A 144,179-nucleotide genomic window follows, 5' to 3' on the forward strand; every position below is an offset into this window, starting at 1 on the left:
CCACACCGTTCGGTTTACACCAATTCATCACACTTCCGTTTGGGCTGTTTGGGGTGCCCGCTACGTTTCAGCGGCTGATGGACAGGGTCCTCCGCCCCCACGCCACCTATGTGGCCGCCTACCTTGATGACATCATCATCTATAGTAATGACTGGCCGAGGCATCTCGAACATCTGAGGGCCATCCTTAGGTCGCTGAGGCGAGTGGGTCTCACAGCCAACCCGAAGAAGTGTGCGATTGGGCGGGTGGAAGTACGGTATCTGGGCCTCCACTTGGGCAACGGGCAGGTGCGGCCCCAAATTAACAAGACCGCAGCAATTGCGGCCTGCCCGAGGCCCAAGACCAAAAAGGGGGTGAGACAGTTCCTGGGGCTGGCTGGCTATTATCGGAGGTTTATACCTAATTATTCGGATGTCACCAGCCCGCTGACTGATCTCACCAAAAAGGGGGCACCAGATCCGGTCCAGTGGACGGAGCAATGCCAGCGGGCTTTTTCTGAGGTAAAGGCTGCACTGTGTGGGGGGCCACTGTTACACTCCCCTGACTTTTCTCTCCCCTTTATATTACAGACCGATGCGTCGGACAGAGGGCTGGGGACGGTTTTGTCCCAGGAGGTGGAGGGGGAGGACCGCCCAGTCCTATACATCAGCAGGAAGCTGTCGCTACGTGAGGGGCGCTACAGCACCATAGAGAGTGTCTGGCAATCAAATGAGCGGTCCTTGCCCTCCGTTACTACCTGCTGGGGCGCCCTTTAACCCTCTGTTCGGACCACGCGCCCCTCCAGTGGCTCCACTGCATGAAGGATGCCAACGCGCAGATCACCCATTGGTATCTGGCACTCTAACCCTTTAAATTCAAGGTGGTCCACAGGCCGGGGGTGCAGATGGTCATGGCGGACTTCCTCTCCCGTCGGGGGGGGGGGGGGGGAGGAGTCGGCTGCAGGCTGGACAGCCGCCCGGCCTGAGTTGGGCGGTGGGGGTATGTGGCAGCGGGGGCATGGCCAAGCGCCGGTCTGTGACAGGAGGGTGTAGTCAGGAAAGGTAAGTGGCAGAATCACTACACCTGTTGTCAATTAACCTGTGTTTGTGTGTGTCTTCCCAGTGACCGCGCCCTATTTAAAGAGGGAGAGCAGAGAGCAGAGGAGCTCATCCCCGAACCAGACGCCGGTTGTGTGTTGGTGTGTGTCTGAGTTGGAAATTGTTCACTGAAAAGTGTGGCAATAAAAGCCGTATTTACAAACCTAATCTCTGTCCTGCCGTCCTCTGTGCTCCACCCCTTTGTTAGAACTGTTACAGTTTCATTCTGCCTCTTTCACTATGCTTCTAATTTTTCTATGTATTATATGTAGGTACAGCAAATCTCTGCAACTACATTTCCCATAATTCCCTCACTTTCTGCCCCGGACGATATCCGCTTCATCTCATCTTTCACTGCGGCACAATTGGGTAGTGTACCACATAAATCGTGACACAAGCTTGTCCACAAAAATGGGGGCTGAAGTAAGGCTCATCTTTAGCTTTCTGGACTGGTGCTATCAAGACGCGCCTCGCTCTCCAGCTTCCTTTTTCTCTTTGCCTTGTGCCCGCTGACTGGCGCGCTGACTGGCTTCCCTCTGCCTCTGGCTTCTCCTCTTGGACCAGTGCGTGCAGATGTGCCTCGTGCTCTCTCTCTCTCTCTCTTTGGCTTTTCGGACTGGCACGTTTGGATGCGATTTGCCACTCTCTCTGCCTCTCATAGCCGCGACCGCGACCGCGCCTCGTGCTCTCTGGTCTTGCACTCCCTGACCTTGCGTCATCAGTATTGAAAATGGTACATTTGCGGCCTGCAAAACGGAAGCAAAGAACAAAGGGACAAATGTGTGGTTGTATTGTGATTGTGTCTGGTAGACAGATTTTGCATGTTTTATGTCTTCTTAGCTCTTTTTATTTTCCTCTCTCTCACGTTTTCTTACCACGCACACTATTATACACATCAGAACGTTCAGACATTAGTGAACTAAGGGTTGTTTAGCTCACCTGGTTAGATTGTCATGCTTATAATGCTGAGATTGGGGGTTTGATCCTCACATAAGCCAAAGATTATTTATGCGCCTTTGTTGAATCAGTCACACAGCGCGCCCCCACTTTTCCCATGCAAAGAATTCTTTATGACTACATACACACATTTTATATATAATCTTATTACCTCATATCACCAGTTTTGTGTCTTGATTTGTTAAACTGCTGCTAGTATTAGTGAATGTACCTGATCAGTATTATTCTCATTTGATTTTGTCATTTTAATAAATTAAATATTTACAAGAAACTGTCTTGTCTGTTGTGCTGCAGTATTACTTGAATCCATCCTCTGCCATCAAAGAATTCACATTGCCTTCAATGCTCTAGTGTGTCACTAGATTAATTAATTAATTAATTAATTAAACAATTAAACAATTAATATAAATATCAATTAGCAAAATTAATGAACTGATTTTATGAGACTGATTTAATATCGTAATTGCACCCACATAATTTTGGTGCCTTGTGTTAGGACTGGTACTGTACCTACATAATCTGGTGCCTCGTGTGAGGAGTGCAATTGCACCTACAAAATTTTGGTGCACTGTGTGAGGCATGGCACTACTGTACCTACATATATGTGCAGTATTTGTGGATATTATAAAGGAAGATTTTTTTAATGTGACTGTTAACCGTTTTTTAATATGACTGTTTGATACTATTATCAAAGGGGGCGATTGTTAGGTTTATATAAGTATTATTCCTGACCAAGAAGGCAGTAATATATTTGTGACAAAATTAAGGATTAATTTCTGTCAGTTAAAATGACCTTATGTCTCGGCTGGACATTGTTTGGGAACATTTTGTTTATTTTGATATGAAATGTGTATTTTTGATATGAGATGTGTCTGAATGGCAACAGGGTCTGCGATGATATCACACACAACCATAGTCAACGTGTATTGGGAATTAAAAGTTAGATCTAAGATGCATTCAATGATTTAAGTTAGTTTTATAGTTTTAAGTTAGTTTTATAATTACAGAATATAATTTAGGGTTGTTAAGACCTTATGATTCTAATGTTAAGACTTCATGAGTTTAATCCTGAATCCTGTTTGACCTTTCTCTGGTGAAGTAGCATTTCTTTGTTTTGCCAGACATATTCTTTGTTTATGTTTTGTATGACTGTCTTGGTTTAGGTTTGTTCTTATTTACTTATAACATATCTTTGTTGAACAATTCCGTATGTACGTAGGCAATGACCTTTAAGATCTGTTTGTACCTTGCTATCATGATCAGAAATATGTTATTATGTTATGATTTACACACACACTGATGGAGATTATTTGACCTGCCCCAAGATCAAGCTGCTGCACGCAAGTCAAACACACACACATACATCTGAACATTCCATTAGAACAGTGATGTAATTAAGATGTGACACACACACACACATAGACACAGATATCAAAATGATGTCACTTACTCACACCCTCCCATACACACACACACACACACACCCCTCTCTGAGGTCACATACAAACACACACACACACACATTCGACAGACACAATAGCCGTTTAGAGAGATTATAATTTGTTATAAACGGTGTTTGTAATCTTTCATCTTTGGCAAGAATATTGCGATAAAACAGCAGTGAAACCGATCTCTGGTTCTCTGTTTTTTTTGCAGTGTTCCGTCCCAGACGTCTGGGTGGTACGAGGGCGGGGGTCCCGAGAAGTAAGTTGACTGATTGACCGTTAAGATATAGAAAATATAATTAGAAAAAAATTTTTGGAAAAACGTACTCACTGTAATTTTAAGGTGATGATGAATGTAATATAATTAACATTAAAGGCTGTTCTGCTTCAGAAGTGAAGCGCAGATGTTAGAATGCAGGCACTTACAGATGTACCGGTACAGTTAGGTCCATAAATATTTGGACAGAGACAATATTTTTCTAATTTTGGTTCTGTACATTACCACAATGAATTATGAACAAAACAATTCAGATGCAGTTGAAGTTCAGACTTTCAGCTTTAATTCAGTGGGTTGAACAAAATGATTGCATAAAAATGTGAGGAACTAAAGCATTTTTTAAACACAATCCCTTCATTTCAGGGGCTCAAAAGTAATTGGACAAATTAAATAATTGTAAATAAAATGTTCATTTCTAATACTTGGTTGAAAACCCTTTGTTGGCAATGACTGCCTGAAGTCTTGAACTCATGGACATCACCAGACGCTGTGTTTCCTCCTTTTTAATGCTCTGCCAGGCCTTTACTGCAGCGGTTTTCAGTTGCTGTTTGTTTGTGGGCCTTTCTGTCTGAAGTTTAGTCTTTAACAAGTGAAATGCATGCTCAATTGGGTTGAGATCAGGTGACTGACTTGGCAATTCAAGAATATTCCACTCCTTTGCTTTAATAAACTCCTGGGTTGCTTTGGCTTTATGTTTTGGGTCGTTGTCTATCTGTATTATGAAACGCCGACCAATCAGTTTGGCTGGATTTGAGCACACAGTATGTCTCTGAATACCTCAGAATTCATCCGGCTGCTTCTGTCCTGTGTCACATCATCAATAAACACTAGTGACCCAGTGCCACTGGCAGCCATGCATGCCCAAGCCATCACACTGCCTCCGCCGTGTTTTACAGATGATGTGGTATGCTTTGGATCATGAGCTGTACCACGCCTTCACCATACTTTTTCTTTCCATCATTCTGGTAGAGGTTGATCTTGATTTCATCTGTCCAAAGAATGTCCTTCCAGAACTGTGCTGGCTTCTTTAGATGTTTTTTTTTAGCAAAGTCCAATCTAGCCTTTTTATTCTTGAGGCTTATGAGTGGCTTGCACCGTGCAGTGAACCCTCTGTATTTACTTTCATGCAGTCTTCTCTTTATGGTAGATTTGGATATTGATATGCCTACCTCCTGGAGAGTGTTGTTCTCTTGGTTGGCTGTTGTGAAGGGGTTTCTCTTCACCATGGAAATTATTCTGCGATCATCCACCACTGTTGTCTTCTGTGAGTGTCCAGGTCTTTTTGAATTGATGAGTTCACCAGTGCTTTCTTTCATTCTCAGGATGTACCAAACTCTAGATTTTGCCACTCCTAATATTGTAGCAATTTCTCGGATGGTTTCTTTCTGTTTTCGCAGCTTAAGGATGGCTTGTTTCACCTGCATGGAGAGCTCCTTTGATCGCATGTTTTCTTCACAGCAAAATCTTCCAAATGCAAGCACCACACCTCAAATCAACTCCAGGCCTTTTATCTGCTTAATTGAGAATGACATAACGAAGGAATTGCCCGCACCTGCCCATTGGTCCCTTTAAAAATGGGGTGGCACATGTTAAGGAGCTGAAACTCCTAAACCCTTCATCCAGTTTTAATGTGGATACCCTCAAATGAAAGCTGAAAGTCTGGACTTTATGCCCATGTCCATTATATAACTATAACTTGAATAAGTTTCAGTAAACAGGTAAAAAAAGAAAATTTGTGTCAGTGTCCAAATATATATGGACCTAACTGTATGCACGGAGGAGAGCAGAGTGCAGACTGTCAACAAAGCCAAGACAAGTGACTGGAATCGGAGTCAGTAAATTGGTGAGGGTCGGGCAATTGGCGAACAACTTAGAGAAGGGAAGACAAAGAACGAAAACTTGGAAGGAATAGCAAAGGGTCAGAAATACGAGAGGCAGTCAGAAAAGATACAAGGCTTGGTATGAACTAAGCTAGCAGGATGATACTTTGCACTGGAGTGTTAGTTTTAGGGAGCTTAAATAGAGCAATAGGTGATCAAGGAAATGAGAGACAGCTGAGATTCAGTAGGCTGGAGACAGAGGGCACAGTGTGTCTTGGGAACTGTAGTTCAGGGTATCCATGTTTGTAGTTTTCTCAGTGGATTTTCTGACAGAACCCCCCCAGGAGCTACATTCTTTCTTGGACAATCCCTACCTCTGGGTGCTGGTTTGTTGGGATATTGGGCATGAAATTCCTTTTTTAGAAGAGGGTCTAGAATGTCCTTGGCCCTGACCCAACTTTGTTCCTCGGGTCCATATCCTTCCCAGTCTACCAGGTACTCGACTTGGCCTCCTCTTCGTCTTGAGTCGAGGATCTTATTAACCTGGTAGATGGGTTCTCCCTCTAGATTGAGTGTAGTGTGCTCCTGGACTGGTGTGTTGCTGGCAAGGGGCCCCAGGATAGCAGGTTTTAGCTGTGATACATGGAAGGTAGGAGATACTCTGCTGTGAGGGGCAAGTTCAAGGTGGTATGATACATCATTAATGCGGTGCACAAATTTAAATGGCCCAATGTAGCATGGCTGGAGTTTTCTACAGGTGTTGGGTTCTCTCAGGTTCTTTGTGGCCACCCATACTCTGTCGCCCAGGGAGAAGTTCGGAGTCTTGGATGCTGATGGACCTCCTCCCAGATGGTTTGACTGCATGTGAACTAGTCATTGATGGCTTGTACTTGGCAGGGTGTGTCATCCCAGGGGAACAAGGGCAGTTGGTAGCCGAATATGCACTGCAACAGTGTTAACTGGGTAGCTGAGTGTTTGAGCGAGTTCTGTGCATACCAGTGTTGTTTTCGTTAACGGTGACGAAATGATTTCATTAACGCACCTTTTTTTCATGACTAAAACGAGACAGTGATGAGCTAAACATAAATCTTTGATCACAAAAATATGACGAGACGTATCTGTTGTTTTTGTTGACGAGACGAGATGAAAATGTTAGTGGGTTGGCTATAGGACTATCAAAATGCATGGCGTTTCCTCCAATGGTGTGTGCAACCTGTCTGCCAAATGCTGAAAATATCAGCAATGCACCTGCATCCTGTCCTTGTTTGGTCATGCCCACCACCAGGCATGTCCGGGCACAATGCACACCGGGGCAGCCACACACAGTTCATGGACCATGGCGGCGGCAACGCCAGCACAAGGGCTTGGTGGGTGGAAAAGATGTGATGATTTATGGACATACTTTACACATAATCCAGCAGAAAATAAAACGGAATGCCTTGTAGTGGGAGACAGAAGTACACGCTGTGGCTATAAACTACGTGGCAAGAATACGACCAACCTCAAGAGGCATCTAAAGGCTCACCATGCTGCTATTTCTGCGACGGTAAGTTAACGTTACAAGAAGTCCTGTTAACAGATCATGCATATGTTTGCTAGCTTTGGTGAATGTCACTCAACAATCGGGCTGTGATGAATTTCCTATGAAGTTTTCCAAAACACCGTGACCTGGCTAAAATGAATGGGACCGCTAGCTTCATGCTAAAGTTGGCTTGGTTAAGCTAACTTAAATTCAATTAACATGTCATGAGTAAAACTTGTCCTGCAGGGATTATTGGTGGGACAGCAACTGAATGCTTTGTCATATATTGACCCATATTTGAGTTACTGTGAAACATACAGGGGGAAATGTAGCTTTTCAGACCTGTTGCTGTGCTTTAATATGTCTAAATGAGCAGCAGCACACCTGGCTACTCTAACGTTAGCAGCATGTTTAGCCATCATATTTACATTAATGGACAGTGTGGTCATCTTCTAGTTGTGTGTTCATCATGACGTTTGTGCTCTATCAGCGCATTGGGACATGTTAAACGGAGGCAGAAACATGAGTCTGTGAACGATGGAGTATACACACTAGACAGCGTTTATGTAGAGAGCATACACACTAGACAGCGTTTATGTAGAGAGTATACACACTAGACAGCGTTTATGTAGAGAGCATGCACACTAGACAGCGTTTATGTAGAGAGTATACTCACTAGACAGCGTTTATGTAGAGAGCATGCACACTAGACAGCATTTATGTAGAGAGCATGCACACTAGACAGTGTTTATGTAGAGAGTATGTTATGCACAACCTGTCAACCTCAATTACAATTTCCTATCTCTGTATTGGCCTAATTTAATGTTTTAAAGTAATTATTTTTTCGACTAAAATGAATGACTAAAACTGGACTAAAACCCTTTTAGTTTTCGTCGACTAAAACTAGACCAAAACTATCAAGGATAGAATTGACTAAAATGTGACTAAAACTAATAAGCATTTCGTCCAAAAGACAAAGACTAAAACTAAATCAAAAATGGCTGCCAAAAACAACACTGGTGCATACTCAGCCCAAAGAAGGAAGCATGCCCAGTCCCCCTGGTTACGCATGCAGTAGATCCTCAGGAAACAACCGATATCCTGATTTGCTCTTTCTACTTGGCTGGTAGACTGGGGATGATAGCTTGATGTGAGACTCACAGATACTCCAAACCTTTCCATGAAGCTTGTCCAAAAGCGTGAAATGAACTAGGAGCCCCAGTCGCTGACTATGTCCTTGGGGATGCCATAGTACCTGAAGATTTGTTGAAACAACAGTTCTGCGGTTTGAGAAACTGTGGGGATGTCTGGCAATGGGATGAGTTTAAGAGCCTTAGAGAATCGGTCGATGGTCATCATTATGATGGTGTTACCTTGAGAGGGAGGTAGATCCATGATAAAATCAATAGCTAAGCGTGGCCAGGGTCTTTGAGGAATTGGGAGGGGGCATAACTTGTCGGGGGGGGGGGTTTCTTGGAACTTTTGCTTGGGCACATTCAGAACATGAAGCAAATAACTGGTTTATTTTCATGAGCATGTTCTCCCACCAATACTTGTTTCTTAATATTTGGTATGTGCGCTGACTGCCCGGATGTCCTGTGGTGGGACATGCGTGTGCCCAGGTGATGAGTCTGCTGCAAAGATGCTTGGATGCATAAAGAAGACCAGGTGGGAGATGAATTGGGCAGGTTTTAGGCTGTGACTTCCTTATTTCTTTGTCCAGTTCTCAGGTGATGGATTGTACAAAGCATTGTGGTGGAAGGATAGGACGAGAAGCTGAGTTTTGATGTGATGGACTGAAAGTTCTAGATAGGGCATCTGCTTTGGTATTCTCGGAACCTGGATGGAATGAAATGGTGAAGTTGAATCTGGTAAAGAATAAAGCCCACCTGGCCTGATGTGGACTTAACCTTTCGGCTTTCCTGAGACATTCTACGTTCTTGTGATCCGTGAGGATTATGAAGGGGTGAGTAGCTCCCTCTAGCCAATGTCACCACTCCTCGAGGGCTAGTTTAATGGTGAGCAGTTCTCTGTTCCCCACATCATAATTCCTCTCTGCTGAAGATAACTTCTTTGAAAAGAAAGCTACTGGGTGTAGCTTTTGTTTCTCCCCAAAGCACTGGGAAAGAATGGCCCCTGCTCCAGTGTCTGATGCATCCACTTCTATGATGAATGGCTTAGTAAGGTCGGGATGCTGGAGTATGGGAGCCGTAGTGAAGGCAAGCTTGAGCTTGCTGAAGGCTTCCTCTGCCGCTGAGTTCCAATGTAGGCTCTTGGGACCCTTCTTCAGTAATGATGTCAAGGGGGCTGCCATAGAGCTGAAATGAAATGAACTGGCGCTAGAAGTTTGCAAAGCCCAAGAACCGTTGAAGGTACTTCATGGATTTTGGGGTCAGCCAGGATATGACTGCTGATACTTTAGATGAGTCCATGTTTACTCCTTCTGTGCTGATGATATAGCTAAGGAAAGAAATTTTGCTTTGATGAAACTCACACTTTTCAGATTTTAGAAAGAGAGAGATTGTTTTCCAGTAGATGCTTGAGAATTGCTCTGACATGTTCCTGGTGACTTCTGATATCAGATGAGTATATCAGGATATCATCAATGTAGCCAATGGCATATTTGCCCAGCATGTCTCATAGCACGTCATTGATCAGGCACTGGAACACGCTGGGTGCCGAAGAAAGGCCATAAGGCATTACCCAGTACTCAAAGTGTGAAAACCATCACAGGCCACAATCCAAAGACCAGAGTCGTTGAGGAGACAGTGGAGAGGGCAGACGAGTTGAATGACTTCCTCAATCGGTTCAACCAGCCCACGTCGCCCCCACCCTCTCCGTCACTGCAGCTATCTCTCCTTCTTCCCTCAACACACCTCCCCCCAGTCATCACAGCAGCCCCCTCCTCCCCCACCTCGACACAGACTCCTCTATGCATTACTGCAGACCAGGTCAGAGGTCAACTGAGGAAGCTTCACCCCAGAAAAGCAGCAGGCCCGGACAAGGTGTGTCCACGACTACTGAAGACCTGTGCTGCTGAACTGGGTGAACCACTCCAACTCATCTTCAACCTCAGCCTGCAGCTGGGGAGAGTGCCAACCCTCTGGAAGACATCATGTATCATTCCAGTTCCCAAAAAGAATCGGCCCAGCAAGCTGAATGACTTCCGACCGGTGGCACTCACTTCACATCTGATGAAGACATTGGAGTGGCTCTTCCTTAGCCTCCTCAGACCCCAGGTACAACATGCCCAGGACTGTCTGCAGTTTGCGTACCAGGCAGGTGTTGGTGTGGAAGACGCCATCCTCTACCTGCTACACTGAGCCCACTTGCATCTGGATAAGGGAAATGGCACAGTGAGGATCCTCTTCTTGGACTTCTCGAGTGCCTTCAACACCATCCAGCCCCTAATGCTTCAGGAAAAACTGAACAGGATGCGAGTGGACCCCTGCCTGGTCACCTGGATCTCCAGCTACCTCACTGACAGGCCACAGTACGTCAGGCTGAAGGACATCACGTCTGACACTGTAATTAGCAGTACCGGAGCACCCCAGGGCACGGTGCTGGCCCCTCTTCTCTTCACCCTGTACACTGCAGACTTCTGCTACAACTCAGAGCTGTGTCACATTCAGAAGTTTGCCGATGGCACAGCCATCATTGGGTGTATCAGTGATGACAAAGAGGAGGAGTATAGGAGCCTGGTGAGGGACTTTGCTGTGTGGTGCAACAGGAACCATCTGCAGCTCAACACCTCGAAGACCAAGGAGCTGGTCATTGACTTTGGGATGTCCAGACCAAGGTCACGACCAGTTCTGATCAAGGGAGTCGAGGTGGAGGCTGTGGATTCCTACAAGTACCTCGGGCTGTGGCTGGACAGCAAGCTGGACTGGACTTGCAACACCAATCACTTATACAGGAAGGGACAGAGCAGGCTATACTTCCTTAGGAGGCTGCGGTCCTTTAACATCTGCAGGAAACTCCTGTGGATGTTCTATCAGTCTGTGGTTGCCTAATAGATGTGTCACGTTCATTATGTCTTCTTATTAAATCAAGTCATTAGTTTTCTTTTGTTACAGACATGTAAAAGCTTTTTTCCTTTACCTCTGACATGTTTTGACGGTGTAACTTCCGTCTTCATCAGAGGGTCACCCGGATGTTGGTGTGTGATGTGCTTTTGTAATCAGCTGATGTTATGGAGGTGTGCCCTCCCTGTCAACATTGACAGGTCGGTCACACCTCCCGCTGTCAGTGTTGCCCCCTCAGGACGGCGCTCCAGGTGTGGGAGAGCATGTATGCCCCCTCATCCCTGTTTATTGTTCTTGAAAAAGACAACAGGAGCAGAACAACATCACGACAAGTGAGAAATGGATACACAACATATTGACACATGAACTGACTGAAACAGAGCGCAGCATCCTGACGCGAGGACTTAATTATGTCATTACACCGCACAAGATCCCACATGAGGATTTCATCCTAGCAACGGAGCTGGCATGCGAAAAAATACAGGACCAAGGACAAAAAGCAGAATTACGCAATGAAATAGCAGGAATACTGAAGTCCGCAAAACTACCACCAAGCAACATATCAAAACAAGAAGAAAAAGCTATAAGAAGTTTGGCCAAGAACAAAAACATCATGATATTACCCGCAGACAAAGGCAGAACAACAGTCATAATGGATACAGCACAATACGAAAACCAAATGAACAGTATGTTGGCAGACACCACCACATATGAGGTCCTCAAGAAAGATCCTACAGAGGGCAAGAAGAAAAAACTAAAAGCTTTACTGAAGCCTTTATTGGACGGCAACAAAATTGAAAAACAGGCATACAGCAACTTAATACCCACAGCCAGCATAACCCCCCGGATCTATGGCACACCAAAAATACATAAACCAGGAGCACCGTTACGTCCGATTGTGGACAGTATCGGATCAGTCACCTACAACCTGTCTAAAGCGCTTGCGGAGATAATCAAACCACTGCTGGGCCAAACAGAACAACATTGCAAAAAACTCAAAACAACTAGCAGAACAACTCAGTAAGATAAAAGTGGAGAAGGACGAAATTTTAATATCACACGACGTTGTCTCCCTATTCACAAAAACCCCGGTGGAAGCTACATTGCAAATCGTACAACAGCGCCTCAAAACAGATAAGACTCTTAAGAAACGCACACAGTTATCAGTAGAAGATATCAGTCAACTGCTCAATTTCATTGCCACATCCACATACTTCCAGTTCCGTGGAGCAATATACAGGCAGAAGGAGGGGTTTGCGATGGGGGACCCACTCTCTGCCATAATGTGCGGCTTCTTCATGGAACACCTTGAAAGAGAGGCTATTACATCTGCCCCAGAAGAATGCAGGCCCACATTATGGAGGAGGTATGTAGATGACATCCTGGAGAAAGTAAAAGTCGGACGCACTCAACAATTGACTGATCACCTCAACTCCATAGACCACACCGGCAACATAAAATTTATGCATGAAGAGGAAACAGAAAAATCAATAGCGTTTTTGGACATAAAAATTCACCATACAGACGACGGAGACATCAAAATAACAATCTACAGAAAACCGACGCATACTGATCAATATCTGCTCTGGACGTCTGAACACGCCATCGCACACAAACTGTCAGTTGCCAGAACACTCTACGAACGTGCAGCAATCATAACCGATCCCACAGAACGCTCAACAGAAGAACAACATATATGGCAAGCTTTGATCACGTCAATTTCCACCATGGGCCATACACAAAGGCGCACAACAAGTGAAAACAAAAGAAAAGACACAGACGAAAAAAGGAAGAAAACAGACGAACCAAAAACAAGAAAGCAAAGCAGTAGTGACTCTACCGTATGTCAGAGGAGTTACAGAACAAATCCAAAGAGCCATGAAAAAACACAACATACAAACACCCGTGAAACCACACACCAAACTACGACAGCTACTAGTTCACCCTAAGGACAAAATCGACCAACACAATAAATGCAATGTCATATATGAAATACCATGCCTGTCATGCAATAAAACCTACATTGGGGAGACAGGAAGGAGTTTTAGCATACGAAAAAAGGAACATAAAAAGGAATGTGAAAAAGAAACAGAACAGAGACAAACAAGAGCAAAAAAAGATAAAACCACGCAAGAGAACCTCAAATCAACAATAACAGACCACTGCAGAAGGGAAAATCATATAATGGATTGGGACAATGCTCAGATCATACAGCAAGAGAACAACAGATACCACCGTTGGATTAAGAAGTCAATAGAAATCAGAAAGCGTAGCCCAAGAACAATAAACAGGGATGAGGGGGCGTACATGCTCTCCCACACCTGGAGCGCCGTCCTGAGGGGGCAACACTGACAGCGGGAGGCGTGACCGACCTGTCAATGTTGACAGGGAGGCCACACCTCCGTAACATCAGCTGATTACAAAAGCACGTCACACACCAACATCCGGGTGACCCTCTGATGAAGACGGAAGTTACACCGTCGAAACATGTCAGAGGTAAAGGAAAAAACTTTTACATGTCTGTAACAAAAGAAAACTAATGACTTGAGTCTGTGGTCACCAGTGCCCTTTTTTACACTGTGGTGTGCTGGGGGGGCAGCACATCCAAGAAGGACATATCCAGGCTGGACAAACTGATCAGGCAGGCCGGCTCTGTGGTCATTATGAAGCTGGACTCTCTGGTGACGGTGGCAGAGAAGAGGTCTATGGACAAACTATTGAACATCATGGACGAAGCCAGTCACCCTCTGCACACCGTCATCAGCAACCAGAGGAGCCTGTTCAGTGACAGAATGCTCCTTCCCAAGTGCAGGACGAACAGATTCAAAAACTCCTTTGCCCCTCACGCCATCAGACTGTACAACTCCTCTCTGGGGGGGAGGAGGGGTAACAGGAGGACAGAGGACGGGAAGGAGCAGTAGCTTAGCCTAACAATAAGCAATACCGGACAATGTGCAATATAATGTGCAATATAAAGTGCAATATCTTTCCTGCTCCCCCCCCCACACACTTACCCTAACCCCACTTCTCCTCCCCCTTTCCCCCCTCCCCATCCTCTCTTCCCCATATCTTATTCTTTTATATTTGTATATGTAAATACTTAATTTATTTTAATTTATCTAGAATTTTTCTCTATTTCTTTTCTCTGTTTATCTGTAATGATGCTGCTGGAATCTTAATTTCCCTGAGGGAACCCTCCCAAAGGGATCAATAAAGTCTAATCTAATCTAATCTAATCTAATCTAATCTAATCTAATCTAATCTAATCTAATCTAATCTAATCTAATCTAATCTAATCTAATCTAATCTAATCTAATCTAATCTAATCTAATCTAATCTAATCTAATCGTCCCATGGTAGTGCTCAAGGCTGTCTTCCACTAATCCTGATCAGATTATATGCACTGCATAGGTCAAGCTTAGAAAATATCCTTGCGGATCTTAGTTGCTCCAGAGCCCCTGGGACCAAGGGAAGTGGATAAGGGTATTTTACAGTGACCTGGTTTAAACCTCTGTAATCAATGCAAGGCCTTAGTCTATCTCCTCATTTCTCCACAAAAAAGAAACCAGCCGATGCAGGAGACTTGGAAGGGCAGATAAATCCCTGTTTGAGGGCCTCCTGAATATACTCCTCCATGGCAACATGTTCCTTCTGGAATAGAGGATAAATACAACCACGTAGTGGTGACATACCTGGTAGTAGGTCAATCGCACAGTCATATGGCCAGTGTGGAGGTAGCCTGCAGGCCTTCCCCTTACTGAAAACTTCCAATAGATCCCGATAACACTCAGGAATGTTGTCCATAGAGTCTGGCTGAGGACTTTCTACTGAAGTGGACGATACTTTGATTTGAGGACAAGAAAGACAGCTCTGGAAGCACGTGGGTGACCACTGAAGAATTTCCTTATTTTGCCAAGAAATCAAAGGGTCGTGCAGCTGTAGCAAGGGATATCCAAGAACAATGTCGTGGTCAACGGTGGTGGTCACGTACAAGGAAATTAATTCTTTGTGTAACGCTCCCACTTGAATCTGGACTGGATGGATGTGTGTGGTGACGAGTCCATCGCTTATGGGGCCCCCATCAATGGCCCTAATGATGAGTGCGCTGTGCAGAGGGGTGGTAGGCAGGTTGAGCTTCTGTACGATGGTGCTGCTAATAAAGTTCCCCTCTGCCCCTGAGTCAATAAAAGCAGAAAGGACGTAGGTAGAGGATGCTCCTCTTAGTAATACTGGAATCTTAAAGGATTTAGTCAAATTCTCTCCCTGGTAACGCTCGGTGCTCCTGCAGTAAAAGTATAAGCCCTCCTTACGTCGTCTTGCATGCTCAGCATGGGTTAGCCTAGTGCATGACATCTCCATGGGTGAACTGCCCTCAGAAGGCTGCACAGAGGGTTGGCGTTTTAGCAGTTGGTTGAGATGGATCATCAGGCCAATGAGGGAATTCAGGGTGAGGTTCTCATCTCTGCAGGCCAGTTCACTGATGATCTCAGGGTGCAGACCTTGGCAAAAAATTGCCTTAAGGGCTGGATCGTTCCATCCACTGGCAGTGGCTAACATCCTGAAGTCCAGGGCATATTCAGCAACACTTCAAGAGCCTTTAGAGCTGGCAAGTAGACTCTCACCAACCTCAATCCCCTCTGGTTCATGGTCAAAAACTCTTTTGAATAGGGAAAGGAAATGCTCATAAGAAGTAGTTGGCTCACCACCCTTGTTCCAAATAGCAGTTGCCCAGCGGAGCACTTTGCCAGTGAGATGATAGAAATTTAGGAATTTTATGCTCATCAGATAAGTTTGGGATGGTGGGGAAATACACAGAACATTGAAGTAGAAAACCTTTACATGCGATGGCGTCTCCAGCGAACTTCTCTGGAGTGGGGAGTTGCAACGCTGGGCTAGGAGGAGACTTGGGGCATGCTAGGAGGGCCTGTGGCATCACAGTTGTGAGCTGTGTCATCCTAGTGTTGAGATTGGTGAGCATCTGTTGATGTTCTCCCAGCAAACACCCCTGTGCATTCAGAGCAGTCTGTTTTGTATCCTCCGCTACATCCATGCAGGTGAAGTATCCTGTTAGAATGTAGGCATTTATAGATGTATGCGCAGAGGAGAGTGGAGTGCAGACTGTCAACAAAGCCAAGACAAGTGACTGGAATCGGAGTCAGTAAACTAGCGAGGGTTGGATGATCAACGAACAACTTAGAGAAGGGAAGACAAAGAGCAAAAACTTGGAAGAAAAAGCAAAGGGTCAGAAACTTTAGGGCGACAGGGTGGTGTAAGTGGTTAGCATGGTCGCCTCACAGCAAGAAGGTTCTGGGTTCAAGCCCAGTGGCTGGTGGGGGCCTTTCTGGGCAGGGTTTGCATGTTCTCCCCATGTCTGTGTGGGTTTCCCCCACAGTTCAAAGACATGTGGTTAGGTTAATACGGGACGCCCTTGAGCGAGGCACCTAACTCCCCGGGCGCTGTTAGCATGGCTGTCCACTGCTCTGGGTGTGTGCTCATTGATCATGTGTGTGTTCACTGCTTCAGATGGGTTAAATGCAGAGAGGAATTTCACAAGTGTGTGATGAATAAAGTTGTGCTTTCTTTCTTAAATATGAGAGGCAGTCAGAAAAGATACAAGGCTTGGTATGAACTGAGCTAGCAGGACAAAACTTTGCACTGGAGTGTTAGGTTTAGGGAGCTTAAATAGAGGAACAGGTGATCAAGGAAATGAGAGACAGCTGAGATTCAATAGGCTGGCAACAGAGGGTGCAGTGTGTCTTGGGAACTGGAGTTCAGGGTATCCATGTTTGTAGTTTTCTCAGTGGGTTTACTGACAGCAGAGAAGAGCTTAAGTCTCTGACAGAGTATAATGGAACAAACCCACAACACACAAGCCTCTGTAGGCCCCACATGTGTAGACTTTCTGGGCTCCCCATTTGTAGCCCATATATATATATATATATATATATATATATATATATATATATATAATATGTTTTCTGGGCCCAAGTAATAGCCCAAATATCAGAGCCCATGCCCATGTGGAACCCATGTGGTTCTCCACCAAGTCCTGGCTGGACAGGTTGTGGAGACCATATGTTTTTGAGTTGTTGCTGTGTGTACAGAATATCTCAAGAATGAGTGGTTTAGTGTTTGTTGGATTCATATGGAATCATCACTGTAACCAGCGGATGAACTGATTAGATTTTAGATTTGATCCAGACAGGGTCAAGGTCACAGCAAAATCAAATATCTGAAATAGTTTTTCTTCAATAGCTTTCTTTCCTTTTTTGAAGGATATTTTATGAATATTTCAAGCATACAAATTGGTAACATGAAGGATGAGACTTGCTGATGGCAGAGGCGTCCCCCACAACGCCGTCGGTGTTGACTTCTACTTGTATTGATCTGACTGAATATTAAATTATCCGTAAGCGCTTATCCTGTGCAGGGTCGTGGGAAAGCTGGAGCCTATCCCAGCTGACTGTGGGTGAGAGGCGGGGTACACCCTGGACAAGTCGCCAGGGCTGACACATAGAGACAAACAACCATTCACACTCACACCTACGGTCAATTGAGAGCCACCAATTAATCTAACCTGCATGTCTTTGGACTGTGGGAGAAACCGGAGCACCCGGAGGAAACCTACACGGACACGGGGAGAACATGCAAACTCCACACAGAAAGGACCCTGTCGGCCACTGGACTCAAACCCAGAACCTCCTTGCTGTGAGGCGACAGTGCTAACCACTACACCACCGTGCCGCCCCATACTGAATATAGTGAATAGGAATTGTGATGTGTAAAATGTAGTGAAATATGAGTGACAGTAAACATTACGGTGTGTAAATGAATAATGCAATCACAAAATATTAAGGGTCATGATAAAACAATTTTGCCTTCTGATTTTTCTTGAGGACATTTTTGGTGTAGTGCAATGTTCATTCTGTCTGTGACATTTCAAAATTATAGGCTAAAACTTGACTGCATCCAAATACAGAATCTCTGAACAAATCAAAATTCAAATGCAATTTTTAAAGTAATTCGATATATCTACTCTCATTTTTATCTCCACCAACTTTGTTGGAGGAGGTTGTGTGTTTGCCTTTTCTCAATGTAACTCAAACAGTAGTGAACGGATTTTGATGAAATGTTGAGGAAAGGTGGGCCATGGGCAAAGGAATAATCGATTAGATTTCGATACAAATCTGGATATGTATGTGGATCTGGATATTCTAATCTGTGGCTTGGAGGAGGTATGCACTCTACAGCGTGCCCTTCTAGTTCAACCTGCTGATCATCATTATTCTAATTATATCTAAACATCAGCACATGTGACTACAGTACAAACACGGGAACTCCAATTTGTAGTGCAAATGTTTTGTCTAAAAATTAGATGTGACAAATAAATCGGATTACCCTTCTGTCTGTGCTTAATCTTAGACAATTTGCATACATTTCGACAATGTTAAATCAGCGTGGGTATCAGTTTCCACTTCAGTTACAGTGTGTAAAGTGTATCGGTCACTGCAGTCTGAATTATATATAAACCAGACGGCTGAGTCACTGTTGCACACACAGATTGAATCAGGGTTTACAACAGAGTAAAATTCAGCATATCCAAAAGAGTCAGTGTCATAGCAACTGTAATTAACCCAAGACTTGGGGATCTAAAGACTGGCAATACCGAAGAGTTAAAACTTTATGGACTAGTTCTAACCAACAGGCACAGATCTAAAGATTGGTCTAACCAAGCATCAGGCTGTAAAGACTAGGACTAACCAAGCATCAGGTATTTAAAGACTGGGACTAACCAAGCATCAGGTATTTAAAGACTGGGTCTAAGAAAGACTTGGAGCTCTAAAGGCAGGTAATAACAGAGTCAGGGATCTAAGGACTGGAATTAACCGAGAGTCAGTGTTCTAAAATCTGATTAAAACGAGTCAGGGCTCTTGAGACTGGGTCTAACCAAGTAAGAGCACTAAATACTGGTGAAACCAAGAATTATGGCTCTCAAGCCTGAGGGCTCTAAAGGCAGGGACTAACTGAGAGTCAGGGATCTAATGATTGGTCGAATAAAGAGTCAAGGCTGTAAACACTGGTACTAACCAAGAGTCAGAGCCCAGGACTGGTGTAACCAAGAATTATGGCTCTAGAGACCAAGTCTTACCAAGACTCAGAGATCTAAACACTGGGCCTAACCGAGAGTCAGAGCTCTGAAGACTGGGCCTAACCAAGAGTCAGAACCATAAGGACTGGGACTAAACAAGATTGGTGCTGTGGAGGAAATACCATCAGCTGTCTAGAGTGTTTGCTCTAAACACTTTATTAAAACACTGACATTTATCATACAGTCCTGCTTTAATTAATATCACATACACAATGCTAATACTGTTGAACACGAACACACACACAGTTAAGGAGCATGTGTTATTTTAACATCAACATGCTTCATCTTTAAGACTAACATTTAAACAATTACAATTTTAATGATATGTTCAGACGTGTTACTTTAACACAACACACACTTCATTAAATGTTCCATTTCACTTTCTCATACAAAACACACACATGCCTATTCACAAACACGAAACTTACTTGATAAAATGACATTTGGCAAATCTACACATAGAACGCTTATCTAACATCCATACAACATTCATCAAAACACTATATGATCAATAACCAAGAACAATAACGATTATCTCTGAAACTCGCAGTAACTCCGGATAATGAGATAATAAGTGATATAGATATAACACAAGCAATATTGATATACAACGTATTGTGATTTAAAAATCAACAACAAACAAGAGTGCAGTGCATTATGGGTATTCTGTACAAGCTTCTGTCCCCTGCGTGTGGACAGTGATATACTGGTTTGATAATATACCGCGACACTGTGAATATGTTACACTGTTAGCGTGTGTAGATTATGATGAATATGAAGAACCTTGTTGATTCCTGGTTCAGGGTGTGACGATATATCATTATGGCAATTTACCATGATAATCAACTCGAAAATAGTGATATCGTTAATCTGCTACTTAGGAAGGGACATCACAAATAATAAAAACTAGAAAACAGAAAGCTATTAGCAGATACTGACAATGTAATTGAGCATAATTTCTCTTATCATTCTGAAGTTTTCTTGAGTATGCTGGTGGGTTTCTTTCAGGAATTTGTCCACAGGTTGTGCACCATGTCATGAACAGTAGGCTCAGGATCAGAACGAGGACAAGTGTTAATACACACACGTGCTACAACAGAACATAAGCTCAACTCAGCACTGATGGCTGTAGCATTCTCTCTCAGGGTGTGCTCGTTGGCTGTTAGGTTGCCATGGCATCCTGGAAGCCCCAGACCTCAAGCACAGAAATCTGGAAGCTCTCAGAACACAATGGTGGACTGTCGAAGGTGGAGCAACGACCTGTCCGTCCGTGATTCAGCTCCGAGTCGATATACAGCGCATTCCCCTCTCCACCTCCTGCACCATAGCAACAATAAACAACCATAAACAATACACAACAACTGCAATAAACATGTTCATGCTGATGATCAAGTTCATCGTTCTAAATTTCCCAGTTGATAGCTCATCTCCCTCCGGGTTACTGATCTGAGGGTCGGTGGTTCGAGCCCTAGCACTGCCACTGCTATGCCCTCAGGCAAGGCCCTTAACCCCAACCTATCCCCATCAACCTCACAAAGAAGTGGGGAAAAGATGTAAAAAGTTGATTTACAGAACAGCTGGCCTACGGTTATGTAAAGTCACATTAATTTAATTTATTATAGTTTAATTCACATTAAAGCTAACCTGCTTGTAAACTTGGGACCACTGACACAATATAAATCAGCAAACAGTCAGCAAGTTTGTTACATTGCATTCTACACTGCAATCACAAATTCCCTGTGCGCGCACACTTCCGAACACCACTGTGTGATGCACTGTGTGAGGTCATTGTCTGCTGATGCTGCGAGATGTTATAGCGTGATGCCACCCCATGATGTTACAGCATGATGCCACCCCATGGTGCGAAAGCATGATGCCACCCCATGGTGCGAAAGCATGATGCCAGATGCCACCCCGTGATGTTATAGCATGATGTCATAGCGTGATGCCACCCCGTGATGTTATAGCATGATGCCACCCCATGATGTTATAGTGTGATACCATAGAGTGATGCCACCCCATGAAGTTATAGTGTGATGTTATAGCGTGATGCCACCCCGTGATGTTATAGTGTGATGTTATAGCGTGATGCCACCCCGTGATGTTATAGCATGATGTTATAGTGTGATGCCACCCCGTGATGTTATAGTGTGATACCATAGAGTGATGCCACCCCATGAAGTTATAGTGTGATGTTATAGTGTGATGCCACCCCATGAAGTTATAGCATGATGTTATAGTGTGATGCCACCCCGTGATGTTATAGTGTGATGTTATAGCGTGATGCCACCCCGTGATGTTATAGCATGATGTTATAGTGTGATGCCACCCCGTGATGTTATAGTGTGATACCATAGAGTGATGCCACCCCATGAAGTTATAGTGTGATGTTATAGCGTGATGCCACCCCGTGATGTTATAGCGTGATGCCACCCCATGAAGTTATAGTGTGATGTTATAGCGTGATGCCACCCCGTGATGTTATAGCATGATGCCACCCCATGAAGTTATAGTGTGATGTTATAGCATGATGCCATCCCGTGATGTCACCCCATGATGTATAGCGTGATGCCACCCCGTAAAGTAATAATGTGATGCCACCCTGTGATGTTATAGCGTGATGCCATCCTGTGATGCCACCCCATGATGTATAGCATGATGCCACCTCGTAAAGTAATAATGTGATGCCACCCTGTGATGTTATAGCGTCATGCCACTCCATGATGCCACCCCGTGATGCCACCCCGTGATGTTACTCACCAATGATGATAGAGTCAAAGTTTCCCGCCATGAACATGGACGTGTTATGAGCGTTCAGGTGAAAGTGTCGGGTGGCAAGGAATGGTGAGAGCTGGGTGGAGTCAGTGCTGGAGTTGGGTGGAGCCTCCACAGGGAGGGAGTGTATGTTCTCATTAGGGTCTGGAGCGTCAGTATCAGCTGCACGATCAGACGCAGAGCTGGCCAACTCTGGATGTTTAATGATGACCCACTCATAACGCTCCATCTCAGGCTTCATCTACACACACACACACACACACACACACACACACACAGAAATAACATTATGAAGCATGGCACTGATACAGTGATAACTGTTGCCTTTCTCCTGGACAGTGATGAAAGTATCTGTAAGGCGGCAAGAAACGGTGAGAGGTAGGTGGAGTCAGCGCCGGAGTTGGGCTGCAGTACGCCACACCGTTACTGACAACCCATTATACTGTACGCTCATTATCACTCAGCCCAGATGTCCATACAGCTTTAAAGCCAAACATATACACACACACACACACACGTACATTATATACACACACACATATACACATTATATACACACACACACACACACATATACACATTATATATACACACACACACACATATATACACACACACACACACACACATACACATTATATACACACACACACACATACACATTATATACACACACACACATATACACATTATATACACACACACACATATACACATTATATACACACACACACATATACACATTATATACACACACACACACACATTATATACACACACACACACACATTATATACACACACACACACACACATTATATACACACACACACACACACATTATATACACACACACACACACACATTATATACACACACACACACACACATTATATACACACACACACACACATTATATACACACACACACACACATTATATACACACACACACACACACATTATATACACACACACACACACACACATTATATACACACACACACACACACATTATATACACACACACACACACACACATTATATACACACACACACACACACATTATATACACACACACACACACACATTATATACACACACACACACACACATTATATACACACACACACACACACATTATATACACACACACACACACACATTATATACACACACACACACATTATATACACACACACACACATTATATACACACACACACACACACACATTATATACACACACACACACACATATACACATTATATACACACACACATACACATTATATACACACACACACACACACACACACACACACACATATACACATTATATACACACACACGTTTATATTTAAACCGAGCTCTCTCACAGTTCCTCTCCCAAGTCAGTTTTATACACCAAGAAAATGATTGTTTTAAATTGAAAAAATTAATTTTTAATGATTTTTTTTAAAATGAATAAATCTGGGTCAATCAATTAAAACTCACAAACGTATTTCATTTAAAATCAGCACGTCAGAAAGACACTGACTGTCAGTGACTCGGCTCACCATTAACAAGTGGTGACAACATGAAGTCATAATGACACTGAGGTACCGACACAAACGCGTCCTCAGGAGTCCATGTCCCGTATACACAGAATGGGTGTCAGTAGTGTAGTGATCATGTGATCAGTCAGGTGACGTGGGACTCACCTTAAAGACGAAACACTCGCCTGTGCCGAAGTAGCTCAGTGTGTTTCCGCCTCGCTTCCTCTCTTCCCAATCTGTGGACAGGAACGCCCCGCACACCTAACACACACACACACACACACACACACACACCCCAACAGTCAGACATCATGGTCATAAGATTTATGGCAAACTGTGACAAATGGACAGAGATAAGAAAAAAGAGAGACAGAGAATCAGGATATATATGAGAGAGAGACAGTACCTCTCCATCAGTAGTCTTGATCAGCAGCAGTGTGGGCTCATGTCCTTCACAGTGTGAATAAAACCTGAAATAAACAGTTACACAAACAGCACACACAGTGACGTACCACTGGAGCTAAGAGGCTAATGTTGCTAACAAATAACAGAAGCTTATGGCCACCAGTTTAGCACGGTGCACTAAACGCGTGTGTAACTCTGATGCTGTAGGACACACTCGAGTTATCAACCAGACAACCTTAATTATCCATACACAAGGACAACGGGGTCGAACACTAACTCCACTGTGTGTGTGTGTACCGGTTGAGGCTGCAGCCGTGTGTGGAGGTGCTGAACAGCAGATGCGGCTGACACAGAGCAAATCGCTCAGGAATCCACGACCACACATCCCTGATCTCCTTCACACTGATGATATCAGAGCAGAAACTGTCCACGTTCACCGTCAGATCCACATTACACCTACAGAGAGAGAGAATGAATGTGTGATGTGGAAGAAAGACAGAAGGACAGAGAGACAGATAGCAGAAAAAAAAGATAATTCAAAAAGGGAGACAGAAAAAGAAAGATAAGTGAGAGGGAGGGACAATGAAAAGAGATACAGTGAGAGAGACGAAGATAGGATAGAGACAGGGGGAGAGGGAGAAACATGGAGAGGTTGAGACAAGGAGATACAGACAGATACAAGGAGAGAAAGACAGTTGGGGAGAGATAAAGAGACAGGAAAGAAGAGAAACAGTGGAGAGAGAGACATGGGGAAAGAGAGGGACAGGGGAAGACAGGTGGAGAAAGATGGGGAAGAAAGAAGGACAGAGATGAGAAGAGACAGACAGGCAACAGAAGAAAGGATTCAAAAAGGGAGACAGAAATAAAGACAAGTGAGAGGGAGAGACAAAGGAAAGACACGGTGACAGAGATGGAGAGAGAACAGAGACAAGAGGACAGAGAATGAAAAGAGACAGGAAAAAAGAAATCGTGGAGAGAGACAGGGACAGAGAGAGAGATTGCAGATGTGTTCTATTCTATTATGAATATTAATGTATAAACATGGAAAAAGAAGAGTTGATGGTTTTTTCCAACCAGTGTTCACATTTTAACTGTTTGTTTGTTGTTTACTAAGCATGCACCGATACCGGCATCGGCCCCGATACTCCACTAATATACTCATACTCGTACTTGTCAAACAGTTGCCGATCCCATGAACCGATACCAGTGCCGATCCCATGCGCCGATCCCAATGTTCCCCACAGCGCTTTTTGTTCCATTCGAGAGAGAAAAAAAAACTGAAGCATTGTTGAGCTCAGGCTTGAGCATAATATGATAGGCTATACCATGCGTCGACAGTGTTCCGTGAAGCGCCTTTTGCCAGCGTCCGTTCGAGGAAAAAAAGCCTCTCCCAGGAAAAAAATTGTAAATCTCAAGCATTGAGCGTAGGCTAATTTCGTCAGAAGACAAAAAAAATTGTTCGACAACAACCCATTTTTCCATGACGGAGATGTGTTTGCGTAGTCATGAAACAGTGCCGTCACAACATCTTTCCCCAACACTGTCATTTTAAACATCTCTCCACACTCCACTCCCTTTCGCTGCCATACGCAGATAGGCCTACGCTAAGATCCCCAACGTTGTCCTTTTTTAATGTTGGCTATTCACCTAGGTAAGGGTTTTGCAGGACAGGCTACTCACTAACAAATGAAAATCGGATTTTTGTATAGGTGAATCCAACCGGCAGAGTTTTTAAGTACGAGTCCAACCGGGAGAGTTTAAGAGTGAGAGCTTTAAGAAATGGCTGATTGAGTTTTCCAACTTGTTTCAGTTGAGGGCAACGCTAAGACCAAGGAAATTGACGTCCCATCTACAGGTATGGAGCTCCACGAGCACGGGACGCGATGTTGCGAATGGACAGCAACAGCGTCTGCCTAACAAGTTCTGCGACTGAACAAGAGCGTGCTCGAGGCATTCAACTCTCCTGCAGCACACAGCAGGATGTGCGCACATGCACATGAGGAGGGGGGCATATTTTAGTCTGCATTACTGGCTATGGAAATTAAATAATACATCGTCGCCGGCCGCCACTGTTATCTTGTGCGCTCTCTGTGATGTTGCGATGGTCACTGCTCCTCCCTTTCACGCCCTTGTCTTGTTGCTAAATGTAATTGGAGTAGTTTAAGCGCACCACCAGAACAACCCTTAAGTCAACCAAGACCGCAGTGTTGCGGAAGGCCGATGATAGAGGGGGTAAGTGACCAGCGGAGTGAAATGATCACGCTGCATGTGGTAACTCACTGCTCTCTCCTCCCTTCATCAACAATCGGTCTTACATGTTGCAAGAGTGCAAGTCTTTCTTGACTTCGAAAGTTGGACATTGTAATCTAATCCAAATAAATAGCAGCCTTTTTCAGAAATTGCAGCAGCTAAATATTTAATTCTTTGTGTAGGCTATTTGCAATGAGTGTAGTTTTCTGGGAGTGAATGTTGCGCGACAATCGAGAGAGGTTGCACACGGAAGCGCAGATAGCCTTGTAGTCCACGTTACACTGCCAGCAGACAGCGCCTCTTCATTTCACGGTAGCGCTTCTTTTGCAACATTGTTATGTAGGCCTAGTAGCCTAGCGCAGCAGCGCTTAGGTTTTGCAACATTATTGTAACAATGTTGCAAAAGATAAGCGCTACCATGAAGAGGCGCTGTCTGGCTGTGTGACGTGGACTCAAGGCTACTCTGCGCTTCTGGAGCAGCGGAGATTGTCAATGTGAACCCGTGTGCATGATCACTCCAGTTAGAAAACAACATTCACGGGAAATAGATAAAGTAGGCCTATTAAATATTCAAATGCTGCAATTTTTGAAAAATTATATTTTAATAACATCAACAGTATCGGTATCGGTAGTACTCGGTATCGGCAAGTACTGAAATGATAGTACTCATACTCGTATCGGTTTTCACAAATGTGGTATCGGTGCATCTCTATTGTTTACCTCTTCTGTTGGACAGTGATGCCTTTCTGCTGGAGCGCTTTCTCATTGGCCAGCTGCAGCAGGTTGATCTCCTTTCTGCTGAAGAGCCTGAGCGCGAACGCTTTCTCCATCAGCTTATCGGGACTCACGCTGCCCGCGATACCCTTCACAAACTCTTGCAAGTCCCCCCTGACCCCGTCCGAGTCCTTCCTGCTCGTCCTCTTGTCCAGTTTCTGCTTCCTGTAGAGCTTGAGCAGGGCGAGTGCGACTCTGTACAGCACTTTAAACCCTTCGACCAGGAAGACGTCCATGACCCGGGCAGCGTGGGAGAACGGGAGATCCCCGAACACCCAGCGCTGCCAGTCTCCGTACACCTCTGCCATGTCCTCCTTCTTTTCGGTTGCCAAGGAAACAATGTACTCGTGAGCTGTGGGGCAGTGCTTGCGTGCCAGGTCACCAAAGGTCATGCAGGAAGCGCGGTGAGCCAGGAAGGTTTGATGTAGCATGCGCTGCTGGTGGGTTGTCGCCAACAATCGGGCCACGGCTTCGAAACACTGAGCCTCATCTGAGCTCCAGTGAAGCAGCAGCGCAGTGACGGCAGGTAACAACGGGCAATAAGAAACATCTGGAAATTCAGACGCTAGACACTCCAAAATGGAGCCCAGTGAACTCGCAGCCTCACGCTTTAAACAGTAATGAGGAACAGGAGCTCCGGACGCAAATTCAGGCAAAGGCACAGCTAACATATCACCATTCTTTAGTTTCCTTTCTGTAGCGCTGCCCCTTCTGGTCTGTTTTTCCGTTGCAGCACGATAGACGCTAGCATCAGGTGTGACAGAGCGGCACTGCAACGCTTTGATGAGGTGCCGGTACACCAGTGCCCGCTGCGAGTGGCTCTTCGCCCACTGACCCGAGCGGGCGTGGCGTTTACGCTCCTTAGCTTCTGTGTATTCAGTTTTTCCCGGTGCTGCATCACAGGACACATCGCCCATCAGCGACCAGTCCACAAAAGCCCCAAAGTCCTCCCCCATAACCTTTGACCTCTGTACACAAGCACGGGCAGCGTGAGCAGACGTTCTACAGCGAGACTAACCACCCATACCGTCTCTGTGGGGAGAGAGAGGGGAAAAATAAGTGGATTATGTAAAGGTTCTTCTGAAACACGTGAAATGTGCTGTGTGTGTGCGTGCACTCGCGCCAATTAAATTATCCAATTATAGTTTATTCGGTGTTTTTCCAGACTGGGAATCTCCCTTTCCTGTTCCTTCCTTCGGGTCTCGTTCTGTCACGGACCTCGTCCAGCCTTTGAGTCGTTCCGTTACCGTATTAATGTGATGCGAGTTTAAGATTCGGGATCGAGTTCTCCATTATCCAGCAAATCAGCTAGTTATTCAGATCAAATCAACAACACAGCTGCTATCCATTTCTGCTCCTCAGATTAAAAAACAATCACAATCATTCAGTAGCCTATAGAAGAAGCGGTGTCCCTGATAACCGACACCACATTACACATGGAACCCAAAACCTCAACATGCACTTTAACCCCCTAAAGCACTTAAGCTAATTTGTGAGGCTGTGCTCCAATACTCAGCATCATGTTAGCGTGTGTTTGACAATGTTTCAGTCACACAAGACTTATTATTCGTGGAATTTCAGCATGTCATGAACAACAGTTTCGAATCTCAGATGTCCAGTGTGAGTGTCACGTTTAACAGGTGTCATTTACATCATTGACCAGTACCACTACCGTTTCAGCTGAAGGGGCGGAGCATTCATAAAGCAGCGTGAATAATCCAAATAATTCCCAGGTTGAATTTATCCTATAAATGAGAGGCGGCAGTATACACTTTTAACTTAATTAGATTTTCATTAAAATAAAAAGTTAAATAAATATTGAGCACGATTCAAAATACATTGTGTGTAGATTTTACACCGAGTGTTTATTTTCATGTGAAAACTTTTTCCAGAAGCTGTGCTTATATGCTGCTATCATCTTACAATTTTATATTGTATATTTTAATTTAGTTATTGTGTATGGCTTTTTTTTTTTTTTAAACACCCAGATCAGGGTTTGGGAGTTTCGTATGGTTGTTTCTGATGAACCTGCCACGTCAGAAAATTCCCAACAAAAAAAATTTTTCAGTGAAGAACTGTTTCACCATTAGGGTCATTTTATTCCTGTCAGGACGGATATCGCTATGATTTTACACAGACTCAGCTTGTTGTATTAGAATTTCATATTTGTTTCGGCACAAAAATACAACAGTGTACTAAAAATCGGAAATATACGAGAAACAAAAGTTGGCAATATAGTGGGTTTTTTTGGTCAAGGAAGAAGATCGCTTCAGTTTATAAGGTTGGATTAAAGTCATCACACCACAGACGCTACGGCTGAGCCGAGAGTTACAGGAAATAAAGTGTTTCCCCCTCCATCACACAACATAAAAGAATAATATACAGAGATTTTCGACTACATTTCCCAGAAGGCACTGCAGCCAGGAAGCATGTGATTGCTGCACTTCCTGGATGCAACAAGAGCTAAAAGTACAACCCCGATTCCAAAAAAGTTGGGACAAAGTACAAATTGTAAATAAAAACGGAATGCAATAATTTACAAATCTCAAAAACTGATATTGTATTCACAATAGAACATAGACAACATATCAAATGTCAAAAGTGAGACATTTTGAAATTTCATGCCAAATATTGGCTCATTTGAAATTTCATGACAGCAACACATCTCAAAAAAGTTGGGACAGGGGCAATAAGAGGCTGGAAAAGTTAAAGGTACAAAAAAGGAACAGTTGGAGGACCAAATTGCAACTCATTAGGTCAATTGGCAATAGGTCATTAACATGACTGGGTATAAAAAGAGCATCTTGGAGTGGCAGCGGCTCTCAGAAGTAAAGATGGGAAGAGGATCACCAATCCCCCTAATTCTGCACCGACAAATAGTGGAGCAATATCAGAAAGGAGTTCGACAGTGTAAAATTGCAAAGAGTTTGAACATATCATCATCTACAGTGCATAATATCATCAAAAGATTCAGAGAATCTGGAAGAATCTCTGTGCGTAAGGGTCAAGGCCGGAAAACCATACTGGGTGCCCGTGATCTTCGGGCCCTTAGACGGCACTGCATCACATACAGGCATGCTTCTGTATTGGAAATCACAAAATGGGCTCAGGAATATTTCCAGAGAACATTATCTGTGAACACAATTCACCGTGCCATCCGCCGTTGCCAGCTAAAACTCAATAGTTCAAAGAAGAAGCCGTATCTAAACACGATCCAGAAGCGCAGACGTCTTCTCTGGGCCAAGGCTCATTTAAAATGGACTGTGGCAAAGTGGAAAACTGTTCTGTGGTCAGACGAATCAAAATTTGAAGTTCTTTATGGAAATCAGGGATGCCGTGTCATTCGGACTAAAGAGGAGAAGGACGACCCGAGTTGTTATCAGCGCTCAGTTCAGAAGCCTGCATCTCTGATGGTATGGGGTTGCATTAGTGCGTGTGGCATGGGCAGCTTACACATCTGGAAAGACACCATCAATGCTGAAAGGTATATCCAGGTTCTAGAGCAACATATGCTCCCATCCAGACGACGTCTCTTTTAGGGAAGACCTTGCATTTTCCAAAATGACAATGCCAAACCACATACTGCATCAATTACAGCATCATGGCTGCGTAGAAGAAGGGTCCGGGTACTGAACTGGCCAGCCTGCAGTCCAGATCTTTCACCCATAGAAAACATTTGGCGCATCATAAAACGGAAGATACGACAAAAAAGACCTAAGACAGTTGAGCAACTAGAATCCTACATTAGACAAGAATGGGTTAACATTCCTATCCCTAAACTTGAGCAACTTGTCTCCTCAGTCCCCAGACGTTTACAGACTGTTGTAAAGAGAAAAGGGGATGTCTCACAGTGGGAAACATGGCCTTGTCCCAACTTTTTTGAGATGTGTTATGAAATTTAAAATCCCCTAACTTTTCTCTTTAAATGATACATTTTCTCAGTTTAAACATTTGATATGCCATCTATGTTCTATTCTGAATAAAATATGGAATTTTGAAACTTCCACATCATTGCATTCCGTTTTTATTTACAATTTGTACTTTGTCCCAACTTTTTTGGAATCGGGGTTGTATAAGCCACACAGCTTTGTTTATCCGTGCCTTTTTTTTTGTCTTAGCTGTTTATGACTCTGTATAATTATTGTGCAAGAGCAGTTTCCTGTTAGTGTGGATTCTCCTATTCTGCACAAACCTCTGTTAGATTAAACACCTGAGCTGAGAATTACAGGAAGTGCAGTCTCTCTACATTTATACTAATGCAGTTCATGGACACCAAAATTTCAGTTTTATTTCTTGTACATTTGTGATTTTAATCTCTGAGTGTTTCTGACTTTTTCTTACAAATGTATGACTTTACAATCTGAGAGAATATCTAAAGCTTGTGAATTTTTTTTTCTTAGAATATTAACCCCATCCTCCCCAAGCTCCTATCAATCTGTCTATCTATCCATCTTGCCAGTCAGGGACCTACAATGGACCTAATACACCGCTGGAGGAAAAAAAAAAAAAAAAAGTATTGGATTTGTGAAATCAGAAAAGTCTTCAAACAGCATCTAGAGATATTTGTAGGCACTGGTCTTCCACTTTCTGTGCTAGTTCTGTACTGGAAGCCTGTTAGATGGAACAAGAGAAGCAAGTCATGCAACGTTACAGCAACAGGTTCCCTCCTGATTAATGGTGTAAACATTACATACATCTGACTGAGCAAAGTGAAGTACAGAGCTAACCAATCATCACTCAGCAAAGCACGCGGCAGGGAGGGACTCAACCAACCAACCAACCAACCAACCGGCTGACACAAGGCTCTTGATATCTGAAATCAGAAAGCTCAATACAGGCCTGTCCCTGGATCTCTGGACAAAGAAGAAACCTTTATTTGTCACATGCACACTTCAAGCACAGTGAGATTCATCCTCTGCATTTAACCCATCTGAAGCAGTGAACACGCGCACACACACACACAGAGCAGTGGGCAGCCACACCAGAGCACCCGGGGAGCAGTCAGGGGTTCAGTACCTCGCTCAAGGGCACCTCAGCCCAAGGCCGCCCCACATCAACCTAACTGCATGTCTTTGGACTGTGGGGGAAACCGGAGCACCCGGAGGAAACCCACGCAGACACGGGGAGAACATGCAAACTCCACACAGAAAAGCCCTCGCCGGCCACGGGGCTCGAACCCGGACCTTCTTGCTGTGAGGCGACAGGAATAACCACACCACCACCATACTGCCCTCAAAACATGCCTTAAGTTTTCTCCTCTAGTTTAATAGCTTTAAACATGTTACAGAAATAATTTTACACACACCTGTGTATAGAGTGGGTGGGGCTAACCAAGTGGGTGGGGTTGTTGAGTTGAACAGTGCACGTGACAGGTGGAATACTGCTCCTCATTTCACACAGGAGCATTAAGGGTTGTTTTACAATCAGGGTTCGCAAGCTAAAAATCACATTTAACACTTATTATCTTCAATATCAAAAGGCTTGACTAAATAAACTTGGTTGTTTATTGTAGCCCTGTGATAGCTCTATTTACCATGCAAAAAAAATGTGGTGATAACGTTATTTTTGGTGAATGTATGGCAATGTGTGTCATATTTAGCAAAATTACTCGTGTCATTTAGAAAAAGTGCTTTTTTGACCACAGGTAGCTCCAAAAGGGATGCACTTACATCATTCTTTATACCATAAAACACATATTTGGTTCCATATCATTGGGAACAGAGTGAAGTTTTAATGTTGAATGCCAGTAAGTTTTCAGACTATTTTGATCAAATTAGTGTCAAAAAAATGTCCTCTCCGAGACAGCTAATTTTTCAATATAAAATAACATATCTAAAATGATTATTTTCATCCTAAAATGTGGTCAAGATATTGGGACATAAATATTAGAGACAACTAACACAAAGCTTACAGCCTTATATTTAAAAGCACTATGGAAGTCGTGGATTCTGAATTGTCAAAAAAAAAAAGTCCTCTCCGAGAATCACTGCATCTGTTTCTCCCAGCCCTGCTTAAAGCTCCACTTCATCTTCTTATAATACAAACTATTACACACGCCTATGTTCATATGTGTATTAATTTCCAAAAGTGCAGATTTGATAGTTTTTTTTTTTAGAATTTTATTTCTATCAGCTATTTTTTGACAAGGAGTCTTTGATAACATTTTTGCTGCTTTTCTTTATCTTATAGCAGATTACACAAAACTACCAAACACACACATCAAAAAAATGACCTGAAATCTGTTCTTTAACTTGTCCTTCACTTAAAAACTGGTACAAGAACCAGTTTGAATCAATTTGAATTTTGGACCCCTGTGATACAAACTTTGTCCCCTGATTGTAAAACAACCCTTAAAGTGCCATTCCACCATTGGATGTATTCTTTGGCATAAAATGCAATATATTTTGACAACATGTATAAATGGTATCACTAGATAGAGAAATCTTTTAGCTTCAAAATGATATATCAAACAATTTTTGACAACAAGTATATTAATTTTGTGACCAAAGTCACCTACCCTTTTAATTTCCGCGCGTGATGTCATCGGCAGGTTCCCCTTCTTGTGTACTACATGACGTGTGACGTGGCACATATCAGCAATGGCGGATAGAACGCGATAAAAATAATACCAATAAATCTAGCTCATACCAATAAATCTAGCTAACTGAAAGATTAACTTAATTTTTTTGGCCCCCATATACGAGGAGAAATGACTCTCTCACTTTGGGGGTTTCCTGGTCTAAAAATAGACCGACACGTGGTACACAAGAAGGGGAACCTGCCGATGACATCACGTTTCACTACCGCGCGGAAATTAAAAGGGTAGGTGACTTTGGTCGCAAAATTAATATACTTGTCGTTGTCAAAAAATTATGTTTGATATATCATTTTGAAGCTAAAAGATTTCTCTGTCTAGTCATGTTGTCATAAAATATATTGTATTTTATGCCAAAGAATACATCCAATGGTGGAATGGCACTTTAACTCACACACACACAGTAGGGTGGTCCTGAAATGTATGGGAAATTTTTTTTTTACCAAAACATTCCGACCACCCTACCATTTTTTTTTTACATAGGCTAAAAGAAGGCAACAAGCAAAATTTCAGAAAAATTGGTTAATATTTAGAGGTGCCACACGAGGTTGCAAATCAGGTTAAGCCGTTAACATTAGTTGGTGCGTAGACTGTTGCAGAGAAGATCTCAAACCCCCAAAGTCACAGTTCTAGAGGGAATACGCCACTTCTGTGAAAAAGAAGAGACAGGAAGAGTTTATAGACTGATAGAAGGTTCACTTTCATGCCCTAAGGGGTTCTTAAACACTGAGCACTGATCGGAATATGCTGATGAAGTTGTGAATGTTTTTCAGATGGCGAGCAACAGTAATACGAGTAGCACCGGTGGTGCAAAGCACAAAACCAGAAAGGACCATTCTGTCTGGTTAACTGGTCCCACTTCCAAGGAACTGTGTGGGAGAAAGCTTCCTTCTGCTCGGGAAGGCCTTAGCGTGTTCTTTTATCTCCACAAGAGACCAGAATACCGAAGGGTTAGAAAATCACAGACAGGTCATACCTATTGTTACTGTGAACACAGGAAGTTATATTACTGTATTGTCTGTATTAATATGAAACAGTTAATAAGCCACATTATTTTATATCTTGAGTGAGAACTTTCATGGCTTTGTGGCACTCTAAACATTGTTCAATCTTAAACAAATTTCGCACAATAACTTCTTTTAGGCAGAGTAAAAGAAAGGTAAGGTGGTCGTAACAAAATGCTAAAAAAAAATGTTGGGGACCACCCTGACGCACAGGGCAAACTTAAAGCAAATCCGAGAAATTATTACAGCTTTTATTACCGTGTCTTATAACAATATACAGAAACTAGAGGAGAAAACTCAAGGCATGCTGCAGTGATGATGATGATGAATTCACCTTATTAGGACACTAAATATGACCCCACTGAGCGTAAATGTCTGTTTAACTGCAGCTCAAACCGGCCTGCGTTATGATGTCCGGAAAAATAAACAGCTCGTACACGAGTAAAGAAACATTTCAATGTAAACAGGGCTGAACCTCACCTTCACCTGCTTTCAGCTGCATTCAGTTCCTTCAGAGCGCCACTGCTGCGCATGCGCCACAGGCGGGACCCGGCTTTACTGCGCATGTCCGTGTAGCGTCTTCAACCGGAAGCTTTCCAAGACGCGAAAACGCTACCTTTTATTTTTATTATTTTTTTTAGGTATTGTGTGTGTGTGTGTGTAGCTTCTAGCTCGTATAGCATTTGTAGCCGTGTTCCTGTTTCCTCTGACACTCTCTGTCCCGCCCCCTGAATCAGCGGACACACAGCGAGTGAGGAATTCTAGCCAATCAGAACACGAAACACGCCAATGGTATCCAGCCAATCCTCATAACGGAGGCGGGATTTGTCAAATTCAGGGCGGGATAAAGTGTACAGTCACTATGGTAACGCCTCAGCTGCACAGCGCCTGACTTCCATTAGCTTTAAGCTAATTATGAACCGCGCTGTGTTTTCCTGTCACGGCATCTTGTTTTTGTGTTCCTAATTCTGTTTCTATGTCGTAAAGGCCCTGCTTTATTCTCCCGAATCTTAACTTCTGCAGTTTATTGTGAAAAAATGACAAAATCTCACCTCCTAATGATTTCCATTAAAGACTTCCCCATCAGGATCTAATGGTTTCCATGGTTTCCGAAAAGTCCAGTTTTTATTCATTCAGTGACACTGAAGGACATCTTCAACTAGCGAGTCTCATCTCATCTCATTATCTGTAGCCGCTTTATCCTAACACAGGGTCGCAGGCAAGCTGGATCCTATCCCAGCTGACTACGGGTGAAAGGCGGGGTACACCCTGGACAAGTCGCCAGGTCATCACAGGGCTGACACATAGACACAGACAACCATTCACACTCACATTCACACCTACGCTCAATTTAGAGTCACCAGTTAACCTAACCTGCATGTCTTTGGACTGTGGGGGAAACCGGAGCACCCGGAGGAAACCCACGCGGACACGGGGAGAACATGCAAACTCCACACAGAAAGGCCCTCGCCGGCCACGGGGCTCGAACCCGGACCTTCTTGCTGTGAGGCGACAGCGAACTAGCGAGTCATTAAATTATATCAAAGATGGTTTTGGGTGGAAGCAGAAAGAAAGATTTAACGTCCAAAGCCATGTTTAACATCTCAGAGGATGGAACTGGAACCCTTTCTGAAAAGGAACCTGGCTGTTTTATGGTTCTCTCTAGAACCTTCCCTTACAGGAACAAACATTTAGGGTGTTTAGGTGGGCTTTGAATTTAGAAAAAGCTAGAAGTTAAAAAGCCACTGGAATATGCCAAAAAAAATGTGTTCAATCAAAATTGAGGTCGTAAACAAATGCGTAAACTAGAGGGGCACTCTGGAGTGCGCACACCTCCACCAAGCCACATATTTGGATTTGCATCAAAATCTAATACTCCTTGGCCCATGACACACCTTTCCTCAAAATTTCACCAAAATCCATTCAGTATTTTGAGTTACATTGGGAACAGACAAAAAAAAAAAAACAATCTCCTCTAACAAAGTTGGGGGAGGTAAAAATAGAGTGATGGTGATGGGTTTTTCAAAGAAATTAAGTCACAAAATAAAGTAAGTCATTTCCACTTCCTCTGAACATAATTTACATTTTGTTTGTTCACTCTCGAAGTATGACTAACACAAAGTGATACCCTCGTGCAGATCGGTCTAATGCCCAATTCACCCCAGTCTCCTGTGGAGACCATCCCTCACCGTCCCAGAAAGCACAGGTTATCAGGTTACAGGAGGAATTCTGCAATGTGTTTTTGCCTCTTCCCTGTCACACAAACCTCATAGAGCACCACATAGAGACTCACCCAGAGGTAGTGGTGTGCAGCCACCCATATTGGCTCCCCGAACACAAGAAAAATATGGTTCGGGATGAACTCAAGGTGGTGCTCGACATGGGGGAGTTGCACAACGACTGGAGCATCCCGGTGGTCTTAGTTCCCAAGACAGACAGGTCAGTCTGGTCCTGTGTAGATTATAGAAAAGTCAATGTGGTGTCTAAATTTGACGCATAGTATCTGATGCGGGCGGCACGGTGGTGTAGTGGTTAGCGCTGTCGCCTCACAGCACGAAGGTCCTGGGTTCGAACCCCGGGTCCGGCGAGGGCCTTTCTGTGTGGAGTTTGCATGTTCTCCCCGTGTCCGCGTGGGTTTCCTCCGGGTGCTCCGGTTTCCCCCACAGTCCAAAGACATGCAGGTTAGGTTAACTGGTGACTCTAAATTGACCGTAGGTGTGAATGTGAGTGTGAATGGTTGTCTGTGTCTATGTGTCAGCCCTGTGATGACCTGGCGACTTGTCCAGGGTGTACCCCGCCTTTCGCCCGTAGTCAGCTGGGATAGGCTCCAGCTTGCCTGCGACCCTGTAGAAGGATAAAGCGGCTAGAGATAATGAGATGAGATGAGTATCTGATGCCTTGCACTGATGAACTGCTCATTTGATTAGGCATGGCTCACTTTTATTTGATGCTGGATTTGACAAAGGAATATTGGCAGATCCCCTTGACTCCATTATCCCATGAACAAAAGGCTTTTTCCACTCTGAGTGAGACTAATTTGTCACCCTTCTGTTTGAGTTGCTTGGGGCTCCGGTGATGTTTCAGCGTCTCATGGACTGAATCCTCCGCCCCCACAGTGCATATGCTGCTGCCTATTTAGACATCATCATTATTTATAATAATGACTGGGAGCAGGGGCGGTGCGGTGGTGTAGTGGTTAGCACTGTTGCCTCACAGCAGGAAGGTCCGGGTTCGAGCCCTGTGGCTGGCGAGGGCCTTTCTGTGCAGAGTTTGCATGTTCTCCCCGTGTCCGCGTGGGTTTCCTCCGGGTGCTCCAGTTTCCCCCACAGTCCAAAGACATGCAGGTTAGGTTAACTGGTGACTCTAAATTGACCGTAGGTGTGAATGTGAGTGTGAATGGTTGTCTGTGTCTATGTGTCAGCCCTGTGATGACCTGGCGACTTGTCCAGGGTGAACCCCGCCTTTCGCCCGTAGTCAGCTGGGATAGGCTCCAGCTTGCCTGCGACCCTGTAGAACAGGATAAAGCAGCTAGAAATAATGAGATGAGACTGGGAGCAGTGTTTACAACATCTAAGGGATGTCTTGAGATCACTGAGGTGCGCAGGACTCATGGCAAATCCAAAGAAGTGTTTAATTGGGTGGATGGAAGTACAGTATCTGGGCTTTCACTTGGGTCATGGGCAGGTGCATTCCCAAATTGATAAGACTGCAGCAATTGTGGCCTGCCCAAGACCTAAGACCAAAAAGGGGGTGAGGCAGTCTTGGGACCATCTGGCTATTATAGGCAGTTCATATCTAATTTTTTGGACATCGCCAGCCTGCTGACTGACCTCACTTAAAAGGGGGTGCCAGATCTTCAGGGCTGGACTGAGCTGTGTGAATGGGCTTTTGCACAGGTTAAAGCAGATTTTTTTTTTTTTTTGGGGGGGGAGGGAGTACCCAGTGTTGCATTCACCTGACTTTTCTCTTCCTTTTGTTTTACAGACCGACGCGTTGGACAGAGGGCTGGGGGAAGTTTTGTCCCAGGTGGTGGAGGCGGAGGAGCACCCGGTGCTGTACATCAGGCACAAGCTCTTGATGCAAGAGAGTAAGTACAGTACCATAGAGAAGGAACGTCTTGGCATCAAGTGGGCAGTCCTCACTCTCCAGTACTACTTGCTATGATGTCCTTTCACCCTCTGTTCCTACCATGTCCTGCTCCAGTGGCTCTACCACATGAAGCATGCCAATGCCCAGGTCACTTGTTGGTATCTAGCTCTTCAGCACTTCAAGTTCAAGGTGGTCCACAGGCTGGGGAGACAGATGGTGGCAGATTATCTCTTCCACTGGGGGGGAGTCAGCGGCAGGTTGGATGGCTCTCAGGCCTGAGTCAGGAGGTGGGGGTACGTGGCAGCGAGGGCATGGTTGAGTGTCGGCTATTGAACCAGCAGGTAACCTGGGATGAGTTACAACTGTGTCTAATTACTGGCTGTCTAATATGTGTCTCTGTGTGTCTTCTAGATTGCCAGTAACACCTGCATTGTGACGCTCATCTCCCCATTCCTCATTGCCTGAATGTTATGAGTTGCTACACAGATATGACCTCAATCATGTGTTATCACTATTGGTCATAAGCAACATACGACATGAGTGTGCTGATATGTATCCCTGAGTCAGACTCAATAATACAATACAAAACAATATGTATAAAATATGTTTTACACCAAAATAAATGTATTATTGCTGAAAAAGGCAGAACAGAAACAAGGTATAATATGGGGGGGGGGGGGGGGTGACTGAAGTCTGATGTAAATTAATTCAATTCAGTTTTGCTGTAATTTGTAAGGCACTTTTAACAATGGACATGGTCACAAAGCAGGTTTACAATCTTCAAATGGTGAACACCTTTAACCATTTTGAAAATGACAGATTTAATACGACTAAGTGTGGGATATTTTTTATAACCACTCCCTGATTGATACTTTTCCAGAACTTGTTTACAGAACTCCTTGGTCTTTGTGGTACTGTTTGTTTCAGTATATTCTCTAACAAACTCTGTTCTTTATGACTGCAGTTGTCATGAACAGTTTTTCACTCAAGTTTTCATCAATGAACAGTTTATAACATCAACGAAACTGACTTCATGTTAAAACTGTTATAATCACATTGTCTGTTATCACCCAAACGAGGATGGGTTCCCTTTTGAGTCTGGTTCCTCTCGAGGGTTCTTCCTCATGTCATCTGAGGGAGTTTTTCCTTGACACCGTCGCCACAGGCTTCATCACTGGGGATAGATTAGGGATAAAATTAACTGATGTTTAAAAGTCCAAATTCTGTAAAGCTGCTTTGTGACAATGTCTATTGTTAAAAGCGCTATAAAAATAAACTTGACTTGATTTCTTCCAGGAACAGGCGTATTGACATTCACCTGAGACTTGAATTGCACACAGGCCCACTCCATTCAACTAATTATGTCACTGCTAGTGACAGCTTTCTTGTGAGGAGTAATTTAGAAGGTTGTTTTAGTTTTGTTTTTTACACACCAATGGGGTAAAAACTTATGCAATCACAACAACATTTATAAATAATTGATTATTAGGGACTACTTTGTGTTGATCTATGAAATAAAATCCCAATTCTGTCCAAGGTTGTAACATTAAAATGTGAAAAATAAAAAAAACAAACAAAAAAAACTTATGCAAATACTGTACAGCCTGTAAAACCTCAGTCGAGACGAAAACCCTAAACATCTATTTAAAAAAAAAAAAAATCACCTCACAGATTGATTGAATAATAGGCACCAAAACAGGAGGGGGAATTCTACTCCTTCTCATCCAGATTGTCCTCCAGCAGGCCCTGGAAGTTCAGGTAGAAGGCATTGTAGTAGCTCGGCTCTTTGTTGGGACTCGACTGCACCTGTTCAGGCTTCTGAGAACTGAAAGGGTTCGGTCCACTGCCTTTAATATCCATCTCCAACTCCACCAAGATCTGCAGAGAGTACTGCAACTCTCCATCACTGAAAGAGAGAATGAAGGAATTTATAAGTCATTATTTCATGACATGTTTGCAATACATAGAGTGAATTTTAGGAATTAATTTTCTCCTTACTTGGTCATAGTGAACAAAGCAGGGATGTTATAGTCTCTGAGCAGTAACAGTGTTGGTAACCATCCATCTGTCATTCCATGACTGGAATCAAACCCTACACCAAGAACATACCAAATACCTCATACACAGGACAATGCAAAACACAAAACTGTACAAAAAGAGACCAAACATTTAGCAGATCTTCAGAAGGTCTTGTCTAGGCTTTAACTGTTTGTTAAAGGGGCGAGTTTGGGTCCTCTGCTATTGTCTTTTATGAGAAACCCATGTTTCGCTTATAATTTCCTGATCCGTAGTTCCCCAAATTGTATCTCCCTCCCATTCCCTCACCACCCTCCCTGTTCCCTCCCCCTGCTCTCTGCTTCTTCCCCCTTTTTCCACAGCTGAGGTCTCCCCGCTCCTGCTCTTTTACTGTCCTACCAACCTGTGCCCTTGACCCTATCCCCTCATCTGTCTTCCAGACCATCATTCCTGACATTCTCCCATTTATCTCCTCACTTGTCAACTCCTCCTTGTTCTCCAGATACTTTTCCTCCAGGTTTAAATAGGCCCACATCACCCTGCTGCTGAAAAAAGAAACCATCCTAGATGCCTCTGTCACCCAGAGGCATTGCTTGGTTTCTCTTCTCCACTTCCTATCAAATACGCTTGAATGTGCTGTTGCTGATAACCTCCTAGAACCTGCTTCCAAGCCAGACACTCAACTGAGAATCCACTTCTCTCCATCAGTGATGCACTTCATGCAGCATGTGCAGCCTCTCTCTCCTCTGTCCTGATTGTCCTAGACCTTTCTTCTGCATTTGACACTGTTGATCACTCCATCCTCCTGTCAGTGCGATCAGCTCTGGGGATCTGCGGAACAGTCCTGGATTGGTTCAAGTCCTACCTCTCTGGTCACTCCTTCCAGATTACCTGGGCTGGTACAGTTTCAGTACCCCACTCACTTACCCCTGGTGTCCCCCAAGGTTCAATCCATTTCTCTTCTCCCTCTACACCCAGTCTCTCAGCCTGATTATCTCTGCTCATGGTCTATCCTCCCACTACTATGCTGAGGACACTCAACTGTTTCTGTCATTTCCTCCTTCTAACACACAGGTCTCCACTCACATCTCTGTTTGCCTGCGTGACATCCAGAGCTGGATGGACAACATCACCTGAAGCTCAACCCAGGCAAGATAGAGATGATCTACATTCAAGCTGCAGCTTCTCCATCCCTGGACTTTGTCATCTCCCTGGGAGACAGCTCTATGTCACCTTCAGCCAGCATGAGAAACCTAGGAGTGGTGTTCGATGACAGACTCTCCTCTTTGGTGAACATCACTGCAGTGACCCAGACATATAGATTCCTCCTTTACAACATATGAAGGATCTGCCCCTTCCTCACCACCTACTCTACTCAGCTCCTGGTCCAAGCGCTGATCCTCTCCTGCTTGGACTACTGCAACTCTCTCCACGTCAGCCTCCCAGCATCTGCCACCAGACCCCTGCAGTTCATCCAGAATGTTGCAGCCCACCTGGTCTACAACCTCCCTCATTCTTCCTACACTACCCCTCTGCTCACCGCCCTTCACTGGGTACCTATCGCAGGTTGCATCAAATTTAAGACATTGGTGCTAGCTTACCAGGCTGTCAAGGGGTTAGGACCAGCATACCTCCAGACTCTGATTTGCCCCACATGCCAACTGACTTAATATATGACTTTTACTGACTTTACGGTAAATATATTTTGCTCATACTACACTTTAATCACCTGCAATCAGTTGTTTACTGACTCTCGCTGTGTGGACACTCTGCAAACTTTCACTTGGAAAGATCCATGCCAAAGCACACATGATCACCAAATCTCACTTTCTCACAAAAATAAATGCAAGCACCTTATCACATTACTTTCTCACTGTTTTGTACAGAAACAAAAAAGAGAAAAATGAGAGAAAATGTGGAAGAAGGCTTGATTGTGGAGACATGTGCAGTGAAGATTGTCTGTTCTGCAAAGAGAACTGGTGGTATAGTGTAAAAGAAATGTTTTTATTTTTGTTGTTCCCAACACCCATGCCAAAAATTTGCATTACCACTTTGGTTCTGGGCTGTGTTTCCATGTTTCCTGTTTCTTAGTCCCCCAAGCCATGTTCCTAATTTTGGTTACATTATTTGTTCTTAGTTTGCTTTCTGTTCTAGAGATTAGCCTGCTTGTTTTCTGTTTAATGAATATAATCATATAAGCATATTTTTATGCTGTTTGCACTGTGATTGGAGTTGCTTTTAATCTCATTGTACATGTGTATAGTGACAATAAAGGCATTCTATCTTCTATAATCTGGCCCCTGGTTATGATGCCTGGTTGTAGATCTGACCACAGTTATCAGACATGCTACCAATCAAGTCCAATAATTACAGAGTAAGTGTGCTTTTTGTGTACCTGGATGAAACCCCACCACAAGGTCTGGTCTGGCTGCCTCTCCTTTCTCCACAAGCTCCTCCCAGAACTCATGGTACAGATCCTTGTAGGCACTGATGTAGACCCTTCCTCGTGGACCAAATGCCCTTAATGGAGGCCTCATGATGGGTCCCTGCATCACTTCTGGCCCCACCATGACCACCTCCAGGCCCTGATGCCCAGGGAACATATGACTCAGCTCATCCAGATCAGTTGTCCTTGCACCTAGGGTCTCAGTGTTTCCTGCCCCAACGATGTGGATGGTCAGGGGTCGGGAATATGGATTCAGACTGAACATCTTCATTGCCATTCCGATAGTCAGTGGACGTGAGAAGAACTCGCTACACACACGCCACACGGATTCATGAAGCTCTGCCTCCTCTGGGCATGGCCGGCAGGCATTGGTCCAGAGGTCCATCATGTTCTTCCCAGACAGGATTGGCTCCATCTGGGCTGTGAGGCCACCCTGCATGGACAGCCAATCATCCCAGCACTGAACCTCTTTAGCAGGTTTAGACCATACCTCTGTAGGGAAAGGCAGGTCCCCTATTGGATGAGATAATCCACAGGATGTGAGACATGACATAAAATCTATAGTGATGCCACAATTACATTCCACAATTCAAAAATTCCATTCAAACAATTGATGACATCGAGGTACTGGGATATTTCAACCAAAAGCCTGGTTGCCTCTGCCAGGAGGTTAATACTTAGCTATCGATAGCCAAACATACAACTCTTTTAATGTTGCTGTTGGTCTCTTTGCAACCTCCAGGTTTGAAGGGACATTGTCTTCTTGGTGATATAACTGCAATGCTTCATTTTCTCCACTTGTTGATGATGGCCTTCACAATGTTCCACGCTACATCTAATGTTTTGGAAATTCTATAACTAGGTTATAGAACACACTACTGTATGCTCTCCTGCAGACTACCATGATATAAGCAACCACCATACTCCTTTTATACCCAATCTTGTTACCAATTAACCTGCTTATTGTGGAATCTTCCAAAATGGTGTTACTTGAATATCCTGTAAACTTTTCAAGCTTATTTGCCTCTGTCCCAACTTTTTTGAGTGTGTTCCAGGCATCAAATTCTAACTTTGTTTATATTTACAAAATACAATTATGTTGATCATTAAAACTATTGAAAATCTTTTCTTCGTACTTTTGTCAGTTAAATAAATGATCATATGAATGAACAAATCACATATTTTTGTTTTTATTGCATTTTTTAAAAATATCCCAACTTTTCTGGAAATGGGGTGAGTACCTTAGGATATGTCATCGTCATCATCAAGTTTTCCCATTTGTTCATGGCTGAAAACTTGAGGCAGGCTTGGGTCAAAGGAGTCCTTTGAGCCAGGCCACAGTACTCCCTCTTCTCTGCGTCAATTTCCTGAGTTGTGTTCTGTCTATTCCTGACAGTTTTTCATGCTTCTTCCACACATCTCGGCCATACCGGCATTTCTCAACTATAAAATATGTTTGTTTTGGCAGGGAGGAGGGATGTTGTCAGGTGATGTGACAAATATACTTCAAGTGCTGGAGTTTAACAATGTTTTCAAGAGGGTGGGTCTTTGTAATTTTCAAGATGTCTGCATTTGAAAGCTTGAAAGCCCAATTTACTTCTGTTTCATTTTGGCCACTGATGTTTGGTTCATCCTTTTTCACATGATGTGTGACTATATCCAAAATGTACTGTGTTTTTTACCCCAATCCCCTCCAGATTAATTCCTCCTGTGGGTTGGTACACTGCCCTTCTGAGTGTATGTAATTGCTCTTCATCCTCACCTTGATAAACGAGCCACTCAACCAGTCTGTCTACTGCAGCCATACGCAACTTTGCACAATACTTCTTATGCACAGACCAGTCCTGTTTCTGACAGTCTTTACTGCAGTAATACACATTCAGACACCTGCAAAAAGAGAAACCATGAGAGACAAAATGCAAAAACACCAACCAGTCTGGTTCTGTGGCTCGTCAACCTGAAACAGTTACAAATGCAGAGTCGACCCACTGCTTTAGCATTAAATATACAAGGTAATGAGGGCTGTAAACAAGTCAAATTAACTGCTTGGATCAATGAGCTTATAAAACTCAGTGAATATTAAAATGCTAGAAAGCCCAATAAGAAGATATACACTGGCAGAGTTTACATTAGCAGGTGACAAGTCACTGGTGTTGTTCATAATTTGCACAAGTTTAAATTAAACACAAATTTTAAAAGCAAAATAATATTATAAAGTAAAAATAAGAATAAAAATATATTAAGAAATTTGCTTTACCTTGCACACCGTTTCAGTGTATTGGTCACCTGTGAGGGATGTTTCCCACATCTGGCACAGAATTTAAACGATTCCTCCATTTTCTCAAACATTTCCTTCTGAGTGTGGAAAGTAAGAGGTTTACTGTGTTTACGCTCTGAAGAACTGAGAGAGAGAGAGAGAGAGAGAGAGAGAGAGAGAGAGGTGTTTAAAGTGCAAGAAACAATACAAAAAACAACCAACAGCAACATCACTATTTTCCCTCCTTCACCACTCTCAGACTAGAACAAATACAATTTATTGTCAAGGTTATTGTTGTGGGCGGCACGGTGGTGTAGTGGCCATCACTGTCGCCTCACAGCAAGAAGGTTCCGGGCTGGCGAGGGCCTTTCTGTGCGGAGTTTGCATGTTCTCCCCGTGTCTGCGTGGGTTTCCTCCGGGTGCTCCGGTTTCCCCCACAGTCCAAAGACATGCAGGTTAGGTTAACTGGTGACTCTAAATTGAGCGTAGGTGTGAATGTGAGTGTGAATGGTTGTCTGTGTCTATGTGTCAGCCCTGTGATGACCTGGCGACTTGTCCAGGGTGAACCCCGCCTTTCGCCCGTAGTCAGCTGGGATAGGCTCCAGCTTGCCTGCGACCCTGTAGAACAGGATGAAGCGGCTACAGATAATGAGGTTATTGTTGCTATAATTACAAAGATTTTAGAGCCTCATCTCATCTCATTATCTGTAGCCGCTTTATCCTGTTCTACAGGGTCGCAGGCGAGCTGGAGCCTATCCCAGCTGACTACGGGTGAAAGGCAGGGTACACCCTGGACAAGTCACCAGGTCATGATTTTAGAGCCTATCTACACAATTAAGGAAAGGCCTTAAAACTTCGTCAGGCTTCATCCACTCATTCCTAGTGTGTGATTGGCTAAAGCGGGTAGTGACACTACATTTACTGTTACATTAAGCCAACTAACTTTTTGGATAAATTACAGCAAGAGCAGATATAATGGTGGTTAGCGAACACTTGACTTGAGATTTTTTAAAATTAAAAACAAACATTCTTAAGTCCCTTGCAGACCAAGTCAAATTTTTCAGACAAACTATTTGCAGGGGGTCGCAGGCAAGCTGGATCCTATCCCAGCTGACTACGGGCGAAAGGTGGGGTACACCCTGGACAAGTCGCCAGGTCATCACAGGGCTGACACATAGACACAGACAACCATTCACACTCACATTCACACCTACGCTCAATTTAGAGTCATCAGTTTACCTAACCTGCATGTCTTTGGACTGTGGGGGAAACCGGAGCACCCGGAGGAAACCCACGCGGACACGGGGAGAACATGCAAACTCCGCACAGAAAGGCCCTCGCCGGCCACGGGGCTCGAACCCGGACCTTTTTGCTGTGAGGCGGCAGCGCTAACCACTACACCACCGTGCCACCTTGTTGCAAAATTTCTCATGTGAAAATGATCACCTGACCAATCAAAAGAGGTTCCACTGGTGTCACATAATAGAATGACAAGCAGAAAATACCAACACGGAGTTTCTGCTCTGCATCAGAGTCACTCACGTCCGGGATCTGAGTGGATATACACTCAATGGCCACTTTATTAGGAACACCCACCCATTTCTGCAGTTCTGTAATCAGCCGATCCCTTGACAGCAGCACGATGCATCAAATCCCACAGATACAAATCAAGAGCTTCAGTTAATGTTCACAATGTTCAAACATCAGAATGGGAAAAACTGTGATCTCACAGTGTGACTTTCTCTCACTGTGGTATGGGTGTTGGTTTGATCCAGATGGACTGGTTTGAGTATTTCAGAAGCTGCTGATCTCCTGGGGTTTTCACACACAACAGTCTCTAGAGTTTACACAGAATGGTGCAGAAAACAAAAAACACTGAGTGAGTGAGCGACAGTTCTGTGGGTGGAAACAAACGCCGTGTTGATAAGAGAGGGTCAGAGGGGAATGGACAGATTGGTTCAAGCTGCCAGGAAGGAAAGATATATTAACTCATATAATCACTCTTTACAACCGTGGTGAGCAGAAAAGCATCTCAGCATGAAACAGCAGAACACCACATTGGGTTCCACTCCTGCAGCCGAGAACAGGGATCTTAGAATCAACACCACGTTCCTATTAAAGTGGCTGGAGAGTGTATTTCACCATGAACACAGCACTGTGAGTGTCGCTTTCCTTCTTGTTTCCCAACATTCCATCTCTCAGCTTCAACTCTTGAATGTGATGATCAAACTGTCCCTGCTGTTGTCTCTGTGCTAATAACCGGTGTACCCAAACCTTTCTCTTTCCTGAGAACATGTCTATAATTATTGCCTTCATTACTACTCCATCTTTCACGCAGAATGTTACTGACAGTTCCGGAAGAAAACCAGCATGAAACAAGCAGAAAACAGAACATGAACGATTTTAAATTAAATAAAAAAAAGGACTGTGTGCACACAAATTTCCACATTGAAATTTTGTGTTGTATCTGGTGTGTAAAGGCCTTTACTCTTACTCAAATAGTTCTGAAGATAGATATTTGTCCTTTAACGTAAATGTTTTTTAACCTAAAAAGATTTTTTAAATGAGTGAGATTTTTGATTCCTCTGTCCACCTCTTTTGTCTGGAAAACGTGCATCTGTGTTTGAAAACAAATAACACAAGCCATTCAGTCACTACGTTTACATGCACATAGAGAGAATCGAATTTCTGCCGTTGCTCGACTGAAGTTCAAAATGCCATGTATACACCTTAATTCGGCTGAAATTGAACCGAACTTGATTTCTCGGAATCGAGCTACACGACCTAGTTTATGTGATTTCTGCCGAGCTACTTTGTGCATGTATACCCTATCGAGCTAGTAGTCGAGCTACTTCCGGAAGTGACGAGTGACAAGACCACAAGCGGGAAACACAACAGCCTCGGTCGGCATGACAACAGTAGTAGCGAGCAGCAGAAGAGGTCAGGAGGAACAAACGAAGAAGAGAAAATGGTGATGTAGAGCTCTCTGAAGTGTGGGTGGAGCACAGAGGACGGCAGGACAAAGCTTCTGGTACTAATAGGCTTTTTATTATCAGACTTTTCAGTTTAACAGCCTACTTTTATTCTTGAGAGAAAAAAACACGCACGCACTGTGTTCTAGTCCCGGGATGAGCTCTCCCCTCTGCTCTCCCTCTGCCTCCTTAAATAGGGTGCGGTTACTGGGAAGACACACAAACACAGGTTAATTACCGTCAGGTGTAGTGATTCTGCCACTCACCTTCCCTGGCTCCGCCCTCCTGTCACAGACCGGCACTTGACCACGCCCCCACTGCCACAGGCAAGCAGAAACGTGCACTTCTGGAGCAATGAGGAGACAGAGTTCATGCTCATTCAGCTTAAGGAGTTGAATATATTAAAATTCATGGATGGGAGAAAATGAGCAATGGAGAACACGGAACTGATAACTTTGTTTACACTCTTGAATAGCTCTTCTTCATGACGACAACCGGAAGTGTACTAACACGATGGGGCGTGTAGCGCCACCTGTGGCTCGGGTGCACAATGCACCTCACACAATAGCTCGATTTCATTGTGTGCATGTAGGATTGGATTTCTCTGGCACCCTGCTGGGACCTTCAGCTCGATTACCGACAGCAGCTCGATTTGGATGTGCATGTAAACGTAGTCAGTGTTAGCCATTACGTTACTCATTCGCAATGCAAATGAGGGGAAAAAAACCCAAAACCAAAAACCACAAACTGTCTCTCCGATGTGAAAAGACCATGGTACATACAAACAGTGTGGATGATTCAGTGCATTTATTAATGAGATAACATTACTGTAAGTCCTGAAGGAACAATGCAGTGTCTGAATGAGCGCGTGTGGTTCTGTTCCTCATTCTCAGCCCCGTCATACAGTGAAGGTCTGGGGCTAAAAATACAACTGGAACCTCATGGTGGCCCAATCACCTGTTACACCATATTTCTCTCTCTCTCTCTCTCTCTGTGGCAGCTGACGTTCAGCCATTTTACCCCCCCCCCACACACACACTCACATTACAATGTGCAGATCCTTCAAGAAACGACAGCACATGAACAGAATCTCTCCTCCCAACAGATGGATGAGCACGAGGACTAAACGAACCAATCCTGGACTCTACAGACCGTCTCCAGATCACTTCCTGTGTGTCACATTATTTATATACATTTTTTGTACCCTTTATATACTGATATTTTGGCCATAAAAAGGGACACAGTTACCCTGAGGTCCAGTAATGAGCCCTAAGGGGTACAGTTGTGTAGATTCTCCATTGGAGGACAGAATGGACTCGGACTGTACCCCTGTTTCTGACAGTGCCGCATAAAGACAGCTGTCTTCTATAGACTCTTATTTTGGACAAATGTGAGGGACATTTCATTCACATGACAGGGGTTTTGGAAGAATGGCAGTATCTACTGTGATCATATCATGAACTATAATAAAAGATTAAGTGTTTATCATGATTTTGAACAGTACATATTAATTTATTATTTTTGTTACACTGCATTAGGTGCATGAATTATATGCTTTAAAATCATACATGGTGTTGAACTGTGTGTGTGTGTGTGTGTGCGCTCTGCATGGGTTCTCACCTTGTCTTCTTTGTGTCACACTGAAACTAAAGTAAAAGTAAGGTTTAGTTCATAAACAAAGTTGATGTCAAAGTGTCTGTCCCTTACCTGCTGCAGTCCATCATTCTGAAGCTCTTGAACCTGATCCTCTTCTTTCGAGGTGATATTTAATGTGTTCTTTTTATTTATAGGCACAGACAGACACTTGGTGAGGTTTAGATCCTCCTGCGTGACCTTCTCCTGCCTTCTGGTTCCGGGGGTCGCTGATGATCAGCATGAAGAACGGCAGCACATGCTAGACTATAACAAATGACATACACTGCAAAAAATGATATCTTGTTTAGAGAAAATATCTTTAATATGGGTTAATTTTTTCTAATATTTCTTATAAGATTATTAGAACTCAAATATAAGATTATTTAGGTTACTTTTAGGCACTTTTACTCATTTCAAGCTTTAAAAGAACAGTCCACCGTACTTCCATAATGAAATATGCTCTTATCTGAATTGAGACGAGCTGCTCCGTACCTCTCCGAGCTTTGCGCGACCTCCCAGTCAGTCAGACGCAGTCAGACGCGCTGTCACTCCTGTTAGCAATGTAGCTAGGCTCAGTATGGCCAATGGTATTTTTTGGGGCTGTAGTTAGATGCGACCAAACTCTTCCGCGTTTTTCCTGTTTACATAGGTTTATATGAGCAGTGATATGAAACAAGTTCAGTTACACAAATTGAAACGTAGCGATTTTGTATGGTATGGAAAGTGCGCAGTATAATGAGAGGCGTACTAACACCTTCTGCGCGCTTCAGCAGCGCAGTGATACGGAGCTCAGATATCAATGTGCTGTCGAAGCGCGCAGAAGGTGTTAGTACGCCTGTCATTATAGTGCGCACTTTCCAAAGCATAGAAAATCGCCACGTTTCAATTTGTGTAACTGAACTTGTTTCATATCACTGCTCATATAAACCTATGTAAACAGGAAAAACGCGGAAGAGTTTGGTCGCATCTAACTACAGCCCCAAAAAATACCATTGGCCATACTGAGCCTAGCTACATTGCTAACAGGAGTGACAGCGCGTCTGACTGCGTCTGACTGACTGGGAGGTCGCGCAAAGCTCGGACAGGTACGGAGCAGCTCGTCTCAATTCAGATAAGAGCATATTTCATTATGGAAGTACGGTGGACTGTTCCTTTAAATTTTCTTATTCTATTGGCAGATAATTTTGCTTCTTTCTAGAATTAAAGCTGTACTGCCTTTCAGTTTTTCAAGTGTAGGTCATAAAGATTTTCCCTGACACCCAATTATTTTTGTTTAGTGACCGAAAGCTACTGAGTTTGAATCACAGACTTCCAATTTTTAGTTTTTTTTAAAAAAAGAACCATTAAAGAGTTTAGAGCCACATGGCCCTAAACTCTCCATTATTTTTTCCTGCTTCACCATGACCCAATTCAAGATACTTCGTCATACATCATGTGGTGGGCTTCCCTGGTGAAAAAGAAATGTGCTAAGTGTACTAAAATTTAGCATTCTTTTGTGTACTTGAAGCCACACTAATCATCAATATACTTCAAGTGTGTTTATGATTAGTTAACTTGCTATTTTGGAACAACTAATTTTGTACTAAATATATTTTAATTGTAATTAAATTGTAGAAAAGTGCAACTTGAAGTGTATTTAGTGTACTTTTATGTGCTAAATTACACAACTTTCACTTAAAGTATATTTTAGTATAATATATTTCTATAAAGTGTAATATAGTATAATTATTTTAAAGTGTATTAAAAGTGTTAGCGTGAAAGCATGATGTTAGTATACTTTTTATATATTTACAAAAAGTACAATTTGTGCAAGTACATTTTCAATATCCGATTGAAAATATGAATATACTTTAAACACAAAGTATATTTATTTTTCACCAGGGTTTCCCTGTTCACGCAAGGCATTGTGGGATACAAATTTGAAACAGGAGAGAAAAATGGAGGACGCGAGTGTGTGAAAGAAATGTGAAAGAGCGACTACAGTAACGGAAAGAAAGTGAGAAGAAAAGACGTTATGTTATATATGAAGGAAAGGAAACGCAGGACCAAACTAATAAATATGGGCGCTCAGCGAGCACCTCGGTGTGATCAGCTGTTCGTTTAGCGACAGAATGATGGAACTGTCAGTGCACGCTCAAAGGGAAACCTGTAGATGGCAGTAATGCAACACTGTGGATGCCAGCTGCTGTAAAACCCAAAAGAAGAAGAAGAAGGTAAACCTGCGCATGCGCACACGGACTTCCTCTGTCTGCTTGACTGCGCCAAGCGAGCGATTTCATGCACATTATTTGCTTTAATCCCCTCAAATTAAATAACTTCCCAGCCACAGAATGGCCTGATATTTTGTGAGATATTACAGAAATAAAAATATATCACAATCACCACATTTCAGACGGAACTAAATTTTACCGATTTTATGAAATTGAAAGGCCGACTACTTTTAAATGCTTTAAATTATCAAAATTATCTGGCAATAGAATAAGAAAATTTGAAGCTTGAAATGAGTAAAAGCATCAAAAAGTAAGGTAAGTAATCTTATATTTGAGTTCTTATAATCTTCTAATAAGAAACATTAGATAAATTCACCCATATTAAAGATATTTTCTCTTAACAAGATATCATTTTTTGCAGTATATTTATAACCAAATAAAAAGAAGGCACATGAGACGGTCATCAACTTTAACACTGAATTGAAACCAACAAACCACATCCTTCAAATAAAACACAAAAGAGGTTGTCATGTACATGCAAGGAATAAATCACTGGGGGTGGTGTGAAGAGAAAACAATCAACAGTGAAGAAGCAGACTTACTGTTACCTCCCTAAGATTAATTATTCTCTGTTTAATTCCTCTTATTCCACAGCAGTTTGTCAATGATTACAATGAAAAAAAAATCTAAATATAAAATGACACATTGCCTGCTTTTATTTTTATAGTTACAGTTAATGTCACTAAAATAAAGTTAGTTCCTGTTCTTGAAATCTCCATTACAACGTTTCCTCTGACTGTTACAGAGTACTGACACTGGAGACTCTTTCCATTAATATTTACATTAATATAAATACAGTTCTCCTGACAAATCTTCACCAGATCTACAATTACACGCATTTCTAATCCATTTATTTGCAGTTGCAATACTGTCAGATCTGCTGTTACAGAACACTAATAAACACCTTCTGACCAATCACAATCCAAAATCAAACAGTGCTGTTGTTATGTAAAAGGCTTTAATCTATATAGTGAACCTGAAAGAGTGATGGAAGGATGAAAAAAAAAAGTTGAGAGAAGAATGAGACTGACAGATGGACATCAGCCAAGTTTCTTTAACATAGAAACAGGATTTATAATATTAATGTGCAGCTACTCGGTGTGTCCACTAGAGGGCAGCGCAGATTCATACTGAAGCTGAAGGAGCAGACTCATGCACTTGAAGATCCCCAACACCTGAATGCACGCTTTCAAAATGAAAGTGCAGATTTCAGCAAAGAGAAAACAGATTATTTTAAACAGTTAATTTTCCAATGATCGTTTATCTAGAAGAAATTCCATAATCAACTCCATCACTGTGTATTCCATCAATGTCTACATGTTCAACATCACTTCAGAGAAACATTCAGATGAAACGCTGGATCTGCAGTTTCCTTCAAGCTCAGCAGGTTCCTCAGTGTGTCTTTGAAGATTAAAAGTTCAGTAAATCTCAGTTCCTGACATTAAACCTCCTTAAAAAGTGTGACCTAATTCATGTGTGGAGTTTGTACGTTCCTTCTTGATATCGCATTTGCAGAAAGTGAAGCTTTTCAGAACTTCTTCCTGGAGAGTTAATCTTCATGGAAACTTATTTGCTGATATCCTTCTTGATGTGTTTCTGGAGAATGAAGGTTCAGAGAAACTTGTTTGTAAAAAATAATGGTTCTCTGGGCCTTGTTCAGGTTGAAACAAGGTTCTCCAGATCTTGTTTCTGACACTGAAACAGCCTCAGATTTTGTTTGTAAAAGACAGTTGTTTTTTTTTTTTTTGGGGGGGTGAAACTAAAGGTTCCTGACAGAATATTTCTGGAAATGAAATATTCCATAAAACTTTTGTGAATGTTTACAATTCTTCAGGAGATTAGAGGTTCCAGAGGAGATAAGCTTTCCATAGATTCTACTTATCTATATAGAGATTACATGTTCCTTGGAAAAGATTTGTGAAAATTAAAGGTTCTGCAGAGCTATATTTTGAAGATGGTCCCTTGGGGTATGTCCTTAGTGCTGAAAGGTTCGAAAATGGCCATGGAGATCAAAGATTTTCCTGAGCATGCTTGTGAAGATTAAATACTTTCACAACCTTGTCAGTGGACAAAGAAGGTTTTCCAGGTTTCCAGGACAAAGAAGGTTTTTTTTTCTTGTTTATGAATATTTCAACAGCCTCAGAATTTTTTTGTGGAGATTAAAGTTTCCAAAAAAAAAAAATTATGTGGCGATTAAAGGTTTCTCAGAATTTCATTTTGGAGATGGTTCTTGAGAAGTTTTTGTTTGGATATCAAAGATTAATCTGTGCTCCAGTTAAGATACAAAGTTAAAGGGGTTTGTGAAAGTTCTAGTCCTCTTCATTTGGCTTGTCCTCCAGCAGGCTCTGGAAGTTCAGGTAGAAGGCATTGCAGTAGCTCGGCTCTTTGTTGGGACTCGACTGCACCTGCTCAGGCTTCTGGGAACTGAAAGGGTTTGGTCCAGTGCCTTTAATGTCCATCTCCAACTCTACCAAGATCTGCAGAGAGTACTGCAACTCTCCATCACTGAGAGAGAGAATGAAGCATGAGGAAGAAGTGAAAATATGTTGTATCTCTAATGTGATACTTTTTGTTTAGTTCTGAATGTGAAATTTTATATATATATATATATATATATATATATATATATATATATATATATATATATATATATATATATAGTGTGTGTGTGTGTGTGAGAGAGAGAGAGACTCACTTGTACATGGTGAACATTGAGGGAATGTTGTAATCTCGGAGCAGCAGCAGTGTGGGTAGCCAGCCTTCTCCCAAACCCTGAGATGCATGAAACCCTGCAGAACACAAAGTCCAGTTCATTATTGTGAATTCTGGATTGTTGTTGGTCAGGTGTTGATTCATTTTCTACAACCCCAATTCCAAAAAGTTTGGATGCTATGTAAACTATAAATAAAACAGAATGTGATGATTTGTAAATCATGGAAACCCCCCTATTTCGTTCAAAATAGAACAAAAACAACTTATCAAATGTTGAAACTGAGAAATTTTATTGTATTTTTAAAAAATATTTGCTCATTTAGAATTTGATCCAAGCAACACGTTTCAAAAAAAGTTGGGACGGGGCGTGTTTACCAGTGTACGTCAGTGAAGGGGCATTGAGACATATGCAATTATCGGGAAGAATTTATTTACAGGGTGTAAGAGTTCGTGTGGGTGGAGCACAGAAAGATGGCAGGCCAGAACTAAGTTCCACAAACTCTTTATTTTTAGTCTTTTCAGACGTTCTACTCTCTAGTCATGCGTGCATGCGTGCACACACACACACACACACACACACACCAGTCATCTGGTTTGGGAGAGAGGTTCCTTCCTCTGCTCGCTCTCTCTTCATATAGGGCGCGGTCACTGGGGAAGAGACACAAAAAGATTAACCAACATCAGGTGCAGTGATTCTGCCACTTACCTTCCCTGACTTCGCCCTCCGGTCACAGACCGACGCTTGACCACGCCCCTGCTGCCACATACCCCCACCGCCCGACTCAGACTGGGCAGCCGTCCGGCCTGCAGCTGACCCCCCCCTTGACGGGAGAGGAAGTCCTCCACGACCATCTGCGCCCCCAGCCTGTGGACCACCTTGAAATTAAAGGGCTGGAGTGCCAGATACCAACAGGTGATCCATGCATTGGCATCCTTTATGCGGTGGAGCCACTGGAGGGGCGTGTGGTCCAAACAGAGGGTGAAAGAGCACCCCAGGACGTAGTAGCAAAGGGTGAGGACCGCCCACTTGATCGCCAGGCACTCCTTTTCGATGGTGCTGTAGCGCCCCTCACTCACCGACAGCTTCCTGCTTATGTACAGGACGGGGCAGTCCTCCCCCTCCACCTCCTGGGACAGAACAGCCCCCAGCCCTCTGTCCGATGCATCTGTCTGCCACGTAAAGGGGAGAGAAAAGTCAGGGGAGTGCAACAGTGGCCCCCCGCACAGTGCAGCCTTCACCTCAGAGAAAGCCCGCTGGCATTGCTCCGTCCACTGGACCAGATCTGGTGCCCCCTTTTTAGTCAGATCAGTCAGCGGGCTGGTGACGTCCGAATAATTAGGTATAAACCTACGATAGTAGCCAGCCAGCCCCAGGAACTGTCTCACCCCCTTTTTGGTCTTGGGCCTCGGGCAGGCCTCAATTGCTGCTGTCTTGTTAATTTGGGGACGCACCTGCCCGTTGCCCAAGTGGAAGCCCAGATACCATACTTCCACCCGCCAAATCGCACACTTCTTCGGGTTGGCTGTGAGACCCACCCACCTCAGCAACCTAAGGACGGCCCTCAGGTGTTGTAGGTGCTGCGGCCAGTCATTACTATCAATAATGATGTCGTCTAGGTACGCAGCTGCATAGGTGGTGTGGGGGCGGAGGAACCTATCAATCAGTCGCTGGAACGTAGCGGGTGCCCCAAACAGCCCAAAAGGAAGTGTGACAAACTGGTGTAAGCCGAACGGTGTGGAAAAGAACGTTTTTTTCCTCGGGATAATGGAGTCAAGGGGATCTACCAATAACCCTTTGTCAAATCCAGTGTCGAGTAAAAGCAAGCCGTGCCTAGTCGATCGAGCAACTCATCAATACGAGGCATTGGGTACGCGTCGAATTTAGACACCGCGCTGACTTTTCTATAGTCTACACAGAACCGGACCGACCCATCGGTCTTGAGTACCAAGACCACCGGGCTGCTCCAGTCACTGTGGGACTCCTCGACAATGCCCATTTCGAGCATGGCCTCGAGTTCTTCCCGAACCACTTTTTTCTTGTGTTCGGGTAACCAGTAAGGGTGGCTGCACACTACCACCCCTGGGGACATCTCAATGTGGTGCTCTGTGAGGTCGGTGCAGCCGGGCAGGGGTGAGAACACGTCCGAAAACTCAGTCTGCAACTGGGCGACCTCCGCGAGCTGGGTCGGGGAGAGGTGGTCTCCACAGGGGACCGGATGCAATGCCAATTTCCCTTTTGAACCTCTGGCCCCAGCTCCGCCTTCTCCGGAACCACTGACACCAACGCCATGGGGACCTCCTCGTTCCAGAGTTTGAGCAGATTGAGGTGGTAAACCTATAGCGCCCCACCCCTGTCCGTTCGCCTCACCTCGTAGTTGACGGCCCCGACTCGCCGTGTGACCTAGGGTTAGGGTTAATATAATTTTTAAATTATATTTTTGAGGTTGCGATTGAACTGTTCAACTAAACCGTCCGTTTGTGGGTGATAAACACGGATCAGAAACACGTGGATCAGTTTAATACGTAATAACCCATACAGTTTGTTCAGTGTACGTGACAAACGAGGTGCCTTGGTCAGTCAGAATCTCTTTCGGGATTCCAACTCGGGAGATGACGTGGAAGAGCGCTTCCGCAATACTGCTCTTTAGTCTGAGTGTCCTGCGTCACTCGGTATAACCTATCCTTCATAACAGAAAAATAGGGGAAGGACGGGGTGGCGTTTGGCTGGAGCGTTTGACCATCGATTACTCTCACTTGGTCAAACGCATGCCGCAGAGACTCATCTCGCGATTGCTCTAACGGGAAATCCCCAAAGGATTCCCCGAGAGAGGGAGGAGCCTGCTGCTCCTCACTCTGACGCGGAGATGACGTAGACGGCTCTGTGACAGCTGCTCCCACCAAAGCGACACCGGGACCTCCCCCTGCTGAACTACGGCAGGACCCACTCTTCACTAGATGGCTCATTAACTCCCTGAATCCCGGCCAATCAGTCCCCAAAATTATCGAGTGGGTGAGGCGAGGATTAACCGCCGCCTTTACTCTAAATTTTTCCCCTCGAAAAGGAATGTGGACCGACACTAAAGGGTAGCTGTGAACATCCCTGTGCACACAACACCTTCACCCCCTGTGTTTCCCCCAATGCCTCGTCTTGCACCAGGCTTTGGTGAATTGAGGTCTGATTACAGCCAGAGTCCACCAAAGCCTGATATGTCTCCCCTTGGATACTCACCAGTATGCGATATGCTCTGGCCTGATTGAGGGCAGCTCCTGGCGCATCGAGGATCCAAACCACTGTGCCCTGCACTGCACATTGCTGAGCACTGCTGTTGGAGGTGGCCCGGCTCCCCGCAGCATCAGCAAACCGGCCCGGGCTTCCTCTCTGCACCGGCGCTCTGGGGCTCACTCACCTGGGGGGGGGGGGGGGAAGAGACAGACACAGAAGGGAAAAATTGTAGGGCACCGCGGATGTGATGGGCTGGCTGGGGTGGGGCCGGCCCCCGCCTCCACGGTGGGGGAACGGGGTGAGGACGAGACACAGGAGGAGAGGGGGAGGGAGAGAGAGAAAATAGGGAAGAAGAGGATGTCCGCTGTCCTGCCATCAGAACAGCCGCCAAATGGTCCTCCGCCAACTTGATAGCCTAATCCAGCGACGCCAGGCGGTGGCACTGGACCCACTCCGCGGTTCCCTCTGGTAGGCGGGCAATGAACTGCTCCAGTACCACCTAATCGATGATCCCCTCGGCGTCGCGGTTGTTGGCCCTCAACCTCCGCCAGCAAGCATCCCGGAGCTGCTGGCCAAACGCGAATGGCCGGCCGACTTCCTCCAGACGCAGAGCGAGGAAGTGCTGTCCCTGTTGTTCAGGGGTGAGCCCCACCTGCTGGAGGACAGCCCGGCGAAGGTCCACGTGGACCAGCAGGCGGTCGGCAGGGAGCTGTCGCGTGGCCAGCTACACCTCACCCGTTAGCAGGCGGAAGAGGCGCGCCACGCGCTGTTCCACCGGCCAGCCCGGGGCTTCTGCTGCCTACTTAAAGACTGTGAGGAAGGCCTCAGGGTCATCAGGCGGGTCCATCTTAGTGAGGGTGAGAGGAGAAGGGCCTGCGGTGGTGGAGGTGGTGGACCCCGCCGACGCGAGGAGGTGCCGGAACGCCTGTCGGTCTTCCTGCTGCGCCAGCACCAGGGACTCGAACCGGTGCTCCTGCTCCTTTTGAAGGGTGACTAGCGCCTGGTGCTGGCTCTGCTGGGCCATGCCGAGGGCGTGGACCAGGTCTGCGAAGGGGGAGGACTCCATGGGGCTGTTTTTTTTCCTGTGCTCGACTCCCGGGTTTCGGCACCACTGTAACAGTTCACGTGGGTGGAGCACAGAAAGACGGCAGGCCAGAATTAAGTCCCACAAACTCTATTTTTAGTCTTTTCAGACGTTCTACTCTCTAGTCATGCACGCGCACACACACACCCCAGTCATCTGGTTGGGGAGAGAGTTTCCTTCCTCTGCTCTCTCTTCATATAGGGCGCGGTCGCTGGGGAAGACACACAAACAGATTAACCAACATCAGGTGCAGTGATTCTGCCACTTACCTTCCCTGACTCCGCCCTCCGTTCACAGACCGACACTTGACCACGCCCCTGCTGCCACACAGGGGTGTGCCATTTACTCAATAAGAGGCAAGGTTAGAGAGTTACAAACTGAAACAAATGAAACAAACAAACCAGAATCATAAACAGAGTGCCAAACATGGCAATGTGGTGTAAGTGGGGTGTGATGTGTAACTTGTGGATACTATCTCGCTGAGCAGATACCATCTCACAAGTCTTGTTGGGCATCATGTAAGCCCCATCGAGTCTGACTGCCTCTCACACCTCAAAGCTAACTCCTCCTCTATCAGGAATTCTGACAGGTGCACCCTGGATAGCCTGGCCTTGTAGCAGGGTGAACAAATGGGGTTTTGGTGAAAACCCTGCCTTCTAAACATCATTGTGGAATGCTAGGAAGTACTGTTGCTTTCCAACATGCAACTTACCCCACTGCGTCTGAGTCACCTCTGGTTGTCTTGTGATGCTTACCACCAGATTCAGATGATGAGGAAGAGAGGGTACAACAACGACATCACCTTAAACAAATCTGTGTGCAGGAACTGGTGGTTGGAGAGTCCAGCAGTGATGGGAGATTGGTGAAGCAACAGGTAGTACTGGCAGTTGTAGTCAAGAACCTGCATGTTGGTAGACTGGAACTGAAGGTCATTCTGTTACACCAACTGGAGAAATGTTCAGCAGCATTCTCGATGTCAGAGCAGCTCTATTTAGAGAGGCCACTGCTCTCCCCATACAGGGAAGGGGTTAGCAAAGGTTCCCCAAACATTGGTTGCTCCTCTTCATCCAGTAAGCTAACTGCGACTGATGGGTTATTCCATAAACGCAGTCGAGTAAAAAAAAAAAAAAAAAGTGTGAAACATCTTAAGGTTGCTACCTGGAACACATGTGCGCTCAATAATGAATGTAAATCAGCACATATTGGGCTCAAGTTGAAAAAGGTACTCAACTCCTATACTCAGTCGTATAGCAGTGTTGAATAAAACTTGCCTTGTGGATTGCAGGCAACTTTATAAAGAAGCATCAGGTTACAACTTCTTCTGGAGTGGTTTACCAGCTTCTGATAGAAGCTTATCTTGCTGAAATCAACGGCCATCGCTTCCTCAAGCTATAAATGAATGCCCCATCACTCTCAGGATATCTCTGGGGCAAAACCACCACATTACTATCATCGGTGCCTGTGCCCCAACAATGACAAATGAGGAGCCAGTTAAGGAACAATTTTATGCCATTATTGGTAACTTGATCAATAAGACACCTTTTGAGTATAAGTTATTAATTCTAGGAGATTTCAATGCCCGTGTTGGCAGGGACTATTTAGCGTGGCCAAAAAACACTGGCCCACATGGCACTGGGAAATGCAACTCAAATGGGTTGCTCCTCTTATCTCTATGCCATGAGCACCAGCTCACCATCACTAATACCCGACTCCAGCTACCTTCAATCTACAAGGAGACTGAGATCTCATTCACTATATCATTATAAAAACTAGGGATGTATGTGATGTAATTATCACAAGGGTTATGAAAGGCACTGAATGCAATACAGATCACAAAATAGTGAGATCCTCACTCAAGCCTATCATTAAAACACCAATGATGAAACACAACAAACAGCCTGTGAAGAAACTCAATGTTACCCGACTCAAAGATCAAGCAACCAGGTCCTGTTTTAAACAATGTCTTGAGGAGACACTGGAAAAAGATGACATGGCAGAATTTGACTCGTCAACTGCCAAGTGGACCTACCTATGAACCTTGGTTACAAAACATCTGTAGATGTGCTTGGGATGGCCAAAAAGAAACAACCAGACTGGTTCTCTGAAAATTTTGAAGAAATGCACCTCCTAATTCATCTCATTATCTCTAGCCGCTTTATCCTGTTCTACAGGGTCGCAGGCAAGCTGGAGCCTATCCCAGCTGACTACGGGCGAAAGGCGGGGTACACCCTGGACAAGCCGCCAGGTCATCACAGGGCTGACACAGACAACCATTCACACTCACATTCACACCCACCTCCTAATTGAGAAGAAAAATGCTGCTCACCTAAGCTACATCACAGGAAACACCAGAGTGGAAAAAGGAAAAAAAAATTATTCACAGTGGCTTGAAACTCTCTACAGCCAAGGACCAGACAGCTGAAAAATGAATATCTACTTAAGAAATCTATGCAAATCCAGTGCTATGCTGATATCCGCGGTATGAAAAACTTCTACCACTCATTAAAAAGAACTCTATAGCCCTGTTGTGCATGGTGCAAGCCCCCTTCTTTCAACTGAGGGTGAGCTCCTAACAGAGAAGTCTGACATCCTGAAGCAATGGGTAGAAGATTTCAGTAATCTATAGGCCATCCCAGGTTCAACAAGATAGTGTTGATACCATGGAGCAAAGAGAAGTTGTAGAACATCTTGATGACCCCTCCAGGAAGAAAGAAGTCTGCTATGCCATCTGCTCTCTATAGACAGGGAAGGTTTCTGGTGAAGATGGTCTGCCAGCTGAAGTTTTAAAGCATGGTGTTCAAACCTTGACAGACAAGCTCCATGACCTACTACTGTCTATGTGGCAGAACAAGGATATCCCTGACCAGTTCAAGGATGCGGTCATTGTTACCATCTACAAGCACAAAGGAGACTCCTGTGATTGTGACAACCATGGCGGTATATCACTTTTAGCTATTGCCTCAAAAATTCTTACCAAGATCTTGCAATACAGACTTGTACACGTCATCCTTAATGATGTCATCTCCGAGTCACAATGCGATTTCAGAAGTGAGCAAGGAACAATGGGCATGATCTTTGCTGCTAGACAGCTGCAAGAAAAGTGTGTGGAGCAGAACAATGGCCTCTTTGTAGTCTTCATTGAGCTAACCAAGGCCTTTGACTCTGTTCCATGTGACAGCCTATGGAAGAACTTGGGGAAAAAGGGTGTCCTAGATAAATTCACCAGAATACTCATGAAGCTTCACGACAGTATGCACGTGCTGATGGTCAGTTCTCCGACCCTTTCACAATAACAGGGGTTAAACAAGGCTGGATAATTGCCCCAATATTATTCATTTTTTTCAGAGCTATGCTTGATGAAGCATCATCAAACTGCAGAGATTAAGGCATTTATATCAGGTTTAGAACCCATGGCAACATCAACATCGAGACTGTGCACTAAAACCAAAATAAACCACAAGCTGACGTCTATGTGACGTGATCATATGGCGCCTGCCCTGTCGGCGACTTGCTACCTGTAGAGTGATCGTTTGTTTGTCAGTCTTGTTTCTCAAACACAGTTCATTGTTTAAACGTCAAAAATCACAAGCAACATGTTTGGACTTAAGGTGAACATATGTGTGCTACTGTGGTTTATTTTGTGGAGTGGATGTATCCGTTTTGGAATACAATGTCTCGGAGTGGCTGATACGGCCGCGGTTGTCTCCTACACTGTGGGAGAGTTGTGCAGCATTCGGGATACAATGATCAACGATGACTGTCCAAAATGGGATTTACCCCCGGAGATGAAACGGAGGAAAAGAGGCCGACGCAGTGGTGTAAAGGTTCGAAACAGACACATGAAGCACAAGCCTGTTCTCCCGTCTGTGATTATGGGAAACGTGCGCTCCATAGTCAACAAAGTTGATGAATTAGCGTCGCTGGTGAGGTATGACAGACTATACCGACAGTGCAGCCTTCTGTGCTTTACAGAAACTTGGCTTACGGATTGCATTACTACGGCTTATATGGAAATGGATGGATTTACAATGATCCGACATGATAGGGATCCTGAGAAGGCAGGCAAGAAATCGGGCGGTGGTGTCTGCCTGTACGTTAACAATCAGTGGTGTCATCCTGGACACATTACGGAAAAGCACAGAGTGTGTGACCCAAACATTGAACTACTGGCGGTGAGTTGCAGACCCTATTTCCTTCCACGGGAGTTTACGAATGTCATTGTAATCGTAACATACATCCCTCCATCTGCCAATGCTAAATTGGCAACTGACTCGATATCAAGAGTTGTTCATGAACTTCAGAGTCACACAACGGATGCTCTCGTTGTGATTAATGGTGATTTTAATCACTGTACCCTCTCCGCGTCGCTGCCCTCATTTAGGCAGTTTGTCAACTGCCCAACGAGGGGCGAAAAAACTATTGACCTTTTTTATGCAAATATTAAAGACAGCTACAAATCTACTGACCTCCCTCCACTTGGGACGTCGGACCATAATCTAGTGCTCCTTTCCTCCAAGTACACCACTTTGGCTCGTAGACAGCCTGTTTCTACAAAAACAGTGCATGTATGGTCAAAGGGGGCGTGTCAGGATTTGCAAGACTGTCTGGAGTGTACTGATTGGTCTGTTTTCTATGATGAAGACTCTAAAGAGGTGGATTGTGTGACTGACTGTGTTACTGATTATATTAAATTCTGTACGGATTTGCTTATCCCATGTAAAACTATAAAACTTTATTCTAACAATAAGCCATGGATTACTAAGGACATTAAGGATGCAATTAATGAAAAGAAAGCTGCCTTCATGAGTAAGAACAAGGACAGGATCAGAGTGGCACAAAAGAATGTAAAGGTTTCCATTAGGCAAGGAAAGAATAAATACAAGGACAGAGTTGAGAATAAACTACAGGAGTGTGACACCAAAGGTTTATGGAATGGACTTAAATCAATAACAGGGTTTGGTCCTGTCACTAGCAACCTGAATGGGGAAACATTCACACCTGATGAGGCTAACCTTTTTTATGCAAGATTTGATTGCACTGTGAACTCAACTGATCATCACATACCAGCGCATTACATTACACCTTTACAGGAGGAAGAGGGGCATCCATCTCTCTATCCTCCAGTAACCATTACTGTTGAGGAGGTACGCTCTCAGCTAAGAAAGCTCAATGTAAATAAGGCCCCTGGTCCAGATGGGATCATGCCACGTGTCCTTAAAGTATGTGCTGATCAGTTGTGTGATGTTTTACATTATTTGTTTACCTTGTCCTTGTCGGTCTCAAAAGTCCCTGCTATATGGAAAACATCCTGTATTGTACCAGTGCCTAAGAAACCCAATGCCAAGGCTCTTAAAGACTTGAGACCCATTGCCTTGACCTCCCATGTCATGAAGTACTTTGAGAGGACAATACTGGGGCACCTGAGGGCACAGGTCAGTGCCTTTCAGGACCCGCTGCAATTTGCTTACCGGGAGGGTGTTGGTACGGATGATGCTCTTATTTATTTGTTGCACAGGGTGTACAGCCATTTGGAGACCTCTGCTGCTTCTGTGAGAATAATGTTTTTTGATTTTTCTAGTGCTTTTAATACCCTACAACCTCACATTTTAGCCAAAAAGCTTTATGGTTTTAATCTTCACAAATCCACTGTAGGTTGGATCACTGACTACCTCACAGGTAGACCGCAATATGTAAGAATACAAAATAGCACTTCTGAGACTATTAAGACAAACATAGGGGCACCACAAGGAATGGTTTTATCTCCTTTTTTATTTACTTTATACACCTCTGACTGCAGACACAGTAGCTCCTCTTGTCATCTTCAGAAATTTTCAGATGACTCTGCCTTGGTGGGATATATTAATAAAGACAATTATGCAATATACCAGGCAGAGGTGGATAGCTTTGTTAGCTGGTGTGAAGCTGCCCATCTTATTTTAAACGTTGACAAGTGCAAGGAGCTAATCATTGATTTCAGGAAAAAAAAGAAATGTGCCAGTCACAATACTTATTAATGATCGCCCAGTAGATGTTGTGACATCATATAAATACCTTGGCATCCACCTTGATAACAAACTGGATTGGAAGATGAACAGTAATGTTATTTTTAAGAAGGCCCAGTCCAGACTATTTTTTCTTAGAAAGTTGAGATCTTTTGATTTGGGGAGACCAATCTTAAACACATTTTATCATGGAATTGTGGCAAGTGTTTTATTTTATGCTGTTGTATGCTGGGGAGGAAACATGACACTGGAGGACAGGAACAAATTAAATAAGCTTATTAAGAAAGCAGGGTCCATCACAGGCATATGTTTGAGTACAGTTGAGCAAATTCTAGAGGAGCGGGTGATGAGGAAGGTGAACAGTGTTATGTTGAAAGATGATCACCCACTGTACAGCCTATTTGTGAGGAGTGGTAGGAGTCAAAGGCTCCTTCTACCCAATTGCTCCACTGAACGGTTTAGGAGGTCTTTTATTCCTGCAGCGATAAGACTTCTTAACAAAACTGCTAAGTACTTTTAATCTTGTAAGTATTCAACTGCGCTTTTAATGGCAGTTTTAGAAAATTGCTGTGATTCTTTGGGAGTTTTATGATGAACTGTTTTTATTTTTTTATTTTTTATATTTTTATCTATTTATATTTCTCCTTTTATTTATGATGTGGTTGTCCTGTCTTACTGTTATGTGTTGTATGTATGGTCAGGTGGCGTTCAATTTCCCCCTTGGGGATTAATAAAGTTCCTCAATCAATCAATCAAAGCTGGTTCAAGAGCTGCTCTTTTGCTGACGACTGTGCTTTATTCACCCATAACAAAGACGTAATACAGGCATTGGTGAGCAGCTTCTCTGCAGCCTCAGAGCAGTTTGGCCTATGTGTGAATATCAAGAAAATAGAAGTTCTTTATCAGTCCCCACCCAAGATACAGTACACTGATGCAGCAGTCTACATCAATGACAAGCAGCTGAAAAACATGGATGCCTTCATGTACTTGGGGAGCATTCTGTCGAGTGATGCCCAATTGGACTGGGAGAATTGCAACCACATTGCAAAGGGTAGCGCATCATACCGCCACCACATCAAGCAGCTCAAAGCCTTCCAACAACACTGTTTTGGAAATATCTTGACGAGATCTTGGAATGAGAAAGTGTCAAATCTTGAGGTGTTATGTAAAACAAACTGTTCATCTGTTGAAAGTATCATCAAGTGACGACTTCAATGGATGAGGCACCTTGTCCATATGGAGGACCATAGAATCCCTAAACAGCTATTCTATGGTGAACTAGTTTGTGGCAAGTGCAGAGTTGAAAGGCCCAGAAAGCGCTGTCAAGTCAAACCAGAAAAAAGTGAAATAAGAGAGGTAGAGAAAATTAAAAACTCCAACGAAAAGGAACATGAACTGTTTAAATGGATAAAGTGGAGTAAAAATAATAAACAAACTAATAAATGTCAAGAACCGATAGGGTGTTGAGCCAGAAGGAACCATTTACGATCGTGCTGTGTTGCACAGACTATAAAAAAGCAACGCACAACATCCTGGTAAAAGCAGACCAGAAAAGACAGACATGGTGTCAGGAGAAAAGATTGTTTGCTCACCTGCTTGTGCCATGCGTTGAGCCTGTGCCATGCGTTGAGCCTGTGCAAAGCCAGAACATCTACAAACATCGGAGAGGCAGCTGGCAAGATAGAAAACTTTTAAAGACTGCCTGTCGGGAATCATTGCAGCCAGCTGAATTGTTTGTGTTCGGTTTAGCCACAGGGTTGGTTGCCAATAATGCATGTCTTGACGTTTAACTCTTTGAACGCCATGGTATTTGGCTAATTCATGGGTGAAAGGTTGGTTTAAAAACATTGTCTAATTTAAAACATTGCACAATTTAAAAGCTACATCATTTAAAAACACTGTATAGTTTAAATTGAATTAAATGATTGTAAAATGTTGTTTAAATGTAGTTTATGTTAAAATTAAAGATTAGAAGGTACTAAAATTCTTTCATTACATGATGTGAAGCTGAAAAATATGACAGTGAGTAACTTTATTTGCACCTAATGTTTAAGGGAAATGGGGCACTTTGGGGTTTCACAATAATTGCAAATGTGTATATTTTCCTGTTTATTTATTTGCAATTGTATCAAGTATATTTTCTTTTGTATGGTTTCCTTGTTTAATGATTTTTCACCTATTGAGGCTAATGAAACTAATGAAATACAGCTAATGCCTTACAATGAATGACATTTAAACTGTCAAACTTAACTTCTGCACCTGCAAATAAAAGCAGAAAAAGGAAAAGCTGTTTGGTCATTGAGTGAAATCCAGTTAAACTCTGATTAGATGGGTCTTTCAAGTGGAGAAGCTGCACAGATTCTTAAGGATTCTTAAGAAGGACAGAACTTGACAAGTGCTATAAAGATCCTGTGAAATATTATCTCAAGAAATGCAGCATTGTTGCCTGTGATCTTGAGCTGAAAGCAGAAAACCATCCACTGTGGAGAGTCACTGTCCGAAAGGGGGTATCCACTTTTGAGGAAAATAGAACACACCAGATAAAATCAGGCCCACCAAAGGAGAAAGGCACCAGAAACTGCTGACGCCCCCTTCAGATGCAACATCTGCTCAAGTCTGTGTGCATCAGTTGTTGACCTTGCCACCCACACTCATACTATCCACCAGTAGTCATCAAAATTATGACATGACATCCACGATGATGAAACATGGCAAAGGAACAAATGTGAACTACGAAACAGAAACAACCACAATACTTTGTGAAGTGTATGTGCAGCCAGCATCCTTGTGTGTGTGTACTGATTGCACTCCAATCAGCAACAAGTGTTTGCAATGAGCCGATTGTCCCAAGAGTACATGCTACATGCTCCATGTGTCAGGATTGAGCATGCAAAGGCATGACAGAACCCCTGACCCAAAGAGTTATCTCTGGGAGCTAAATTTCTCTTTAGGCTGTCTTAGGCAAAACAGGCCTGCCACGAAAAGACGTCTCTCTCAGAGCTCCGCTCAGGCTCTGGGCAGATATGCACAGGAACTTGTGCTGAGGTGAGGGCGTGGGCTCAGGTTGGGCCGTGAACAGGGGCAAGGACACAGACTGAGGCTTGGGTTCTGGTTGAGACATGGACTTGGGTTTGGACTCCAGAAAGGATATGGGCTCAGGCTCTGGACAGGACTCAGGCTCCAGACAAGGCATGGACAAGGGCTTGGGTTCTGGACATGACCTGGGCTTGGGCTCTGGACTAGGCATGGACTTCAGACAGGGCATAGACATAGGCTCAGGCTCTGGATAGGACCCGGGCTTGGGCTCCAGACTAGGCATGGATATGGGCTCCGGGCTGGACTTGGCATGGGATCTGGACAAGACATAGCTTCAGGCTTGGACATGGGCTCTGGAATGGACTTGGTTTCAGGTATGGACATGGGCTTGAACATGGGCATGAACCCTGGTGTCAGCATGGGCATGAACTCCATCAGCATGGGCATGGACTTAGGCACGACTCTGGGCTTAAACAGGGGCATGTACCTTGACATCAGCATGAATTCGAACATGGGCATGGCCTCAGGCATCACTCTGGGCTGAGCACAGGCATGGATGCCGACATTGGCATTAATTCAAACATGGGCATGGACTCAAGCATCAGCATGGACTTTGACCTTGACATGGACATAGACTTAAACCTTGGCTTGGGTACTAATGTTAACATAGGCATGGACTTGGACATGGGCTTGGAATGTGGCATGGGCACCAGAGTTAGCACAGGCATGGACTGGGACATGGGCTTTGATCTTCGCCTGGGTACTGGAGTTAGCATGGGCATGGACTGAGACATGGGAACTGGAGTGATGTCCTCCCTGAAGCTTGATGGTGGTGTGATGACCTTATCCCTGCTGATGCCTGGTGGTGGTGCAATGACATTGTCCCCACTGAAAGCCCAGTGGCAGTGTGATGACCTTGTCACTGCTGAAGCCCGGTGGTGGTGTGATGACCTTATCCCCGCTGATGGTGCAATAACATCATCCCCACTGAAACCCAGTGGCAGTGTGACGACCTCTTACCCACCAAAGCCTGGCAGTAGTATGACGAGCAGTGGAGCGGAGGCCACCCCATCAACCAGTAGCACTGGAGCTGGCTCTGGAGTGGAAGCTGCCCTGTTGGCCTCTGGTGCTGGAGCTGGCTCTGGAGTGGAGGCTGCCCTGTTGGCCTCCTGAGTCTCAGCCCCCCCAAAAATTTTTATAGGGGTCCTCCTTCCTGGAAGCCAGGAACCAGGACTTGAGCTCCTCCCCAAATAACTTGGAGCTCTGGAGGCATGGGTGCTGCACTCCCACGCAAGGTTTTTGGCCCATCAGCATGCTGGTCTGGTGAGCCAGTGAATCACGCAGCCAACCCACCATGTCTCTGGAGGTTTGGGTTCCACCAGGTCTTCATGAAAGAAACGGCACTGCAGTAGAAAATCATTTGGCAGTTGCTCCACCCCATCGTATGGCATCGGACTGTCCAGCCCTATGTGCTGGAGAAAGCACACGGATCCCAGCTTAAACATCCTGACCTCAGTGCAGGACTGTGTGGTGGTGTGCCAGTGTCCTCCCATGACATCCACTGTTTGGTGAAGTATTCTGTCAGTGAAGTGGCATTAAGATGGATGTAATCACTGGGGAGAGTTTATTTACTATAATGTGCTATTTACTAAATGTGAGGCAAGGTCAGTGAGTTACAAACTGAAACAAATGAAACTGAAAAACATAAACCAGTATCATAAACAGGGTGTTAAATGTGGTAAGGGAACAAATGTGAACTTAGAAACAGACCAGTCACAATACTTCATGAAGTGTATGTGCAGCCAGTGTCCTTATATGCATGTGCTGATTGCACTCCAATCAGCAACAGGTGTTTGCAATGAACCAATTGTCCCAAGAGCACATGCTATGCGTGTGGACGAGAGCAGGGTGCTCGAGCTCATCACCTCTACTTTTAATAACACTCTGTAAATGTTTGGGAACTGAGGAGACCAACTGCTGTAGTTTTGAAAGTGAAATGTTGTCCCAGGGGCGGCACGGTGGTGTAGTGGTTAGCGCTGTCGCCTCACAGCAAGAAGGTCCGGGTTCGAGCCCTGTGGCCGGCGAGGGCCTTTCTGTGCGGAGTTTGCATGTTCTCCCCGTGTCTGCGTGGGTTTCCTCCGGGTGCTCCGGTTTCCCCCACAGTCCAAAGACATGCAGGTTAGGTTAACTGGTGACTCTAAATTGACCGTAGGTGTGAATGTGAGTGTGAATGGTTGTCTGTGTCTATGTGTCAGCCCTGTGATGACCTGGCAACTTGTCCAGGGTGTACCCCGCCTTTCGCCCGTAGTCAGCTGGGATAGGCTCCAGCTTGCCTGCGACCCTGTAGAACAGGATAAAGCGGCTAGAGATAATGAGATGAGATGAATGTTGTCCCATTCTTTCCTGATATAAAGTTTCAGCTGCTCAATATTTCAGGGTCTCCTTTGTCATGTTTTGCGCTTCATAATGCACCAAATGTTTTCAATGGGAGACAGGTCTGGACTGCAGACAGGCCAGTTTAGCACCCCAACTCTAACCCTAGTATATCTACAATTACAAATGACAAGAGAAAATAACTTGTTTCACAGAAACATGAAATGTAACTCCAAATGGTTAAAAAGTACGTGTTGTTCTTTAATAAATAATAAATGTAAGTGTTGTAAAGTCACTGTGTGCGAGTGGAATAAAAACACTTCAGACATGATTATTTCCTGCAACAGCAAAGCACTCGTGTTTTATTCCTTCCTCAGGCTCAGAATCACTATGAACAGTAATTCAATGTTTTATCATGGCTGTGGAGATGAATTTATGAGTCCATAATGATTGTATTTACATTCCCTTGGTCAACTTGGCTTCAGAATTATTGGCACCCTTCATGAAAATTAACCAAAAGAATTTAATTTCATAAATCACTGGAGCTCAAGCATGATGCACTTTTATCTTTTTTTTAAATCTTAAACATTGTCCTCTTTCTGGCATAAAAATGTTTAATCATAACAGTGATTGTGGTTAATGGTATTTTTATATGTATTATCTGACCTTTGCATCTTTTTGTCAACTGAGTTAAGGTTTTATCCACACCCCACTTCTGTGTCTGTGACATGGAGACTGGGGGGGGGGGGGGGGGGGGGGGGCTAAAACAGATTTTTCATAATTTTGACAATTTGTGTTCATTTTTAATTATTTAAAGGTGTCAATAATAATTTTGACATTTCCCAGTGATATTTGTTAGGGGAAAGGGAAGACAGTTTTCCAGTCAAAAAAAAAGAAAAAGTTGTGTGTATTGGTGTGTTTCACCACTAGTAGGCAGTGTGATGTTTAGGCCATAACCTGGTAAAGGGAAGCTATGTACTACGAAGCAGTCTTCAAGTAAAATGTTCTGACTGAGCAGTACTCGGGTGGGTCCTGCAGAAAGCTGAGTGGGAGAAATTTAGAGAGGTTAGTGATGATATGCTGGCAGATATAGATATAAGCACAGATGTTGAAACATTGAGCAGGAACATTACTGCTGGAATACTTAGTGCTGCAGTGTCCACCATTCCAAGGACTAAGCCTAGAGTACTAGGAAAGATAGTTCCTTGGTGGAATAATGAGTGCAGGCAAGTAATAAAGGGACGAAACAAAGCATTTAAGGTACTGAAAAGAACGCATAATTTTCAGGACTTGAGTATAAAAAAAGCGCAAGCAACTGTGAGGAGGACTGTAAGAACGGCCAAGAGGGAATACTGGAGACAATTTTGTGATTCAGTGGGCCGTGACACCCCAGTGGAGAAAGTTTGGGGCATGATAAGGAAAATGAAAGGGAGTGGGAAAGAATATGGCTATCCTGGGCTGATGGATGGTCAAAATATTGTCACTACTAGTAGTGGTAAAGCAGAGGTAATAGCTAAGACACTGAGTATGGTACATAGCTCAGATAATCTTAGCCCAAGAGAAAAGGCAGCAAGAGCTGAAACAGTGAGGAAATTCCAAATTAATAGAGTGTAGGTATACTTGAGCAGGAGCTGGATATGTTATTTACGATGACAGAGCTGAATAATGCACTTAGGAAATTGGGCAAATCTTCTCCTGGAGGTGACAGGATTTGCTATGCTATGCTGGAGAATCTATCTGGCAAAGGGAAGGAAATACTTCTCTCTCTGTATAATAAGGTTTGGGAAGAAGGAAGAATTCCAAAAGGATGGAAGGAATCCATAATTGTCCCCATCAAGAAACCTGGCAAGGACCCACAGATCCCAAGTAATTATAGACCCATAGCCCTTACCTCTCAAATGGGGAAGACTATGGAGAGAATGGTTAATGATAGACTAACATACATTGTTGAATCTGCAGGCTTACTCAAACACTATCAGAGTGGTTTTAGAAGGGCTAGGAGCACTGTGGATATTCTAATCATGCTGGAGGATGCTGTGAGGAGAGCACAGGTGAATAAGGAATCCGTAGTGGCTGTCTTTTTTGACCTCGAAAAGGCATATGATTTAATGTGGAAGGACAGCCTACTGATTAAACTGCACCAAATGGGGCTCAGGGGCAGAGTGTATGCATGGGTTAAGGAGTTTCTGACTGACAGGAGAATAATGGTGAGGATAAATGGGGTAATGAGTAAGCAGTATATTACAGAGAATGGAATTCCACAAGGGAGCATTATTAGCCCATTATTGTTCTCATTAATGATTAATGGTATTTTCAAAGATGTGGAGGGTTTTGTTGAAGTGGCATTATTTGCAGATGATGGTGCCTTATGGAAGAGAGGGAGAAATGTGGATTTTGTGACGAGCAAGATCCAACAAGCAGTGCATCTAGTAGATGACTGGGCTACCCAGTGGGGATTCAGAATCTCCATTGACAAAACCAAAACAATGATCTTTTCAAGAAAGAATCGTATCAAGGATATTCCTGTTAAAATTTCTGGAAGGGAGTTGGAAAGAGTAAATTCATTCAAATACTTGGGTATTTGGTTTGATCAAAAGCTTACATGGATTCAACATATCCAAACAATAGTAGATAGAAGCAGAAAAGTGCTAAATGTGATGAGATGCTTGTGTGGAACGGAATGGGGAGCAAGCAGGCCTGCGCTGAGAACTATATATATTGGTTTAATCAGATCTATTTTTGATTATGGGAGTATGGTTTATGGGTCTGCATCCAAAACATTATTGAAAAAACTTGATGTTATACAGCATCAGGCATTAAGAATCTGCTGTGGAGCTATCAGAACCACGCCAGTTGCAGCCATCCAGGTGGAAATGGGGGAAGCACCTTTGTGTCTCAGAAGAGAACAGCTAGCTGTTGTATATTGGGCAAACTTGAGGGGGCATTGTGCCAATCATATGAGTCAGGCAGTTTTGCAGCAATGTCAGGAGCGGCGAAGCACTAAGATAGGGAGCTTTGGTTGGAGCATTAAGGATACAGTGACAAAAATGGGCCTTTCAGAACTAAAATTAAGTCCCGCAATACCACTTCCTGCTGTTCCGCCATGGACTTTTGAAGAACTTGATGTTGACTTGGGTATACTGGAAAATAAGAACCAAGATGATTTTGACAAATACTGGGTGCAGAGTTATCTAATGGAGAGGTATGAGGATTGCCTGAAAATATTCACAGATGCATCGAAACAAACAGATAGTAGAGTTGGGGTGGGATATGTCATTCCTACATTGAAACATGTAGAAGGGAAAAGAATCACTGATGACCTGGCAGTATACTCAGGGGAATTGATAGCTGTGTGGCTGGCTTTACAGTGGGTTGAGGAGAAAAGACCAAGGAAGGTAATGGTGGCATCAGACTCCAGTTCAGCGTTGATCACCATCAAAACTGGACAATCAGAAACCAGGCAAGATATTGTCCTGGAAATTGTACTTCTTGCAAGTAATCTAATGAAGTCAGGGGTTGGCATTACCTTTGTGTGGGTGCCAGCTCATATAGGAGTCTTGGGGAATGAAATGGCTGACAAGTGTGCAAAAAAAGCGACTGAACACCCAAGCATAGATATGGCAGTAAACGTCAGTAAAGCAGAAGTGAAAAGTATAGTGAAACGCAAAGTAAAAGGAAAGTGGCAAATGTTGTGGAAGGATGGGCTGACTGGTAGACAATTTTATAACATTCACAAAAAAGTAGGAGTACCTAGGCCTACGAGCAGGAGCAGGAAAGAGGAGAATGTATTTTCAAGGATGAGATTTGGACATACCAGTTTGAATAGTAATCTACATCGAATACAGAAACATGCTGATGGTAACTGTGTTTACTGTGGTTATCCAGAAACTGTAGATCATGTTTTTATACAATGCCCAAGGTATCAGGAAAACAGGCAAAGTCTAATAGAACAGTTAGAGAGAGAAAAGATTCAATTTAATTTGCAAGATATTTTACAAAGGAGTACTGGAGAGGTTTGTTTAAATTTTGTTTTTAGATTCCTGAAGAACACAGGACTGTTTCACAGAATTTAGAAGAACAATATTTTTTATTTTTTCCCTCATATTATTTTGTATTTCCTTGTTAGGGCTAGACTTCAGATTCATACCCCAGTCCAGCTGGTGGTGGTAATGCACCATTAACGTTAGTTTGCCAACCGCCATAAAACCTAAAGAAGAAGAAGAAGCAGTACTCGGGGTGTGTGTGTCTTGTCAATACATGGTACCAGGATAAAATCTCAAACCTACTATAAAGATGAATTTCATCTGTCAACCTGACGAGTTAAAGTTGACCGGTAATGTCAACGAGAACTGGAAAGTGTTTAAACAAAGTTTTGAACTTTATATACTTGCTATCGGTTTTCAAGGGAACAAGAGGAAGATAGCACTACTGCTAACAGTGGTAGGGCATGGTGCACTGGATGTGTACAACACATTTGTCTTCACAGAAGAACAGAAAGATAAGTTTGACATAGTTATGGAGAAATTTGAACAGTATTGCACACTGAGAAAGAATGAAACATACAAGAGGTATGTGTTCAGGAACCGGCTTCAGAAAGAGTCAGAATCGATAGAACAGTATGTCACAGACCTACGATTGAAAAGTCAGTCATGCAACTTCGGACCATTGTGTGCCTCATTGATAAGGGACCAAATTGTAATTGGAGTCCAAGACAATAAAGTGAGGATGCATTTATTGAAAGAGACAGACTTAATGCTAGAAAAGGCAATTAAAATACACCAAGCGTCAGAGAGCGCAAAGAAAGACTTTCAGCAAGGAAAGTGAGACCGTTGAGGTCCACGCAGTGCAGCGAACGAAACCAAAAGTAACAACGAACGCAAAGAAAAAAGATGCAAGGCCCAAGCAAGAGAGCGGGAACTGCGAAAGATGCAGAATGAAGCATGCACTGAGACAGTGCCCAGCCTTCGGGAAGGAATGCTGAAAATGTGGCGGAAAGAACCACTTCACTAAGTGCTGTTTCTCAAAGAAAAGGGTGCAGCTTGTGGAAAAGGAGAGTGACAGCAAGGAGGACGACGAGATGCTGTTCTTCATGGACACAATCGAGGGAGAGCAGAGTGTTTCAAGCGATGAATGGATTGCATGCTTGAACGTGAATGGCACGGACATTTCACTGAAGCTGGGCGCAGGTAAACATCCTGCCAATTCAAAGACTATAATAGACTGATAAACAAACCTAAAGTAAGAGACAATGTCAAGTTCTGTGCTTTTTGTGACCACAACTCTGCCCAAACTTGAAAAACTGCCTGATCAACCGTTAAAGAATGCAACGGACAACTCAATTCTTCTTATTCCTTGGTTCTTTATTTTCTTGAAGAGGGTTTTGGTTTCAGTGGACTTAATCAAATGATGAAATTGGATAAGATTGAATAGGTTGATAACCTTCAAGGTAAACAACAAAAAAGTATTTGTCTCAAAATGAATGAAATAAAACATTTTCCCTCAAACAAAATAAATTTTCAACAATAAGTTTAAATTAGCATACCCAAAATTATCCAATTTAAACTGCATTTACTTAATAATTAACAAACAGTCATGATGAAGCGTGACCTCATTGCATCTTCCACATTTTAAGTTTTTTTTTTTCCTACCAGTTGCGTTTTGAGGTTGATCTGGAGTTGTGGTCATTCCATATTTCCAGGAGCAGGTGAAAGGCTAACTGGGCTTTGTCCAAACATTTCCTACCATGCTTTCCCAGTGGGTGTGCAGGTAAATATGGTCCCTCTAAAACACTTGCTGAGGGTTTGGGTTCCACCTCTATCTTGTGCGTGGTTCCCCCGTGTTGGTTTGGAGTGGCTTGTGAGTACTCATGAGAAATGAATTGAAATCTGACACAACAGACAAAAAGATAAATCTTAGAACATATGATAAGCCAATACCTACAAAGGGAATGTGTAGAGTTACACTGTCTACCAAAGGTCAGAAAGTGAATGCATTGTTTGTGCTTGGTGAGGGAAATAGACAAGCTATTTTGGGGTTGAAAACATGTGATCAGCTAGGTCTGATAAAAAGGGTCCATGTCATAGACACAGATAAAGTGACAGCCTATGGGCAAAGTGAGAACATAGATGCTACTACAAGTAGGACTAAACACATTGACTGGGTGAAAGAGTACAAAGAGGTGTTCAAAGGCATAGGCCGCCTACCAGGCAAACATAAAATAAGGCTTAAGGATAATGCAGAGCCAGCTATACATCCAGCATGAACAGTGCCAGTTGTGCTTAAAAAGAGACTGAGGGAAAAATTAGACTCACTGATAGCAGAAGGAGCCATCAGGAAAATTGAGGAACCCACTGAATGGGTGAACTCCTTGGTTATTGTAGAGAAACCTAATGGAGATCTGAGACTGTGCATAGATCCTAAAGATCTACATAAATAAAGCGATTCAGCGAGAGCAGTACAGGCTACCGACAAAATCAGACATAACCAGCACAATGAGTGGTGCATGCTCGTCTCGTCTCGTCTTCTTCCGCTTTATCCGGGACCGGGTCGCGGAGGCAGCAGTCTAAGCAGGGAAGCCCAAACTTCCCTTTCCCCAGACACCTCGGCCAGCTCCTCGGGAAGAACACCGAGGCGTTCCCAGGCCAGCCAAGAGACATAGTCCCTCCAGCGTGTCCTGGGTCTTCCCCGGGGCCTCCTCCCGGGGGGACATGCCTGGAACACCTCCCCAGGGAGGCGTCCAGGAGGCATCCGAAAAAGATGCCCGAGCCACCTCAGCTGATTCCTCTCGATGTGGAGCAGCAGCGGCTCTACTCCGAGCTCCTCCCGAGTGACTGTGCTTCTCACCCTATCTCTAAGGGAGCGCCCAGCCACCCTGCGAAGGAAACTCATTTCGGCCGCTTGTATCCGCGATCTTGTCCTTTCGGTCATTACCCAAAGCTCATGACCATAGGTGAGAGTCGGAACGTAGATCGACCGGTAAATTGAGAGCTTCGCCTTTTGGCTCAGCTCCTTCACCACAACGGACCGGTAAAGCGACCGCATCACTGCGGAGGCTGCACCGATCCGCCTGTCGATCTCACGCTCCATCCTTCCCTCACTCGTGAACAAGATCCCGAGATACTTAAACTCCTCCACTTGAGGCAGAACTTCTCCACCAACCTGGAGAGGGCAAGCCACCCTTTTCCGGTCGAGAACCATGGCCTCGGACTTGGAGGTGCTGATTCTCATCCCAGCCGCTTCACACTCGACTGCAAACTGCCCCAGTGCATGCTGAAGGTCCTGGTTTGAAGAAGCCAACAGGACAACATCATCCGCAAAAAGCAGAGATGAAATCCTGTGGTTCCCAAACAGGATTCCTTCTGGCCCCTGGCTGCGCCTAGAAATTCTGTCCATAAAAATTATGAACAGAACCGGTGACAAAGGGCAGCCCTGCCGGAGTCCAACATGCACTGGGAACAGGTCTGACTTACTGCCGGCAATGCGAACCAGACTCCTGCTCCGTTCGTACAGGGACCGGACAGCCCTTAGCAAAGAGCCCCGAACCCCATACTCCCGAAGCACCCCCCACAGAATACTACGGGGGACACGGTCGAATGCCTTCTCCAGATCCACAAAGCACATGTGGACTGGTTGGGCAAACTCCCATGAACCCTCGAGCACCCTATGAAGGGTATAGAGCTGGTCCAGTGTTCCGCGACCAGGACGAAAACCGCATTGTTCCTCCTGGATCCGAGGTTCGACTATTGGTCGAATTCTCCTCTCCAGTACCCTGGAGTAAACCTTCCCTGGGAGGCTGAGAAGTGTGATTCCCCTATAATTGGGGCACACTCTCCGGTCCCCTTTCTTAAAAAGAGGGACCACCACCCCAGTCTGCCACTCCAGAGGCACTGTCCCTGACCGCCACGCGATGTTGCAGAGGCGTGTCAACCAAGACAGCCCCACAACATCCAGAGACTTGAGATACTCAGGGCGGATCTCATCCACCCCCGGTGCCTTGCCACCGAGGAGCTTGCAAACCACCTCAGTGACTTCGGCTTGGGTAATGGACAAGTCCACCTCTGAGTCATCAGCCTCAGTCTCCTCAGTGGAAGACATGACGGTGGGATTGAGGAGATCCTCAAAGTATTCCTTCCACCGCCCGACAATGTCCCCAGTCGAGGTCAACAGCTCCCCACCCGCACTGTAAACAGTGTTGGCAGAGTACTGCTTCCCCCTCCTGAGGCGCCGGACGGTTTGCCAGAATTTCTTCGAGGCCGACCGATAGTCCTTCTCCATGGCCTCCCCGAACTCCTCCCAGTTCCGAGTTTTTGCCTCCGCAACTGCCCGAGCTGCAGCACGCCTGGCCTGCCGATACCCGTCAGCTGCCTCAGGAGTCCTGGAGGTTAACATGGCCCGATAGGACTCCTTCTTCAGCTTGACGGCATCCCTTACTTCTGGTGTCCACCACTGGGTTCGGGGATTGCCGCCACGACAGGCACCGGAGACCTTGCGGCCACAGCTCTGAACAGCTGCGTCCACAATGGAGGTAGAGAACATGGTCCACTCAGACTCAATGTCCCCCGCCTCCCTCGGAAGCTGGGAAAAGCTCTCCCGGAGGTGGGAGTTAAAGACCTCCCCGACAGAGTGCTCGGCCAGACGTTCCCAGCAGACCCTCACCATATGTTTGGGCCTGCCAGGTCTGTCCAGCTTCCTCCTCCGCCAGCGGATCCAACTCACCACCAGGTGGTGATCAGTTGACAGCTCAGCCCCTCTCTTCACCCGAGTGTCCAAGACATAGGGCCGGAGATCAGATGAAACGACTACAAAGTCTATCACTGACCTCCGACCTAAGGTGTCCTGGTGCCACGTGCACTTATGGACACCCCTATGCTCGAACATGGTGTTCGTTATGGACAAACCGTGACTAGCACAGAAGTCCAATAACAAAACACCACTCGGGTTCAGATTGGGGAGGCCGTTCCTCCCAACCACGCCCCTCCAGGTGTCACTGTCATCTCCCACGTGAGCATTGAAGTCCCCCAGTAACACAATGGAGTCCCCAGTCTGAGCACTCCTCAGTACCTCTCCCAGGGACTCCAAGAAGGCCGGATACTCTATACTGCTATTTGGGCCATAGGCACAAACAACAGCAAGAGCCCTCTCCCCAATCCGAAGGCGCAGCGAGGCGACCCTCTCGTTCACTGGGGTAAACTCCAACACATGGCGGCTGAGCTGGGGAGCTATAAGCAAGCCCACACCAGCCCGCCGCCGCTCACCACGGGCGACTCCAGAGAAGTGGAGAGTCCAGCCCCTCTCGAGGAGCTGGGTTCCAGAGCCCAAGCTGCGCGTGGAGGTGAGCCCGACTATCTCTAGCCGGTACCTCTCAACCTCCCGCACAAGCTCAGGCTCTTTCCCCCCCAGCGAAGTGACATTCCATGTCCCAACAGCCAGCCGCTGTGTCCGGGGATCAGGTCGTCGAGGCCCCTGCCTTCGACTGCCACCCAATCCACATTGCACCAGTCCCCTACTGCTACCTCTGTGGGTGGTGAACCCACAGGAGGTCGGGCCCACGTCAGCTCTTCGGGCTGAGCCCGGCCGGGCCCCATGGGCAAAGGCCCGGCCACCAAGCGCTCGCATACGAGCCCCAACCCCGGGCCTGGCTCCAGGGTGGGGCCCCGGCTGCGTCATCCCGGGCGACGTCACGGTCCTCGGATTTTTCTCCATAGGGGTTTTGGTGGTGCATGCTATTTTACTAAATTAGATGCTTCATCTGGGTTCTACCAAATTGTGCTTGATGAGGGAAGCTCTAAACTGTGCACATTTAATACACCATTTGGAAGGCATTGCTTTTTACGATTACCGTTTGGGATTAGCTCAGCCCCTGAAGTTTTTCATAGAACTGTGCAGCAACTCTTTGATGGAATAGAAGGAATAGGAGTCTTCATCAAAGATGTGGTAGTCTGGGGAAAAACAAAAGCTGAGCATAACGAAAGATTGGACAGGGTTCTTAGTCAGGCGCAAAGATCAGGTTTGAAACTAAATAAAAGTAAATGCCAATTTGGGGTGCAAGAGATTACTTACCTGGGTGAGAAATTGTCTGGGGCAGGAGTTCAACCAGATCCAGAGAAGGTTCGGGCTATAGCAGAACTGCCAGTACCGCAGGGCAAAAATGACTTACAAATAGCCTTAGGGCTAGTTAACTACTTAGGGAAATTTATTCCAAATTTATCAGCAAACACAAGAGCTCTGAGAAGCTTGTTGGAGACTAACACAATGTGGCAGTGGATGGCAGAACATGCTAGAGAATGGGAGTGGCTGAAAAACAGTTTAACTCAGGAGCCAGTTTTAAAATTCTATGATCAGGACAAGCCGTTAAAGGTATCCACTGATGCGTCCAAAGCAGGCCTAGGAGTTGTGCTGCTTCAGAAGCACGACACAGAGTGGTATCCAGTTGCGTACGCATCACGCACTATGACAAGTGCAGAAAGAAATTACGCACAGATTGAGAAGGAGACAATAGGGGCAGTCTTTGGCTGTGAAAAAAGTTTCATGAATAATTCCAAGCCAGACAGAACAACCAGAACAATCTAGAGACAGACAAAGACGAACAAACTGATGTAACACAGGGTCAAGGTTCAAAAAGACTAATTGTGAGACCAACGAGATTAATTGAGGAAATGTAAGAAAGTGGAAAAAAAGAGTTCCAAACTGTTAAGGAAAAAGTGTTTTGTTGAATCGTAACCAGTCAAACTGTTGAATGGAATTTATGATGCAGTGTATTAGGTTGACACAAGGATGTATGATGTTAACAGAAGAAATGGATTTTATTTTGTAAGGATATCAACAGTCTTAAGTTCATGGTTTGGACAAGATTACCTTATTTGAAAAAAGGGAGATGTACTGATATGTGATGTGAAATGTGTTTCACCACTAGTTGGCAGTGTGACGTTTAGGCCATAACCTGGTAAAGGGAAATGTACTACGAAGCAGTCTTCAAGTAAAATGTTCTGACTGAGCAGTACTCGGTGTGTGCGTCTCGTCAATACAGTGTGTAAAGTTTTTTTTTTTTTTTAATGCAATGATTTTTGCTCATTCTCTTGAAGGCTGCCAATAATTCTGACATTACCGTATGCGTGTTAAAGCAAAATTAAATTGTTTAAATCTGGTGAGCTGATTCAGTATGCTAATGTTTTCTTTTGAAACAGGAATTGATTTATTTCCATGACAGTCAATAGCATTAAACATTGTGGTCAACTCGAAACAAACTTTGCAGCAGCTTGACAGAAGCCAAGCTCAGTATACAGTATGTAACATTTAATGGCGATTACATGAAAAACCAGCTTGTTATAATGAAGAATCATGAACCAAATCACATGACACTCTGTTTGAAACCCTGTTTAGGCCATGCCCCTAATATGCTGTGTATCACTGACTCTAATATTGATACCTCTGACAGCTGCTGGAGTCAAGATCCCACTAATGTGTTAAGCAACATTAAAGCTGTCAGAGACCACACACACACACACACACACACTTGTGGATGTGGCTAAATTAAAATTAGATGTGCTGTGAACGTGCATGGTTATTTACATGTGACTGGTGTTCATAAACATATGAACTAAAACTTTACAAAAAGATTAATAAATGAGGCCGTGTGTGTGTGCGCGTGTGTGCTCATGCGTGCGTGATGCAGAGTGTTAAACTTGGCTGATTGGTCCACCTGTGGCCACAAATCACAGTTATGGCCAACAGTCTGGCATTTAAATGGAAAATGACTGAGTTGCATCATTGTGTGTGTGTGTGTGTGTGTGTGTGTGTATCAGGATATGTGAGGCAGTGTTCATGCACAGATGCACACAGTTAAAAGCAGTTATATCTCAGCTCTATGCCACAGTGTGTCCTAAACTACATCACATCTTTGTAACATCACTGGTTTGTGATTTTGGGTGATAAAGTGTTCCAGTACTTCATGATGGTTCCAGTCCGTTCCACACACCTGTACCTTCATCTACAGTGTCATGCAAAAGTATTCATCCCCCTTGGTGTTTGTCCTGTTTTGTCACATTACGGTACAAGCTGGAACAAGAAGACACAGTCATCTATATCCCTCGCCCTATATACCAACCAAGTTTCAAGACATTATTTGTCACATTTTTCAAGTTCTGTTGCAGGAAACCAACCCGACCTCTTTACACTGACCTCAGCAGCCCATGGCATAAGCCCACCTGACCTTTGGTCCAGGTGAGCTAAAAATGAAAATTTCTCACATTTCTTATCAAAAGGCACGTCTCTGGGTATCTCCCGTCATTACGACGGATTAGCGTTTTGGTGCTGGTGAGCCCTTTTGTGTGATTGGAGTCCAATGTGGGAGAGGCATTTCTTGCTGCACAAGCTGCACTCAAAAGACACGTTGGTCACCAATGTGTGGGATTTCCTAGCAGCTCTTCTCTCCTTCACGTCCACAAAGTGTTGCTCTTCGAACCCCTTGACTGCCGAGTGGCACTGCTTCCGCCATGAAGCATGGTTGAGTGAGTCAGCTTCCCAGGTGGTCAGGTTTATGCCACAGCCCATAAGGTTGTGCTTTAGGTTGTCCTTATACTGCAGGCGTGGATGTCCTACTCAGCGACTACCCCCTTTCAGCTGCCTGTAGAACAGTGCCTTTGGGATGCGGTTGTTGTCAATATGCACCAAGTGTCCAGCCCACCACAGCTGCAATTTTATCAGTAGAGCCTTGATGCTTATTATGCCACACTTCTCCAAAACGGCGGTGTTGGGAACGTGATCTTGCCAGTGGATACTGCATATTCAGCGAAGGCATCGCATGTGGAATGCTTCAAGCTGTCGTATGTGTCTTCTGTCTGGGTTCCACATTTCGCAGCCATACAGCAAAGAGGGCAGCACTACGGACTTATACACCCTAATTTTTGTGCCCAATTTTACATCGTGGCTCTTTCATAGTCTATCTGTCAGACGACCAAATGCGACACTGACTTTAGATATGTGCTGGATTATCTCAACATCAAATGAGCTGTTGTGCGACATTACACTGCTGAGGTAACAGAAGCTCTTTATGAATGAAAGTTTTATACCGTCGATTGTGACAACTGGATCATGGCGAGTTTCACGAGGACGAGGCTGGAACATTACATCTGTCTTTTCCAGACTAATGGTGAGACCAAACTTTTTTGCTGCATCAGCAAACCTATCAACTATTACTTAGATGTTTTCTGGGCAGTGAGCAGAGAGTGCGCAGTCATCAGCAAACAGTAGGTCTCTTATTAGCATCTCGGTTACCTTCGTACGAGCTGAAAAATGCCTGAGGTTAAAGACACCACCGTCAGATCTTACTTGTAAGTACACACCAAGGTCTAACTCACAGAATGCATATTGCAGCAGGAGTGCTAATACAATGCCGAATAATGTAGGGGCTAATACACATCCTTGTTTTACACCATTTGACATACTAAATGGTTTGGAGAAGTTACCATTGTCATAACATTACTTAATCAACACATATACCAACTTTCAAGACCACACAGTACCACTTATAGTTTTCAAGTTCTGCTTCAGAAACAAAACCTACCCCTAAGACCAGGGCTTTGAACTGGTTCAAGGAACGAAAACGAAAACCGGGAACTTTTTCTATTTCACATGGAACAGAAACGAAACCAGAAACTTTATTATTTTTTATGTTCCGGAACAGAAACGCTTATTAAAGATAATGGTAACCGGTTAATACCGGTTTTTATTTCGTTCCTCAAAGTTTCTGTAGCCTACAAATAGTCATTCTTCTCCTGCGCAAGTTTCTATGACCCGCTGGGGTTCACTTCCTGTGTGACGTTCGCTGATTGAATGGAGAGAGCGGGAAGGTGGACTACTATCATGTCTCCATTACTGAGTGTCTGAGCAAAGAAGAGCCTGAACGATGCAACCTCCCTATTGGCTGTTTGTAAAAATGTATCAATTGTTGCCCTTCCCACAGGAATCATCGTGGGCTTGAGAGACGAGACCTGACGAGTTAGTTCGTTGGTAGCAGAACAAAATGTCTGGACACAAATCGGGTTTTCAGAAAAGGAAAGAAAATAAACGGAGGGTCGAAAATACAAAAAAGGAGGCAGAAAATGCAAAACGAGTTTTAAGGTAGGACAAATGGTTACTTTTCTGAGGCAGCCCGCCGTGGCTGCCTGCAGGCTTATTTATTATAGCCCATTTAGTTAAAATAGTTGATATAAAATGTTTATAGTTATAGTTATGTGATGGTTGTCCTGATTTAGACTGGTGTTTTTTTTTGGGGGGGGGGGTTGCGCGATGTTGCACCCGGGTCCAGATTAGGGCAGAACCGGCCCTGGCTACATTTCAGGTGTAGTTTGTTTTATGTATGTATGTACTTGCATAGATGTGTACTTGGTCTTCCAATATGGCGCCTAACAAAATCTCGCGGCGCGGTGACGTCATGCGGTAGCCCTCTATAGGCCCTGACTAGCCTTTGGTAACACACTAAACGAATTCTCTTTCATTTTTGGCACTTTTTCTGTTTGTGTAGATGGGAAGACATACTGAGAATCCAAATCGCCAACATTTGAAATAATAATTGTTTTGAATTATTTGTCTTATTTAATGAAGATTGTAATAGAATTAGCCTACATTTGGCTTAAGCTGGATGAGACAGAGACATAATTTTATAGCCATTTGTTAAACAGCTGACAGGGAACGTAATTAACCGTTCCGGGAACGAAATTTTTTTGTTCTAACCGGTTCGGGAACGTCTATTTAATGGTGGAACCCAAAACCGGAAACGTTAAAATTCTGTTTCTGTTCGGAACGAACCAATAGGAAAAAAATTCCGGTTCAAAGCCCTGCCTAAGACTAACCTGAGAGACCAAGTCTGAAATTGTTTCCATCGAAACATGAAAAATTTTAATTTCTCAAATTTCTTAGTATGAAAAGGCACATCTACATCACCTTGTTACCAAGTTTCAAATCCGTATCATGAATAGTTTTGAATACATGCTCCAGAAACCAACAATGCTCTTAGAAACTAAGTCAACATCTACTTTTTATGTAAAACTTTGAAAAATACTTTTTTTTTCAAAAATGCATAAAAGCAAAAGGCACCAGTTCACATGTTGCTTGATATGTATACAAAGTTTTATGAAAATATCTTCAGTAGTTTTAAAGATATGGCCCAAAAACGAAAACGTGACCAGCCGGACAGACAGCTGGACAGATGGATAGACAGAACCCATTTCTATATCCCCTGCAAAACTTCATTGGGGTGGGGGATAATTAAAATGGATTTTTTTGGGGTTAGCATAATTTGATTTACACAACATGCCAACCACGTTAAAGGTGAAAATTGTTGTTTTATTGTGACACAAACAATAATTAAAATGAAAAAAAACAACAACCCAAAAAACAGAAATCTGGAGTGTGCATAGTCACCCCATTTCATATGAAACCCCTAAATAAGAGCTGGTCCAACTAATTCACTTCATAAGTCACATTAGTTGATTAAGATCCACCTGTGTGCAATCAAAGTGTCACATGATCTGCCACATGATGTCTGTATAAATCAACCTGTTCTGGAAGGACCCTGACTCTGCAACACGGCTAAACAAGCAACATGAAAACCAAGGAGCCACCAAACAGGTCAGAGACAAAGTTGTGGAGAAGTATAGATCAGGGTTGGGTTATAAAAAAATATCCCAAACTCTGAATATCCCATGGAGCGCCATTAAGTCCATTATACAGTGGTGCTTGAAAGTTTGTGAACCCTTTAGAATTTTCTATATTTCTGCATAAATATGACCTAAAACATCAGATTTTCACACAAGTCCTAAAAGTAGATAAAGAGAACCCAGTTAAACAAATGAGACAAAATATTATACTTGGTCATTTATTTATTGAGGGAAATGATCCAATGTTACATATCTGTGAGTGGCAAAAGTATGGTGACCCTTTGCTTTCAGTATCTGGTGTGACCCCCTTGTGCAGCAATAACTGCAACTAAATGTTTCTGGTAACTGTTGATCAGTCCTGCACACTGGCTTGAGGAATTTTAGCCCATTCCTCCGTACAGAACAGCTACAACTCTGGGATGTTGGTGGACTTCCTCACATAAACTCCTTGCTTCAGGTCCTTCCACAACATTTTGAGTGGATTAAGGTCAGGACTTTGATGTGGCCATTCCAAAACATTAACTTTATTCTTATTTAACCATTCTTTGGTAGAACGACTTGTGTGCTTAGGGTCATTGTCTTGCTACATGACCCATCTTCTCTTGAGATTCAGTTCATGGACAGATGTCCTGACATTTTCCTTTAGAATTCACTGGTATAATTCAGAATTCATTGTTCCATCAATGATGGCAAGCCGTCCTGGCCCAGATGCAGCAAAACAGGCCCAAACCACCATTGTGTTTCACAGATGGGATAAGTTTTTTATGCTGGAATACAGTGTTTTCCTTTCTCCAAACAAAACGCTTCTCATTTAAACCAAAAAGTTCTATTTTGGTCTCATTCATCCACAAAACATTTTTCCAATAGCCTTCTGGCTTGTCCACATGTTCTTTAGCAAACTGCAGATAAGCAGCAATGTTCTTTTTGGAGAGCAATGGCTTTCTCCTTGCAAGCCTGCCATGCACACCATTGTTGTTCAGTGTTCTCCTGATGGTGGACTCATGAACATTAACATTAGCCAATGTGAAAGAGGCCTTCAGTTGCTTAGAAGTTACCCTGGGGTCCTTTGTGACCTCACCGACTATTACACGTCTTGCTATTGAAGTGATCTTTGTTGGTCGACCATTCCTGGGGAGGGTAACAATGGTCTTGAATTTCCTCCATTTGTACACAATCTGTCTGACTGTGGATTGGTGGGGTCCAAACTCTTTAGAGATGGTTTTGTAACCTTTTCCAGTCTGATGAGCATCAACAACACTTTTACCTAGGTCCTCAGAAATCTTTGTTACATGATACACTTCCACAAACATGTGTTGTGAAGATCAGACTTTGATAGATCTCTGTTCTTTAAATAAAACAGGGTGCCCACTCCTGATTGTCATCCCATTGATTGAAAACACCTGACTCTAATTTCACCTTCAAATTAACTGCTAATCCTAGAGGTTCACATACTTTTGCCACTCACAGATATGTAATATTGGATCATTTTCCTCAATAAATAAATGACTAAGTATAATATTTTGTCTCATTTGTTTAACTGGGTTCTCTTTATCTACTTTTAGGACTTGTGTGAAAATCTGATGTTTTAGGTCATATTTATGCAAAAATATAGAAAATTCTAAAGGGTTCACAAACTTTCAGGCACCACTGTAGCAAAATGGAAAGAATATGGCACCACTACAAACCTAAAAAGAGAAGGCCCCACCCACCAAAACTCACAGACTGGGCAAGGAGGGCATTAATCAGAGATTCCAACAAAGACACCAAAGATAACACTGAAGGAGCTGTAAAGATCCACAGTGGAGATGGGAGTATATGTCCATAGGATCACTTTAAGCTGTACACTCCACAGAGCAGGGCTTTATGGAAGAAGGTCCAGAAAAAAAGCCATTGCTTAAAGAAAAAAAAAGCCACATTTGGAGTTTGCCCAACAGCATGTGGCAGACTCCCCAAACACATGGAAGATGATTCTCTGGTCAAATGAGACAAAAGTGATCTTTTTGGCCATCATTAGAAATGCCATGTGTGGTGCAAACTGAACACCATTCCTACAGTGAACCATGGTGGTGGCAACATCATGCTGTGGGGATGTTTTTCATCTGCAGGGACAGGAAAGCTAGTCAAGACTGAAGGAAAGATGGATGGCACTAAATACAGGGCAATTCTGGAGGAAAACCTGTTTGAGTCAGCCAGAGGTTTGACATTGGGATGAAGTTTCACATTCCAGCAAGACAATGACCCTAAACATCCTGCTAAAGCTACACTGGAGTGGTTTAAAGGGAAACATTTAAATGTCTTGGAATGGCCTAATCAAAGCCCAGACCTCAATCCAATTGAGAATCTGTGGCATAACTTGACGATTGCTGTACACCAACGCAACCCATCTAACTTGAAGGAGTTGGAGCAGTTTTGCCTTGAGGAATGGGCAAAAATCCCAGTGGCTAGATGTGCTAAGCTAATAGAGACATACCCCAAGAGACTTCCAGCTGTAATTGCAGCAAAAGGTGGCTCTACAAAGCATTGACGTGTGTGTGTGTGTGTGTGTTTGTGAGAATACCTATGCTCACTCCAGATTTCTGTTTTTTTCATCTTATTGTTTGTGTCACAATAAAACAAAAATTAGCATCTTTAAAGTGGTAGGCATCTTGTGTAAATCAAATGGTGCTAACCCTCCAAAAATCCATTTTAATTCTAGCTTGTAATGCAAAAAAACAGGACAAACACCAAGGGGATGAATACTTTTGCAAGACACTGTACATCTATACTCTGAATATATATGTGTGTGTGTGTGTGTGTGTGTGTGTGTGTGTGTGTAGGTGTATGTACCTGGATGAAACCCCACCACAAGGTCTGGTCTGGCTGCCTGTTTTTTCTCCACAAGCTCCTCCCAGAACTCATGGTACAGACCCTTGTAGGCACTGATGTAGACCCTTCCTCGTGGACCAAATGCCCTTAATGGAGGCCTCATAATTAGTCCTTTCACTACCTCTGGCCCCACCATGACCACCTCCAGGCCCTGATGTCCAGGGAACATATGACTCAGCTCATCCAGATCCGTTGTCCTCGCACCTAGGGTCTCATTATGTCCAGCCCCCACCAGGTGGATGGTGAGAGGTCGGGAATACGGGTCCAGACGAAACATGCGAATCCCAAGACCTATCGTCAGTGGACGTGAGAGGAACTCACTACACACACGCCACACAGATTCACGAAGCTCTGCCTCCTCTGGGCGTGGATGGCAAGCGTTGTTCCAGAGGTCTGTCATGCTCTTCCCAGACAGGATTGACTCCATCCGGGCTGTGAGGTCACCCTGCATGGAGAGCCAATCATCCCAGCACTGAACCAATTTAGCAGGACGAGACCATGTTTCTGTAGGGAAGGGCAGGTCTCCTACAATGTAAAAACAGTGATTGAAAAAATGACCCTCAAAAGAAATGTTTCAGATTTTATGTCGATAGATTTTATACATCAAATATATTTAAGATGCTTTATCGATATACCAAGTCATGTTTTATTTCTGTTAATGAGGATTAGAGAAAACCTAATTATGATAACACAAAGACACAAAGAAGGAGCAATCATACAAACTGGCTTTCTGTAAACAAAGGGATAAAAATAAAACCTGACTTTGAAAAAAAATATCGATCTCAAAACAAAACCTTGTGGAATCTCTACTAAGAGTTATTGTGCAGTTTTTACTGCAGTCAGATCTAATATAAATGGTGTAATGCTGAATGAAATGGATGAAAGATTTGCTTCTCTGTCTGTGTACTGCAGCTATACAAGACGTAACCTCATGTAGTGTCACGTGACATGTTGCACCGATTCCTCATTTCATTATGTAGCTGTGACAGTTCGTATGTGTGGGAGGAGCACAGAAGGACGGCAAGCCAGAACTGAGTTCACAAGAATCTTATTTTGCACTTTTCAGTTGCAATACTCTCCAACCACGCGCACGCACACACACACACAAGTTGTCTGGTTGGGGAGAGAGCTCTCCTCCTCTGCTCTCTCTCTCTTTAAATAGGGCACGGTCACTGGAGAAGACACACAAACACGTTAATAAACATCAGGTGCAGTGATTCTGCCACTTACCTTCCCTGACTCCGCCCTCCGGTCACAGACCGATGCTTGACCACGCCCCCACTGCCACATACCCCCACCGCCCGACTCAGGCCGGGTGGCCGTCCGGCCTGCAGCCGACTCCCCCCCGACAGGAGAGGAAGTCCGCCACGACCATCTGCGCCCCCAGCCTGTGGATCACCTTGAAGTTAAAGGGTTGGAGTGCCAGATACCAACAGGTGATCTGCGCGTTGGCATCCTTCATGCGGTGGAGCCACTGGAGGGGCGTGTGGTCCGAACAGAGGGTGAAAGGGCATCCCAGCAGGTAGTAACGGAGGGCGAGGACTGCCCACTTGATGGCCAGGCACTCTTTTTCGATGGTGCTGTAGTGCCCGTCATGCACCGACAGCTTTCTGCTGATATACAGCACTGGACAGTCCTCCCCCTCCACCTCCTGGGACAGAACAGCCCCCAGCCCTCTGTCCGACGCATCCGTCTGCAACATAAAGAGGAGAGAAAAGTCAGGGGAGTGTAACAGTGGCCCCCCACACAGTGCAGCCTTCACCTCAGAGAAAGCCCGCTGGCATTGCTCCATCCACTGGACTGGATCTGGTGCCCCCTTTTTAGTGAGATCAGTCAGCGGGCTGGTGACATCTGAATAATTAGGTATAAACCTACGATAATAGCCAGCCAGCCCCAGGAACTGTCTCACCCCCTTTTTGGTCTTGGGCCTCGGGCAGGCCGCAATTGCTGCTGTCTTGTTAATTTGGAGACGCACCTGCCCATTGCCCAAGTGGAAGCCCAGATACCGTACTTCCACCTGCCCAATTGCACACTTCTTCGGGTTGGCTGTGAGACCTGCCTGCCTCAGCGACCTAAGGATGGCCCTCAGATGTTGCAGGTGCCGCAGCCAGTCATTACTATAGATAATGATGTCATCGAGGTATGCAGCTGCATTGGTGGCGTGGGGGCGGAGGACCCTGTCCATAAGCCGCTGGAATGTAGTGGGTGCCCCAAACAGCCCAAAAGGAAGTGTGACAAACTGGTGTAAGCCAAATGGTATGGAAAAGGCCATTTTTTCTCGGGATAATGGAGTCAAGGGGATCTGCCAATAACCCTTTGTTAAATCCAGTGTCGAGTAAAAGCGAGCCATGCCTAGTCGATCGAGCAACTCATCAATACGAGGCATTGGGTACGCGTCAAATTTAGACACCGCATTGACTTTTCTATAGTCTACACAGAACCGGACCAACCCGTCGGCCTTGGGTACCAAGACCACCGGGCTGCTCCAGTCACTGTGGGACTCCTCAACGATGCCCATTTCGAGCATGGTCTCGCGTTCTTCCCGAACCACTTTTTTCTTGTGTTTGGGTAGCCTATAAGGGCGGCTGCGCACTACCACCCCTGGGGGCGTCTCAATGTGATGCTCTATGAGGTCGGTGCGGCCGGGCAGGGGTGAGAACACGTCCGAAAATTCGGTCTGCAACTGGGCAACGTCCGCGAGTTGGGTTGGGGAGAGGTGGTCTCCACAGGGTACCGGAGAGGTACGCGATGCCAATGTTCCCCTTTGAACCTCCAGCCCCAGCTCCGCCTTCTCCGGAACCACCGACACCAATGCCACGGGGACCTCCTCGTTCCAGAGTTTGAGCAGATTGAGGTGGTAAATCTGTAGCACCCCACCCCTGTCCGTTCGCCTCACCTCGTAGTCGACGTCCCCGACTCGCCGTGTGACCTCAAAGGGTCCTTGCCACTTGGCGATCAATTTGGAGCTCGATGTGGGCAACAGTATGAGTACTTTATCTCCCTGTGTGAACTCCCTAAGGCGCGTACCCCTGTTGTACAGGCGGGTTTGCCGTTCTTGGGCCTGCTGCAAATTCTCCTGGGTTAGGTGCGTGAGTGTGTGGAATTTTGCACGCAGATCAATAACGTATTGAATTTCATTTTTACTTGGTGAAGGTCCTTCCTTCCAATTTTCTCGCAGCACATTTAGAATGCCGCGCGGCTTATGCTCATATAACAATTCGAATGGGGAGAACCCCGTGGAGGCTTGTAGGACCTCTTGCACTGCAAATAAGGTTTCGAGCCATTTATCCCAATTATGTGCGTCCTCACTTACGAATTTTTTAATTATATTTTTGAGGGTGCGATTGAACCGTTCAACTAAACCATCCGTTTGTGGGTGATAAACACTGGTGTGGATTGGCTTAATTCCTAATAACCCATACAGTTCGTTCAGTGTGCGTGACATAAACAAGGTGCCTTGGTCAGTCAGAATCTCTTTGGGGATTCCAAATCGGGAGATGACGCGGAAGAGCGCTTCCGCAATACTGCGTGCTGAGATATTGCGAAGAGGCACTGCTTCCAGGTATCGCGTTGCATAGTCACCAGAACTAAAATAAAGCGATACCCTCGTGTTGACCGATCTAATGGCCCGACGAGATCCATCCCAATTCTTTCGAATGGGGTCTCGATTAATGGGAGGGGGCGCAAAGGCGCTTTTGGAATGACCACTGGATTTACTAACTGGCATTCGCGGCACGCTGTACACCACTTACGGACATTGGCGTGAATCCCTGGCCAATAGAACCGGGCCATTATTCGGGCTAGTGTCTTGTCCTGCCCTAAGTGTCCAGCCATGGGATTAAAGTGAGCCACCTGGAATACCAATTCCCGGCGGCTCTTTGGAATCAAAAGCTGTGTGACTTGTTCTTTAGTCTGAGTGTCCTGCGTCACTTAGTATAATCTGTCCTGTATAATAGAAAAATAGGGGAAGGACGGGGTGGCGTTTGGCTGGAACGTTTGACCATCGATTACTCTCACTTGGTCAAACGCATGCCGCAGAGTCTCGTCTCGCGACTGCTCTAATGGAAAATCCACGAGGCATTCCCCAATAGAAGGAGGGGCCTGCTGCTCCTCACTCTGACGCAGAGATGACATAGACGGCTCTGTGACAGCTGCTCCCGCCAATGTGACACCGGGACCTCCCCCTGCTGAACTACGGCAGGACCCACTCTTCACTAAATGACTCATTAACTCCCCAAATCCCGGCCAATCAGTCCCCAAAATTATCGAGTGGGTAAGACAAGGATTAACCACCGCCTTTACTCTAAATTTTTCCCCTCGAAAAAGAATGTGGACCGACACTAAAGGGTAGTTGTGAATATCCCCGTGCACACACAACACCTTCACCAACTGTGCTCCCCCAATGCCTCGTCTTGCACCAGGCTTTGGTGAATTGAGGTCTGATTACAGCCAGAGTCCACTAATGCCTGATATGTATCCCCTTGGACACTCACCGGTATGCGATATGCTCCGGCTTGATCGAGGGCGGCTCCTGGCGCATCGGGGATCCAAACCACCACGCCCACCTCCATTGCCGAGCACTGCTGTTGGAGGTGCCCCGGCTCCCCGCAGCGCCAGCAAACTGGCCCGGGCTTCCTTTCTGCACCGGCGCTCTGGGGCTCACTCACCCGAGGGGGGGGAAGAGACAGACACAGAAGGGGGAAACGGGAGGGCACCGCGGGTGCGGTGGGCCAGCTGGGGTGGAGCTGGCCCCCGTCTCCACGGTGGGGGAACTGGGCAAGGACGGGACACAGAAGGGGAGAGAGAGGAGAGGGGAGAAGAGGACGTCTGCTGTCCCACCGTCGGAACAGCCGCCAAATGGTCCTCCACCAGCTCGATGGCCTGATCCAGCAACACCGGGCAGTGGCACTGGACCCACTCTGCAGTCTCTTCCGGCAGACGGGCGATGAACTGCTCCAGTACCACCTGATCGATGATTCCCTCGGCATCGCAGTTGTCGGCCTTCAACCACCGCCAGCAGGCATCCCGGAGTTGCTGGCCAAACGCGAATGGCTGGCCAACTTCCTCCAGGTGCAGAGCGCGGACGTGCTGTCGCTGCTGTTCGGGGGTGCACCCCACACGCTGGAGGATAGCCTGGTGAAGGTCCGCGTAGACTGGTCGGCGGGGAGCTGTAGCACAGCCAGCTGCGCCTTGCCTGTTAGCAGGGGGAGGAGGCGCGCCGCGCGCTGTTCCACCGGCCAGCCCGAGGCCTCTGCTGCCTGCTCGAAGAGCATGAGGAAGGCCTTGGGGTCGTCATGCGAGCCCATCTTAGTTAGGGTGAGGGGGGAAGGGGCCACGGCGGTGGAGGTGGTGGACCCCGCCGACACGAGGAGGTGCTGTAACGCCTGTCGATCTTCCTGCTGTGCCAACACCAGGGCCTCGAACCATCGTTCTTGCTCCTTCTGGAGGGCGACTAGTGCCTGGTGCTGGCTCTGCTGGGCCGTGGCGAGGGCGTGGACCAGGTCCGCGAAGGGGGAGGACTCCATGGGGCTGTTCTTTTTCTGTGCTTCGATCCCAGGTTTCAGCACCACTGTGACAGTTCGTATGTGTGGGAGGAGCACAGAAGGATGGCAGGCCAGAACTGAGTTCACAAAACTCTTTTATTTTGCACTTTTCAGTTGCAATACTCTCCAGCCACGTGCGCGCGCGCACACACACACACACACACACACGTCTCATCTGTTTGGGGAGAGAGCTCTCCTCCTCTGCTCTCTCTCTCTCTCTCTCTCTCTCTTTAAATAGGGCGCGGTCACTGGGGAAGACACACAAACACGTTAATAAACATCAGGCGCAGTGATTCTGCCACTTACCTTCCCTGACTCCGCCCTCCGGTCACAGACTGATGCTTGACCACGCCCCCGCTGCCACAGTATCATTTTACAAAGTATTTTGGTTTACACTGGCAGCAGCAGCAATGCATCTAATTCCTTCTTTTATGTCCGAGTTTATTTATTTTCACTTGTGTGCATTAGGAAGGTGTAACTGCCATAGAAACCACTGAAATCACAAAACTACCCTTTGCATGGTTTAAAATTACAATCTACAAAGATGCCACTGTCTGTAAACACAGCAAAATAAACACAAACACAGTAAACAGATTTGTAATTACATCTGGCAGATCGTTACAGACAAAATTAACGGAGCAAACAAGGGAATGTGAACTCCTTTCATTCATTTTTTTTGCACTTTATGTTCAGGCTGTTGTGTTAGCTCCCACTTCTTCTTCTTTTGGTTAATGGCGGGTTACACCTTCAGGTGCATACCACCACCTACAGTTCCCTACATTTAAGTGCATTTAAATTCTCACGTATAGCCCTGCACTCTTAAGGAACCTGATCAGTTCCCCTGGCCTAATTCCATATCCCAGAATTGAAGTTAGACTAAAGTCTGAGCATCCAGCTCTTTGCAATTTATCTTTCCATTTCTCCCTGTGCCACTGGTACCTAGGACATAAACAATACATGTTGCACCGTCTCCTCTTGATCTGGGCACCACATGCAATTTCTTGTCTCTGCCCTACCAACCCTGCACTGGGTGTTGTTCAGCAGTGTATGACCAATTCTAAGCCTGGCAATGACGACTTCATCTCTCCTGCACCCTCCTACTATGGCTTCTCTCCCAACCTCTCTGTAGATATTATACAGGTGCCTGCCTTTGGAACTTGTGTTCCACTGGGTCTGTCATTGCCTTGTCATGGCCTTCCTAATAAAAACTTTTACCTCCCCCCTCCCAAGCTTAATATCGACCTGTGGATCTGGTCTCTCTAGGGCTTTTTTTGCAAGGTCCTCTGCTTTTTCATTGCCCCATATCCCCACATGAGCTGGGATCCATAAGAAACATACAGAGGCACCTCTCTGCTCCAGCCTATACAGGCATAAATACACTTCATATAGTAAATCCAGTCTACAGGATCTATGTGACTGTATACTACCCAACACTGCTGCAGAGTCAGAGCATATTAACACCTTCATTTGCCCAGTCTCTTCAACCCACTCTAGTGCTTTAATGATGGCAATGATCTCAGTGGTGTACACAGACACCTCATCTGTCAGCCTCCAGGAGGCACCAACACCCATCCCCTTCACAACCATGGCAGCTGCAGTTTTCCCAGATGCAGCATCCTTCGATCCATCTGTATAAATCTGGACATGACTTGCATATGCACCCAAAATATGGTCTAATACAAAACCAGCCACATATTGCTTCTCTTGTTCTTCCTTTGCATACTCCAATATATTCATGTCCACTAAAGGTAGGGGGAATAACCAAGGTGGCACTGGTGATATAGCTATTGTCGGGCTAACCATTCCCTCTTTCAATCCCACTTCCTGTACCCATTCCCTCACCCTCCACCCAAATCCCTTGCCCTTTTTGGCCTCATACTCCCAGCATGGCTCTTTCACTTTTTTAGCAGGATTACCTTGGTTGTGGCCTTCCAGGTTTGACCAGTAAGCTAAGGACAACTTCTTCCTCCTTAATGCTAAAGGCATCTCTCCCAGCTCCACATGTAGACTCCCTATTGGGGAAGACTTAAGCGCTCCACAACAAAGCCTCAGTGCTCGTGACTGTCTTCTCTCCAGCTTCATGAGTTGAGAATCAGATGCAGATCCATAGACAAAGCTACCATAATCCATTGCTGAACGCAAGAGAGCATAATATATAGTGTCATTAATGAGGATCAGCTTGCCCCCCATTCCATCCCTGCCAGACATCTCATCACGTTTAATACTCTCTTGCACTTTGTCTCCAATTTATCAATATGAGCTTTCCATGTGAGCCTTTTATCAAACCAAAGTCCTAGATACCTGGCAATCTCCACCCTTTCCAGTGGGTCCCCATACAGGTATAGTTTAACATCATCAGCGACTGTCCTATTTGTAAAAAATTCACAATAGGTTTTTGCTACTGAGAATCTAAATCCCCAGTCACCAGCCCATCCTACAACTGCCTCAATCGTTTGCTGGATCTTACTGACCACAAAGTTAATGTTCCTTCCCCTCCTCCACAAGGCCCCATCATCTGCATATAATGAAACCTCTATGTCTGGGCTTACACTCCTATATACATCATTTATCATGATGTTGAATAACAGGGCTGATAACGCTACCCTGGGGTGTGCCATTTTCCACCTCGATCACAGTAGATACATCTGCCCCCACCCTCACCTGGATTGTACGCCCAAATAAGAAACTCAATATCCAGTTAAAAAGCTTCCCTCCTACCTCAAGCTTTTTCAGCTGCATCATGAGGCCCTCCTTCCACAGCATGTCATAAGCCTTCTCTATGTCAAAGACGACAGCCACAAGGACCTATTTCATGGCTAAGGCTTTCCTAATGTCAGTCTCAAGTCTGATCATGGCATCCAGAGTAGACCTTCCCTTCCTAAACCCACTCTGGTATCCTGCAGACAGCCCCTTGCTTTCCATAAAATATGTTAACCTGTTAACCAGTATTCTCTCCATCAGTTTACACAAATTAGACGCAAGTGCAATAGGCCTGTAGCTAGTTACCTTTGAAGGGTCTTTCCCTGGCTTGGCTATTGGAATGACTAGGGAATGCTTCCACACAGCTGGCACCTTTCCTTCTGACCATATTCTATTGAATGCTTCCACTACCTTATTAAGCACTACATCAGATACATGCTTCAACATTATGTAGTACACTTCATCCTGACCTGGTGCAGTATTGGAGGTGTTAATGAGGGCACTTTTAAGCTCAAATAGTGTAATATCACTATCCATAGCACTGCTGCAGTCTGTTTTTCACACACATTGCCCCACTCTCTCAGGGTTGTTTGTCTCCGCTCCACCCACTGTTCACCCAAATTACTTGAGCTATGAGCTTTGGCAAATGCAGTCCTCAACAGCTCTGCTTTATCCTTTGCTGAGCTTGCCTCACTATTTCCCTCAACCAAAACAGGAATTTTTCTTCCTCTAAATACCCCATCATCTTCTTGACCATACCCCACACCTGTTCTATCTGGACATATGTTCCAAGTTGACTACAATACTCCCTCCAACATTTCTTTTTCACATCTTTAATAACCTTTCTTGCCTTTGCACTCTGATATTACACCATTTTCTCAGGGGTGAGTGTCATTCGCAACACCCTAAATGCCTTATGTGTTTGGATTGCCTCAGTGCACTCCTTAGTCCACCATGGCACTATCTTTCTCCTCCCTCTCCCTTGGGATCTGGGGACTGCAGCTGCAGCTAGAAACATACAGTATCAGCCAGGCTCCTTACCATATCATTGACCTCTCCTGTGATCTGTACCTGGTTTACTCTGGTTTCACAAACTTCATTAAACAACTCCCAGTTTGCTTCTTTCGAATGCCACCTCCCTGGAGACCAATCCACCTCTCTGCTTACATCTATAGCTATTTTGCAGATTAAAGGGAAATGATCACTTCCTATATTGGAATACTCCCATACATCCCACTCACTTAACCCAGCTAATGTACTGGATACACATGTTTGATCAAGTGCTGATAGTGCTCCAGTTCTAACATTCACTCTGGTGCCTCGCCCATCATTTAGGCATATAAGTGATTCAATATCCATGAACTCCTCTACAACTTCCCCATTCCTATTAGTGGTATCGCTACCCCACAGAGAATTATGTGCATTGAAATCCCCACACCACACCACCCTCTCTCTGTATCACTCTTTCCAAATACGCCACTGTTAAAATCATCACAGGGATTATAAAAATGAACTATTATGATGCTATCCCCTCTTGTCCACCACATTTCCACAGCCACACACTCACTATCCTCACTCACTATTAATTCCCTGTAAGATAAACCACCTTTCACAAAAGTCTGGCTAACGCAACTTCAAAGCTCTGCGAGCATTGGTCTGGCAAAGATATTAAGCCCAACCATTTCCCAAAGCGCATGGTTGACCCGCCTCCCTGAAATGCCTCAGTTTGCTACTGGTCGAAGCCAGAAAAGGCTGTGACGAAGCTTAAACCAATCACATCACTCTTTCCTCTGACATATGTGATGCGACGGAAACTGCTTGAGTAAGAGGAAGAAGGAGGAGGAGAATAAATACCTCCAGGGCTGCTCTTTACTCTGTTTTCAATGAGAACTTCCCGTTGAATGCTTTCAATACAGCATCTACCGCTGTGTCAAAGGCTTGCCGCTGCTCCATGTTCGTAATGTTTCTAGTGAATGAAGCGCTTCCGGCATAGATTCTGTAAACAATCTATGGCTTCCGGTCGCAGTTCTACTACGTCACTGCCTTGAACACGCCTCTACCCAGGGCCGTTGGAGATGCTCAAAGTTGATTGGCTCCCGATTTTTCGGGAGCTTGGAAGAGCTGGAGATAGCTTGCCTTGCCAGACTAAGTTCGCAACAGGCCCCCGTGTTGCGTCACACTTAGGATGGGCGGGCCCAGGCTAGCAACATCCACATGCTGCAGTTCACCGAGATGCAGCAAGATGGTCATGCTTGGAACCTTTTCCCCCCTTGTTAGTGTAGAACTGAGTAGCCTTCACTAGTGTCCCTCCCTCCATACAAGTTTTCAATACCTCTTCTGAAATATTCGTGTGGACACCAGTAATGACTCCTCTTACTCCATCTCTCACCCCTACCTCCATACATTCCACATCCTCTTTCCCCAGCTTACGCAATTGTAAAGCCTTCTGTTTTTGCTCGCTAGACTTACAAAAACCCCTCCTAGAACTGCCACCTTATTGTGGTGGAGGGGTTTGTGTGCTTGAATGATCCTAGGAGCTATGTTGTCGGGGGCATTATGCCCCTGTTAGGGTTTCCCAAGGCAGACAGGTCCTAGGTGACAGGCCAGACCAAGAGCAGTTCACCAAAAAACCCCTATGGAGAAAAAATCCAGGACCGTGACGTCGCCCGGTAGGACGCAGCCGGGGCCCCACCCTGGAGCCAGGCCCGGGGTTGGGGCTCGTATGCGAGCGCTTGGTGGTCGGGCCTTTGCCCATGGGGCCCGGCCGGGCTCAGCCCGAAGAGGCGACGTGGGCCCGACCTCCTGTGGGTTCACCACCCACAGAGGTAGCAGTAGGGGTTTGGTGCAGTGTGGATTGGGTGGCAGTCGAAGGCAGGGGCCTCGACGACCTGACCCCCGGACACAGCGGCTGGCTGTTGGGACATGGAATGTCACTTCGCTGGGGGGGAAGGAGCCTGAGCTTGTGCGGGAGGTTGAGAGGTACCGGCTAGAGATAGTCGGGCTCACCTCCACGCACAGCTTGGGCTCTGGAACCCAGCTCCTCGAGAGGGGCTGGACTTTCCACTTCTCTGGAGTCGCCCATGGTGAGCGGCGGCGGGCTGGTGTGGGCTTCCTTATAGCTCCCCAGCTCAGCCGCCATGTGTTGGAGTTTACCCCAGTGAACGAGAGGGTCGCCTCTCTGCGCCTTCGGATTGGGGAGAGGGCTCTTGCTGTTGTTTGTGCCTACGGGCCAAATAGCAGTATAGAGTATCCGGCCTTCTTGGAGTCCCTGGGAGAGGTACTGAGGGGTGCTCAGACTGGGGACTCCATTGTGCTACTGGGGGACTTCAATGCTCACGTGGGCGATGACAGTGACACCTGGAGGGGCGTGGTTGGGAGGAACGGCCTCCCCGATCTGAACCCGAGTGGTGTTTTGTTATTGGACTTCTGTGCTAGTCACAGTTTGTCCATAACGAACACCATGTTCGAGCATAGGGGTGTCCATAAGTGCACGTGGCACCAGGACACCTTAGGTCGGAGGTCGATGATCGACTTTGTAGTCGTGTCATCTGATCTCCGACCCTATGTCTTGGACACTCGGGTGAAGAGAGGGGCTGAGTTGTCAACTGATCACCACCTGGTGGTGAGTTGGATCCGCTGGCGGAGGAGGAAGCTGGACAGACCTGGCAGGCCCAAACGTATGGTGAGGGTCTGCTGGGAACGTCTGGCCGAGCACTCTGTTGGGGAGGTCTTTAACTCCCACCTCCGGGAGAGCTTTTCCCAGCTTCCGAGGGAGGCGGGGGACATTGAGTCTGAGTGGACCATGTTCTCTACCTCCATTGTGGACGCAGCTGTTCGGAGCTGTGGCCGCAAGGTCTCCGGTGCCTGTCGTGGCGGCAATCCCCGAACCCGGTGGTGGACACCGGAAGTAAGGGATGCCGTCAAGCTGAAGAAGGAGTCCTATCGGGCCATGTTGACCTCCGGGACTCCTGAGGCAGCCGACGGGTATCGGCAGGCCAGGCGTGCTGCAGCTCGGGCAGTTGCGGAGGCAAAAACTCGGAACTGGGAGGAGTTCGGGGAGGCCATGGAGAAGGACTATCGGTCGGCCTCGAAGAAATTCTGGCAAACCGTCCGGCGCCTCAGGAGGGGGAAGCAGTACTCTGCCAACACTGTTTACAGTGCGGGTGGGGAGCTGTTGACCTCGACTGGGGACATTGTCGGGCGGTGGAAGGAATACTTTGAGGATCTCCTCAATCCCACCGTCATGTCTTCCACTGAGGAGACTGAGGCTGATGACTCAGAGGTGGACTCGTCCATTACCCAAGCCGAAGTCACTGAGGTGGTTTGCAAGCTCCTCGGTGGCAAGGCACCGGGGGTGGATGAGATCCGCCCTGAGTATCTCAAGTCTCTGGATGTTGTGGGGCTGTCTTGGTTGACACGCCTCTGCAACATCGCGTGGCGGTCGGGGACAGTGCCTCTGGAGTGGCAGACTGGGGTGGTGGTCCCTCTTTTTAAGAAAGGGGACCGGAGAGTGTGCTCCAATTATAGGGGAATCACACTTCTCAGCCTCCCAGGGAAAGTTTACTCCAGGGTACTGGAGAGGAGAATTCGACCGATAGTCGAACCTCGGATCCAGGAGGAACAATGCGGTTTTCGTCCTGGTCGCGGAACACTGGACCAGCTCTATACCCTTCATAGGGTGCTCGAGGGTTCATGGGAGTTTGCCCAACCAGTCCACATGTGCTTTGTGGATCTGGAGAAGGCATTCGACCGTGTCCCCCGTGGTATTCTGTGGGGGGTGCTTCGGGAGTATGGGGTTCGGGGCTCTTTGCTAAGGGCTGTCCGGTCCCTGTACGAACGGAGCAGGAGTCTGGTTCGCATTGCCGGCAGTAAGTCAGACCTGTTCCCAGTGCATGTTGGACTCCGTCAGGGCTGCCCTTTGTCACCGGTTCTGTTCATAATTTTTATGGACAGAATTTCTAGGCGCAGCCAGGGGCCGGAAGGAATCCTGTTTGGGAACCACAGGATTTCATCTCTGCTTTTTGCGGATGATGTTGTCCTGTTGGCTTCTTCAAACCAGGACCTTCAGCATGCACTGGGGCGGTTTGCAGTCGAGTGTGAAGCGGCTGGGATGAGAATCAGCACCTCCAAGTCCGAGGCCATGGTTCTCGACCGGAAAAGGGTGGCTTGCCCTCTCCAGGTTGGTGGAGAAGTCCTGCCTCAAGTGGAGGAGTTTAAGTATCTCGGGATCTTGTTCACGAGTGAGGGAAGGATGGAGCGTGAGATCGACAGGCGGATCGGTGCAGCCTCCGCAGTGATGCGGTCGCTTTACCGGTCCGTCGTGGTGAAGAAGGAGCTGAGCCAAAAGGCGAAGCTCTCAATTTACCGGTCGATCTACGTTCCGACTCTCACCTATGGTCATGAGCTTTGGGTAATGACAGAAAGAACAAGATCGCGGATACAAGCGGCTGAAATGAGTTTCCTTCGCAGGGTGGCTGGGCGCTCCCTTAGAGATAGGGTGAGAAGCACAGTCACTCGGGAGGAGCTCGGAGTAGAGCCGCTGCTCCTCCACATCGAGAGGAACCAGCTGAGGTGGCTCGGGCATCTTTTTCGGATGCCTCCTGGACGCCTCCCTGGGGAGGTGTTCCAGGCATGTCCCCCCGGGAGGAGGCCCCGGGGAAGACCCAGGACACGCTGGAGGGACTATGTCTCTCGGCTGGCCTGGGAACGCCTCGGTGTTCTTCCCGAGGAGCTGGCCGAGGTGTCTGGGGAAAGGGAAGTTTGGGCTTCCATGCTTAGACTGCTGCCTCCGCGACCCGGTCCTGGATAAGCGGAAGAAGACGAGACGAGACGAGACTTACAAAACACTATGACCTTGTTGTTGCTAATATACCTCACTGATGCCACCTCTCCAAAAGTTTCTTTAATCAACTTAGCTGTATTGGGTTGGAAATGTCATGTTTAAAGATATCCGCATTAAATTTCATCAAAACTTTTAATTCTCCTTCCTCAATTCTTCTACCTTTACGAACTGGGCTTTCGCCACCACCACCACTTCCCCTTTTTCTTCCCCCTACACGTCCACCTCCTGGACCCTGAGATTCCTCCTCCATTTCACTCTTACTATCTCCTACCAAGTTTGGCATCATACCCCCCTGCACCCCCGCCTAAACCACCCACTCAATCTTTGGCGGGACTTCAGGAAAACCCTCTCTCTCTCACACACACATGCACAAAATGGAGACCCAGGGCCACGACCCCATAGTTTTCCATCCCTACCACTGCAGCCTAGCTCCCTCTTCAGGGCATTTTATGAAAAACATTCAGCTTGGCACCTGCTGTGGTGAATTAAGAAGGCTTTATTTTTATCTTCTCACATGTACACTCAAGCACAGCAAAATTTCTCCTGTGCATTTAACACATCTAAAGCAGTGAACATATGCATACCCGGAGCAGTAGGCCTCGATACTACAGCACCCAGGGAGCAGTTGGGGGTTAGGTGCCTTGCTCAAGGGCACTTTAGCCATGATACAGAGGGAAAATGCTGTTTATTCAGTAACTCATCTCACATTTTTCCTGCCAGTCCTGGGAATCAAACCGGGCTCAAGACTACTTTGCTAACCTTCATGCTATTATATCATAGTCACTAACCCATCAATCACAATCCACTGGTAGAGCTTTGAGATGTTCCCTGTAACTGTAAAAATAAACACACAAATATATGATGCCTGATTAATGTTCCGTTGTGCAAGTGCCCCTCTTTCTCTTGATCCAGCTGTTTTCTTATTTTCAATGAAGGAGCTGCATTAAAGTGACCAATGAGAGAACAGAAGAATACCAGTATGTTAATGCTTGTAAATGTCAGTATAGAGCACACACTGGTATTAGCCTGTGAGGTAGCTAAGAGTTAGCTAGCATGGCAGAGGCTTCATGAAAGAAGGCAAAAATGTACAATTTCCATTCAGAATGGGAAGAGGAATTTCTTTTTACTTTGGTGAATGAAAAAGTGTGTATGTATGATGTACCACCAAACACAAGCACTGTCTAAAAGAGGAAATCTGCAGCAACACCACACCAAGCACCAGAAATTCAAACAGTCACCCATATAAAGCATCATCTTGTGTTGAAGAGTCCTTTTACAGCTGGTGATTTATGTAAGGAAGCAATGTGCATAACCACAGAGATTGTTTTAAACTACTTCAGAAAAAAAAATGAGGACATCAGTACCACTCTCCATGGTGTTGAATAGAATACCTTTATTGCCACTGCACAACAAAATTTAGTTCATCATAGGAGAGCAAAGCTGCTGCATATATACACGCTGCCACTCTTGGGCACTTCAGCCCAAGGACATCCCATGTTAACCTAACTGCATGTTGTTGTTGGGTTTTTTTTTTTAGACTGTGGGGGAAACCAGAGCACCTGGAGGAAGCCCACACAGACACAGGGAGAACATGCAAACTCCACACAGAAAGGCCCCCGTCGGCCACTGGGCTCAAACCCAGAACCTTCTTGCTATGAGGCAATAGTGCTAACCACTACGCCACCGTGTACTACTTGGCCTGCAACAGTGACAAGGAGGGTTGAGTCACTGTCAGAGGATGTGGATCAACAAGTGTAAAAGGACTTGTTGAATTGCTGGATGGAATGGATACAGCTCAGCTTGTTGTATTTGCCAAAATGACTTTGCGCAGGATTTTATGTCAAAAGAGGGCTTCCTCACTCTTTTGCACTTAAAGGAGAGAATGAGAGGTGAGGACATTCACAAATGAGTTTAAACAACATGTCCACATTCATCAACTCGTGGCATTTGCAACTGATGATGTGTGCTGGTTTTATTGCACTAATGACCTTGATTTTCCTGACTTTGTGAATTATTATCAGCAGGCCTAGGCTGGGAAGGTCATGGACTTTCTCATGTCATGACACTGTTGGCCAAACTGATAAATTTAATGAGAGCAAATGTGCTTCAGCATCGCTTATTCAAGGCATTATTGGATGAGCTCGATGCAACTTATGGAGCCCGACTTCTCCATGGTGATGTCTGGTGGTTGAATCACAGCAAAGTGCTGCAGGGATTATTCAAGGTCAAGCTTGGTGTTTGGACCCCATATCAAAAGAATGGGAGGCTGACACACTTTTCCAACCTAGAGATAATATCACAGGCCATCGAAGGAGGACAAGGATGCTTTTCATCCTGAGCAGTGATGTGCTCACCTGGACAAAGTGGTGACAGAGTTCAGTCTGTGCTTTGGTGAGTTAGACGGCATGGAAGGTATTGCTGCATTCATTTCAACCCGTTGATAGAGATCAGGTATCAGCCAAATTCCTGCAAGTATTTGCTTTGCCAAGTAGAGTTGACATGGAGATGGTTGATTTGCAAATGACATCAAGCTGAAAGCCAGATCAAGGGACTGTAACTTTTGGGAATTTGTCAGCGGAGAGAAGTTCTCTCCTCATCACATGTGCAGTAAGAGTGAGTTCCTACTTCAGATCCACATTCCTCTCTGAAATGGTGTTTTGACAGATGAAAATAATCAGAGCAAAGTACAGGAGCCGTCTTACTGGCGGACACCCTGCAGACTTCTTCAGATGGTCTGTGTGTAGATTTGAGCCAAACTACAAAGCACTTACAGACAGTATTCAGTCACAGCCATCACACTGACCTGAGTGAGTAACATGACTGCAGGAGTTGTGACTCCTGATGGCGTTGTGAAAAATTAGTCATTTCTGAGTCTCACCTGTATGAATTGAATGCGCGTTCCGAGTCTCACCTGTATGTACCAGCCAGTCTACCAGCCTGTCTATGGCAACCATCCGCAGCTTCTTACAGAACTTCTTATGAAGACTCCAGTCCTTCTTCTGACACTCTTTACTGCAGTAATACACATTGAGACACCTTGTACAAAGGACACAGAGACAGATGATGAGGGAATAAAGAACTGGAGTTTGGACAAATGGTGAGCAATATTATTGAGTCAAAGTTTCCAGAAACATCTTGTCCTTTTTTTTAGCACCTGGCCTCATCGTTTTAGCAGTTTAAGAGTTTTTTATCCTGTCTGCATGACTTCACACTGCATGTGACAAAGTCCTAACAGCGCCAAGTGATTGTAAACTCTATTAGTTGGTCAGAGACAGAGACAGCACAATGTGGTTGGGTATTTATGACTGTTTATTACAGCACTGAGTCCAACATTTCTACACCAGTCAGATGCTAATCTCAGAGGGGCCAGATGGCCTTACACCTTAAAATGATGACCTTTATCACACCAGCTGCCTTCATGCTAAGATTTAACTTCCGTGGTTGAACTGCTTCTGCTCCTGACGTACTGTATATATTAAATACAATTCAGAGTTTTTTTTGCGTTCGTGCATTCCTCAATTATTATCACAGTTTTCACAGTAATGTTTCCAAAACAATAAATATTCCTACAAGTATTCATTTATACTGGAACTTCATAAAATATTACACTGCCCTGCACATTTTAAAAAAGTTTGTCGTTTCATTTCATTTCATGCAATATGAAACACAAATCTGATACATGTCCTGTAGATATATTTCATTAAATATTAGGGCACCATCATCTTCTCATCAGTGACATTTAACAATTAAGGGGTGAATTTCCTCTTCTTGGCCTTGCATGAGTGGGTTGCACTGGGACAGTCTCTCTGCAGGTCTTGAGCTTCAGTAGATGATTATAATCAGGGTTCGGGTTAACCCTAACCCTACCCTTATATGCACAAGGCTTGGCTAAACTATGACAGGTTAAGACTTTCTCATAGATCTCTCTTTATTGTGACTGTCACCTTGCTCACTAAAAATGCCTTTAAATCACTCAGAGAACACATTGCCACTAAATGTGACGTGCGAGAAACAAACTTACATTTTTCCTGAAATCAGCACCAAAAAATTAGTGTAAAATACTCTTCACCTTTTAGTTAGCAAAACTGATGCAGGGCGGTGTTATTTATTAATTTAAATATGGTTTCTTTAATTTAATATGCATAGATTTGCATACTTCATAAACAAAAACATTCTAATGTTTTAATGTTGTCAAAATGAAAAATATAAAATTCTGTTTCATTGTGATGCTTAAGAAAAAGACTGACATTTTTAAAAATGAGTTTCAATAAGAAAACATTATTTTACAACATTTTCATATAAACTAACATAATTCAATAATTATTAATGTTTTGAGAAATGTCTCTGTAATGAACAGGAACACTCATGCAAAATTTCATTAATAACAAAATATATTATTCTAAAATATGATATAAAATATATCATAGTATGATGGGATTGTGAAGTGGGTGAAGCTTCAAGTCTAATCTTTTAGATAATGCTGTGGTCAGAAGTGGATGTAAACAAAAACAAACAAACTACAATTGTTAATACGATAGTTTAGGAGAAGACATGTTATAGGTGCTTGGATATCAAATGCTAGGCGAATAAAGAGGTGATGCTAGGCTAATGCAGAGGTGGTACTTGGCTAATGCAAAGGTGATTAGGCTAATGGAGCGGTGATGCTAGGCTAATGAAGCGGTGATGCTAGGCTAATGGAGCGGTGATGCTAGGCTAATGAAGCGGTGATGCTAGGCTAATGGAGCGGTGATGCTAGGCTAATGGAGCGGTAGTGCTAGGCTAATGGAGCGGTAGTGCTAGGCTAATGCAGAGGTGATGCTAGGACACCCTAACATCATGCTAACAGATGCTAACAGAGAATATTCGGTCTTTGACAGATGATGTAATACCAAAGTGCATTTTGGGTTAACAGCCATTTTGAAGGTATTCTGTGGTGGAGGCCCCATTAAAATATTTATAGGTTTTCCCTCTGTAGTTAACTTGAAACAATTTCTTTTTGTTTGCTTCCTTTTATTGGTGAAATGCTGCAACTGTGTTGTGTGAAAAGTTGCAATAATAAATCCCACAATGGAAAAGGTAGAAAAGTCAATGACAGGGAAAACCATCACTTTCACCAAATATCTCCATTCATGTTTGTTAGCTCCCAACATTTTCTTCAGGTAAGTAAGAGACTTTTGTTGTTTCAGTAAAGTTCCTAAATGTGCTGGTTTGTTGTCTTCTACAGTAGCTCACATTAATGTTATATCCATGTGTCTTTTGGATTAGCCATGCTAGTAAACACACACCAAGGCAAGGTAGCAGAACCGGATTCATCTGGTTTTGGGAAGACTGTAAAATATCATGTAATCATCCTGCGTTAGAGTTCAGCACACGTTTCATTGATTACCGCCAGCTTATCTTCGCTGTTACGACTGTGGTGTCACACTGGAAACAAATCCTGCGCCCACTTATTGGTGAAAAATCTGTGGGCTTCAAGGGGTTTATAGTTTCTGAATGGGTCAGAGGTAAATGCACTTCTACTGTAAAGAAGATAATCATATCCAAGTACGAGGACGGAGGCAGGAATATGGGCTCAGCACTCCAACTTATTGCAGTGAGGTTGTATGGATCAGTGTTGTTAACAGATGACAATTTATCTGAATTACGGTCCCTGGCATCCTCGCTGAGTTTGTCTTGGTATGGTGTCTTCTCACTTTGCTTCTGCTTCTCAAGCTTTACTGCTTTCACTGCTACCAAAGAGTATAAAAGTCAAAGTATAAAAGTTATCTGCTGCTACTTTCACTGTACCACTCACTGTAAGAATACCTCCAAAATGGCACCTCAGTGATGTAAACACACGTGACTGATGAAGGCTGATTCTACGTGAATTACATTTTAGTCATTTTTGATTTATTATGTTCATAGTGTTCTAAGGTTGTGTGTGTGTGTGTGTGTGTGTGTGTGTGTGGTTTGTTTCAGACTTGATCACTAAACAGGTGTGAGAACATAATAGAGCTCTAAAACAGTGATGTGTGTGTGTGTGTGTTTTATGCCCTTGACTTTTGTCTTTAGTCCTGTCCACACCTTTATCTCTTATAGTCACATATCTGTGGACCAAAGCTGTGGGATTAATATGTTTCAGTTACTATAGAAACACACACACACACACACACACACACACACACACACACACACACACACACACACACAGCTAAGTACACTACTTATGTAGTGTGGCTGCCCACTGCTCTGTGTGTGTGTGTGTGTGTGTGTGTGTGTGTGTGTGTGTTCACTGCTTCAGATGGGTTAAATGCAGAGGATGAATTTCACTGTGCTTGAAGTTTGCATGTGACAAAGGTTTATTCTTCTTCTATTTCTATGACCACAAACGGTTTTAACACAAAGTTTGTTGCATTTCATCTAAACACATATTTCTGTAAAACACAAACAAATATAAAGCTCGTAAAATGTGCTGTATCATTTCAAAAGTACCCAGTGCCACTGCAAAAAATTATATCTTACCAAGTGAAAATATCTTGAATAGTTGAAATGATCTAGCACTTCTTATTAGAGGAATACAAGACACCAATTCTGAGATTACTGTAAATCTAGTTCTAGATTGCAACCAACTTATTCTCAGATGTCTTATCAAGTAAAAATATCTGTCCATGCAGCAAGATCATTTCACTAGTATTAAATAATTCTCCTCAAATTCAGTTTTCAATTTGTGCAGTGCATGTGTCGGAGTGAAAAAAATGTAATCATAATTATAGTCATAATTGTACTGAGTTTGTGAAACCTGCACACAGACAGCTCTGAATCTCACTGCGCTAACACTTTTACTCAAACCAATTTATGAGTGAAACTGTAAGTACAAAGTTCTGTTTGATGATTTGATTTCGTTTCTGAAATGTGTTGTTTATAAATCTAACAAACGAGCCATCACTTCCTTCTTTTGGCTGCTGTTTGGTGATGAACTTCACCAAATGAAATTTGCTCTCCTATGATGAACTAAATTTTGTTGTACATTTGTGCAATGACAATAAAGGAATTATCATTAAATTCCAGACACTTCTAATGTTGACCTGATTTTACAACAGTAGGAAAATCTTGTGATGATCATACTTATGAGAAGAGACAGAAATGAAATGCAACTAAAAATATGACACTCACTTGACACAGCGTCTGAGCACTGAAGGATCAGGTAGATTAGTGGGGAGTTTAGAGCAGCAGGCACAGAATTTAAACGTCTCCTCCATTCTCTGAAACATCTCCTTATGAGAACGGAAGCCGACCTTCCCCCTGCCCTCCAGAGCCGCTCTGAGGGACAGACAGACAGACAAAATTTCATTAGTTGGAATTCAGACTAGATGGCACAGTGGTGTAGTGGTTCGCACTATCGCCTCACAGCAAGAAGGTTCTGGGTTTGAACCCAACCTCCAACGGGGGCCTTTTTCTGTAGAGTTCGTATGTTCTCTCCATGTCTGTGTGGATTTCCTCTGGGTGCTCTGGTTTCCCCCACAGTCTAAAGACATGCAGGTTAGGATAATTGGTGGCTCTAAATTGACTGTAGGTGTGAATGGTTGTTTGTCTCTGTGTGTCAGCCCTGCGATGAGCTGGCGACTTGTCCAGGGTGTATCCCGCCTCTCACCCATAGTCAGCTGGGATAGGCTCCAACTTGCCTGCAACCCTGTACAGGATATGCGGTTACAGATAATGGATGGATGGAATTCAGACTAAATATTTGTGTGTTTGTGCGTGTGTGAAATCTTTCCTAGCTTTTTATGAGGTAAAGGAGCAGATCTGGAGATCTGGAGGGTTCATGGGCATAGAGTGTTCTGGTGAACTGAGATGTTTGGATGCTCTCATTAGGGTGTCCTCATGTCTGTGTTACCTTCTGGCTGTCCCTTTTAAGCCTCTAACACAATCGAAACCTGTCCATGTATGAGGTAAAAGCAACATGAGATAAACATCTGTTCATTTCCACTCAGTCTTCCATAATGGAAAAGTAACAGATATTGATTCCCACCTGACTGGATTGAACAGAATGCTATGGAGTGTATACCATGTGAGACCGGATATGATGTATAATTCACGAAGTGACAAATCCATTGTTGTGAAAAGCTGAGACATTAGCTAGTTAGCAACATGGTATGAGTCAAGCTGGATCACATTTGTTGAGAAAGTCTCTTCCTGTTTCTGAACATTTGTGATGTTCAAGGCTATTTATAACATTTCTGCTTCACAAAATCTTATTTATACAATACAAAGGAATTTTGCTTGCATCATGTCATATACCACAGCATCATGAACAGTACCAGATATCTGATGTGCAGTTTCATCTTCGGCACAAGCAACTAACAGTTCTTTAATTTCAATGTCATTCTAGTTTCCAGCCATATCCACCCCTGTTTTCTTTGCTTGTTGTTTTGCTTAAGGCCCTGTCACACTTATTCGGAATTAGCAGGAATCGAGCAGAACCAGCCAGAATGAAAACATTTTCAAAATTCGTGCCACATTTGGGCGGGAATTTCAAACTGACCAACATTCTTACAACTTTGTTGCTTCGAACCTGCCTTGAATGATTCTTGCACATTCCGGGTGTATTAGCTTTTGAATGCAGTTCAAATGTAGTTGGAACACAGTAGGAATACCTAGAATGCTGTTAGAATGCAGTAAGAATATTAAGAATGCACTTCGAATGCCGTACGAGTGCGGTTCAATTGCTACCCGAATACCACCTGAAGTCTGGTCGGAAGGTGCCTCAAATGCTGTTAAAATTCACCTCGAATGCAGTCAGAACGCTCCAGGAATAGCCGCCGAATATGTTTGAACATCTAAGAATTCAAAGAGAATGCAGCTCGAATACTTGGAATGTACTTTGAATATCCTGGAATATACGAAGAATTTTCATTCTGACGGCATTCCGGCTCAGTTGAGTCACATTCAGGACATTCTGGCAGGATTTGAAGTGGCTTGCCATTTTGATTTTTCCCTCGAATGTGATCAGAATGTTTTGAATACTGTTGGAATGCCGTAAGAATATTTAGAATGCAGTCAGAATACACTTCGAATGCCGTTAGATATTTCTCCTCTTCAAATGCACCTCGAATGTTTTGAGCATGAGCAAAACATTCGGGCTGGCCACAAGAATGGGCCTGAATGTTTGGAATGCACTCAGAATGCAGTCATAATTTTTTAGAATACACTTCAAATATCCCGGAATATACGAAGAATTTTCATTCCGACGGCATTCTGGCTCATTCCGCCTCAAGCGTGACTACCCAATAGACCCCTTCGCATGTTTGTAAACAAACCGACCGTTGCCAGGATGCGCGCGCAGCCTGGACCCAGAAACAATGGCGCTGCCCATAGACCGGCATTATGAGCTGTCAGATTATGCCAAACAATTGTCGTTACAAGATCGAGAATGCTACATAAATAAGTTAACTCTAACAAGTGGACATCGCCTACCGGATCCGTATTTAATTAAAGAGTGGACGGACGATGTTAGTAAGTTCCCTGGTATACAATGGCCAGATATATACTCGTACCTTACTGACAAGACTTCAGTGTACACCCACGAAAAACTTCGTGCCTACAAGTCTTTAGACGCATATGATTATGTTATGTGCGGGCATGTACAACTTGATTAACAATGGGACATTCATATTCATTTTGTTTTAATCAAATTATACCAGTGATGTGATGGCAATGTGGCTTTAGCTACAACAGCAAATACCAACACTAAACAGCAATTTGCAGGAGGTAATGGCATGAAAGGAATGATAGTGTAAAGAGTGCAGCTAAGAGAAATCGGAGCTGCGTAAAAAGCGAGAGGCAGAGAGCAGAAATGAAACTGAACAGGGCGGGAGCTAGGTTAGAGCAGTCAACGCAAGTTGGCATTTAGAGTGAGGGCACACAATTTTACCTTTCCATCCTTGCTTTAAAATTGTGATTTTCGGCATACACAAATAATGATGGCACAAAATCTGGACTGCTTGAGTCAAGCGAGACCTCTCCTACAAACAAAATTGCATGCAAAGCTAAGTTAACATGCTAACAATATTCGTTACATTGTGTAACTATGACCCAGCTAATCAGACAAACGTTACCAAAGTATTTTGCTACATCAATAAACGAAGACTAGAAAGAATAAAAAAGAAAGATTTAATAAATAGCCTGATCTTACCTATGATGAAGTGGGCGCTGCAAACCCGCGCATTTTTGATGGTGCTTTCATCCCAGTCTACACGTTTGATGGCTTGTAGCCATAGACGTCGGCGATTTTTTTGGAATGGGGGAGATCCTGCTGGAATTCTGTACATTTTAACCCCATCACTGCTATGATTCTGACACCCGACAACACAACAACTAGGCATTTCTGAGTCTTTTTTGGGTCCAGGCTGCGCGCGCAATTTCCGCTTACGTATGAATGACGTTTACTGCGAAGGGGTCTATTAGATCGAGATGCTGATCTCTTCTGATCCTCGGACCTGCCTGATCCATCCTGGTGCCCTATGTCTGGCTGGAGTCTCATCACATTGCTTCTGTGGAGGATGACCCCATGTGGACAGTTGAAAGTCACACTTGGAAGATGCTGTGGACACTTACAGTATTTATGGCTGAGGACTACAGTTGACTTGCTAACTTTAGGACTGCAGTTGTCATGAACAGTTTTGCACTCAATTCTCCATCAATGAACAGTTGATAACGTCAATGAAACAAACTTCATGTTAAAACTGTTAAAAATGTTATAATCATCTTATCTGTTATCACCCAAATGAGGATGGGTTCCCTTTAGAGTCTGGTTCCTCTCGAGGTTTCTTCCTCATGCCGTCTGAGGGAGTTTTTCCTTGCCACTGTCACCACAGGCTTCATCATTGGGGATAGATTAGGGATAAAATTAGCTCCTGTTTAAAGTCATTAAAATTCTATAAAGCTGCTTTGCAACAATGTCTATTGTTAAAAGCGCTATAAAAATAAGCTTGACTTGTTTTGAGTTTACTGCTGGTTGTTGTACACTGAGGCAGTATGAGTAGCTCTGTTGCAATATGACATCATTGACATCATGACCATCACAACATGTAAATACAATGGTTCTGATTCCCACACTCAAGTACAGTGAAATTTGTCATCTGCATTTAACCCATCTGAAACCGTGAACATACACATGTACACACACACATCCAGAGCAGTGGGCAGCTATGCTACAGCACCCAGGGAGCAGTTGGGGGTTAGGTGCCTTGCTCAAGGGCACTTCCTCCCAAGGCCACCCCATGTTAACCTAACCGCATGTCTTTAGACTGTGGGGGAAACCGGAGCACCCAGAGGAAATACACACAGACACGGGGAGAACATGCAAACTCCACACAGAAAGGCCCCCGTCGGACACTGGGTTCAAACCCAGAACCTTCTTGCTGTGAGGTGACAGTGCTGACCACTATACCACTATGCTGCCCAACAAGATTACCATGAATGTTACTAGATCATAAGGGGAGAGATGAACATTCCCACAGGACACCGTTATTGCATAATAATGGGAAATTTACAGTTTTCAGTGTGTGAATGGGGTATTAGTTATGCTGTGATAGTTAGTCTCTGCTTGCACTCTGCGCATGATATACACTGTTCTTCACCATTACATAACCATGAGCATACCTAACAATCTCTCTCTCTCTCTTTCCCTCTCTCTCGCAATACAGGCTACTTCTGAGATACCAGTGATCCTGACCCCTTCTGCTCTCCAGACCTGCCTGATTCATCCTGATGCCCTACATCTCATCACCTGAAAACCACTTGCTCCTGCTGAGGATGGACATGTGCACAGCCTACATATCACCTTGAGATTACTGTGGATGGTTCCACTTAGAAACCATAAAGATGGCTGTGGATGTTCTTCTTTGAATAGTCTTTGGACCCTCTATCACTGAACAGCTGATAACTTCAACAAAACAGACTTCATGTTAAAACTATAATGAATTCAGAAATGACTCTGATGTTGATATTCTTAAGTTGCTCATAAGTTTTGTATCTGCAAAATGCCATGAATGTAAATATAAATGTGTGTGTGCTCAGATGTATTTGACCTTCTGTAAGGACCAAAAAGACCAAATGTCCTCCCAATCACCCAGTCCTCACATGAATACAGTGTGTGTACTACAAAACAATACAAACAGCACAATGTGTGTGTGTGTGTGTGTGTGTGTGTGTGTGTGTGTACACACCTGTACTCTGAGTAGTCCTTCATGTTCAGGTTGTCCAGGATGACTTTGGAGAGGCCAGGAACGTTTGAGTCCAAAGAGAAGAATCCAAACTGGTCAGAGAAGACACTGTCAGGACTCAGCGTAAAAGATTCTGGGAATTCTGGAACTGTACCTGCCATTTTAACCACTCTGTGGATGGACACACACCCACACAAATATGAGCTGTAACTAGTGACCTGTGTGTCAAACATAATCCTGAGTAAACTGGGGAAAAGGAAAGTGAATCAGATAAAGATTAAAAAATAAGTTTGTAAAATAATTGAAATTCTCAAGTGGGATTCAGTGTCAGAGATGTGTTTTATCAATGCAAGCTAAAAGCCTCTGTATACCACATTGTTATCCTGTAATCTCAAACATGATATGCTGAAGCTGTGGAATTTATTTACTAGAAATTGAACTAATAACTAATAATCGACCTAATAATTAGCCCTGCCCCTGAATCAGATGTATATAGAAGTACTAATGGTAAAATTTCTGTTTTAAATTAAGAAATAGGACTTTTGTATTTGTATTAAAACATTGAACCTAAAACCTCTATTCTATACTAATCACACTTTTGAGCTCAGAAATGAACTTCCATCAGTAACTCCTGCCATGATACTGGGGAATTTATCTGATTTTTCTGATAAGATCAAATCTTTTACATGCTGTTGCTTAATTCAAGCTTTACAGTTTATTTTTCTGTTAGCAAATAATTTAGTTTCTATCTTGAAAATAAATGCTTATACTTAAAAAGAACAAGACTATGTCAAGTTTAAATTGAGTTAAATATATTTAAAAATAGGTTTAATATCTTAGATTTGGTTTATTGTTTCCCTGATAATAGGAAATACTCTATAAATTTACCACATTTAAGATATTTTAACTTGTTAAGAGATAATTTCAAGATTTAAGGGGTTAGGATGTGGGCAGTTGGTATTAATGTGCTAGCAAGATTAGTCCATCTTTCAAAATAAAACATTTCAATTTTGGCATTCACACCACCTTATTTGTGGTTCATAAATGTTTTAAAGAGGGTTATTTTTTAAAAATAGGATTTTGGTTAAAAACAAGTGCAATAGCACCAGCAGCGGTTGTGAGATAAACACACAATGATCTGAAAGAAAGCTGCGGGTGAACTGTAACAACTTCAGGTTTACCTTATATGGCAAGCCTACAGTCCCATTTATACACTGATGAGATCAGTTCAACACAAATCCATCTGAAAAAAGGCTTACTGGTGGATGTTATGCAGGTTTCAGACACAAATCCAGAATAAATCACTGACTAAAGATGAATAAATTAAAGGTCGTTTGTATTCATGCAGAAAAACCAACATAACGTGTTAGTGAGGTCGGGCCACCACGAGCCACCAGAACAGCTTCAGTGCTCCTTGTAACCCATTCGACATGTCTGTGGAACTGTTCTGGAGCAATGGACACCATTCTTCCCTCAGTAGGTGTTGTGATGATGGTGGTGGAGAGTGCTGTCAAACATTCAAACACTCCAACATGTGATGAATGTGAAGGTTGTAAGTGTCTGATTTACATAATTTCCATATTCAACAGAACCAACAGGATTTCCTTCCATCTGTATGTGTGTGTAAACTAACCTGTACATTTAGAGAACAAGACATTTAAACAGTCACTTAAGACTAAAGCTGTGACCAAACCTACAATGTTCCTGACTGCACTAACATACTGACACTATAACACACACACACACACAGACATGTAGCACATGAACAGGACAAACTCACATGGATTAACTTGTTTTGATAGATTTTTTTTTTAACTTAAAAAAAAAATAAATCAGGAGTTACTCACCGGATACTTCACTCCAAATTAACACATCTGCTCTCTCTCTCTCCTTTTTTAGCCTGTTGTTTCTCCAGGTTCAGTAACGTAGGGGAAGATAGTGTTACTCCTCTGACTTTTATACCCTCCAAAAAAGTCTCCCCCCAGAACATTCTGTTGGCCCTGAACTTAACTTTACTGCCCTAAGTATCAGCAGCCTTCACTGACTTAACACTTTAATGCCCTAAATACCTTCATCTCAAATAGCCAACCATAAATCCCACGGATCTTTACACCCTAGCATTTTACTATATTAAATATTTTCAACCCAATGCTGTACTGCCCTAAATACTCTCTTCTTTAGCCACTTAACACTTTACTGCCCTTAATAGTCCCACACAGATGCCTTAAAGATTTGCATGTCTCAAAAACTGTTCATGCTCAAATCTGACCCTTTGCTCAGTATTTAATCTTACCTGAATTGTGTAGACTTGTCCAAAAGAGCTGCTGCAGTAATCATAAAGTCTGTCTTGTGCTCATCCCAGGATTGAGAGAGAGAGAGAGAGAGAGAGATAGATGCATAAATGAATATCTGGGTAAACACAAATATGTACTATTTAAGATAATAGGTTAGTCTAAAATGGAGCCAGGTAATAAATTAATTAATCATTCAAATTATGTTACAAACACATCATCCAGAACAGAACACACTGCTCGACTGGGGTGGGAGATTGCAACCTTCACGTGGTCCACCCTGTTCTTGACGAATGCAATCAAACCGATGTACACTGCCTACACTATCTACACATGATCTACATTTTTAGCTTGATTATCTTTTGTCACTATTGGCAATATCAATTGTGACTAATAACCCAAATAGTGCTTTTCAGGGCCAATGGTCCCAGAACATCGGGAAAGCTCAACGTATCTACTAGCAGAATGTTGAAAGACTGTCAAGGGCAAAGAATGACTGCATCTCAAGATCTGCAAAAGACCTTGAAGTAGATGCTCTCCTTCAAGAAATACACATAGCTGGTATGATGTGTGCTTCCAAGTTCCATGTCTATGGTGACAAGCATATGGCTGCAATGTGCCATGAAAAATATGGTATTGCCACCTATATTAGGCATGGCATAGAAGACTTCAGCGTCCTGAAGGAATCTAGCTCAAACAAGAGCTTCACCACTACAGTGAGGACTGGGAACATCACTATCACCAATGTCTACAAGCCCCCAAAGACCATATGGCCTGTCTCTGCACTACCCACATACCAACACCCAGAGGTACATGTGGAGACTTCAACAGCCATCATTCTTCTTGGGCTACTCAGCCAATGACCAAAATGGGGAACTACTGGATGAATGGGCATCCAACAATGACTACTACCTTCTTCAATGGGGCAGCGGCTTGAGGGCGAAGGACACTAACAGACTCAATAAGATCATCAGGAAGGCCGGCCATGTTGTAGGTGTGGAGCTGGACTCTCTGACAGTGGTGTTGGAGAAGAGGACACTGTCCAAAATAAAGACAATTTTAGACTGCCCTTCCCACCCTCTATATGAGGAGCTGATCAGCCACAGGAGCACGTTCAGTAAACGGCTGATTCTTCCACGCTGCACAACTGAGAGACCCAGGAAATCATTCCTACCTGTTGCAGTCAAGCTGTACAATGCCACTGTATAACTGTGGTACACTGTCTTACCATGTATACTGTATCCTTAATTCAGGTGCAATATATGTATATAGGAACCATAGAATCACTTCATTTTTCTTTTGTTTGAAGTTATCGAACTTATTTAAATTTATTAAATTTATTTTAAATATTATTTATTTTCAATTTATTTTTATTCTTTTTTTCAGACGATTTTATTTTCTATTTTTAGACATGTTTACTACTTCTCTGATTCAGGAGCTTTGTGGCAAATTTGAATTTCCCTCCAGGGATTAATAAAGTAATTCTGATTCTGATTCATGATGCCAACTAGGCACTTTCCATTCAAGCAGATGGAGATGTGACTACAACTCAGATCTCTGTTTCCCATTGAAAACCGTCATTGGCCTTCCTCTTCATGCATCACACAAGATCCTCCCACATTTCCCATATGGCCAACAAAGACCAGCGCTGATCCACATTGGAGTGCAAGTCCCTGTCATCTCATCTAAATCACTACCATGCTAGAATTTCAGAAAAGCAGATTGGGAAAGCTACATGGTAGAGGTGAAAAAATGATTTCAAACCTTGAACCTGTCCCAAAGAGCTACAATTACAATTCTTTCTGGGCACATTTCCAGAGGTTTTTGAAAGGCCTTCACACCTTTTTGGCTCACAGAAACAGAAGAACTCTTGAAACAGTACGAGTTCACAAGCGATCCAGACATTGCCACATAACTGCTGGATTCCTTGTCAGCAAGGTGTCAATGCTGACAAGAGACTGTAGATGATCTGGACTAAACACATTCCAGCAGAAAGATGTGGTCTCTTTTTCATCACCTTGGTTCAGCTCCTCCAGCCCAATACCAGTCCCCCCCAAGGTCTCTGCAAATGCGGTCGTTTTTCACCTTGTAGAAAACTTGAAGGCACCCTCCACCAAAGAAGCTTGGCAGAAAGTAAGAAAGGGACTGAAAGAGTCAGTCTCCTCTTCCCCACACTTGAGTCCACTCTGTGAGCCCTACTTTCAAACAGAGGTAGGCAAAGGCCTGTCATCAACCAAAGCTGGGAAAGCTGCAGGAGTTGATGGAATCTACCCAGAATTTCTGAAGACTCTTGGCTGCACAGGTCTCACCTGGCTGGCTGCCTTATTCACTAATGTCCACACCACCGAAACCACCCCTAAGGTCTGGACAGAGTCTAAGATCATTGCCCTCCTCAAAGCTGGGAAGCCTGCAGAGGATCTGTCCAGCTACAGACTAATTTCCCTCCTTTGTACAACATACAAGTTGTTTAAATGCCTACTCCTCACATGGCTCTCTACTTTGGTAGAGCCTACCCTGCCAAGAGAACAAGCTGGCTTTAGATCTGATAGAAGTTGTGCAGATCAAGTCCTGACCCTCACTACCAACAGTGAGGTTGGCTTCCCACATGCCCAGAAAACTGGACTTGTTCTTATCAACTTGTCATCAGCATATTACACTGTCTGGAGACATGGACTACAGCTGAAAACATCCAAGATTCTTAAGTATCAAACTACTACGTGCCGCTAATCATCCATCCTCAGTAATCACAGATTCTGGGTATCACTAGGGAAACAGTCCAGCTCTGTCAGGACCTTGAACAACAGCCTCCCCCCCCCCCCCAAGGCTCCATCTTGGCTCCCCTTCTTTTTAACATCTATGTAAGTGATTTACCACCAACTTCCTTCAGGAAGTTTGCTTATGCAGATGACCTTGCTCTTGCTTGCCAGGGAACTTCCTTGGAAGGCATCAGCAGAGTGCTAACACAGGACCTGAAAGTCATGGAGGAGTACTTCACCTCCTGGAGACTCCGTCCCAACCCCAGTAAGGTGATGGTTACTGCTTTCCACCTTAGCAACTACCTTGCAAATGCCAAACTCCAAGTGTCCTTTTGTGACAAGCCAGTGAGGAATGAGGATTTTCCAAAATAGCTTGGGGTCATGCTTGATCGCACCCTCACATATCATGAACAAGTGAAGAGGGTAGCTGACAAACTGAAGTCAAGGGTGAACATCATCAGGAAGCTTGCAAGCAACAGTTGGGGATCCAAGGCAAACACCCTTCGCACTGTAAGTCTTGCCTTAGTCTACTCAACAGCAGAGTACTGCTCAACAACTTGAGCCAAGAGCTGCCATACCAAACAAGTCGATGCAGTCTTGAACTCTGCAATGTGAGTGGTCACAGGGACACTGAAATCAACTTGCTTTCCATTGCTCCCTGTTCTCTCTCACATCACTCCCCCAACATATGCAGAAAAGAAAGAATGATGGACATGATTGCCATTGAGGCCAACTTTGACCTTCCCACTCATGATGACCTCAACAACCTGCTGACCATGCATTTAAAGTCTCACTAGCCTGTCTGGTTGTCTTTTGAATCTCTGGACAACTTTGACATCAAGACCAAAATGTCGCAGGGCATGTGCAGATGCCAGCTCCAACTGGGACCACACCACCATTACAGATCCCACAGTGAAGCCAAATGGTTTCAACCTCCCACACAAGCAGTAGCAGACATTGAACTGCATACAAACTCTCCATACAAAAACAAGACACCATCTGCATAAATGGGGGATGGCAGACAGCTCTGCCTGCGATTGTGGCTACCAAGACTAGACAATTCACCATATTGTGAATGATTGCCATATATGGTGTTTCACTGGGATGGCACAATGGTGAAGTGGTTAGCACTGTCGCCTCACAGCAAGAAGATTCTGGGTTCGAGCCCAGTGGCTGATGGGACCCTTTCTGTGCAGAGTTTGCATGTTCTCCCCGTGTTTGTGTGGGTTTCCTCCAGGTGCTCTGGTTTCCCCCCCACAATTCAAAGACATGCAGGTTAGGCTAATTGGTGACTCTAAATTGACCATAGGTGTGAATTGTTGTTTGTCTCTATGTGTCAGCCCTGCAATGATCTGGTGACCTGTCCAGGGTGTACCCTGTCTCTTGCCCATAGTCAACTGGGATCAGCTCCAGCATGCCTGTAATTCTGCATAAGATAAGCAGTTATGGATGATGATGGTGTTTCACTGGGGGATTCAAAGAACTGGACAGAACAACCAATGCCACCCTTACCTGGATACTGTCCTGGATTTGACTTTGTAGATTTTGTAGTTTGTGTACATCATATGAAAGAAGAAGACTGCTGCATTATAGCCCCAGGTGAGCTGGAATGTGTCTCGATCTTTCATGGCTTTATAAAAATTAAAATCAACAAGGGTCCTCACTTTCACTAGTTTCTGAAAGATCTGTTGCATCATGTTATGCTTCTTGTGCCACTTTGTTTTCCTGCTGCTATATATGGCCATTTTTGCCTGTTCCAAGATAAAATTAATTAACTGAGACTTAAACCTTTATTTTCTTCTATACTTAAAGCCAAGGATAAAACCCTGTGGGGTAAAAGTGGCATTAAATGATTTAAAACCTTTCTCTAAAACTTTGAACAGTGAATGCAACCTAAAACAAGACATAAAAGCATGAAACACTGTCTCTCTGTCAGCAAAAATGACACTCATCAGTAACCTCTGGATTTAAAATACAGATAAAAGCATTCACAGAGACAATGCCATGCAGTATTCTCCACTGCAAGTCACCTGTTTTTTTTTTTTTTTAGTTAATGGTGGTTTGTACAGTGCTCCCCACTCTGGCTTTACATCTTCATTCAGCCCAAGGACACTGTGCCAGGGTGTGTCTTGTGGTATGGTGGTGTGGTCAAGTCAAGTCAAGTTTATTTGTATAGCGCTTTTAACAATAAACATTGTCGCAAAGCGGCTTTACAGAATTTTAATGACTTAAAACATGAGCTAATTTTATCCCTAATCTATCCCCAATGAGCAAGCCTGTGGCGATGGTGGCAAGGAAAAACTCCCTCAGACGACATGAGGAAGAACCCTCGAGAGGAACCAGACTCAAAAGGGAACCCATCCTCATTTGGGCAACAACAGACAGCCTGACTATAATATTAACAGTTTTAACATGAACTGTAGTGGTTAGTACTGTTACCTCACAGCAAGAAGGTTCTGGGTTTGAGCCCCAGTGGCTGACAGGGGCCTTTCTGTGTGGAGTTTGCTTTGAAGGACTGCTTTGGCACTACAGACTGGGATGTTCATGAGCCCCATGAGGACCTAGACAGCCTCACAAGCTGCATCACAGACTACATAAACTTCTGTGTGGAGAACACTGTACCGACTAAAACAGTACGGTGCTTCTCAAACACTCCTGAGCTGAAGGCTCTCCTGAATGAAAAGAAGAGAGTATTCAGATCAGGAAACAGAGAGAAATTGAGGAGGGTACAGAAGGAACTGAGAAGAAAGATCAGGGAAGGCAAAGACCACTACAGGAAGATGAAGCAGAGCAACGTGAGTGGAGTCTGGAGGGGCCTTAAAACCATCTCAGGGCTTAAGGAATCCAATAGGCAGCTTGGAAGTGAGTTGCAATGGGCAAATGACCTGAACAACTTCTTTAACAAATTTGATCAGGCACCAACCCTCCCCCCAGATCAGTCCACTGTTACTACTACTGTCTCTTCTTGATCAGTCACCCAGCTTCTCACCCTCGCAGCACCCCTCAACCATCATACCTCCAGCTCAGTGCTTCACACCTCCGTGCGTAACAGCAAGCACTCAGCTGTGCTCTTCTTTGTCCTTTGACAGAGAACAAGTTAAAAGGGAACTGAGTAAGATGAAGGCAAGAAGGGCTGCAGGTCTTGATGGCATCAACCCCGGGCTCCTGAGACATTGTGCTAACCAGCTGTGTGGAATAGTGCAGGACATTTTCAACTTGAGCCTGGAACAGGAAAGAGTGCCGGTCCTTTGGAAGACGTCGTGTGTAGTTCTGATACCAAAAACTGCACATCCCACTGATTTAAATGGATATAGACCAGTGGCACTGACCTCTCACCTGATGAAGGCTCTGGAAAGATTTGTTCTGGCACATCTCCGCACACTGGTGGGGTCAGCTATGGATTCCCTGCAGTTTGCCTACCAGCCAGACATCGGGGTGGAAGATGCAGTCATCTACCTGCTTCATAGATCTCTCTCTCATCTTGAAAAGGCAGGAAGCACTGTTAGAATCATGTTCTTTGATCTATCTAGTGCCTTCAACACCATCCAGCCGACTCTTCTTGGGAGTAAGATGGGGAGCGCAGGGGTAGACCATCATCTTACCTTGTGGACTATGGACTAACTCACAAACAGACCACAGTATGTGAGACTGAAGGATTGTGTGTCAGACACCATTCTTTGCAGTACAGGGGCTCCACAGGGGACAGTCCTGGCCCCATTTCTGTTCACACTTTACACTGTGGACTTTAGATACAATACAACTACCCATCATCTACAGAAGTTCTCTGATGACTCTGCTATTGTGGGCTATTTCTTAGATGGCGATGATGGCGAGTACAGAGAACTGACAAGGAACTTTGTGGACTGGTGCCAACGGAACTCCCTCCAGATCAATACAAGTAAAACCAAGGAACTGGTGGTGGATTTCCACAGGACAAGGTTCTCTTCACCCACCCCAGTGAACATTCAGGGAAAGGACATTGAGATCGTTAGGAGATACAAGTACCTGGGTGTTCATCTGAACAATAAACTGGACTGGACTGATCTCACACACACACACACCCTGTACAAGAAAGGTCAGAGCAGACTCCACTTGCTGAGGAGGCTCAGGGGCTTTTGAGTTCAGGGTCCACTTCTGAACCCTTTTTATGACTCTGTGGTGGCATCGGCCATATTCTATGGAGTTGTCTGTTGGGGAAGCAGTATCACAACAGCAGAGAGGAAAAAAACTTAAGCTGATTAGGAAGGCAGGATCTGTCCTGGGCTATGCACTGGACTCAGTGGACATAGTGGGGGAGAGGAAGATGTTGGCCAAGTTGTCATCCTTAATGGTGAACACCTCCCATCCACTGCAGGAGACAGTAGCAGCACTGGGCAGCTCCTTCAGTGACCGGCTCCTCCATCTGCAGTGTGTTAAGGAGAGATATAGCAGCTCCTTCCTCCCTACCTGTGAGACTGTACAACCGGCATCTCACCAAGCACAGCACCAGACACTCCTCACAATAATGAACAATACTGTCCAGATCACTTCTACACCCATAGAAACCCCTCTGAACGTATACTGTGTGCACTGACCATCAGCATCAGTACTTTACAGCAAACTGCTAGCTACACATGGTTAAAATGGCTCTTGTGCAATATACCTACTTACTTGTGCAATACTACCATGTGCAATTCCACCTTTGTAATACACTTGTTAACTGTATATCTGCAAACCTGTTAATTTATGCAAATTTGTTAATTTTTTTATCTCTAAATTTGTAGTTTATCTCATCTCATCTCATTATCTCTAGCCGCTTTATCCTTCTACAGGGTCGCAGGCAAGCTGGAGCCTATCCCAGCTGACTACAGGCGAAAGGTGGGGTACACCCTGGACAAGTCGCCAGGTCATCACAGGGCTGACACATAGACACAGACAACCATTCACACTCACATTCACACCTACGGTCAATTTAGAGTCACCAGTTAACCTAACCTGCATGTCTTTGGACTGTGGGGGAAACCGGAGCACCCGGAGGAAACCCACGTGGACACGGGGAGAACATGCAAACTCCACACAGAAAGGCCCTCGCCGGCCCCGGGGCTCGAACCCAGGACCTTCTTGCTGTGAGGCGACAGCGCTAACCACTACACCACTGTGCCGCCCTTGTAGTTTATTATTTTTTTAAATATATATCCTTTTTTGTGGGGCAGCACGGTGGTGTAGGTGGTTAGTGCTGTCGCCTCACAGCAAGAAGGTCCGGGTTCGAGCCCTGTGGCCGGCGAGGGCCTTTCTGGGTGGAGTTTGCATGTTCTCCCCGTGTCCACGTGGGTTTCCTCCGGGTGCTCCGGTTTCCCCCACAGTCCAAAGACATGCAGGTTAGGTTAACTGGTGACTCTAAATTGACCGTAGGTGTGAATGTGTGTGTGAATGGTTGTGTCTATGTGTCAGCCCTGTGATGACCTGGCGACTTGTCCAGGGTGTACCCCGCCTTTCACCCATAGTCAGCTGGGATAGGCTCCAGCTTGCCTGCGACCCTGTAGAACAGGATAAAGCAGCTAGAGAGATGAGATGAGATGAGGAGACGAGGGACAGGAATCAGGGATTGGTAAACCAGGAAAACAATATACAAGCATGGCTTAGTATTGTGTCAACAATGCAATACTTCACAAACTGAGAGTGCTTTCAAAGTCCTTATATAGGCACACTGATTGCACCTTAATCCTGTGCAGGTGTGAGCCGTTAGTGGCGTGTGTGAGAGTCCATTTGGAGCATGTGCTGTCCGGAGTGCACCCAAGACAGCATGCGCCAAGGCACGCAGGTGTGACATCTGCACTCTGAAGTTGTTAAAAACATTAAAAAGTCCTTGGTAAAAAGCAGGTAGTCTAGTTAGATTCAGTTACTTAGTGTCCATTAAAAATTGACTTGTCCAGTCCTCAGCCTCCCACTGTGTGCAGTATTCCATATGCTACTGATCTTCACAAGAGGGTTTCTGGGCCAGTGATGAATTTCTGCAGGAGCTGGAGATGAAATGCTGTAGTTCTGTTTGACAAGTGAATGAGTCTATGTCCATTCTCTTCACTGCGTAGGTATAAAATACTCTGTGGTATCCAATGCAACTCCCCCCCCCAAAAAAAAAAAAAAAAAAAAATCCACTACCATGGCCTGCAAACTTCCTATTAAGTTGGGAGGTGGATTGATGCAGGCCAAATTTTGCCATAGTGCTGATGCTGCGAAATTGTTTATGACTAAAATTCTTCCTCTGAGGGGCATTTTTGGATTGAGCCATTTCCATTTATTTAAGTGTCCTTTTACTTTTCTCAAGTGTGCCTTCCCAGTTTTTATTTTTTTCTTCAGATGATCACTGTCCAGCACTTCTCATTGGCGATTGGGTTGCGCATGTGCATTCTGTGCTACGCACTTCCTGGTTCCTGAGTTGTTTGCGAGGAGTCTTTTCTGTGAGTGTTGGCATTAATTACTAATCTTTTAAAAAATCTTTTTCTACAAATAATTTTCCAGTATCCTCTTCATTTTTATTGTACTGTCACTTTCCTTTTTGTACTTTCCACTTTCGCTTTCCTTTTTCTGTTTTTCTCTCTCTCTTTTTTCAGAAGAACACAGACAGGAAGCTCTTTTTTTCTCCTCCTGTGTAAAGACCATAAACGGAGGCCATCCACATCGGATGTGCTTGAATATGAATAGATCTTTGATTAAGGTACGTGAATCCTTTCATCATGGCACACCTTCAGCCTGTTCAGTGTGCTGAGTGCAGGATGTTTAGTCATTCTTCCTCCATTGCTAGCGATAGCTTTATTTGTGATAAGTGCAGATTAGTTAGCTCTCTGATGGAGAAAATTATAGTATTAGAATCGCGTATCCAGGCTTTACAGAAGGTCAGTGAGAATGAGAACAGTGTAGTTTCTGTAGGGGAAAGTCTGGATGCCCTAGGTAGAGTTTGCAATCCCCCAACTCTGGCATTAGAGCCCTTACAGCAGGGCGAATGGGTGACGACTCAGCAGCATAAGCATAGAGCCAAAGCTACCGCTGAGGCTCGCTCACAGGAGCACCACTCCTCTCCACTTCATGTGTCGAACAGGTTTGCTCTCCTTAGTGATGCACCCACTGAGAAACCTGAAAGAGCTCTGGTTATAGGGGACTCTATCATGCAGCATGTGAAATTAGCTCAGCCTTTAGGGGCACTAGCAGCTTTAGTCAGGTGTATACTGGGAGCCAGGGTGCCGGACATAGTAGGCAATCTTAGGGTCCTAGGCAAGCACAGGTTCTCAAAGATAGTTATCCATGCAGGAGCTGATGATATACACCTTCGTCAGTCTGAGGTTACTAAGAGTAACTTTGTAGAGGTGTTTAAATTAGCGAAGGCGATGTCTGATGCTGTAGTATGCTCTGGCCCAATCCCAATGTGGCGTGGCAATGTAGCTAGCAGCAGGTTATGGTCGCTGAACTGCTGGTTGTCCAGGTGGTGCTCTGAAAACAGTGTGGGCTTTATAGATAATTGGGCTAATTTTGAGGGCACTGCTGGCCTGCTAGGGTGGGACGGTATCCATCCCACTCAGGAAGGTACTCCTCTCATTTCCTGCAGCATAGGTCATAGTCTCAGAACAGGCCTAGTTAATTTCTGACAATCCAGAGCCAAGGCCAGGGAGCAGACGAACAGGCTAAACCGACTGTCTGCTAGCTGCACAGAGTCGTCACTCAGGGTCCACTACATCGAGACTGTGTCTGTTCCCCGAGCTCAACAAAAAAGTAGAAATATTCAGTGTGTTTGTTCCAGTAACCTAATCAATAAAAAAATTAGATCATACAGACTGTACAGCCGCTGCCAGCACCTTTGATCTAAAGGTGGGGCTATTAAATATTCAATCTCTTACATTTAAAGCACTAATAGTTAATGAACTCATTACTGATCAGGAGTTTAATGTACTTTAACTGAAACACGGTGTAGCAGTTCGGATGGGTGGGTGGAGCACAGAAGGACGGCAGGCCAGAACGGAGTTCACAAAACCCATTTATTATAGCTTTTCAGCCTTAACTATACACATACACACACACTCCAGTCATCTGGTTGGGGAGAGCCCTCTCTGCCCTCGCTCTCCTCCTTAAATAGGGTGTGGTCACTGGGGAAGACACACAAACATTAATCAACCTCAGGTGCAGTGATTCTGCCACTTACCTTCCGCAAACTCTGCCCTCCGGTCACAGACCGATGCTTGGCCACGCCACTGCTGCCACATACGCCCCCGCTGCCACATACCCCCACCGGCCGACTCAGGCCGGGCGGCCGTCCGGCCTGCAGCCAACTCCCCCCTTGACGGGAGAGAAAGTCCGCCATGGCCATCTGGGCCTCTGGCCTATGGATCACCTTGAAGTTGAAGGGTTGGAGTGCCAGATAACAACGGGTGATCCGCGCGTTGGCATCCTTCATGCGGTGGAGCCACTGGAGGGGCATGTGGTCCGAACAGAGGGTGAAAGGGCATCCCAGCAGGTAGTAACGGAGGGCAAGGACCACCCACTTGATCGCCAGGCACTCGTCAATGGTGCTGTAGCACCCCTCACACACCGACAGCTTCCTACTGATGTACAGGACAGGGCGGTCCTCCCCCTCCACCTCCTGGGACAAAACAGCCCCCAGCCCTCCATCCGATGCATCCGTCTGTAACATAAAGGGGAGAGAAAAGTCAGGGGAGTGTAAAAGTGGCCCCCCCACACAGTGCAACCTTTACCTCAGAAAAAGCCTGCTGGCATTGCTCCGTCCACTGGACCGGATCTGGTGCCCCCTTTTTAGTCAGATCAGTCAGCAGGCTGGTGACGTCCGAATAGTTAGGTATAAACCTACGATAATAGCCAGCCAGCCCCAGGAACTGTCTCACCCCCTTTTTGGTCTTGGGCCTCAGGCAGGCCACAATTGCTGCTGTCTTGTTAATTTGGGGATGCACCTGCCCGTTTCCCAAGTGGAAGCCCAGATACCGTACTTCCACCTGCCCAATCGCACACTTCTTTGGGTTGGCTGTGAGACCCGCTCGTCTCAGTGACCTAAGGACGGCCTTCAGATGTTGGAGGTGCCTCAGCCAGTCATAACTATAGATAATGATATCGTCGAGGTAGGCTGCCGCATAGGTGGCGTGGGGGCGGAGGACCCTATCCATCAGCCGCTGAAACGTAGCGGGCGCCCCAAACAGCCCAAAAAGAAGAAGTGTGACAAACTGGTGTAAGCCGAACGGTGTGGAAAAGGCTGTTTTTTTCTCTGGATAATGGAGTCAAGGGCATCTGCCAATAACCCTTTGTTAAATCCAGTGTCGAGTAAAAGTGAGCTGTGCCTAGTCGATCGAGCAACTCATCAATACGAGGCATTGGGTCTGCGTCGAATTTAGACACTGCGTTGACTTTCCTATAGCCTACACAGAACCAGACCGACCCATCGGCCTTGGGTACCAAGACCACCGGGCTGCTCCAGTCACTGTGGGACTCCTCGACGATGCCCATTTCGAGCATGGCCTTGAGTTCTTCCTGAACCACTTTTTTCTTGTGTTCAGGTAGCCTGTAAGGGTGGCTACGCACTACCACCCCCGGGGGTGTCTCAATGTGGTGCTCTATGAGGTTGGTGTGGCCGGGCAGGGGTGAGAATACGTCCCAAAACTCGGTGTGCAACTGGGCAACCTCCGCGAGTTGGGTTGGGGAGAGGTGGTCTCCACAGGGGACCGGAGAGGTACATGATGCCAATGTTCCCTTTTGAACCTCTGGCCCCAGCTCCGCCTTCTCCGGAACCACCGACACCAATGCCACAAGGACCTCCTCATTCCAGAGTTTGAGCAGATTGAGGTGGTAAACCTGTAATGCCCCACCTCATAGTCAACGTCCCCGACTCGCCGTGTGACCTCAAAGGGTCCTTGCCACTTGGCGACTAATTTGGAGCTCGATGTGGGCAACAGTATGAGTACTTTATCTCCCGGTGCGAACTCCCTGAGGTGCGTACCCTTGTTGTACAGGTGGGTTTGTCGTTCTTGGGCCTGTCGCAAATTCTCCTGGGTTAGGTGGGTGAGTGTGTGGAGTTTTGCGCGCAGGTCAATAATGTATTGGATTTCATTTTTACTTGGTGAAGGTCCCTCCTCCCACTTTTCCCGCAGCACATCTAGAATGCCGTGCGGCTTACGCCCGTACAACAATTCAAACGGGGAGAACCCCGTGGAGGCTTGGGGGACCTCTCACACTGAAAATAACAAGGGTTGATTGGGAGCCAATGCAGTGTGGATAAGACAGGGGTGATGGGGTCATATTTTCTAGATCTAGTAAGGACTCTTGCTGCTGCATTTTGAACTAACTGGAGCTCGTTTATGCACTTATTGGAACATCCAGACAGTAAGGCATTACAATAATCCAACCTGGAGGTAACGAAAGCATGAACTAGGTTTTTCTGCGTCATGTAGTGACATTAAATTTCTTATCCTAGCAATATTTCTGAGATGAAAGAAAGCTATTTGGGTAATGTTATCGATATGAGTTTCAAATGAAAGACTGGGGTCAATAATCACTCTGAGGTCTTTTACTGCTGCATGTGAAGAAACAGAAAGGCCATCTAGAGTTACTGTGGAATCAGAAAACTTACTTCTAGCTGTATGTGGTCCGAGTACAAGTACTCCAGTCTTGTCAGAGTTAAGCAGAAGGAAGTTAATAAGCATGATATTTCTAGACATACTGAGGTAAAGTTGGGTGTTCCTCAAGGTTCTGTCTTGGGTCCACTGCTTTTTTCTTTATGTTACCTCTGGGTGATATTTGTAAACATTGTATTAGTTTCCACTGTTATGAAGATGACACACAGTTGCATGTTTCTGCAAAATCTGATGAGAGACACCAGATTAATAGAATTGAGGAATGTGTGAAGGACATTAGACACTGGATGCTTATTAATTTCCTTCTGCTTAACTCTGACAAGACTGAAGTACTTGTACTCGGACCACATGCAGCTAGAAGTAAGTTTTCTGATTCCACAGTAACTCTGGATGGCCTTTCTGTTTCTTCACGTGCAGCAGTAAAAGACCTTTGAGTGATTATTGACCCCAGGTTTTCATTCAAAATTCACATTAGATAACATTACCCGGATAGCTTTCTTTCATCTCAGAAATATTGCTGAGAAGAAATTTAATGTCACTACATGAGGCAAAAAAACAAAACAAAAAAAAACAAAAAACAAGAACAAAACCACACTAGTTCATGCTTTTGTTACCTCCAGGTTGGATTATTGTAATGCCTTACTGTCTGGATGTTCCTATGGTATAAATGCATAAACAAGCTTCAGTTCGTTCAAAATGCAGCAGCAAGAGTCCTTACTAGAACTAGAAAATATGACCCCATCACCCCTGTCTTATCCACACTGCATTGGCTCCCAATCAAATTTTGTATTGATTATAAAATACTACTATTGACTTTTAAAGCACTGAATGGTCTCACGCCACAGTACCTGAGTGAACTTCTGCTCCTCTATGACTTACCACGCCTACTTAGATCAAAAGGTGTAGGCTATCTGCTGGTATCTCATATCATGAAGGCTACATCAGGGGGCAGAGCCTTTTCGTACAAAGCCCCACAGTTGTGGAACAGACTTCCAAGTAGTGTGCGGGAATCAGACACGGTCTCAGCATTTAAGTCTAGGCTGAAAACATATCTGTTTAGACAAGCCTTTTGTTAATGGTGTTTATGAGGTAAAGGTGTAGATCTGGAGGGTCCTCAGACAGATTGTTTTGGTAAACTGGGATGTATGGATACTGTCAGTCCCACACTTGCTTGCTCACTTGAATTTGTTCACAGTGTAGTGGCTGGCTGCTTTATGTCCTGGGGCTCCCTCATGCCTGCGTTACCTTCTGGCTCTCCCCTTTTAGTTATGCCGTCATAGTTAGTTGCCGGAGTCCCTGCTTGTACTCAGTGCAATATGTATATTGTTCCTACTTATTCAGGTGACATTGGGCATACCTAACAACCTGTGTTTTTCTCTCTCTCTCTCTCTCTCTCTCTTCTCTCCCCCAAATCTGTCCCTCTGAGTTACATGTCTGTCCTGGGATCGAGATGCTGACCTCTTCTGCTCCTCGGACCTGCGTGATCCATCCTGGTGCCCTGTGTCTGGTTGGAGTTTCATCGCATCGCTCCTGTGGAGGGCGGCTCCATGTGAACAGTTGGGGGTCACGCCTGGAGGATGCTCTGGACTCTTGCAGTGGTGCTTTTGTGGCTGGGGACTGCAGTTGACTTGCTGACATTGGGACCGCGGTTGTCGTGAACAGTTTTGCGCTCGGGTTTCCGTTGGTGGGGGGTTTATAGCATCAATGAACCTGACTTTATGTTAGGACTGTTAATGTTATAGTCATGTTGTCTGTTGTTGCCCAAATGAGGATGGATTTCCTTTTGAGTCTGATTCCTCTCAAGGTTTCCTCCTCATGTCGTCTGAGGGAGTTTTTCCTTGCCACCATCGCCACAGGCTTCATCATTGTGGATAGATTAGGGATAAAATTAGCTCATATTTTAAGTCGTTCAGATTCTGTAAAGCTGCTTTGCAACAATGTTTATTGTTAAAAGCACTATACAAATAAACTTGACTTGATCACTGTCTGCGAGGTACACTCCCAGATATTTAAAGCCTCCAAATTTCCATGTAAAATTGTCTGGAAGATTCGGGTCCCCACTTGTCCAGTTCCTGACTAAAATGGCTTCATGTTTATTCCAGTTAACTTTTGCAAATAAAACAAAATTTATAATTCCAGTTAAAACATCAATGTCTCTGTCTATTCATCATAATCACATCATCTGCATATGCTGGCACACAGTAAGGGGTATTACACTTTCTAATTGATAAACCAGAAATTTTACTTATCTCGCACAGTAAATGTTCTATGGCTAGGGTACACAGCATACCAGATAGAGAGCAGTCCTGCCTAATACCCCTGTTCACTTTAAAGGGTGCACATAAAACACCCATTAACTTTCAGCACAATCTCAATGTCAACATCCAAGACCTTGATCATGGCTATTAAACCATGAACCCAAAACTTCCTAAAACTTTCCGCAAGTATTCGTGTTCAACCCAGTCAAAAGCCTTTTCCAGGTCCATAAATATAAGACCAGTCTTCAGGCCCAGTAGTTTGGAAATGACCAAAATATTGTGAATTAAGTATATGTTGTCAAAGATTAACCTGCCAGGCACAGTATGTCTGGTCAATGACTTGCTCCATTACCTTGCCACATCTTGTTGCTAACACTTCTGAGAGGATTTTGACAGTCTAGTATGCACAATAATGATACTGGGTACCAGTTCTTCAAGTTAGTGAGGTCACCTTTCTTTGGCAATAGGGTCAGGACCACCCTACTGCTGCTCAATGGTAGTTGATCTTCCTTCAGGCTAGTCTGTAATACAGCTAACAAGTCCTGCCCTAACACCAACCAAAAAGCCTTATAGAACTCAACTGAGAGTCAATCTATGCCAGGTTGTCTATGCCACCGAGTGCAGTCTCTAGCTCATTAAGGGTCAGCTCTTTATCAAGCTCATCTGCTTACTGCTTGACTATTTTAGATCGCTCTCAGAGAAATCTTTTTTCCACCTCTTGCACAGCTGTGAACTCTCTTTTATGAAGCTTTGAGTAAAAGATGACTGTTTGCAAATTTCAGGAGGCTCTGGCCCGATTCTGCTCGCACAGCATACATAAGCTTTTTCTGTCCATTTCTTTGCTCAAGACTAAAGAAGAACTTGGAGGGAGCATCCATCCCTGTTGCATTTTTAAAACGTGAGCAGACCAACACTGTTGTATTCAGCATATCAACCAATACAGTTTGTTTCTTTTTTGAGAGCCTCAGTGTGACCTCAATTTCCTGTGGAGTCCCCTAACTCTTGCAGTTCCACTTCTTCAATCTCCAGAGCTTTAAGAGATCTGGTAATGTCCTTGGTCACACTATGAGTGTACTGTTGACAGAAAAGCTTAATTTGCACTTTTGCCACATCCCACCATTCCTGTTAAATGGTAAAATATGGTTTAAGTCTAAAAGCATCCTAGAAAAATATAAACCTCTCTAAAACTGAGGTCCTCTAAGAGCGCTGTATTAAAATAGCAGCATGCACTGCTTTTCTTTACATTACAGGCACTTAGTAGATGCTTTTATCCAGTGCAACGTACAACAGGACCCCGACACAACCCACCAAGGGAGCAACTGGGGGTTAGGTGCCTTGCTCAAAGGCACGTCATTAGATTAGATAAAATAAAACTTTATTGATCCCTTTGGGCGGGTTCCTTCAGGGAAATTAAGATTCCAGCAGCATCATTACAGATAAACAGAAAAAAGAAAGAGAAAAATTAAAATAAATTATCTAGAAGTATTTGCATATACAAATATAAAAAGAATAAGATATGGGGATGAGAGGAAGGGGGGAGGGAGGGGGAAAAAGAAAAAAGGGGGGAGAATGGGGCGGTGGCGGCAAGAGAGATATTGCACATTATAGGAGCCACACTTAAGTTTATATTTTCATTATTTACTCATACTTTCTCTTGTTTTCTGGATTCTGTGAGACTGCACCCTCTTCAGGTGGTGATGGTGCCACTCCATAAATTGCTGCTGGTAGCGCATGACGCGGAAGAAGGCGGGCAGCAGATACAGTCATTGACCTGAACTTGGGGCAGCACTGTGAATGCTGCTGCAAACTCAGCCGGCGTTTTTATAGGGAAGGCACAGGAGGTGTTTGTCTAGGCCTTTGAATCGCTGCCTTATTGTACTGCTGAAAAGACTCTTCTGCAAACCATTGCATTTGTTTTTTTTTTATTTTATTTGTAATAAATTACCGGCAACAGTTAAAAGTCAAAACTCTCTCTCTCTTGGATTTATTGGACGCGAGTTGTGAGTCTGACACTGCATCACCTGCTTTCTCCATGAGGTTTAAACGGACAAGAAGGAAATAGAAGGATCAACTTAAAGGAAAAAACCTGTTTTTGCCCATACACACATTATATTGCACATTGTCCGGTATTGCTTATTGTTTGGCTAGGCTACTGCTCCTTCTCGTCCTCTGTCCTCCTGTTACCCCTCCTCCCCCCCAGAGAGGAGTTGTACAGTCTGATGGCGGGAGGGACAAAGGAGTTTTTAAGTCCGTTCATCCTGCACTTGGGAAGAAGCATTCTGGTCACTGAACAGGCTCCTCTGGTTGCTGATGACGGTGTGCAGAGGGTGACTGGCATCGTCCATGATGTTCAATAGTTTGTCCATAGAGCTCTTCTCTGCCACCATCACCAGAGAGTCCAGCTTCACACCGACCACAGAGCCGGCCTGCCTGATCAGTTTGTCCAACCTGGATGTGTCCTTCTTGGATGTGCTGCCCCCCAGCACACTATGGTGTAAAACAGGACACTGGCGACCACAGACTGATAGAACATCCACAGGAGTTTCCTGCAGATGTTAAAGGACCGCAGCCTCCTAAGGAAGTATAGCCTGCTCCGTCCCTTCCTGTACAAGTGTTTGGTGTTGCAAGTCCAGTCCAGCTTGCTGTCCAGCCATAGCCTGAGGTACCTGTAGGAATCCACAGCCTCCACCTCGACTCCCTCAATCAGAACTGGTCGTGACCTTGGTCTGGACCTCCCAAAGTCAATGACCAGCTCCTTGGTCTTCGAGGTGTTGAGCTGCAGATGGTTCCTGTTGCACCATACAGCAAAGTCCCTCACCAGGCTCCTATACTCCTCCTCTCTGTCATCACCGACACAGCCATTGTTGGGTGCATCATCGGCAAACTTCTGAATGTGACACAGCTCCGAGTTATAGCAGAAGTCCGCGGTGTACAGGGTGAAGAGAAGAGGGGCCAGCACCATGCCCTGGGGTGCTCTGGTGCTGCTAATCACAGTGTCAGACGTGATGTCCTTCAGCCTGACGTACTGTGGCCTGTCAGTGAGGTAGCTGGAGATCCAAGTGACCAGGCAGGGGTCCACTCACATCCTGTTCAGTTTGTCCTGAAGCAATAGGGGCTGGATGGTGTTGAAGGCACTCGAGAAGTCCAAGAAGAGGATCCTCACTGTGCCATTTCCCTTATCCAGATGCGAGTGGGCTCGGTGTAGCAGGTAGAGGATGGCGTCTTCCATGCTGACACCTGCCCGGTACGCAAACTGCAGACAGTCCTGGGCATGTTGTACCTGGGGTCTGAGGAGGCTGAGGAAGAGCCGCTCCAACATCATCAGATGTGCAGTGAGTGCCACCGGTCAGAAGTCGTTCAGCTCACTGGGCTGATTCTTTTTGGGAACTGGAATGATACATGATGTTTTCCAGAGGGTGGGCACTCTCCCCAGCTGCAGGCTAAGGTTGAAGATGTGTTGGAGTGGTTCACCCAGTTCAGCAGCACAGGTCTTCAGTAGTCGTGGACACACCTTGTCCATGCCTGCTGCTTTCCTGGGGTGAAGCTTCCCCAGTTGACCTCTGATCTGGTCTGCAGTAATGCATGGAGGAGTCTGTGTTGAGGTGGGGGAGGAGGGGGCTGCTGTGATGACTGGGGGGAGGTGTGTTGAGGGAAGAAGGAGAGATAGCTGCAGTGAGGGAGAGGGTGGGGGGACATGGGCTGGTTGAACTGATTGAAAAAAAGTCATTCAACTCATTCACCCTCTCCACTGTCCCCTCAATGACTCATCCATTCCTGCTGGTCTAGGGAATCAAACCAGCAACCTTTTGGTTCCAAAACTATATCTCTAACCTGTAAACCATGGCTCCCCTCTAAAATGCACTGCACCATGCAATGTTCTGAAAACCCCACAGGATAGATAAAACAATGCCTAAAATCATTCAGCTGATGTTTAAAACTATAGACATAGTCAAACTTTGTTAGGTGAGAGCATGTTTTCTTCACAGTGAGACCATGTGTCTTGTCTTTGATTTTTACCTTACCCCCAACAGAGTCAGTGAGGCAAGGTATTGTAATCAGTGCAATTTGTTTGTTTGTGTGTCTGTTAACAATCTAGCGTCTAGACGGTTGCACCGATTGACTTCAAATTTTCAGGGTAGGTGGACAATGGACCGTAGATTACCTGATTAAATTTTGGCATTAATCCAGGTCAAGGTAAAGGTCAACCTTTCAGTCACAATAACATTTTCCATTATAACGTAAAAGCGGTTGCCGATAGACAGATGTTTACCATTATGAGCATATAGAAACTCTCATATGGCCTTTCATTTGGCACCATGATCTTTGACCTTAAAAGGTCAAACTCAAGGGCATGGATTTTCAGAGGGCTATAACTTGAAAACGGTCAATGGTAGACAGAGATATTCATCATTATCAACTTATAGAAAGTGCCATATGGCCTTTCATTTGGCATCATGATCTTTGACCTTGAAAGGTCAAACTCAAGGTCATGGGTTTTCAAAAGGCTATAACTTTACACTGATTGACTTCAAATTTTCAGGGTAGGTGGGCAAGGCTCTGTAGATTACCTGATTAAATTTTGAGTGTGATCGGGTCAAGGCCACTGGAAAGGTCAAAATAAATGTGATAACTTCAAATACATCATTTTGACTTCAAACCAAAACGTGCATCTTTCAATTCTGCTTCCAACCATATGCTGCATGATGGGGTAACTTGGATAGTCTCTGTAGCAGTTGGGGGTTAAATGTCCCCCCTGACCTTGGAAAATATAGAAAATGTTATTTTGACTGATGACCTTGATCTCCCCGGTCAAGGTCATCAGTCAAAATAACATTTTCCATTATAACTCAGAAACGATTGCCAATAGACAGATGTTTGCTATGAGCATTTAGGAACTGCCATATGGCCTTTCATTTGGCACCATGATGTGTGGTATGCTGGCTGCACAGCAGCTGGCAAGCAAAAGCTGCAGAGGGTGATGTCAGCTGAAACAACAACTGGCTGTCTTCTGCCCTCCCTGGATGACATTGCTAGCTTTCGATGCCTCTCCAGAACTAGGAAGATCATTTGGAACCACCTCTATTTCAGAGGTGCCCTCTGGAAGGAGGTACGGGAGCATAAAGAGCAGAACAAACAGACTGAAAAGCAGCTTCTTTCCATGGGCTGTCAGGACACTTAATACTGTACGCTTATGGGTCGCTAAAATGCTCTTTTGCTTACTTTTATGAAGTGCAATAACTTAACTACCTTGATTTTACTTATTCTATTTTTTATGACATGACCAAATATTCCTATTTTTGTGTTTTCTTTTTTTTGTATATTCTTGTTCGTGTTTAATACACCTTCAGTTGTGGTGCATCAATTTAATTGTATGGGTGACTGTGCAATGGCAATAAAGGCTATCTTATCCCTCTTATCTTATGATCTTTGACCTTGAAAGGTCAAACTCAAGGTCATGGATTTTCAGAGGGCTATAACTTGAAGTTGATGGTCGACATATATTTACAATTATCAACTTATAGGAAGTGCCATATGGACTTTCATTTGGCACCATGGTCTCTGACCTTGAGTGACTTTGAAAGGTCAAACTCAAGGTCATGGGTTTTCAAAGGGCTATAACTTTACACCAATTGACTTCAAATTTTCAGGGTAGATGGGCAATGGTCTATAGATTACCTATTAAATTTTGGGGTGATCGGGTCAAGGTCACCGGAAAGGTCAAAATTATTTTTTTGTGATAACTTTCTTCAACTTCATCATTTTGACTTCAAACCAAAACCAAAATGTGCATCTTTCCATTCTGCTTCCAACTATATGCTGCATGATGGGGTAGCTTGGACAGCTTCTGTAGCAGTTGGGAGTTAAGGGTCAGGGGTCAAGGTCATTGGTCAAAATAACTTTCCATTATTACTCAAAAAAATTAGTTCATAATCTCTTTTGGGAAGCAGCATGAGGTTCTATGTGCTTCCTATCCAGGTTATTAGCAGTGCAATTAAAATCTCCAACAACAATTAAAACTTTGTTGTTACAAGAAGTGATCACAGTGCTTAGAAGAAGAAACCTTTATTTATCACATGCACACTCAAGTACAGTGAAATTCATCCTCTGCATTTAACCCATCTGAAGTACTGAAAACACACGCGCACACAGAGCAGCTATGCTACAGCACCCAGGAAGCAGTTGGGGCTTAGGTGCCTTGCTCAAGGGCACTTCAGCCCAAGACCACCCCATGTTAACCTAACCACATGTCTTTGACCTGTGGGAAAAACTGGAGCACCCAGAGGAAACCTACACAGACATGGGGAGAACTTGCAAACTCCACACAGAAAGGCCCCTGTCAGCCACTGAGTTCAAACCCAGAACCTTCCTGCTGTGAGGCGACAGTGCTAACCACTACACCACCATGCCACCTCTTTAAGAACAGCATTGTCTTTCCTCCTAGAGTAGGAGTGTATGTACACACAAAAACAAAAATTACTTTTTCAAAAGTCTTCCTTTCAAAACATCAACATCATAAGACTGTGCAATAAAAGACTGAGAAAACATAATAGCATCATCACCACTAAGAGGTATATTGTAACTTAAAACAGAAGTGCTTTCCACTCACCCGGCTAATCTGAAGAATTGGTATCAGTGTGTTTTTCTTGTAAGAAAGTGATATCAGCTTGCTTCTGTTTCATCAGTTCATACAAAGCCATTTTTCCCCCTGCAATCTCGAGCACCATTTATCAATCAAAACTTTATTCATCAACATTGCAGACATTGAATTGAGTTGATTTAACAATTGGTTATATAAAGATGTCAAAAGTTAAAAATACATACATATTATACAAATTAAAATCAAATCACACAGAATTTACAACTGATAAAAACAGGACAATTAAAACAATCCAAGTTAATTCAGGAAAAAAAAAAAAAGATGACAGGATCTTGAGGAACCAGTTTTGGGGCGACATGGAAAGACTTGAGTAAAATTATTGTATCAATCAGTTCTTGTTCAATATGTCTACTAGATAAGGTAAAGCGGAGTTCCTGTGCCTACTGGTGCGACAAAGAGGAGTGTCAAGTTTGTTAGAACTGCATGTGTTCCGACCTGTAATACGTTGCCTGAGTGGTGTAAGCCATGCTCAGAACTGAGTTCAAAAGAGTTTGAGCAAATTTGGCACAGATGGTGGTGTGTCAATGCGCTAGGGAGCAGAGATTCAGCGTGGACAAGGATGTAACAGTCATTGTATTTGGTCCCAAGGATTATCTTACATGCCCTTTTCTGTACTCGTTCCAGGGAAGCTGATTGTATAGAAGTCAGTGCTGGGTGCCACACAGGTGCAGCCCACTCCAAAGAGGGTCAGACATAACCTGTGGAGACTGTCGTCAAATCAGGAACTGATACTCCAAATTGCTTTAGCCAGCGGAGAATGAAGAGTTTTCTGTTTGCAGATGAGACCATGTTGTCAACTTGCAAGTTCCATTTCACGTCACACTGTATAGTGAGTCCAAGCACCTTGATAGCTTTCATGATTTCCAGGGTTTGTCCATTAATTAACAATGGTGCAGGAGTAGGAATAGCTCTCAAAACTTACATGTAGGACCTTACATTTACCAGGATTTAACTTCATTCTGTGGTTTTCAACCCAATCATTCAGTTTGTTCACAGTTGGCTGAAGGGAGCAAGGTTGGGTGATATGTCTGACTTGTGCCAGGTTCATGTTGTCGACATATTTCCATCGCTTAGTGTACTTGCATAACGCATCATCTATGACTGCCAGGAAAACGATTGGACCCAAGATTATACCTTGAGCAATCCCACAGGTAAGACAAAGCCAGTCCGAAGTTGTACCTTGGTCATAGACCCTCTGGTGACGGTCGGAAATAAAGCTACATAGCCACGGCAAGATGAAAGGGCATACTCCCAGGTCTATTAAACATTGAATAGCTGTTAAATGATCAACTCTATTGAAAGGTTTAGCCAGATCAGTTGTCACTAGAATGCAGATGGAACTTGGTAGGGAGCTTGATTTGTACAGGAAATCTAGTAGACTCACCAGTGCGTGAGTTGTGGATCTTTTCTTTCTGCTACCAAACTGGTATGGATCAAGCCTTGGGGAAATGTCCTGAAGGACCCAGTTTGCAGCAAAGCATTCACAGACCTTTGATATTTGAGCAGTCAGAGATATAGGTCTAAGTTAATCTACATGTGGTGGTGATTTAGGTAAAGGGATAATGTTGGCTTCTTTCCACTGTGGTGGAATCACACCCTCCTTAAATGATGAGTTGAATAAGTCACAGAGGGGAGTACTGATTTCACATGCAAACTCCTTCAGGATACGAGTAGGAATACCGTCAGGGCCAGGACTCTTATAGGGGTTGATTGACTTGAGTTGAGGGTAGACTTCCCAGACTTGAATGACTGGTAGTGGTCCCTGAGCACATAGGAATGCTGGGAGGGATGATGAGTCCAGTGGTGGTAGTGACTGGGACACATCTGCAAACTTGGCATTGATGGCGTTGGCCATCATTGAACTGTCGTTTTGATCAATGCCCGGTGTGTGAATATGGCTGGGTTTCTTGTTCATGTTACAGTCTGATTTAATATCATTATGCCATGACTGGGGGTCGGCTTTCTTGTTACCTTCCACTTTGACCTTGTAGAAATTTTGTTTTGCTTTGCGGATTGCGATTTGCACCTTGTTTCTATAGAATTTGCTCAGGTCTGGGGGGGGAACCAGTCGAGAATGATTTCTGTCTTCATTTTATTAGGTGCTTAATTCTAGGTGTCATCCATGGTTTGTCTTTGGGATGGATTTTCACTATTTTGGTAGGAAAGTGCTCATCGATGGCAGACGTCGGTGTATAATAGAATGCATTAGCCTTTGCCTCTGTTGAGATTGCAGTAAGGACTTCTTCCCAGGGGTGGATGGTAATCCATCTGCCAAATTCACTGAGGTTTGGCTCATGCATGGGGTGGATGAGTTGCCTTGTGCAAGTATTGTGCTTGACTTGAACTTGCAGCTCCCAAAGGACAATAGTGGTCGTTAAGACTGACTGGTGGAAGGATCACAGGTTTCTTGTAATTCAGCTCCATGTTAGAGATAAGATCTAAGGTGGCATCACCTCTAGTGTTATTCCGAACCACTTGGGAGAGGTCACTGTCAAGAAGGATATCACGAATGTCGAGATGATTAAAGTCACCAAGAAGGGCGAGTCTGATATTTGGGTAGGTTGTTCTGAGTTGGTCCACTGCTGAGATGAGGTGTTCAATGAGGTCTGCCTCATGTGGAGATTGCGGTGGTGAATAAACTGCACAGACAGCAATGGACAAGAACCTGCGAGTCAGGCAATGTGGTCGTGCCTTGACCCAGAGATACTCAAGTTGTTCTGGAACACTGATTGCAGGGACGAAACAAGATGGTATGTTGTCTCATATGTAAATTGCTACACCCCCACTGCAATGATTATTGTGGCATTTTGAATAGACAGTATATCCATCAATTGACTGTAGTTCTTGTGGCATGGAAGATGAGAACCACAACTCCGAAACTGCTGCAATAGCCACATTATTGCCCAATAAAACAGCCTGGAATTCATCTATTTTGTTGAGTAAAGATCTTGGATTTGTAAGTAGGAATGTTGGCACTGATGTAACACAACTGGGAGAGCGGTTGTTTACAAGTTTGATGCTCATCAAGTTTGCACAGGAAATGAATGCAGACAACAAAGAAGGGTGATGGAAGTTAATCAAATAATTTCTTCTTCCAACTATAGTTTCAATTTTATGTAAACAGCTCTTACCCGCTTTTTTCCCCTCTTGACCTTTTTGGGCTTAAACGCAGAGTGCTAACCTCCTAGCAGTTTTCCCCAGGCAACGGCTGCTGCAATGACCCTGGGTTGCGATACCATCGGGGGTGGGGTGGTGAACTAGCAGGTTTCCCTGCAAAGGCTCCCCCCACTCCTGGCAGGTTCAACCATGGTGGGACGGTTCCCAGGGGGTGCTAATAGCACCCGCACCGCCTTAGCCCCCGATGGGTGGTCTACAAATCCAGCCGAGGTTGTGCGTTGGGTTAGCAACCCCCCACATAAAACAAACCCACTACAAAACCTTGCATATGGAACCCAAACTGGACTGACCCCAATGGAACCCTGACCATGGACCGGATGGACCCATGAGTTAAGCCTAACAGAACTGCAACAATGAGTTGCAACCTGGAACGTACTGTCCATGAAAAGGGAAAGATCAGTAAAGCTGGTCACCAACAAACTGGCATGCCTGAGCATCACAGTAGCAGGTCTTACAGAAGTACTCTGGCCTGGATCCGGCACACATGTAGCAAATGACTACAACTTCCTTTGGTCGGGCAGGGATGACGGCTAACATTGCCAAGGGGTTGCACTTGCCCTAGCTCCACTTGCCTCCCGAGCACTAGTCCACTGGAAACCAGTGAACAACAGACTGCTCCTTGCCTGCCTACGCCACAGCAGAATTTCCATCATTGTAGCCTATGCCCCAACCAACATGGTAGCAGACAAGGAAAAGGACAAGTTTTTCACCCAGTTATCGTCGCTTATGACTGACATCTCCAGACACATCGTTTGGATCCTTGGTGACCTCAATGCTACAACCGGGCCCGATAGAGCCGGGTTTGAGAGCACCCTAGGCCCCCATGGAACTGGCACCTGCAACAACAACAGCATGAGACTCCTAGAGTTCTGCTCCAACCTTCGCCTAAGAACAGAGCGCT

General features: G+C 44.7%; 3 protein-coding genes across 5 annotated transcripts; all 3 read right to left on the reverse strand.

Moving 5' to 3' along the window:
- Positions 1-19,402: 19,402 nt before the first annotated feature.
- Positions 19,403-35,333, reverse strand: tbc1d24 (TBC1 domain family, member 24). 3 transcript variants are annotated; one of them, XM_060922773.1, is made up of 9 exons: positions 35,091-35,333; positions 34,151-34,255; positions 32,317-32,448; positions 26,958-28,043; positions 24,285-24,443; positions 23,989-24,052; positions 23,748-23,843; positions 22,032-22,287; positions 19,403-20,588 (listed from the first exon to the last, which is right to left on the reverse strand). In XM_060922773.1, the coding sequence occupies exons 4-9, from the start codon at positions 27,965-27,967 to the stop codon at positions 20,434-20,436; spliced, it is 1,740 nt and encodes a 579-aa protein (XP_060778756.1). In that variant the 5' UTR covers positions 27,968-28,043; positions 32,317-32,448; positions 34,151-34,255; positions 35,091-35,333; the 3' UTR covers positions 19,403-20,433. The 3 variants fall into 3 exon arrangements, with proteins under 3 accessions (XP_060778756.1, XP_060778758.1, XP_060778755.1); XM_060922775.1 differs by lacking the exons at positions 32,317-32,448; positions 34,151-34,255 and having other exon boundaries at positions 35,097-35,333; XM_060922772.1 differs by lacking the exons at positions 32,317-32,448; positions 34,151-34,255.
- A 4,036-nt stretch (positions 35,334-39,369) lies between these two features.
- LOC132886196 (putative protein MSS51 homolog, mitochondrial) lies at positions 39,370-48,771 on the reverse strand. Its single transcript, XM_060920769.1, has 7 exons — positions 48,657-48,771; positions 45,419-45,562; positions 44,924-45,048; positions 43,111-43,674; positions 40,698-40,791; positions 40,364-40,605; positions 39,370-39,873 (listed from the first exon to the last, which is right to left on the reverse strand). Exons 1-6 carry the CDS (start codon positions 48,767-48,769, stop codon positions 40,410-40,412), a joined length of 1,236 nt encoding a protein of 411 aa, XP_060776752.1. The 5' UTR covers positions 48,770-48,771; the 3' UTR covers positions 39,370-39,873; positions 40,364-40,409.
- Positions 48,772-52,768: 3,997 nt separating this feature from the next.
- Positions 52,769-117,457, reverse strand: LOC132887248 (putative protein MSS51 homolog, mitochondrial). The gene is made up of 7 exons (XM_060922776.1): positions 117,382-117,457; positions 115,538-115,705; positions 110,484-110,630; positions 106,243-106,367; positions 89,208-89,771; positions 54,991-55,084; positions 52,769-54,800 (listed from the first exon to the last, which is right to left on the reverse strand). Exons 2-7 carry the CDS (start codon positions 115,693-115,695, stop codon positions 54,605-54,607), a joined length of 1,284 nt encoding a protein of 427 aa, XP_060778759.1. The 5' UTR covers positions 115,696-115,705; positions 117,382-117,457; the 3' UTR covers positions 52,769-54,604.
- Positions 117,458-144,179: the final 26,722 nt, after the last annotated feature.

Source organism: Neoarius graeffei, chromosome 5 (genome assembly GCF_027579695.1).
Source record: "Neoarius graeffei isolate fNeoGra1 chromosome 5, fNeoGra1.pri, whole genome shotgun sequence".
Lineage (NCBI taxonomy): Eukaryota > Metazoa > Chordata > Actinopteri > Siluriformes > Ariidae > Neoarius > Neoarius graeffei.

Excerpts from the sequence above, each read along its gene's own strand:
- tbc1d24 (XM_060922775.1), bottom strand. The coding sequence starts at position 27,967 with ATGGGGGAGGACTTTGGGGCTTTTGTGGACTGGTCGCTGATGGGCGAT. Across the intron at positions 24,444-26,957 it reads ATCACTGTCCAACAGAAGAG|GTGTAATGTGGATCTGACGG; the intron begins GTAAACAATAGA and ends CTCTCTCTGTAG. Across the intron at positions 23,844-23,988 it reads TCAAGACTACTGATGGAGAG|GTGTGCGGGGCGTTCCTGTC; the intron begins GTACTGTCTCTC and ends TGTGTGTGTTAG.
- LOC132886196 (XM_060920769.1), bottom strand. The coding sequence starts at position 48,769 with ATGAGCATGAACTCTGTCTCCTCATTGCTCCAGAAGTGCACGTTTCTG. Across the intron at positions 45,563-48,656 it reads GGAGGGCGGAGCCAGGGAAG|TTCTTCAGAGCGTAAACACA; the intron begins GTGAGTGGCAGA and ends TCTCTCTCTCAG. Across the intron at positions 45,049-45,418 it reads ACACTGAAACGGTGTGCAAG|GTGTCTGAATGTGTATTACT; the intron begins GTAAAGCAAATT and ends CTCTTTTTGCAG.
- LOC132887248 (XM_060922776.1), bottom strand. The coding sequence starts at position 115,695 with ATGGCAGGTACAGTTCCAGAATTCCCAGAATCTTTTACGCTGAGTCCT. Across the intron at positions 89,772-106,242 it reads AGACTGGCTGGTACATACAG|GAGACCTGCCCTTCCCTACA; the intron begins GTGAGACTCGGA and ends TTTACATTGTAG. Across the intron at positions 55,085-89,207 it reads TGTGGTGGGGTTTCATCCAG|GGTTTCATGCATCTCAGGGT; the intron begins GTACATACACCT and ends TGTGTTCTGCAG.